Source organism: Amblyomma americanum, chromosome 2 (genome assembly GCF_052857255.1).
Source record: "Amblyomma americanum isolate KBUSLIRL-KWMA chromosome 2, ASM5285725v1, whole genome shotgun sequence".
NCBI classification, from domain to species: domain Eukaryota; kingdom Metazoa; phylum Arthropoda; class Arachnida; order Ixodida; family Ixodidae; genus Amblyomma; species Amblyomma americanum.
In genome coordinates this window covers 36,492,019-36,635,009 of record NC_135498.1, presented here as the reverse complement: position 1 = coordinate 36,635,009, position 142,991 = coordinate 36,492,019, and the positions used below count along the sequence as shown (strand labels likewise).

At 48.1% G+C, this 142,991-nt stretch overlaps 3 protein-coding genes and 3 non-coding genes across 7 annotated transcripts; 2 read left to right on the top strand and 4 right to left on the bottom strand.

Annotated features, from left to right (window-relative positions):
• Positions 1-64,691: 64,691 nt before the first annotated feature.
• Positions 64,692-88,048, top strand: LOC144121007 (uncharacterized). 2 transcript variants are annotated; one of them, XM_077653903.1, is made up of 4 exons: positions 64,692-64,975; positions 75,406-75,510; positions 85,225-85,315; positions 86,045-88,048. In XM_077653903.1, the coding sequence occupies exons 1-4, from the start codon at positions 64,898-64,900 to the stop codon at positions 86,665-86,667; spliced, it is 897 nt and encodes a 298-aa protein (XP_077510029.1). In that variant the 5' UTR covers positions 64,692-64,897; the 3' UTR covers positions 86,668-88,048. The 2 variants fall into 2 exon arrangements, with proteins under 2 accessions (XP_077510029.1, XP_077510028.1); XM_077653902.1 differs by having other exon boundaries at positions 64,695-64,975; positions 86,042-88,048.
• Positions 88,049-101,967: 13,919 nt separating this feature from the next.
• Positions 101,968-105,378, bottom strand: LOC144118476 (uncharacterized). The gene is made up of 3 exons (XM_077651411.1): positions 105,286-105,378; positions 102,407-103,892; positions 101,968-102,081 (listed from the first exon to the last, which is right to left on the bottom strand). Coding segments are annotated over exons 1-3 (1,497 nt in total). The 5' UTR covers positions 105,295-105,378; the 3' UTR covers positions 101,968-102,079.
• A 22,007-nt stretch (positions 105,379-127,385) lies between these two features.
• TRNAL-AAG (transfer RNA leucine (anticodon AAG)) lies at positions 127,386-127,467 on the bottom strand. Its single transcript has one exon. It is a non-coding gene; the product is annotated as a tRNA-Leu (tRNA).
• Positions 127,468-127,709: 242 nt separating this feature from the next.
• On the bottom strand, positions 127,710-127,791 carry TRNAL-AAG (transfer RNA leucine (anticodon AAG)). The gene has a single exon. It is a non-coding gene; the product is annotated as a tRNA-Leu (tRNA).
• A 245-nt stretch (positions 127,792-128,036) lies between these two features.
• Positions 128,037-128,118, bottom strand: TRNAL-AAG (transfer RNA leucine (anticodon AAG)). Its single transcript has one exon. It is a non-coding gene; the product is annotated as a tRNA-Leu (tRNA).
• A 5,311-nt stretch (positions 128,119-133,429) lies between these two features.
• On the top strand, positions 133,430-140,416 carry LOC144119625 (chitotriosidase-1-like). Its single transcript, XM_077652198.1, has 7 exons — positions 133,430-133,496; positions 134,979-135,235; positions 136,333-136,433; positions 137,845-137,950; positions 138,307-138,504; positions 139,507-139,629; positions 140,276-140,416. Exons 1-7 carry the CDS (start codon positions 133,430-133,432, stop codon positions 140,414-140,416), a joined length of 993 nt encoding a protein of 330 aa, XP_077508324.1.
• Positions 140,417-142,991: the final 2,575 nt, after the last annotated feature.

Here is a 142,991-nt window from a genome sequence, read left to right as displayed (position 1 = left end):
CAAAGAACTTGGAACGCTCTCTTCAATCCTATTTTAACGCGATCCTATTTTAGTCCTATTTTACCGGTTCAGAGGAGAAACCGCCGTAGTTGGCGTTGGCGTGTCGAGAAAATCGGGATTGGTCAAAAGGGTCGTGACGTCAGTACACTTGATTAGGTGCCGGTAATTCGAACACCCCACAACTATCACAGAGAACAACAGTGATGGCGTCCATATGCAATTCCTCACTGGTCTACGTGACGTCATTATACCTCCTTTACGCAGTACCTCTGAACCAAGAAAAGCAGTTTCGCTGAAAAGAAAAATGATGTCCAGAAGGGTAATCGAACCGCTGCCCTGTGAGTCATGAGCCGCGTGCGCTATCCCTTGAGCACTGAGGTATGTTCGACTTGGTTATAGGGAGGCTTTATGCGTAACACGAGCACGTAACACGAGCAGATGCTCGTGTTACGTGCTGCAGGTATTATATGTATATAACTTGAAATTGATCGCTTGAAATCCTAACCAAGTCTGTTACGAAGTAAGTAGTGAGCAAGCAAAACAGCTAGCTCTAGTGCACATTTTACTGTACTAATCGCTGCGCATTTTAGTACACCTTAAAAAAAAGAACACAAGCACTCCTCTCATTATGTCATACCCCTGTCACACGGGACTTCTTCACGGCCTTTGCCGTAAAGGTGTCTTATTGCACTTAAGGAGGAAAACCGAAAAGGAGCAGCGGCGCTGCTACACGGCGAATCCAAAAGAGCTAGAACGCGGCCTCCGTGAATGCCAAAAGTCACCGCTGTGTAAAGCGGCGCTAGTAACATTATGAAATTAAAGCAGACGGTAGCACTTCAGCTAAGAGGATAAGGGTGCTTTCGTGTATGTTTGAAAAATTAGCTGTCACGATAATAAACGAGCGTTCTGAAGGTGAGAAACGGATATTTTGAAACAAAAGTTTGTTTGTTTTTTTCATCGTTCCCGGTCCGACCACGGCAGGCGCACTTTTCCGTTCGGCTCCTCGTTCAATGTGAGAAGCTTGCTTTGTTGCTTATGTCCTTGTGCGTATTTCAAAGAAATTAGGTTGTGTCTGGTTAGCGTGCTGCCGTAATCATGAGCGAGGAACCGCAAGACGTTAGAACGAAGCGTGTAATTGCCATGAAGAGCAAACGAAGAAAAAACAGCAAAGCGAGAAGCGCAAGCACGTGTGTGTCGATGCGGCTGCTGAAAAGCGTTCAAGTCCTTTCTTGGCAGTGTAGATGTCTTAAGTCATAGCCTCCTCTACGGTTAAGTGCACTGTAACGCAAAATTAACCATTAAATAAGATAAATTAGATATTTTTTACGTTTTCAAAACTAAAAATTGCGTCAATTTTTTATTCTTTGAGCTCGCTAGCTGGCGCTGCCGTCTGGGTTGCTCCTTTAAGCAACTTTAAGGCCGCGGACGGCCGCCTTTGCGGTTACGGACCTTTTTCGCAAAGGTCTCGACGCTTTGCCGTGTAGATGCGCGTAACGCGCCTTTGGGGCAAAGGACCTTAACTCCTAAGGCCTTACAAGTGCCCGTGTGACAGGGCTATTAGACTACAGCAGTAGAGGAGTTCCAGTCAGACTCAAAATGGCCTAGTGTTTTAATCAGATTGTACGTGCCACAGAAGGGCTTTATACTACGAGACACGTACGCTGCCCTGGAATGAATGGAATTCTAACAAGACACCGCATACTTAAGCAAAACCGCAACTTTGGCCGAACGTGTCTCAGATGCCTAGCATACCGTGTTTTCCTGTGTACTTAGAAGTGAACGGAAAATAAGCCAGCCATGGAGCTGGAGTATGCCTCTGCAGCAGCAGGCCGAGTGTCCTTCTTCCGTCCCGGACTGAGCAGCGGCAACCGTTATTCCGCTGCCGGAAGCTGCAACGCCCTGCAGGAAGCGAACTCCTTCAAGCACGACGACGCACGTGGAGGAGATTCCGTTCGCCGTTTCTTTTCCCACGGTCTGCCGGGGGTCCGTTAGGTGCACACGCTAGGCGTTGGCGGGGCGCGCGCGCGTGCTTCATGCCCCGCGGAGCACCGGCGCCGCCTTGACTTCCGATCAACCGACCAGCTCCGCGTGATCAATTAGGCGACCGCACGTGCAGCACTAACCGATAAAGGCTGCCACGACGGGCCGCAACCGTCGGAATGGATCGAGACAGCGAGGTGGTCAATGCCTTCTCCTCTTTTACTGCACGCGCTTCAGCTTGTAGCTCTATAGTAGGATACAACTAAATAAAAAAATACAAGCAGTTGTTAACACTGGGCCACCATCCGCGGCTTATTGTATCGCTAGTTCTATAGTAGAATACAACTAAATAAAAAAAAACAGTTAACACTGGGCCACCATCCGCGGCTTACTGTATCACTCCGCTAGCCAGTCACAAAAGTAAACGAAATCATCATTTTAATGTTTGACTTTATTAAACAAGCCAGGTTTCAAAATTCTAGAGGTTATAACTTTTTTGTTGTCACAAAAATAAACGAGGTCAACTTCTCAATGCTTGAATTTATTAAACAAGCCAGGTATCAAAATTCTAGAGGTTATAACACTTTTCTCGTCATTAGCTTGTTCTTTAGGTGACAAGAGAAGTTTTAACAACGGACTACGTTTTCTGTCTAGCAGTAAATCTGTGCGCCGGTCCTAAATGTGGGCGGAGCTTTACTGCAGACTTAAGTTGTATCCGACTAAAGAGTGAAGGCTCTCCGGACGACCTGTTTCAAACGTTGTTGAAGATCGCATCTTGCGCTCAGAGCTGCTTACCTCACCTAACCCTGCCCAGAAGCCGATGTATTTGCGCAGGCAATAAAATGATGACAACGGACAGAAGAAGCGCAAGTCATTCACATAACACACGTATACGCCCAACAATCCTGGACAAAAGAATTTTGTTAACGGAAAAGATGGTGTATGGTTTATGGGGGTTTAACGTCCCAAAACAACTCAGGCTATGAGGGACGCCGTAGTGAAGGGCTCCGGAAATTTCGACCACCTGGGGTTCTTCGACGTGCACTGACATCGCACAGTACACGGGCCTCTAGAATTTTGCCTCCATTGAAATTCGACCGCCCCGGCCGGGATCGAACCCGCGTATTTCGGGTCAGCAGCTGAGCGCCACAACCACTCAGCCACCGCGGCGGCCTTTTAACGGAAAAGAGATCATGAACGCAGTTTTTTCATATACTGTAAGATTTCACTATAACAACCAATATATCCGCAGATCTCCCGTCGGCAGGCTGGATTTTTTGTGTTATTAACGTTTTTGCTATCGTCAAAAGCGTTCCCCGTTGATTTTCTGTGGCATTCTTAACTGCACGATCCGAGCGATGCCAACAGTATAAAAGAAAGATTTTGCTGCATATCGCAAGAATGGACCATTACCTTATATACCAGTACTTTTATAATATTAAAAATTTTTGTCCAAGGATGTTGGACAAGAATAATTGAAAAAAAAAAGTATTGGCGCGTGGCAGCGACGAACAGCAAGCAGGGAGCAAGGCAGGTGAGGACTCCGAAAGGAAACGTATTGAACGCCCGCACAAGGAAACAACACAAGAGACTGGACGACAGTTTGAGACACACAAGGCGCGTCTCAGACGGTTGTCCTGTCTCGGGGCCATTTCCTTGTTGTGACATTCAAGAGGCGCTTACCACCCAAGGCAAAAGTTTTATAAACATGTTACAGGAACACTCGGCGATGGGTAGCAACCTTGCATAGGAAGAAATCGTCCATCGGACTGCCGCGGCATGGAGCTCAGGTTAAACACGACAGTTAGGGTTCTTGTTAACCTACGTGGTCTTCTGAACATCTCTGGCCATCGTATACAAAAAAGAAGCCTACGGGACCGCGATCAATTGATGGCAAATTAATCGCGTCGTGCCGAGAAAGATCGCCCCTTCCTACCAAATGATTTAAAACACGAGAAAACGAACAGCACAATATAGGCTTTGTGGTAATGCTTTAAGGGAACAAAACCTTCTAAGTCCTTGCCTGTTATCATCTAGAGAAACTCCAAACTTACAATGAATGTCAAATCCCTCATACCTCGACGAACAGTGGTCAAGGCTCTCACAGCATCTGGTGTGTTGAACGATGTTTTTTTTTTGTTGTTGTTATTGTCTTTTTTCAAGTGACTCTGTTTCTGTCATGCCTGATGTACATTAAAATGCGTATTCTCTCCGATATGTCCGGTCATGATAGATTAGGTTGAGAGAAAGTGATTTCTAGCTTTCAAGCTTGCGTCCTGTTGCGATGTCGATCACATATACGCAATTTTTTGTGTACGCTGAACTGTGCTGAACATTTTTGTTCAACCTTTTTGCACAACAACTGCACGATGGGAAGCCTCTCTTTTCAAATTCGGCAACGATTATTCTCTTGTTAACTGCAAAACGATAGTTGCCTGTAAACGAGCATTCTTTGCAAACCGGTAGAATGCTCAAAATCTCGTATCTCTCCTAGACAGAACTGATTCTGAACTCCGTGTGAAACCCAGCTATAACTGCTTTCTAAAAGCAGGTCTTCATCCCTCAGCCGAGGGCTTACGATGCATAGGCATGCCTACACATTACTTAGATTGCATATTACATGACGATCTGCCCACGTTATTACTTGACACTTCGTCGTCACTGATGTCAGGTAGACGCGTGGAGTACGTCAACAGGTCTTCGCGGCTATTTGCACTCTGGATATCTGTATAATGTTAAGAGCTCGTTTTCAAGCAAGTGGAGGTAAATACAAGCTTAACGCGGCACGTGGAAATATGAGACGGGCAAGGAGCTGCCGTTGTTTTGCATGATTGCGGGCCTTAATGACGACTATTAATGTGCAGGCGCGCGCTAACCTGCGTCATTCTGGCGCAAATGCGGACGTAGCTCGCTTCAAGGACGAATATATGAAGAGGGCCGTCGAGTTTCTCTAATAATAATTTATGATAATTGGTTTTTGGGGAAAGGAAGTGGCGCAGTATCTGTCTCGTTATCGTTGGACTCCTGAACCACACCGTAAGGGAAGGGATAAAGGAGGGAGTGAAAGATGAAAGGAAGAAGGTGCCGTAGTGGAGGGCTCCGGAATAATTTCGACCACCTGGGGATCTTTAACGTGCACTGACATCGCACAGCACACGGGCGCCTTAGCGTTTTGCCTCCATCGAAACGCAACCGCCGCGGTCGGGTTCGAACCCGGGAACTCCGGATCAGTAGCCGAGCGCCCTATAACCGCTGAGCCACAGCGGCGGGACGAGTTTCTTTACATAAAGCGTGCTCAGTACGCTATGCACTTCGCCCATGCTTGCGGTTATGCTCATTTCGGATGCTGCGCTTAAGGCGTTTTATCGTTTTTGTGACATTGCGTTTTGGACTTGCGATAAGCAAGGAAGCTTGCGTTTAACAGGATTGCCGCCGCAAGAACAAATCACCGGTTCAAAAAGCATCGAACTTGTTCACAACACCACTTCGTTCATGAAGCAAACCACGCCTAGCTGTCCTCGTGGAATCATGAATTATCCGCAAACTTCTGAGGATTTTCAAGAAACAGACCTTTCCTTTCCACCCTGGAGACCAGTGTTGTTTCAGTGAACGGGTGTCGAGGCCTAAGGTTCCAGCTCGCCACGCTTCGAGTCGACTACGGCACTTATATTGCCACGTAGTAGTGACGGCAGTACGGCGCGCAGAGAAAGTTTGAAAAGGGTTTCCAGACGAAATTCTTTATTAGGCTGACTTGCGCCCACAAAGAGCTGAATCATTCGGCGGCGGCCTAGCAACAAGCGTGCTCGGCGGTCGTCCAACAGAATGCCCTACGCTCTCGGCCGTGCTCAATTTAAAGCTGATAGCGAACTTTCGAGATGAAGCGTGCAAAGTTGCCACAAGATTCTGGAACAACGCAGATTCGGCTCTGCCTGGATGCGGTCAATCGAGATAAATCTGGTCGTGTCTTGCATCGCAAAGAAAGCGATAAAGAGACGTGCCAGCATCTTTGAAGAATGAACAAACACTACAAAGATTCGCGGCAATATTAACGAAGTTCACTGCGCGTTTCCGTGGCGAAGGTGGTCTTTCGGTCTTTTTTTCTTTCTATCTTTTTTATGGAAACGAAGGGGATGAGAGGTTTACTACCATAACTACAGACCCGCGAAGGTTGAGCGGCGCAGACGACTTCGCGGGAGCGAAGGAGACGCCTTTATTCCATATCCTCTCCGCTACTTCAGCATGTCCTGTGTGCACTCTCCGCACGAGTGCTAATGAGCCGCTCGGGGCTGTGTCGGCCTCTTTCACCAAATTTCGCCCTGCCGCTAGGGGTTCCCTAGTCGCTCGTCTTTCACTGCCCGAACCCACTTTTTGTACGTGCGTTCCCACGCTGGCTGCTGAGGCGACCGGGGGCCGTTTACTGCGCTATTAGTTAGCTTGAGCTAGGCTGCCGGACTTTTGCTGAAGACGCTTGGAGCTGTTCCTTACGCGTGGAGGCGGGTAGATCAAACGGCGCCGATGAATGGCTTCTGCGTGAGACGGTTTTGGAATGGCGGGAAGGACAACGTCTTAAGTGTCGATAATGAGCTTGCCAAGGGGAATGGTCTGGCCACGGGTCTGCTTCAACACAATGTACAGCCTTTGTAAAAAGTTTAGAGGTCAGGAGGTGGGTTGCTTCTAAGCCGACTAGTGCAGCACTTGCACAGCATCCGCGGAAGTCCTAACCTTTTGGAGAGGTGAGGACCAGAGTGTCAGTTACCTTAAAGATTCGAAACGCTGGCTATGCATGACTATCTACACGACGTGGCCCAGAAGCAAACATCGCTGAGCTCTAAACTTTTGAGGGAGAGTGTACGCGTACGTGGTGACCGTAAGCATTTTGGCAGCGTGGGAAAATGAACGCTTTTTTTCTGGATGCCTATAACAACAAAACTCTTTATAAGAGTGAGAAGAAGTAGCCAGCCAGCAGACTGCGCACGGCAGCTGTCGCTATTACACACATCAGTAACAAATGAACAACTTTGAAGTCAAGTTCTGAAGAGTACGTTAATCAAATTTCACTAACTGAATTATTTACAAGCTATACGAAGTTGGTCACCGTGTTTATCTCTGTCTTTCCATATATGGTTTGTTCACATGTTGATCACACGAGCGAAGTCATTACCTTTCCCGGCGCGAAAGAGGCGTAAAATGGAGCAAACGCGGACCGAGCGGATGACCGCTTTGCGCACGCGTGCCCTTCGTAATCACTCGTTTCCCACCGGTCCGGAGCTCACGCCCCGTATTTCACTAAGCGCCGCAACGCGATTTCATCTCTATTCCATATATATAGGCGCGCGTGCCGCCTCTTGCGGGGAGATCGACAGTCCGCGGGTGGCGGGGGGAGGCGAGATTTCCCGCCCCGACAACGATCGCTTATCTCTCTCTGTCTCACGCGCTCTTTGTTCTTTGCTGTACTCGCCTTAACGTTTCTTTTCGTCCGCTGTTGCCAGAGGCGTGCGTTTCGCCCCGGGCTATACGCCGATAGCGATCTCGTTGCGTAATTTTCCTGCGCGCACTTCCATCCCCTATCGCCTCTCCAACAAAAAAAAAAATGAAGCAGAAAGCTCTCAGCCGAGTCAGTCCGACGCTGCCCAACAATGCCGAACCCGGCACATTTAAGTCTTTCTGCGCGCTGTTTACGTAACGCGGGCGCAGATGTAATCCGGTCGTGCCTGTTTTGACTGCTTGTTATTTCCGATCGCCCGGAACCAAGCTACGTGGCCGTTTTTAGTATACTCGGGGGCTGGCGGTTGCCGTTTTCGGACGGTCAGCATCTAGAGCGCAACGCCCGCGCTGTTGCGCGCAGACGCACTTCCGCAGATTCTGACCCCGATAAGATCGCTGAGGCGCGGCGGCTGCTTGCTTGGGGTCATGTGGTCCCGCAATGACGTCAGCAGCGGCCTATATGTGTTATCTGTGCGGCGGACGCCTCTCTTCAAGTGCCTGAGCTTAGTCACAACAAAGCGGCCTCTAACGAAGCGACCAATAGACGAATGAAATGCACTTATCATCCAAAGCACCCGTAGAAACCCATTTATTAGATGTTTGAAGACAGAAGTTCTCAAAGCAAAATTTAGAGGTCAATGGAAGACCCGTCGCGGTGGCTCAGTGGTTAGAGCGCTCGGCTACTGATCCGGAGCACCCGGGCTCGAACCCGACCGCGGCGGCCGCGTTTCGATGGAGGCGAAACGCAAAGGCGCGCGTGTGCAATGCGATTTCAGCGCACGTTAAAGACAAAAATGAAAATGAAAATTGGTCTTTGGGGGAAGGAAATTGCATAGTATCTGTTTCATATATCGGTGGACACCTGAACCGTGCGGTGAGGGAAAGGATAAAGGAGGGAGTGAAAGAAGAAAGGAAGAAAGAGGTACCGTAGTGGAGGGGTACGAAATAATTTTGACCACCTGGGGATCTTTAACGTGCATTGATATCGCACAGCACACGGGGGGCTATGCGTTTCGCCTCCATCGAAACGCTGCCGCCGCGGTCGGGTTCGAACCTGGGTACTCCGGATCAGTAGCCGAGTGCCTAAACCACTGAGCCACTGCGTGCGGTAAGTATAGATCCCCAGGTGGTCAAAATTATTCCGCACCCGTCCAATACGGCGCCTCTTTCTCCCCTTCTTCTCTCAGTCCCTCCTTGATCCCTTCCCTTATGGCGCGGTTCAGGTGTCCGGAGAAATGTGAGACAGATACTGCGCCATTTCCTTTCCACAAAAACAAATTTCATTTTCATTTCATTTCAGTGGAAGCGACGAACCATTTTTGACCCTTGAAAGAAAATAAAAAGGCAATAACCGTGTGACATTAAATCTTTAACGTGCTTAAGTGTAGAAAGAATGGACAAAGACGTACAGTCCAGGTCAAAAGTCCTGAAACCACAGCTTTCAGGTGCAGCGAAATGAATGTTCCTAAAGAATGCTCTGTGTAGTGGATCATTCGAAACGCATGTCAAGCAGGAAGACCCTCTACCGCAAGAAGAAACCTTCTGCTAGCATTTCAAGGTCATTCGGTCTTTGATAGTGCCGTAATGGCTCTGTTATGCGGCTGAAGAGAAAAGCCTCTGGCCTTAAGACTTTTGACCAAGACTGTACGTTATACGGGGGCGTAAATAGAGATACCTATCGGCGTATCATTAATATGAAACGCGCGCGTGTGGCATATTTTCCGTCTATTACGCGTACTTGTCGCTATATAGCTGCTTCCGCATATGAAACTCTTCTCAATAGGAGTCAGCGCAAATGACTGCGTAATGATGCAAATTGGCCGGGTGCTGGCAGGAAAATGTGCTTCAATTTGCAGCATAGAGTGCAGAACCGCATAAAGCCCGGGATACATGGAGCGTTTTTTGGGCGATTTTCGCCCGACGGCGCGCATTTGACGCCCGGTCTCGAAAAAAACGCCCGCCGCCGCCGATCTGGCCCCGCCAGATATTGACGCGCGGCGTCCGGAGAGACCGGAAGCGGCAGCCGGAGCAAGCCAATAGCAGCGCAGAAAGCCCGCTCTTCCGGTTTGGCCGCCTCCGCCGCCGCCAACATGGCCGCCATGGCCGACGCGCTCTGCTGTGTTTATTGCACGAAAATGTTGTTATCGTAAACATAAACGCTTCACGAGACATGAAATGTCACTTTTTTTGGAGAACAGGACCGAATCTTGGATCGAAATGCCCGCTTTTCCTCCCTGAAGGGAAGGTGCCGAAGAAAACCGAAGCCGATGGTAGCCACGGCTGAGCGGGCATCGAAAGGTACGCGACCGCATGCATTCGAGCGCGCAAAACCTTGTAGATATCTATGCACGCGTGCTGCAATCAGTACAGTGGTGTCTAAATGAACAATTTCGTTTTTCTGAATAAGGAGTCAGCGTCGCTGCTCTCAAAGAGCTCCCCGCTCAATGGTATTTGCCACTTGTTGATCACATTGCTTCCGCTCTGAGAGATACGCGGCGGCGGGCTGCCGCTGTTTCGCTCCATGTATCTCCGGCCGGGCGTCGCGCCGCCGCGCCGTTTTCTGCCGCGCGAACATCGTCGGAAAAAACGTCGCATGTATCCCGGGCTTTATATCGTTATCGCATTGCTTAACACTAAATTATGACTCTGCTGATCGCCTTGAAATACGCAAACGGGGTTCGTTAACTGTCGGACGCGGTCGCTACTCATTTCTGCCTTCACCTACTCTATATGCTGGACCCAGCTTACGTGCAAGTGCTCTTCGCAGAATGACGAAATTATACAGTGCGGTGGCGCTTACGCTGGCTCGAAAACCGGTTTCATCTCTGTTAAGTCTTCGGGTTGAGGAAATAGTGACGCATTTTATTGCCGCCGCCGACACCAATCTTTTCCTTCGGTTTTCGTTTTATTTTTAATATGGACTACTGCTACTATATACTACTACTACTACTACTACTACTACTACTACCACTATACTACACACTACTAGTGAGCGAGACATGATAACGCAAGTCTCTGTCCGCCCTTCGATCAAACGTCAGGTGGCGCATATGCCTTAATTTCCTTGCACATAACTATTTGCTGTCTCGCTAAAAAGGCAACGTAAGCCATGTTCCTCTCGCAGCGACGCCCCTATGCGTCCACCATGTTGCTGAGCGAGCAATGCAGCATTTCAACAAAAATAGCGCACCAAACGTCGGTAACGCCATCAATACGTAACACTTATCCCAAACGTCCCATAGATTCCGTCTAGAGATACGCACTGCTGCATCCCTGCACCTCGCGCTTCTGTATGCCGTCGCAGACACACTCCCTTCGCTTTCGCCAATTACATGCACCACCCTGTATAAACAACAGCCGGTGGGCACGCGAGCCCCTGCGCTGGAGGAAGCAGCATGCAGCCGGCCACGAGTGTATATAATGGGGCAGCGGCGGATGCAGTGCTTGGCGTGCGGCGGAGAGTGGCGCTGGCTTATCACACCTTTTCATCTGCTTTGCTATGATGAGGAGCCTAATGAGCCAAAGAAAGCGCCGTACAAAGATGCTGGGTGCACACGCGTGTGTGTGCGAGCGCGCGCTGCTCCATTACACACGCACCACGGTGACGGTGCGCCGTTGTTTAGTGTTTTTTCCTTCCGTCTCCCTCCTGGAAATGCGGGCGGTGTGGTCCGTGCTACAGTAAACACTGCGGGATGCACTGACTACTTGTGCTGTGCATACGCGTTTTCAGGAGGTGAACGTAAAAGGTAGAAAGCCGGAAAGAAAGAGGTAAATAAAGAAAGAAAGGAAGAAAAAAGGGAAGAAAGGAAGAAAGAGAGAGAGAGCGAGAGAAAGAAAGAAATGAAGAAAACAAGGAAGGAAGAAACAAAGAAAGGAAGGAAGAAATAATGAAAGGAAGAAAGAAAGAAAGAAAGAAAGGAAGGAAGGAAGGAAGAAATAAAGAAAGGAAGAAAGAAAGAAAGAAAGGAAGGAAGGACGGAAGGAAGGAAGAAATAAAGAAAGGAAAAAAGAAAGGAAAAGAGAAAGGAAGGAAGACAGACAGACAGAAAGAAAGATAGAAAGAAAGAAAGGAAAGAAGAGAGAAAGGAAGACGGAAAGAAAGGAAGGAAGGAAGGAAGAAAGAAAGAAAGAAAGAAAGGAAGGAAGGAAGGAAGGAAGGAAGGAAGGAAGGAAGAAATAAAGAAAGGAAGAAAGAAAGGAAGAGAGAAAGGAAGGAAGACAGACAGACAGAAAGAAAGATAGAAAGAAAGGAAAGAAGAGAGAAAGGAAGACGGAAAGAAAGAAAGAAACGAAGGAAGGAAGGAAGGAAGAAAGAAAGAAAGGAAGGAAGGAAGAAATAAAGAAAGGAAGAAAGAAAGGAAGAGAGAAAGGAAGGAAGACAGACAGACAGAAAGAAAGATAGAAAGAAAGAAAGAAAGGAGAGAGAAAGGAAGACGGAAAGAAAGAAAGAAAGAAAGGAAGGAAGGAAGGAAGGAAGAAAGGAAGGAAAAATAAAGAAAGGAAGAAAGAAAGGAAGAGAGAAAGGAAGGAAGACAGACAGACAGAAAGAAAGATAGAAAGAAAGGAAAGAAGAGAGAAAGGAAGACGGAAAGAAAGGAAGGAAGGAAGGAAGGAAGAAAGGAAGGAAGGAAGAAAGGAAGGAAGAAAGAAAGAAAGAAAGGAAGGAAGGAAGGAAGGAAGAAACAAAGAAAGAAAAAGAAAGAGAGAAAGAAAGAGAGGAAGAAAGAAAGGGAGAAGGGAAAAAAGAATGAAGGAAGGAGGAGAGAAAGAAGGAAAGAAAGAAAGGAAGGAAGAAAGTAAGTAAGAAAGGGATAAAGAAAGAAAGAAAGAAGGAAGGAAGGAAGGAAGGAAGAAAGAGAGAAAGAAAGGAAGGAAGAAAGTAAGAAAGGGATAAAGAAAGAAAGAAGGAAGGAAGGAAGGAAGAAAGAGAGAAAGAAAGGAAGGAAGAAAGTAAGCAAGAAAGGGATAAAGAAAGAAAGGAAGAAAGGAAGGAAGGAAGGAAGGAAGGAAGAAAGAGAGAAAGAAAGAAAGGAAGGAAGAAAGTAAGTAAGAAAGGGATAAAGAAAGAAGGAAGGAAGGAAGGAAGGAAGGAAGAAAGGAAGGAAGAAAGTAAGAAAGGGATAAAGAAAGGAAGAAAGGAAGGAAGGAAGAAAGAGAGAAAGAAAGAAAGGAAGAAAATAAGAAAGGGATAAAGAAAGAAAGAAAGGAAGGAAGGAAGGAAGGAAGGAAGAAAGAGAGAAAGAAAGAAAGGAAGGAAGAAAGTAAGAAAGGGATAAAGAAATAAAGGAAGGAAGGAAGGAAGAAAGAGAGAAAGAAAGGAAGGAAGTAAGTAAGAAAGGGATAAAGAAAGAAAGAAAGAAAGAAGGAAGGAAGGAAGGAAGGAAGGAAGAAAGAGAGAAATAAAGAAAGGCAGGAAGAAAGTAAGAAAGGGATAAAGAAAGCAAGAAAGAAAGAAAGGAATGAAGGAAGGAAGGGAGAGAAAGAAAGAAAGGAAGGAAGAAAGTAAGTAAGAAAGGGATAAAGAAAGGAAGGAAGGAAGGAAGAAAGAGAGAAAGAAAGAAAGGAAGGAAGAAAGTAAGAAAGGGATAAAGAAAGAAAGAAAGGAAGGAAGGAAGGAAGGAAGAAAGAGAGAAAGAAAGGAAGGAAGAAAGTAAGAAAGGGATAAAGAAAGAAAGAAAGGAAGGAAAGAAGGAAAGAAAGAAAGAAAGGAAGGAAGGAAGGAAGAAAGTAAGTAAGAAAGGGATAAAGAAAGAAAGAAAGAAAGAAGGAAGGAAGGAAGGAAGGAAGAAAGAGAGAAAGAAAGGAAGGAAGAAAGTAAGAAAGGGATAAAGAAAGAAAGAAGGAAGGAAGGAAGGAAGAAAGAGAGAAAGAAAGGAAGGAAGAAAGTAAGCAAGAAAGGGATAAAGAAAGAAAGGAAGAAAGGAAGGAAGGAAGGAAGGAAGGAAGAAAGAGAGAAAGAAAGAAAGGAAGGAAGAAAGTAAGTAAGAAAGGGATAAAGAAAGAAGGAAGGAAGGAAGGAAGAAAGAAAGGAAGGAAGAAAGTAAGAAAGGGATAAAGAAAGGAAGAAAGGAAGGAAGGAAGAAAGAGAGAAAGAAAGAAAGGAAGAAAATAAGAAAGGGATAAAGAAAGAAAGAAAGGAAGGAAGGAAGGAAGGAAGGAAGAAAGAAAGAGAGAAAGAAAGAAAGGAAGGAAGAAAGTAAGAAAGGGATAAAGAAATAAAGGAAGGAAGGAAGGAAGAAAGAGAGAAAGAAAGGAAGGAAGGAAGTAAGAAAGGGATAAAGAAAGAAAGAAAGAAAGAAGGAAGGAAGGAAGGAAGGAAGAAAGAGAGAAATAAAGAAAGGCAGGAAGAAAGTAAGAAAGGGATAAAGAAAGCAAGAAAGAAAGAAAGGAATGAAGGAAGGAAGGGAGAGAAAGAAAGAAAGGAAGGAAGAAAGTAAGTAAGAAAGGGATAAAGAAAGGAAGGAAGGAAGGAAGAAAGAGAGAAAGAAAGAAAGGAAGGCAGAAAGTAAGAAAGGGATAAAGAAAGAAAGAAAGGAAGGAAGGAAGGAAGGAAGAAAGAGAGAAAGAAAGGAAGGAAGAAAGTAAGAAAGGGATAAAGAAAGAAAGAAAGGAAGGAAAGAAGGAAAGAAAGAAAGAAAGGAAGGAAGGAAGGAAGGAAGAGAGAAAGAAAGAAAGGAAGGAAGAAAATAAGAAAGGGATAAAGAAAGAAAGGAAGGAAGGAAGGAAGAAAGAGAGAAAGGAAGAAAGGAAGAAAGTAAGAAAGTGATAAAGAAAGAAAGAAAGAAAGAAAGAAAGGAAGGAAGGAAGGAAGGAAGGAAGAAAGAGAGAAAGAAAGAAAGGAAGGAAGAAAGTAAGAAAGGGATAAAGAAAGAAAGAAAGAAAAAGGAAGGAAGGAAGAGAGAAAGAAAGAAAGGAAGGAAGAAAGTAAGCAAGAAAGGGATAAAGAAAGAAAGAAAGAAAGAAAGAAAGGAAGGAAGAAAGGAAGAAAGAAAGAAAGGAAGGAAGAAAGTAAGAAAGGGATAAAGAAAGGAAGAAAGGAAGGAAGGAAGAAAGAGATAAAGAAAGAAAGAAAGGAAGAAAATAAGAAAGGGATAAAGAAAGAAAGAAAGAGAGAAAGGAATGAAGGAAGGAAGGAAGAAAGAGAGAAAGAAAGGAAGGAAGAAAGTAAGCAAGAAAGGGATAAAGAAAGAAAGAAAGGAAGGAAGGAAGGAAGGAAGGAAGGAAGGAAGAAAGAAAGGAAGGAAGAAAGTAAGAAAGGGATAAAGAAGGAAAGGAAGGAAGGAAGAAAGAGAGAAAGAAAGAAAGGAAGGAAGAAAATAAGAAAGGGATAAAGAAAGAAAGAAAGAAAGAAAGAGAGAAAGGAATGAAGGAAGGAAGGAAGAAAGACAGAAAGAAAGAAAGGAAGGAAGAAAGTAAGAAAGGGATAAAGAAAGAAAGAAAGAAAGAAAGAAGGAAGGAAGGAAGGAAGAAAGAGAGAAAGAAAGAAAGGAAGGAAGAAAGTAAGTAAGAAAGGGATAAAGAAAGAAAGAAGGAAGGAAGGAAGGAAGGAAGGAAGAAAGAGAGAAAGAAAGAAAGGAAGGAAGAAAGTAAAAAAGGGATAAAGAAAGAAAGAAAGGAAGGAAGGAAGGAAGGAAGAGAGAAAGAAAGAAAGGAAGGAAGGAAGAAAGTAAGAAAGGGATAAAGAAAGAAAGAAAGGAAGGAAGGAAGGAAGGAAGGAAGGAATGAAGGAAAGGACGAAAGAGAGAGCGACAGAGGAAAAGGAAGAAAGAAAGAAAATGGGTCGAAAAATTAAACAAAGAAAAAGTAAGAGGGAAAGGAAAGAAAAGAAAGCAGAAGAAAGAAAGGAGGAAAATGCAAAGGGCGAATTAAAATGGGAAGGAAAGCCTAAAGATGGAGCACTGATGAAGAGCAAAGTACAGGGAATGCTCAAAAGAGAGAGTCGATTCCATTGCATTCATCGTTTCGTATCTCTCGAGCCGCTTTGTTTGTCCTTCGTAATGTTCGCTTTCTGTTCGTCTTCCTGGCAAAACCGGGGGACGGAGACTAGAAACTCCTCAGAACAAACGGCGCTTATTTTCGCATTCTTAATGCCGTTATGCATAGTAATAATAATAATTGGTTTTTGGGGAAAGGAAATGGCGCAGTATCTGTCTCATATATCGTTGGACGCCTGAACCGCGCCGTAAGGGAAGGGATAAAGGAGGGAGTGAAAGAAGAAAGGAAGAAGAGGTGCCGTAGTGGAGGGCTCCGGAATAATTTCGACCACCTGGGGATCTTTAACGTCCCCTGACATCGCACAGCACACGGGCGCCTTAGCGTTTTTCCTCCATAAAAACGCAGCCGCCGTGGTCGGGTTCGAACCCGGGAACTCCGGATCAATAGTCGAGCGCCCTAACCACTGAGCCACCGCGTCGGGGTTTATTTATGCATAGTGACGATGACAACGGGCAAATGAGGACGAAGCCGAGTGCATACTCTTTACTCTTCAATGGAAAATAAAGGAGTCGCACGGAATAGATACGGTGTATTATCATAGTTTAAAACGTGTACTTGCGCAGTATCTGTGTATATATGCAAATCTCGCGTTGAGGTGCCGTAAGAACTCCCACTGTGCCCCTACGGTTTTGATACATACGCGATGTTAAGAGGCCAAGGAATGCACAACGGCTTCTTATAATAATAATAATAATAATAATAATAATAATAATAATTGGTTTTTTGGGGAAAGGAAATGGCGCAGTATCTGTCTTATATATCGTTGGACACCTGAACCGCGCCGTAAGGGAAGGGATAAAGGAGGGAGTGAAAGAAGAAAGGAAGAAAGAGGTGCCGTAGTGGAGGGCTCCGTAATAATCTCGACACTTTGAGGATATTTAACGTGCACAGACATCGCACAGCACACAGGCGCCTTAGCGTTTTGCCTCCATAAAAAGCAGCCGCCGCGGTCGGGTTCGAGCCCGGGAACTCCGGATCAGTAGCCGAGCGCCTTAACCACTGAGCCAACACGGCGGGTAGCTTCTTATGCCACGTATTGCGTTGCTCGCGCGCGTTGTAGCCGTCGACCTCACCCTCTGCATCGCAGCTTTACAAGAGAGCGTGGAGATGGAGGATGGAGAATATTGTTTACAACGCTGCCTTGGTATACTTCACCGAGCAACACCATATTCGCTGCACCCGCTCAGCAGAAGCTCCATAGTTTAACGGTGTTTTCTCTCTTGAAGAGTTCGTGACGGCGGCTTTTATTCTGCGACAGCTTGCTAGAACCCGTACACTCCGCTACGTGGCGCTGCAGTGTTTTTCGAACTCCCTGCTCCTTCACTGTGCTGTGTTCCTTTCTGCTCCTCTTTTCTGCTCTCTTCTTTGGCCTTGCTCCGTCACGCTGTTTCGTAGCCATTCGCCCATATTTATTTTCCGCCCCAATTATTTTCAACTGTGGTTTAGAAGCTGCTTGCCTCGAACAGTTTTCCTCGCAAAGCTGTGTACGGCGGTGCCTCGAGAAAGCTATCTATAAGGGCAATGGCAGATGGCGAAAGTGAGAAGCACCGTCCCATTTTTCGGGTGCTTCATATTCAGCCAAGGGGTATGCAAAAGGGACCTCAAGCCGAGACCTGAATGCTCGATGTAATGCGGCGCCCATTGGACGCTTCGAACTCCTGAGAAAAGCTCTCCGGACAAAAGCTCTAAAAGTTTTGAATTCACCCTAACAGAGGCTCAGTTTACCGAAGCCTTGTAGTCTTTTAACAGAACCATTAATTGTTATGCTTTTATTAAAAAAAAACTAGCCTAACTCTACACCGAATATAACCTACTCTTAAACATAACCGAACCCTAACCACAGCGACTGTAAACTCATAGACTTACGTAGTTATTTCTATACGTATTTAAAACGCCACTCTTTAGCCTTAAACCTAACCCTAACCATACTAACGGCAGACTGTCGTGAACTCTCGAAGTTAACTGCTAACTATCGATGTCTCTATTTATTACATACAGCCCGCCCTTACACTTAACCGAATGTAACCAAATCTATAATGCAGATTGTTATGAACTTACGCATTTGAAGGTTAATTGTTAACCGTGGATTGTTTAAGCCGCTGTCTAAATAAAACCTCACCTAACCGTAACTGCAGCCGTCGTGAGTGACTCTCGTCGCAGATATAAGCGTCGGTTAGGTGAGCTTTCGTCCGGTGTCGCGAAAGGAGGCGCTGAGCTTTTGTCCGGCTGAGCTTTTTTGTTGTCTGGTGGCCACCTATTTATTCGCACTGTCCAAGCAATAAAATTTCACTTGCAAAAATGTCGTACCATTTCGCCCAAGCATACGTTTTAACGTCTTTTGTCCGGGTAAGCTCGAAATGAGTCGCCTCTTTTTCCTGGGAGCTTTCCTCCGGTGTGGTTTGGTCCGGAACCCGGATTCCTTTACTCCCCATCCCGTACTCTGGGAGCTATAAAATACGACCCATAATACGCGCAGTATCCTCTTGCCGTTTAAACGGCGCCGTTCTAGACTATCTTACCACATCGCTTTTACCTGAGCATAAAATGCGATAGCCCCGACGGACACGCGAGCACTCCGTATACATTGTCTCTCCGGCGCATTCCGTGTGGCACATTCGCGCGTCACCGACACGAGCGCCAATAATCGAGGGACGGCACTTAAATGCCTGGTGCAGATAGCGCACTGACGCTGCTATATAGCCGCCATGCTATAGCTGAGTGTCAACTGCAATTATCTCGTGCAGGACTCACGCTTCTCTCGATAACACGGAAACGTGTGCGTGCCACTGCCATCCGAATGGCACGTTGTATACCTTCGCACTGGCAAGCTGCTCACGCCCGGCATTTTCTTTCTCTTTGTTTTCACGTCACGAGGACAGCACAGTGCAACGGCCTGTTGCCGCCCGCCAGATACGGTGCCTTCTGATCTTTTTTTTTGTAGTACTTGCTCTTTTGTTTCCCTCACCAGCCCCCATCTCTAATCTCCCGGCGCCATCCGCTCTAAGTGAATGCCTGCATAAGGAAGGTCGCCGTCTCACCAGCGGAGACGGCGGATTTTTATTTTTCATTTATTGTGCCGACGTAAATTGAAGGTGATAAAACCGATATCTCCAATATACAGGATTTTTCAATGAGCACTAGGAACAACTAAATAGCGCGGTTGAAATAGGAATAAAATCACTTCAGGAGCAGACTGTCAGCCACGGCGGACGTCAGTCACCTTAAAAACCACGTTAATTAGCTTATAAATTAGCTGTACGACTAATTAGAATTTTAATTGCTCAGTACTGTAGGTGGCGCCAATGGGAATTCGTAGCCACGGCCAAGACGATGCCTAACCAGTTTCCGAAAAGAAAAACGTCAAGGAGGAAATCCGGCGCTTTTTTTCCCGCACAAAATCTGAACTCCGTGCTTAGGGCGCGCAGGAAATTCAGTGCAAACGCGACGCCCGCGTAGGACTTGTTGCGATGCTTACGACGCCCAGTTCGAAATTCCTGGGTTATTATAACGCTGCATGCATTTTTGTTTGCATAAACACTCGGTTTGGTGCAAGGAAAACGGTACCCGTCTCCAACTACGTGGCTGCCATTTTTGTCAGCGACGAAGCAAATGAAAGTGCATGCAGCGGTACAATAACGAAGGCAGTTAGAAACAAACGGATGCCGTAGGCATTGCGACACGTTATCAGCGGTCGTCGCGTTTGCACTGAACATCCTGCGCACCTCACGCGCTGTTTCAGTTTCGCGCGGAAAAAAGCGCCTGATTTCCTCCATGATGTTTTTCTCCGTTTCAGAAACTGGTGAGGAATCGTCACTGTGGCTACGACCGCTACGGTCTCACCACTGGCACCGACCGTCGGACCCCAAGTGGTCGAAATTTCCGGAGCCCTCCACTAGGCGTCCCTCATAGCCTGAGTCGCTTTGGGACGTTAAACTCCCGTGAACAAACAAACAATAAACTTTTAATTTGTCCGTTTTTCTTGGCTAGCTAGTTTCCATTGGGAACCCGCCAACTAATGCTCAGAAACCGAACCTATTGTATAACCGACATCCGCTGTGACTGAAGTTTTTTCTTCAAAAGATTATCTTCCGACAACCATATTTAAATATATTTTAAGTGTTCGCTTAATGACTTCGTATGCGCGAATGTATGAAGTATGAAGGGGTTCTTATTTATGTAATGTTAGGCAATGTTAAAGGGACTCTAAAGGGGAACACTAAGCCTACTGAGTCTTAGAGTTTAGTCCCGAAATTGGAAAGAGCACGAGACATGATCAAGCCAAAAATATTACCGAAACGGGAAAGACATGAGGAGGTGCCGCTCGAGGATTTCTTCAACTGTGCCGGTCAAGTGATTTCTTCGCCTGCCAAGATTGGCTCACCGCTTTCACGGACAACGTTATTTCGACGAGAAGGACCGTCTAAATAAAAAAGGCAACGCAGCGAGCACTATTGAGATAGGAGCCATCCAATCGATCGGTCTGCGCGAAGCTGTCGTGGTCAACAACATCAGAAACGCAAAGCAAGAACAAGATCAAAGGGAGTCAGGTTCATTCGCGCTCATGTCCAGCTTTCTCGGGCAAAAATTTTGAATATTTAAAAATTGTAATATACTTTAAAAGAAATATTAAAGGTAATGGTCCATTATTCTGATCTGTAGCAAAATTGTTCTTTTTAATTGTTTCCATTGATCGCATCGCACACTTAAGGCTGGCATAGAAAACCAATGCGAACTGTTTTTGAGGATAGCAAAAACGTGAAGAGAGAAAAAATACAAGACTGCCGTCGGGTAATCTGCGGATATATTGATTGTTATAGTGAATTAATCTTACATTACATGAAAGAATTGCGTTCATAAATGGTTTCCCGCTCAAAAATGCTTCTGTCCAGAATGGTTGTGTATGTTCTAAACTGCGACCTTCACAGCATGAAAGGTGGTGGTCCATAGGGCGAGCTTTCACTGCGAAATTCTAGCTGAAAAAAAATGTGGTGCAGTGCGCTGCAGCGAATTCGTCGCACCATCTACCATGCGAGGAAGGAATGAATGTCGCCGTCGCATACCACCACCAGGCGCAGAATGTAAGTGACCAGCGGCCTTCGCCCGGAGAAAATATCGAAAAAAATTTGGCGGACACTTAAGCTCCGCCCTTAAGGGCATGACGCGACAGCGTTAATGGCTTCCTTCAGCGGTTTCCCTTCACACACAGTGGGTGTTCTTCATTAACATTCACACAGTTATCACAGCTGTCACAAAACCATTGCCACATTCTTGTCTTTGAACTCTTCCACACTGCAGTTTACCCCCATAATGTTACTCCTATTAGTAGCCCACTATTATCACGTTTCTAGTTCGCACTAACTGTCAAATTAAGCCTACACCACTCACACATACCCAACCGGGCCACACTCCTTGTACTTCAGCTGAGCCAACGTGTTTACGTGGACTAGTCTGTAGCGTGCCTGACTGGCGACCCAAGGGTCCCGGATTCGAATACCACGGAAAAGTTTCTGGAAAGTTTCCTTTATATACAATCAGTTCCTTTGTAACGTTAGATATTTGAGACATGCAGCCGGCTTTATTTCACATTAGAAATCCTGTTTTCAATTCTTGTCATTCCAGACAAGCACGCGTCCAGGTATAAACCGGCCCCTACCCACACCCATAATTCGGTAGGGACCGCTGCGTGCGTGCTGATACGGTGTTCCTTTTCGTACTTCTTGAACATGTACGGTGGCCTTCGCCACAAAACATAAAGCTCTGTAGGCCCTACTGGACTTTGCTCATCATGCTCCGCACCCTAACCTCGTCGCATAGGCATCAAGACTTTGGCTTTACAGAATAGGCCTCTGCCTCTAAAATAACGCTTTCGTTTCTTTTGCTACTGCCTCCGCTTTACCACTGGCGATGAGCAAAGCCATGCTGACCCATACTCCGCACAGGTCTCATTATTCAACCTCTCATGTAAACTATAGAAATAACTAAAGGCCTCCCAGGAGCACGAAACACGGACGCGCCAATCGACACATGGGCTTCAGCGACAGGGCTTCTGGCGCGATGAGCGCGCGCATGTGCTCAAAGGACACCGACGAAAGGAACCAGAACCTACAGGACAGTAACCGAAAGCCAGTGGGCCTCGGCGGCATGGCTTTGAGACGTCCAGGAGCAGCAGCGGGAGGGCGTCCATCGGTGCTCATTACCGGCCTTCTGGTTTGGTCTGGCAGTGCGCAAACCGGAGGCCCCAGAGAGTAGCAGGGCCGTGGTGCCGGGACCGTACGGGTTCTTGGAAAGGAATAAGAACGGGAAGCGAAGGGCACGGGAAAACGTGGGGGAAGGGTGCACACGGGAAGGAAATGGCATAGAGATAACGTTAGCATGCTTTGGAGGACTTAACACGAAGCGCTCACGACGGAGGAGGATATATAGCCTCGGACACAACCGAGCAGGAGAGGCCTCGTCTCTTTGTATTTCTTCTTAACCGGAGCAACAGCGTCGCTGCCCCCAATCTGAAGGGCACGCGCATGCTTCAGAAACAAGCAACAAAGTAAACTAAAGCATGTCACGCGAGAACGGCCAAAGCATGCCGCGCTCGACCCCGCCCGCGGTGTCTGCCTGCCGCACTAATGGCGGCGGGCGCCGGCATGATCCTTTGACCTTGCACGTTTCCGAGCCGTCATCACTGTTCACGCGCGTGGGACGAAGGGGGGGGGGGGGGGGGGGGATTGGGGCGGAGTAAAGGAGGAGGGCATGCTCGTGGCGTTCGCCCGCCGCCAGCCGTTCGCGTGTCTCGGGTGCAAACTAGCGAAAACGCGCTCGGGCGACTTACGGTCGGTAAGCGCAAAGGCAGCACCAGCAGCGCCGCCTGCAGGCGTGTCGGCTAATGTTGCACCAGAAAGAGCCGGAGCGGCTGGAGCGGCGCGCCGTAAATTTCGGTAGGGCGGAGAAGAAGGATGGAGAGGAGGGCGCGAAAAAATCACGGAGAGTGCGCGTAGACGTAGCGACGGCGTCCGCCAGGGGGCGTCTTCTTTCGTGGGGTCCGAGAGCAAAAAGAAGAAAAGGGAGAGGAGAATGCGTTGAAACGTTCCTAAACAAGTGGGTTCCTCAGCAGAGAATGAGCAACCATAAATGTAAGCTCAGTAGACGCCGGGCTACCAAAGAGTAAAAGTGAGTAACTCAACATCAACGACAGAGCAGGAGCCAAAAAAAAATAGGGGGCATCGTTTCCTTAGCGGGGAGCACCCCTGATTAGACCAGGGTGTTCTTCGGGCGGCAGCACAAGCAAGGTAGCCTCGTTTCTCTTCCTTCAACTTCTGAAGGAAATTACTTCGATCTCCTATTTTTATTTTTTGTTCACTACCCCCCCCCCCCCTCCCCCCCCTGTTTTGACGAAAAAAAAGAAAATAACAAGGGCTGGGCGCAGGAGTACAAGAGAGGAGCTAAAGAGAGGCTCGGCGGCTTCTGTTTCCGAGCGAAAACCCTCCGGCTGTTTCCCACGTTTCGTTCCGTTCTCTCCAGTTTATGGAACCATCATCGCCCCCGGCGTTGGGTTAGGAGGACAGTGCCGCTCTTTCATCCGCAAACGAGCAGCGGGGAGGGAGCCTCACAGAAGGAGGGTGCAGGACTGGAAGGTGTCGTCAAACGAAGATGTGCCACAAAGTTTCACCGCTGGCTGCCCTGCGGCTGTGCTGCTGCAGGGACGGAACAGAAGCGTCGACTGTGAGCGGCTCCTTGTGATCAGTTGGCGGGCCGTCTGTGTCCCCTCTCCAGGGGTTTCAACTTCAGTTTTCACTTCTTCATTCTCGCTTTCCTCTTTATTTTTTTTTTCGGGTGGTTCCTTTCCGCCCAGATTTAGAAAGGTCGCCGCGTTCTCAGCAGCCATTCGAATAGAAGCGTAAAGAAAGCAGGTTGTAACGAGCTCTCAGTCGCTTTTAATCTTCCAGGCAAAAAAAAAAAAAAAAAAGAGAGACAGAGATGGAGGTGACTGCCTATTGAACTGCGCTCTTCGCTTTCAAAAAGCAATCGTCCATTAGCGGGAGCGAATTGTAAAAGCGAAGTACCAAGCTGTCCCTAGAGCAGCAACACACATGCTTCCGGCTTAACTGTGCACTGTTGGAAAGACTGGAAGGAAAAAAAAAAGCTGTATTTGTGAGCTGGAGTCCGAAGGTTTCGCAAAAGGCTTTGATCTGCACTTTTTACATGAGCTCATTTACAGGCAGCGCAGGACAAAAAAAAAAAGTAATGCTGTATTGTTTCTTCTTCGATCCTCTTGAGCAGTGATTTCATCTCAGACTTTATGCGCACCGCTACTGCAGTTCAAGCGACTCGCCTGTGTGCAAATCCTGACATCCCGCGAGCACACGCGAGAACAGCGAAGTGTACGCGAAGTGTTAAGCGTCCAAAATGAGAACTTAGCGGGCAGACGTACGCCGTTCTCACTGGTTTCTATGCTGTACTGGATTTATGAGATTTGCGCAGTTCGTTCACAGTACGTCACAAAATAGTATGATGATGATGATGATGATGGTAATAATGCCATGAGTATGTATGTCTTGTGTGTGATATGTGTGTCTCACAGATTTCCACCATTACGAAGCCTTATTCTTTTTTTTTTGTCGTCCTCGTCTGGTGCGTTGCTTATGCAATGTCGTTGTTCTGCGTGAAGTAGATCTCTCGTGCGCCGCAGCGTTCTTCGTGCAATATATATATATATATATATATATATATATATATATATATATATATATATATGATCTCGGAGTGTAGATCGCGCCTCTTCGCAGCCGCAATTTTTTTTTGCTGGGTATTGTTTACACAACGAAAGAGGTAAAGTTGGCTTCGTGGGAAGATGCCGCACATCTCCTTGGCATATGCTGATAAAAATGATGATTGCATCACCCAAACAACTTAACATTCGATTAGGCCTGCACGTAATTTCAAGTGTCTGTTAAGATTTCAATATAATCAAGCTAAACAGTTAAATGGGATTACAGGATGGGCGGTTGGCAAAATAAGCAAGGAATTTCAGTAGTCGTGCAGAAACGGAAACATTTTCTCCCGCTGTGGGCACTGCCACCTATTACTGTGCAGTGCTGTTTTTGTTCGTGGTATTGGAATCGCCAAGCCAGAAGCCGCTTGCTTTTGTATACCCCTGCCCACAATTTCTGTCCACACTGCGGAAGGCAAAGATATGCCAGGAACCTATCTGCCAACGCATACCTGTGCGTTACGCTTTACGAACGGTTAGTACCGAAAAGATTAGCAAGGCTCGACCACTTCAAGCATTGTTTTTGCGATAGCACTCGGCTTTGAAGATAAAAGTGTACCGTTAATCATTCCTAGCCACTTGTGACACAACTGCTGTGTCTGAAGTTGCCGCGAGCTCTTTTTCTTGGGGTCTCTGTGTTTCCGCGTATAGCTCCTCGGTGCCCACACAGCTCGTTGCACATATCCCATGTAAGCCTAAGCATTACTAATCTCTGCGACTATACTTCACCAAGCTCTACTTGATAACATGAAAAACATATCCTACGCTCGCGGTCATGCGTACAGTGCGCGCTGTGAATGACTTGTTATTAGCATCATCAGCCTCACTACTCCCGCTGCATGGCAAAGGCCTCTCCCATATTTCTGCGATTAATCTTGTCCTGTGCCAGCTGCGGCCATCCTATTCTCCCCGCAAACTTCCTAATCTCGTTCGCCTACCTAACTTTCTGCCGCCCCCTGCTACGCTTGCCTTCTCTTGGAATCCACTCCGTTACCCTTAAGGACCAGCGGTTATCTTGCCTTCACATCACATGCCCTGCTCAAGCCCATTTCTTCCTCTTGATTTCGACTAGGATATCATTAACCCGCGTGTGTTACCTCACCCATTCTGCTCCGCTTCCGGTCTCTTAACGTTACAGCTATCCTTTTTATTTCCATGGCTCGCTGTGTTGTCCTTAGCTTCAGCTAAGCCCTTTTAGTTAACCTCCACGTTTCTGCCCCGTATATGAGCGTCGGTAAGACATAACTGTTATATAGTTTTCTTTTGAGGGGTATTAGACTGGTGAACTGCCATTCATGATCTGATACCCCTGTCACACTAGCAAATTTAATGTCATTCGTTTCGAATGGCATTCGCACCTAATGCGATTAATCTGCTGCTACACGGGAACATTTAATGTCATTAGGTTCTAATGACATTCGCTATCGAATGGGTTGACGAAACTCATTCGCATTCGATGTCGAACCGAATGTGTACTCTGGACACCATACGCGCAGCAGAAACAAGCGTCGCGAAAAAATTGTGTGCGCATTGTCAAAGTTAGAAATTGTATTTATTTAGTTCTGATAAAAAAATGTTAATTTTGGTGCGAACTTCTTCACACTTGTAGCTGTCGTGGATAGCTATTACTCTCGGTCCCAGCAGCAGCCAACGGCAGTAGTCGACCGTGAAGCAGGGCGTTTCCCGCGACCGCCGATCATTTTGGGTTGCGTGTTTCTTGCTGATTGGCGTTACATGTTCGTTTAGCTCGGAAGTACTTAAAGATGTCGCTGAGCACTTCACCTTTCAGAAGTCATTTCCACGCTCCACGCGTCGCCGCGCGCCATCGTGTCAGCCATTTTGTTTGTTTACATTTTTCGGATTTGTGGTTGACTTTGTACTTGGCTTGGCTTTTGATGGCTGAAGTGCCGCAGAATGGCCAGAAATAATATTTTAAGCTTATAATATTGCACAGAAACGTTCTCATCCGCTCTTAAAACACTACACAACAATTTGTAACATATTTTATGCGCGTTTATGTGTTTGAATTGTACTATGTTTTTCACTGATCGTCACTGCCATCATTTTCGAATGACATTATTTTTTACCGTGTAGCACCGAAAGACACCGAATGACATTCGAGGCATCGAATGACATTCGATTGGAATGACATTAAATTTGCTAGTGTGACAGGGGTATGAGAGAACCTGCCATATGCTCTCCACCCCATTCATTATTCTCTAGTATATTTCCCTCTCGTGGTCAGTATCTGCGGTCACTACTTGCCATAAGTATACGTATTCCCTTACTACATCGACTTGTTTTATATACAAGGTAAATGCATACATTTATATAGACAAGAGTTCGAATTGTTATCTAGGTAAGGTTGGATCTGAATTGTTAACCAGGTGGGCCTAAAAGAGGCACAAAATTTTTATTGCGAAGAAAATGGCGGGCAAGTCCAGAAAGCACTGCTGCATTAAAAAGAAAGCAAAATGCAGCTAACAAGAAGAAAAGAAACTAAACAGAAATGCAGCGAAGCCATATGCCCCCCCCTCCTCCCCTCCCAAAAAAGTAGACGATTTAGCTTGGCTACGTGAACTGTGAATTAGGCGCGGTAGCACTTCGGTTTTCATTTCGGGTTCGGTTCGACGCTGCTCGGTTTTCAAGGTCAAACAAGCTTCAGACAAAGATCGAAATCGGACTTAAGCATCGCCTTAAGGGTATGACATGATAGCGTTGATGGGTTAATGTCCATATATGCGGAATTGGTCGTTCTCTCCTTTACGTTGCGCTTACAATGCGCCACTGCCCTGCCATGGCAGGTGCCGCGGCTGCTGCCACCGGTGGGGCTTCGGCGACCAAGGTTGCTCTTCCCGAGCAACCTCAAGGTCACGAGAGAGGCTTGGACTGACAACCATCGGCGAAATCTTAGTCTGGGGGCTTTAGTGCTACGGGTTTAAAAGAACGTTGCGAAACGCGTATAAGATGACAAAGCAGTCAAGCAACCAGCGACTCTTCCAATTTTTATATTGATTTAGTCTTCTCACGCCTATTTTTCCCCGCGCAAATACCTCATTGGGATTATCTACTGAACCTTGGCCAATCCCCCTGCGTGGGTATGTGCCATGCTTACTAAGGAGAAGAAGAAGAACGTCATTTTGCAGGGGTTGAACGGGTGTAGGTACCAAATTTTTGCTTGCGTGTTTTCTTGTTTGCGATGATGCATTAGATATTAATACACATAGGTCGCCTCGTGGCATTCGCCTACGGACGCTAAATATTTTATAATTGAATTTATTTTCTCATGCTGTTTCGGTTTCAGTTTAAACGACCGAACGTTGCCTCTGGCGTCAAATTAAAGATAGCTTTAGGTCAAGTGAGGCATGAGAAAAAGTGCAGTAAAATCGCGGGTACATAGTTTCAGTTAAAAGAACGGTGAAGCCAGCCTGCTTCATGAGTCGGAATGCCAACAAGCGACGCATGTTATATAACCAATGAAGCTGCGCATGCGCAGAGCAGCTGTGTGAGGAGGAGGGGTACTCGCCGCGCGCCGTTCGTGCTCTTGAGGCGTTGAGCCGGTAGTACTACGTGAGAGACCAAAGCTGTGCCCACACAAGCAGCAGTGGCGGTTTTTAATTTCGAACGCAGTTATTTTCTTTTGCTGCGAAATATCTGCCACACAGCAGTGGTTACATTAATAAATTTTTAGACGAGGAGTGTAATTCATTACTTTACAAATTACCGCGACGGAATTAAATTAAATTACCGCCGTGTCTGGCCCCGGTAAAGTGTCATTTCTGAGCCTCGTGCTTTGTCATCTGCGTGGCCTTCCGAGCTCACTGCTGATCGTGGCATACCACAGTTGAAATGAGCGATATCGCGCAACGTTTTCGTAGCATCGCCGACACAAAAGCCATGCTGGCACGACACACCCACCCAGCCATTGTTTCGTGAACGCCTCGCAACAGCTTGCCAGTTTTCGCCGAACGTCAGGAGTGGTCTGACGGTGGAACGCACTGATGCAGCGGGGAAAATGTGCAACCCCGGCCAGCTTGCTTATCTTTGTCCTCTCGTGTCCCGGGTGTCGCGTAGGCTGCGTGACTCAGCATTTTGACCAAAACTCTGCGACTTAGCCTGCGCACGCTGCCCACAGTCGTTACTCTCACCCTCCTGTCTCTGTTTCTCCACTTGCCAACCGCGCGCGCCCCGCCGCGGTGGCTCAGTGGTTAGGGCGCTCGACTACTGATCAGGAGTTCCCGGGTTCGAACCCGACCGCGACGGCTGTGTTTTTATGGAGGAAAAACGCTAAGGCGCCCGTGTGCTGTGCGATGTCAGTGCACGTTAAAGATCCTTAGGTGGTCGAAATTATTCCGGAGCCCTCAACTACGGCACCTTTTCTTCCTTTCTTCTTTCATTCCCGCCTTTATCCCTTCCCTTACGGCGCGGTTCAGGTGTCCAACGATATATGAGACAGATCCTGCGCCATTTCCTTTCCCCCAAAACCAATTATTATTATTATTAACCGCGCGCTGTTTCCTCAAAGGAAAACTTGCATGTGCAAGTAGAATATATTTGTTTATTTAATATGCAGTTGTTACATTCGGGCTTCGCCCGTCTGTGTTGGCAGCGTCGTCAGCGAAGCTCCCCTGCTGGACGCCAGCACTAAGCTTCTTCGGTACGGTTCCGAGCCACGCGATAAGAATCGCTCCCACGTTCGAGACCCGAGTACCGAGAACGTCGCCCAGGTGGATTCCGGGAACCAAGCAAGGGGAGCGAGGGCCCGTAGAACGCCGCCGCAGCGAGCGTCGAGCACCTGACAGCACCGAGTGCTGCTACACTGGACAGACTCCCGGCGAAGCGGAGAGGCCGCAGCAGGGATCGAGCGGCAGCTAATCCCCTATGGCCGTGACTAAGCTGAGGGGACCAATGTGGCCTCACTCCCGGAATACGGCAGCGAGCTGGCGGTCGTCGTCCGCTAATCCTCGCAGGCATGGCAAATGACGAAGCGACACCTTTCGGCTACTAGGCCCGATCCTGAGTTCTTGTCCGAGCGTCGACTGACACCTAAAGAACAGGTGTCGGCGGTGCGTGGAATCTTTCGGCTGGCTACGAGATCGTCCTCCTCCGCTGTCGACGTGGACACAAGGGCATCCTCCTCTCTCCCTGGCTCGACACGTGACGAGTGCTTGTCCCTATTTACGTTGGTGCGTGTTTGTGCGTGCTAATACAAGTTTTAAGCCACTCCCACCCTGGCGGAATCTTCCTGAACCTTGGAAATCTGGGGGACAAGAACTGTATAAGACTGGACAGCGAGTGCAGTGAAAATCGTGCTCCTCTTCTGTGCTCCTCTTGTGTGCTCCCTTTAGGGATCACGCTCACTTTTAAGGCTCCTTAAGCCTCCTTTTAAGATCCCCTCTTCGGAGAGAAGTTCCTTTTCACCTCTACCTATGTAAATAATGCAAATAAACTACAAGTCTTCTTTCTCCCACCATCCAACTCCTTTAACTCGTCGGCAGTCCTGTCCTGGTGGTGGCGGCAGTCGGAGCCGGACCGGCGCCTACTGACCGGCGCCTAGCCCATCTTAGCAAGATTCCATGCAATTTGTCCAGAAAACTACGATAGGTTATACCCGAAATACGAATAGGTATGGAGCCCTTACCACGCAGTCTGGTCGTGAGCAAAGTAAACGGAGATACTGAAGAAAACAGGCTAGAGCAGTGGGAGGCCGTACCGGCCAGTTCGGACCCCTCTAGCCAGTTTCCGCTGTGAAGAGGGCCTGGCAGGCAGTAACCAACCTTGGACTCCCGGAATTGGAAGAACCACCCCCTTAAACTGAAAGGACCAATGAAATGCTTCTCTCTCTCTCGCAGTCAGTAGAGGTATACGATGTCTTATCATTCATTACATCGCTACCTCGTCTCCCAGTGTGTGTCGTTCACGCAATGCGTTTTACTTCCACCAGTTAGTTACTCAACCCGTCAAGAAGTTTTGCCAAATGAAATCGCACAAAGAATGCCGTCAGACTTTCTTTGGCTTGGCTGCGGCTCTGGTCGGAAACTAGCGCTGACGCAAGTCTCGCGCCACCGGTCACGCGAGTTAAACAGTGACTCACAGGCTGTGTCGTCTACGCGACTATATATGCAGAGACTGGACGTCGCCGAGAGAGAATTCAAAAGAGAGCGGAGGACTATCAGAGAGTCAGAGACATGCTGACACTGTGGGAGCGTGCGAAGACAAGATAAAGCCAGACAGCACGCGCCATATAGGGCAGGTCAGCCGCTGTTTTTACTGCCTTTCTTCGAAACCATGAAATCAGCGGTCGCGTGATTCACTGCCACAAAGATATGGAAGAGCCCCTCAAGAGGTCTGAAGAGCCACATATCGACAACGGACACGTCTCGAAAAAAAGAAAAAAGAGGAAACCATACAAACGCCAGCGTCAAACGCGGCTGCGTGATAGCTTTATTTCAGGGTCACATATCTAAGAGCGCGTTATAAACGGCCGAGCTCACGTATGAATGAGGTGGGCGCGTTCAAACCTGCATGTATAAAGGCGCCCTCGAGCGCTACGTCGAGATAAATCAACGGGTGTACGTCACGAGTACGTCGCGAGTATACGCCATGCGCCAGACTGCGAGCGAACCAGTCTGTCGCGGTTTCCTGGACAGCGAACTGTCGTTGCAGACTTTACGGTTTGGTTGGTTGGTTTTACAGCAGCGCCACGTTCCTTCATCGACCGCTGCATCGACCTGCTGATCCCCACGACAATGGCAGTACGGCGGTCAGGGTCGCCATGTGAAGAAGAACGGATTGAAAATTACAACTCCAGTAGATTCTTCCTTTCTTCTTTCACTCCCTCTCTTATCCCTTCCCTTACGGCGCGGTTCAGGTGTCCAACGATATATGAGGCAGATACTGCGGCATTTCCTTTCCCCAAAAAAACAATTATTATTATTATTAGATTACCGGTCCTAATTATACTGAAGTGACGTTCTTACCCTTGTTTCTCGATCGTGCATTCCATGCAGGCAGTGTAGTGTATACAACAGGTTTTAATTGGTTTTTTGGGGGAAAAGAAATGGCGCAGTATCTGTCTCATATATCGATGGACACCTGAACCGCGCCGTAAGGGAAGGGATAAAGGAGGGAGTGAAAGAAGAAAGGAAGAAGAGGTGCCGTAGTGGAGGGCTCCGGAATAATTTCGACCACCTGGGGATCTTTAACGTGCACTGACATCGCACAGCACACGGGCGCCTTAGCGTTTTTCCTCCATAAAAACGCAGCCTCCGCGGTCGGGTTCGAACCTGGGAACTCCGGATCAGTAGTCGAGCGCCCTAACCACTGAGCCACCGCGGCGGGGCGTATACAACAGGCCAGAGTTGGATTTCTGGTGTATCACTGGCATACTAAATAACTGCTGTGAGGAAGTTTGTTCAACGGCTGGCTCGCGTTTATGCATAATTTTGCATGTACAGTCGGCGACAAAAGCCTCAGCACCGCGTGATCCGCAAACGCAGCTCTACTATCAGCCTCCGGCTGGAGTACACACTTGTGGAGGCGAAAGAAGAGGATTTTGACTTTCATCTTGTCAAGTGTGATTTACAACCAGCGGTTAATAATAGAGCTATTGGCTGCGTTTGCGGATTATGCGGTACGGGGACTTTTGTCCCCGACTGTACCCTGTTTTCATCTTCCGCTCGCACAGAACAGAGACGGTGAGAAGGCAACATCGTTTTATCGGAGCTGTAGGCGTTTGCCGAGTGTGTTAGTGCAAGGGGATAGGATAAGAGACAAGTAAATACTTCAGACAACTGAGATCTGTGCGCATGTGGCTTCAAAGCAGGAACACACACAATATTTTTTTTTCCTTGTCACGCCCTCTCGCGAACCCTTGAAGAGTGAATAAGACGCCCACTAAGACCGTAGCTGTTACACCTTTCCTCTGAAGTCTTCCAGGCGAACGTCGGTGCTCTGTTCACAATCTTTTCCTGTATATACCTCAGGCCTGAGCCGCCATTTTGTCACGGCGGGATCATTACTATGGTCAGTGGCGTCACACATGAAAAAACGATTTAAAGAAGTACCTTCGAACAGGTAGGTAGATGAAGGTGAATACATTGCTTGAAATGTGTGCCAAGTTACTATTTAAAAGAAAACTATGGCATAGACTTTGGTGGACTCGTCCTCCTCTCAACTAGAAACATTCAACCAAACGCGTTACGCAAAGGTGCAGATATGCTGTCCGATGTTAGTGCACGCCAAAAATTTCCGGGCGGCCGAAATTATTCCGGAGCCCTCCACTACGGCACCTCCCTCTCTCTTTCTCCTTTAATTCCCACCTTCCTCCCTTCCCTCACGGCGCGGTTGATGTGTCCCTCGAGAAGTGAGACGGTTACTGCGCCTTTCATAACCTCAAAAACTAATACACGTCATTTGTTGCGTCACTCCGTCACAAATGTTGTGACGTTTTACTTGGCTAAATAATCACAAGGTTGTGGGTGTCGTGTTACACGAGTGTAGTTTCAACGGCTTTCCGAAAGGTCAATACGAGTCCTAATGAAAGTAACGGAGCCATACTCTCACAAGCTGCAGTCGTAGCTGAACTGGCTTACTGTAACCCAATCTTTTCTTCATATACGAAGAAGTTCTAGAAATTCTACTCAGGCAGTCGGAGTTACCTTCGCGTATACATTAATTAAGTACACTTTATCTATCTCCCCTTCTTTCACTCTGTGGGTCCCGGACAAGCACGTGCACGGGCTACTATATTACTTTAGAGCATAAATGATTAAGAGAGTGAATCAATTTCCGAATGCTGGTTTCGTTATTACACGTGTCCTTTGCCACTTTTTGACAGTTCTCGTGTACTGACTAATGTCATCACGCCAGACAGAATATATAGACAAGTAAGTGACAAATAAACGCTGTCAAGGCAAGGAGCCGTGCCCATGCTCGCAGCGATTGTGAATCCTGACGGTGAATTCACTCTTCTGCAAGAAATCCACTGCTCAGGCCTCCTTGCCACGTCAAAGATAGCAATGTGACACGCCCGCCTTCCGTCCGCATGCCTGTGCACGCGTGATTCACACGCAACCGTTGGCTCGCCAGCGAGACGGCAGCGAGATAAAACCGGAAGATAAAAGAATGGAGGGTGCCCCAACAAGCGGCTGCTGCAACAAGCGGCTGTCGTTCGGTCAGACTTGCGCCCCGCTCCTCGACTGCCAACCGCGTTCGCAAATAGATCTGCCGACATCTGATTAGCTTCGGTAGTTGCGTGCAGCGTTGACAAAGCTAAACGAGTGAGATCGCTGGTTGTGGTAGGGACCGTATACTCCGACAGTTCATTGCTATTTCGAACAATTGAGCCTTTACGATTCGCCCCGCCGCGGTGGCTCAGTGGTTAGGGCGCTCGACTACTGATCCGGAGTTCCCGGGTTCGTACCCGACCGCGGCGGCTGCGTTTTTATGGAGGAAAAACGCTAAGGCGCCCGTGTGCTGTGCGATGTCAGTGCACGTTAAAGATCCTCAGGCGGTCGAAATTATTCCGGAGCCCTCCACTACGGTACCTCTCTCTTCCTTTCTTCTTTCACTCCCTCCTTTACCCTTCCCTTCCGGCGCAGTTCAGGTGTCCAACGATATATGAGACAGATACTGCGCCATTTCCTTTCCCCCAGAACCAATTATTATTATTATTATTATTATTATTATTATTATTATTATTATTATTATTATTATTATTATTATTATTATTATTATTATTATTATTATTTACGATTCGTTGTATTCCATCTGTAGCAAGCTGTTTGACCATTTCTGCAGCCATAGCTGTGATTCCAATGTGGCAAGTGGCTCCGCTGTCGCCGTCGTAAAATGTTCGACGCCAAAACTGCGCTTATGGCTTCGAGCATCCTCCTTGTATGCACGAGGTACCGGGTTCGATCCCCATTTCCGCCAGGTACAAACGGGTTTTCCAATAGGTACACTGCAAACACATGTTACGCCTATATGGGAGTAAGCTGTGGGAGTATAGCGCACTATATGGGAGTATAGCGCACTCGTTTTTATGAAAAGGAGTGTGCTATAGGACAGCTTACTCCCTTCTCTTGTGAAGTGTATAAAACTTCACAAGCTTTCCCTCTTCCCGGCGCTCGCTTTCGCTTGGGTGAAGTGCTCAAGAAAATGGTCCTTGGCTAAACCAGAGGCTAAACGGTCGTTTCGACGTATCAGTAATGTTTTCTGTTGTGGCCATTTTTGTGCCTCTTGGCACCTAACAGGAAAACGGGGTTTGAATACACGGGCACCTCTCCCAAGTCATCCACAATATAGGAAAGCAGGGTATGCCGGCACTGGGAAACTTGCACCCCTTTTAGAAACCGGAGCGCCAGACCCAGAAGCCTTGAGAAACTGGGCTACGTTACCGGCAATGTTGCTTCCTCGGACGGCCTGTGTCCATGCTAGCTGCCTGTGAGCGGTCGCTCTCGCTATTGCCGCTAGCTTTGGTCGTGTGGTATAACCTAGGATCGGAAATGGGAGCTATTGAGGCGACTGCGAACAGCTACTGTTGTTAATCGTTCGCAGTGAAGGACGAACAACATTCGGATTCTTCCTTTTCTTTTTACAACTTTTTAAACATCGTTTGATGAGCGTTTGTCTTCCCTTCTGACTCCGGCGTCAAGCGGGCTGCGAATGGTGATTTGAAAAAAGCAATCACTGTTAACATAATTCAGACACGTTTGAGCTGATGATATCGTGACCGCCGGTGACGGTGTGGGTGATTTTATTATCAAACCACTCGGTGCCAACGAATTCAGACAGGAGAGCCAATAGTATGCCTTACCGCTTCCTTAGGGCTTCGCGCGACTAAAAGAGCGCCCGTCATTATGAACTATATGCTCCTCTAGTCTTAGCACAGCATAATGGCAAAGAGATTACGCTTTTATGGATTACCACTGTTAAGAACAGCGACAGCAAATCTAGTTATTAGCAACGGCGACAGCAAGTCGCGCCTGTTGGCAGCCAACACTTCTGTTTCTGCTGGCGTGCTCCGAGCCACTCGATGGTGATCGCTCCCAGGCCTGCCGTCAAAGGCCACACGGAGAGAACCCAGGTGTCAGCTGGTTCCAATTAGCGAGCTTTGTCCGGTCGGAGTACGGGACGAAAGAGCGGAGGCCAGAAGTGTGAGTTCGACCGGACCCCTTTTCGATGTCTCCGACGACGCTGCAACCAGGAAGCGGCCGTTATCTTCCCTAATCGTCGTTACTATGTCAGGGAACAAAAGGGCCTCGTTTCCGGTGGCTCTTCGGCGTTTAATACCCCTGTCACACGGGCACTTTCGATCCTCATTGAGTCAATGCTCATCGAACTCAATGCAGATCGACGGTTGTCACACGGCCACTTTCAAGCGCAATCGAGCTCGATCCTGCTTGACTCGATGCCGATTCCTCAAGAGTGCTTGAGGTTCCAAGCACAATCGAGAACACTCTTGCTCTCATGAAGCTATAAAAATAAACACAAGTTAACAAAACCAAACCACAATTGTTGTTGTGATTGATTAAAATGTAATACAGAACATTTTTCAGGTACTATTCCTGCTTATATGCAAACATTTGAAAATAATCTCTACACCACGCTCCTAGCTTCGCCGTCAGTGTAAACAAAGATGGCGTCCTCCAGCTCGTCGGCGCGGAAACTGTGGAGCGAGCGCGAGACAGCCGCTCTCATCGACTGCTTGCAGGACCGCCTAAATGATGTGCGGCGCCAGAAGAAAAACGCCGCAGTCTATGCAGAAACCGCGGAGGCGTTGCGGGCCCTTGGGTTGCATCGCACAGCAGCAGAGGTGCGCCACAAAAACCTGGCGCAGATACGCAATGTACCGATTTGGCTACGGATTTGGCTGCCGCTGCCCCCGACTGCACAGTGTTGCCGGACATCGCCATGTTACGGCTGTCGGCGGAACATTTGGCGCCACCTAACACACATGAGGGAAACTTCTCAATGAGCATTGAAAATGCCCGAGTAGCGCCGGATGTTTCGAGCGTGCTCGAAAATCTCGATGCAGATCGAGCTCAATGAGGATCGAAAGTGCCCGTGTGACAGGGGTATAACACTGCGGCGGGCTAGCGGTCATCGTCGGCAACCTTCGCAGAGTGTTAATTCAACCTTCGCAAGCATCTCTAAGGAAAAATGACCACTTTCGGCCTCTCTTCCCGACCTTGTGTTCCGGATTTGCGCGTCGGTTGTCATCTGATGAAGAACAGGTGTTGGGAGCGCGTGGGAACCTTAAGCCGGCCAGAGGACATCCCCTACCGCAGTCGACGCTGCCTAGACGGCCTCCTCCTCTCTCTCGGGCTCAGCATGTGGCGGGGGCCTGTCCATGTGTCCGGTGTTGTGAGTTTATGTGAACAAGTTTCAGGCCACTTCCGCCCCGACGAGGGTGTCCTCAGCCTCGACAGCGAGTGCAGTTTAGAGTCCCACTTTTGATCCTCATGCTTGTAAAAAAAATGTTACTAAACCCACTCGTAACCTTCCTCCCATCACCCAACTCCTTCGCTCGACGACAGTGCTGTCCTGGTGGTGGCGGTGGAAGCGGCCGTCGTCATGGCCGTTGTTTCCTCGAGTCGCGACCCAGAACCCCATCGCCAACACCACTCTCTGCCTGCCATGGAGGGACATGCTGCGTAGGGATACAGTTCAGAGACAAGGTCGCGCTGCTGACTGGCCTGGTGCTGCGGCAGGTTCCACTTCACTTCACCGCCTGAAATTATTTCCTGACGATACCTTGCATAGAAGGACACAGTATTGAGAACAACTCTTCTTTTCTGCGTCTTGTTTCTTATTCTTTGTGTTTGCACCACAAGCGTGGCTCATATCTTTTGCGATCCACCCCGAGCGGACTGCCTTATCAAGGTTAAACAGTGATAGCTGCAAACTATAAGCTGCTATAATGGAGGCGCCCGAGTGACGCAGCTGTAGGAGTATAGTATAATATAATGCTATACTGGAGGCGCCCGAGCGACGCAGCTGTAGCAGTATAGTATAGTATAGTATAGTATAGTATAGTATAGTATAGTATAGTATAGTTAGTATAGTATAGCATAGTGAGCGAATTCTATTTAAGCACCCTCGTCATCCATCATTAGTACTCTTTTATGCCCTGGGACAATAAACATCGCTTTAAAAAATATTAACTTGAATCAAGTTTTGTTCTCAGTGGGAATCGATTCTATGGTTGACAAAGTGCGCGGAAAGAAAGACACGGCCGAGTGTAGATGACAGAATAACGCTCAGTGCCGGTCGCCTTCACACGCCTGTGCCCTTATGCGCTCTTTATGTGTAACATATGGTTTAACCAACAAGCCCAGACCCGTTGCTTACTGTAATTCTAGGGCTCGTTCTGTGTGATGCTGATGCTTTTCCGGCAGCAGAGGACGCATTTTATTATGCTGAGAGAATTCCGTTTAAAAGTTTTTCCCCCATAGTCAATTCGACCTAGTGACGTCAGCGCCGAAAAGGACTCCGTGATCACAGTCTTCAAGTCAAGTGCCGTGTAGTCCCTCCGCGGTTTACGCACGCAAGAAACTGCGTCGGCCAACTAGAGTACACCTGAGAAACCTGCCGGTGATAGCGACAAGTGCAACTAAGTTTTTTTCGCCTTTCCTGCCTAATAAAAGCTCCGTTTTCAGTGAAAGCAGTGGCTTTGTGGTTAGAACTCTGTAATAAAACGATAGAGGCCCCTTTTATGGCACCGTCACTGCGGCCAAGCGATGCCTGATGGCCACACCGTACCGAGTTCGTTTGTCGCGGCAAAGGCGGCAGCTAAGGAAGGATGCAAGTACTCGGAAACTGAAGCTGAACACTTCCAAACTTTGTCCGAATTGTATCCGGCTGGGCGCATGCAAAAGAAATCGGTATGTATACGAACGGAAACGCACCGTGCGGTTCTTCGAAGGTTTTCGACCGACGGCGAAAATTCCTCCACGAACTGTCATGGCACCGCAGCACGTACACCTCCCGTCAAAAGTCTTTAGGCCAAAGTTTTCACCTGTAGTGGAATCCCCTGTAGCGCAGCCTTCAAAGAACACGTCAAGCAGCAAGTTTCTCTATCGCTGGAAGAAAGCTTCTCCTAACACTTCAAGGCCTGGCACTTAATGGGGCCGTCATGGCTCCTTATAAAGCAGGTCGAACAAAGAGCTTTTGGCCTGCAGACTTTTTACCAAGACTACATTCTAGACCTTGATTTGAATGTTTCCACGCTTGTTTCCGCTGAAACGTACGAGGAAATTTTTCCTGGCGTGACGGTCCCTTAGTCCACAACAAAGATGACGGTGCAAGATAGAGGAATCCTTCGGCTAGCTATAGTTCATGTATTTGTTGCAGCGTTCTCGCGAATATAAACCTTGCTAGAGAACTTTATTCTCAGCCGATTAAGCCATGAAGTTATCATCTTCAAATACCCTTGGACTGTATCATTGCGTGTAACGTCGGTTCCTCCTCCACATGGGTTGAAAGCCGCGGCGCCGGCAGCCGTGGAAGTGACTTGATATGGTCGGTGCCCGCACTTGATATGGTCGGTAAATACGTTCCCGGTTCAACACCACTGCCGCTCAGCGCGTAGAACCAGCGGAGTCACGGTGGAAGCCAACGCCTTCCAGAAAGAGCCGTCCTAGAACCTGCTGCATCTTTCCTGCAATGCATGTCATGCTTGCACCTTAAGGAGGCGAGAAATACCGACGTCTTTTGCGCTGAGGTGGCGCGTTCAGATGGAGGCGGAGTGCAAAACGAGCTCGCTTTCTGCGCGATGTCAGTGCACGTTAAAGATACCCATGTGGTTGCAATTACTGCGGAGCCCTCCACTACGACACCTCTTTCTATCGTTGTTCTTTCCCACCCTCCTTCAAGCCTTCCTTCAAGGCCCGATTCTTGTGTCCACCAATAGAAGTGAGGCAGTCACTGTGCCCTTTCTTTTACGCAAAAACCGTTTATTACAAATTTTCTCTGTAGCGTTTTAGCATAGCGTCACCATATACCGCTACAGTATACCCTGGACGTCAGCCACCGTAATCACATATCGCAGATGCCCTCGAGGGGCCAGTGTGTGCATTGGCTGTTGGCTGCTAGCAGTACAGCGTTGTACAGTAGCTGTACACGGTAACGCTATGCAAAGCCTCTCTTCCACTGTCTCCACATTGACGCCGCTGTACAGAACTATAACGGACGATCCGATCCTGGAGGAGTGGCGGTCGCGGCGGTTGCCTGTCCGCAGAGACAGAGAGACAGATAAGGAGATAGCCGTCGTAGCCGGGCTCGCTCACGCAGAGAAAAACAGCTGATAGCGCCGTTGCAACCGCAAGACCAGAGTCCAGCGGCGTCGGCCGGCGGCGCAGCGCTGGCCGCGATTAGCGCCCGTCTCCCCATTGGCCGAGCGTGGAGGCCTGACGACCCCGGGTGCGGAGACGGCACGTGCCGTGGCCGTGGTCGGCGATAGCGGCACGCGGCGCCTTCGGGGGGTGTGTTCGCGGCCTACGTGCCCCCGCCGACTGCTCCCCCCCCCCTCCCCTTATCATCTCGAAGGGGCGATGGTGGGAGAGAACTGCTGGACAAGCAGGGGCGCGTGTGGTCGCGCAAGCTAGGCGGCAAAAGCGGCGAAAAATAGACCGTCGGGTTCCTCCTCCGACCAGTGTGTGCGTGAGGAATGCGGCGGCTCGCTCGATCTCTGTATCTAATCTGAGGTGCGTGCGTTGGGAAACCTCTCCGATCGGGATGGTCGTTGACGAAGGAGATTTGGGAGCACACTTTCCACGCGGTTAGTGCATGCAAAGCAGGGTGGCATTTTCCGCGTGTATGTCAGTTTCCTTCACATTTACGCTGTAACCGCGATACGAGATAGATACGCGGCGATCAAATGACAATGTTGAAACTCGTCCCGACCGCTGAACAGTCAGTGACGATAAAGCTGCTCGTTTTGTTCAGGTGCTTTTTTTTCTCATTGATGCAACACCCTCATAATGACACGGCAAGGAAAGAAAGAAGACACGCGCCAGAAAAGAAATAAGATATGAAAAGTGAGCGCCGTTGTAGAGGGCTCCTTATATATTTCGGCGGAGCTCTTCGTCATGCGTCGAAGTTGTTGTGTATCCTCGTCAGAACCTGCGTTCGTAATTATCAGACATGTCGGTAATCAAACTATTTCAGTAGAATTTCAGTATTTAATTACAGCTACCATTGTGATCTATAATGGCAGCAATAAAGTTCCAATAAGGAGGGGTGTCAGGCAGGGAGACGCGATCTCGCCAATACCATTCATCGCCTGTTTACAGGAGGTGTTCCGAGGCCTGGATTGGTGAACAGTTGGGGATAGGAGTGAATAGAGAATACCTAATTAGTAATCTGCGATTAGTCGATGATATTGCTTTGTTAATTCACTCAGGAGATGTACTGAAATGATGATCAATTAGTTAGACAGGCAAAGCACTAGGGTGTGTCTAAAAATTAACATGCAGAAAACTAAAGTAATGTTCAGCAGTGTCGCAAAAGAACAGCAGTTTAGAATTGGTAGCGAGGTGCTGGAAGTGGTTAGGGTACACGTCTACATAGGGCTGGTAGTGACTGTAGTTCCGGATCATAAGAGGGAAATAACTAGAAGAATAACAATGGGATGGAGTGCCTATGGCAGGTTCTCTCAGATCATGAATGGCAGTTTACCAATATCCCTCAAGAGAAAAGTATACAACTGCTGTAGCTGACCGGTACTCACCAATGGGACGGAAAAGTGGACGCCAAAGAAAAGTTAACGCAGCGAGCTATGGAATGAAAAATGATAGTTGGGACGTTAAGAGACAGGAAGAGGGCAGAGTGGGTGAGGGAACAAACGCGAGTGAATGACATCTGGGCTGAAATCAAGAGGAAGAAATGGGCTTGGGCAGGGCAGGCAATGCGAAGGCAAGATAACCGCTGGTCCTTAAGGGTAGCGGAGTGGATTCCAAGAGAAGGCAAGTGTAGTAGGAGACGGCAGAAGGTTAGGTGGGTGGATGAGATTAAGAAGTTCGCGGGGGTAGGGTAGCAGGAGCTGGCAAAGTACAGGATTAATTGGGAAAATATGGGAGAGGCCTTTGTCCTGCAGTGGTCGCAGTGAGGCCGATGATGAGTGAGGCCTCGAAAGCAGGTGCGACGTGTGGAAAGCATTGGCCAGCAAAAAAGAAGCCTTGCACACTCTTACGAGTGGCGATGCGCACGCAGGCCTCACCCGCCACTTTGATGCTACAGGGAAGGAAAAATTGCGTGGCTCTAAGCGCTGTAAGCGCGCTGGCACGCAATTTTACAATTTTTGAGTTGCATTCAAGGCAAAAAAGCTTTCCATCATGGCCATTCGGCAAGGCCAAAGAACATCCTTTCTTCAAACCGGGGCAAAATTTTCTACACCGACACTGATGTTTAGCTGGTTTTGAGTTACAATAAAGTAACCGAAGTGACGACCAAAATACGTGCTCACCTAATTTCCATTTGGCCTAACCACGCTAAATCGTCCGTCATTAGTTTCTTTTTGTTTTGTTCACTAGTTGGCGCAAAACAGCGGCCTGTTTGAAAGGTCAAGGATGATCCATTAGCCTGAAACAAAGAAACGAGGGACAGCAATTGCACAATAAAAAAAATGCCAGTGGTTTAGCTCTGGTTAAACTTGGAGTGACGCGATAGCTACAGCTGGCCGAGTGGAACTCGCTCAGTTGAATTGCAGTCAGTCTTTCGCCGCTCCGTTTCGCTGGGCGTTCCTTCTTCATCTTCGTACCACTTGACACGGCGCATGCGCACAGCTGTGGCAGCTTGGTTTTGCCGTCGCGGCGCGCCGCGCCGTCGGCAGCAGCAGCTGCTCCACACCACGTGGCTAGTCACGTGACCAACCACGTGATCAGCCAAGGCGCCGCGCCGGCAGCTGCTCCGCACCACGTGACAGCGTGGTGGAGCAGCCACGCTGAAGGCTCGAAATGCTGCCGTAATGTAGCTCTCGCTACAAAATCTGTGAGCTCGCAGTCTACACTATTGTGCACGAATCACTTTAGAGGGCTCAGGGCGTTTTTCCCCCTAATATTGAAGGGTACGAGGGCGGTTATTTTACATCCGGTGCATATTGCCGCGAATCTTTGTAGTGTTTGTTCATTCTTCAAAGATGCCGGCAGCTTTGAAGAATGAACAAACACTGCAAATATTCGCGGCAATACTCTCATCCTCTCTCGCTCTAGTTTAGTTATGATAGGAAATGGGGTCTGCGGGCGGTAAGATTTACACTTCCATTGCAGTGTGCAAGTCAAAATGGCAATGTGCTCTCCTTCAAGACAGCGGCAGGAAAAGCTGTCCGATTGTCCCTATCACTGAAGTGCCTGCATATGAACCCATATACTAGAGGCTCTGTCTTGAGAGCTCTCAGTCGGCAGCCCCATGTCTTGGGTACTTTTGAAGGTCATTCGTATTTCGATGAAGCCCCAAATAACTTTGAATACAGTTGCTGCGCACCTACGCCATGTCCTGGAGCGGTTCGCCTTAGCAAAACATTAGCCCGAGCAGCATCTGCCGCGGTGACCCGGAACCCGAGTACAGAGGACAGCACTAATTGCGCCACTGTGCATAATGTTACAAGCACGTGGTTTTTAGACGCATGCGTGCGCTGATAATCCAAGAAACCGGACACGTCCGGTGTGCGCCTGCCAAGTTGGGTCCGGCTGTTCGGGCAGCCAGCTAGCCGCTTCTGGCGCCGATTGGAACGGCGCGAGGCGTGTTTGCGCCGCGGCTGTTGCAAAGTCTGTCTGTGTGCGCGTGATATCGGCGTCGCACGATCGAGGGAGAGACGCACTCGACTTTACTTGAAAGGAAACCGTGCACTCGTACACACATGGATATAATAATAATAATAATAATAATAATAATAATAATAATAATAATAATAATAATAATAATATTAATAATAATAATAATAATAATAAATAGGTTTCTGGGGAAATGAAATGACGCAGTATCTGTCTCGTATATCGTTGGACACCTGAACCGCGCCGTAAGGGACGGGATAAAGGAGGGAGTGAAAGAAGAAAGGAAGAGAGAGGTGCCGTAGTGGAGGGCTCCGGAATAATTTCGACCACCTGGGGATCTTTAACGTGCACTGACATCGCACAGCACACGGGCGCCTTAGCGTTTTGCCTCCACAAAAACGCAGCCGCCGCGGTCGGTTTCGAACCGGAGTACTCCGGATCAGTAGCCGCGCGCCCTAACCCCTGAGCCACCGCGGCAGGTGGACTCATAGATAATAATTGGTTTTTTGGGGAAAGGAAATGGCACAGTATCTGTCTCATATATCGTTGGACACCTGAACCGCGCCGTAAGGGACGGGAAAAGGGAGGGAGTGAAAGAGGTGTAGGACGTGATTCTGGTACATCACGCCGAGGAGATTAGTTTCCGCTCGCAGGTTTCAAGTTCAGGTACTTGTTATTGGCTTCTTGCGGGTGTTGGCCCGCTAACCCCGCGCCATCGGCAGGACGTAACCTTAGCTTCCTTAACGTTTTCACCCTGACCCTTTCAAACTGTAGCAGTGTGTCATCCCATTGTGAGCAAAGATTTCACTCGCTTACTCGCTCACTATTCTTTAGTGCGGTAGCGCTATGAGGCTCATTTTCCGATTTCGGGCATACGTGCGGGTTGAAGCCTGCTTTGTGGCAGGAAGCCCACCTGCCCACCAGGTTGTTGGAAACCCGCCATGCATGCACTATCAGCAATGAATGAAACGCGAAGAATAAAATTAAGGTGGCAACTCAACAACATACATATTAGATCCTGGAGTGGAAATAAAAGTGAGGTTGATTAACCGTTCCGAAGAAGCCTCTTCGAGCCTTCGAAGGTAAAATAATCTGATCTAGTATTGAGATTCTCCTGGCTAAGATATACTTATTTTGGTGCTCGAGGCTCAACTCTATTGTTCGCGTTTGATTTTTTGCTGATAGTACAGCCGACAGGCTTTCACCTGGGTGAAGGGTGCACCTGGGTGAAGCCTTCAGGGTAAATTAATTTAGGTGAAATTATTCTCCGTCAAATGCCTCAGGGCGAGGGTCTTCATGGTGGATGACTTCAAGGCGAAAGCTTTTAAATAAAAGGCCTTTAGGCCAAAGGGCCGAATGACCTTAAGTGCCCACCGTAACTAGTGCTACTGCACGTTATTTAGCGCTTAGCTAGCTAGAGTGCCTACTTTCTTTTTTTTAATTTTACAATTCACCTGGGTGAAGGGTACACCTGGGTGAAGCCTTCAGGGTAAATTAATTTAGGTGAAATTATTCTCCGTCAAAGGCCTTAGGGCGAGGGTCTTCATGGTGGATGACTTCAAGGCGAAAGCTTTTAAATAAAAGGCCTTTAGGCCAAAGGGCCCAATGATCTTAAGTGCCCACCGTAACTAGTGCTACTGCACGTTATTTAGCGCTTAGCTAGCTAGAGTGCCTACTTTCTTTTTTTTTAATTTTACAACGACAGCTACGCATGGAACTTTTTCTAGGGTCAACAGTGTTGGCGTCGCCACCGTCCTCCCTCTTGTAACAGGCAGCTCCAGCGTTCACTATGCCGGACAAAAGAACGTATAGTGGAGAAAGGGGCCTGGAAACCATAAGAGAGAGCTCTTGAGAACGTACACCATCGTCATTTCTGAGATTTTGCTGGACTGGCAAGTGGCCGCACTAAACGAGGAAAAATAGTGCGCGCATGACGCTATTGGTGCGAGAACGTCGTTACTCTCTTGGTACTGGTGTGAGGCCTTCACTCCTACACCCAGGAGAGATGCCCGGGAACTGTTCAAGCAATAACGGCACGAGTGGTTTTAGTCGTAAGATACGGCTTCATCTTCGTGTAGTCTGTATCAACCGAAAACTCCCCTTTTCGCCCGCCATCCAAAGGGAATAACATTGTCTATCTACAGACGGCATGCCGGGAAAGTTTGAGACGTGCTGTGTGAATTGAATTCAGCTCGGGAGATCAACCGGTCATGATTAAGCTCACACGGCAAGTGCACAATTGTGAAAGGTCATTGCCGGCCAAGCGCTTGCCAAGGCCTGTAGTGACCTTAGCAGTGCGTTGTCGTCCGACGGGGGAGCGGTTGGTCTTCTTCATCATCATCATCAGCCTGACTACGCCCACTGCAGGGAAAAGGCCTCTCCCATGTCTCTCCAATTAACCCTGTCATTTGTCAGCTGCGCCCACCCTATGCCTGAAAACTTCCTATTCTCATCCGCCCATCCTAACCTTCCAGCGCCCTCTGCTACGCTTGCCTTTGTCGCTCCTCTATATCCGCTGGAAATAAAGTTTCACAACCAACGCTTGCCTTCTCTTGGGATCCAATCCGTTACCCTTAAGGACCAGCGGTTATCTTGCATTACAAGCCCTATCCAAGCCCATTTCGTCCTCTTGATTTGGACTAGGATGCCATTAACCCGCGTTTGTTCCCTCACCTGTTCTATAAATTGTAATTTCCATCGAATGTCGCTAGTGCATGGTGTCTTTTTGTAGCCAGGGGGCCTCTTGTGCCGCCGTTAGGCCTGCCCACCAAGACAGCTATAGTCTGATTTGGGGAATAATCAAAATATTCAAGAGCGTGGCGCCAGCAGTAATGTTATCCAGGTATATGACGTATCGGGTTCACTTACCGAAGCAGAGGTTGTTGTGCTTCATTTATTTGGCCAGGAAGTGGACGAAGGTCGACCTTTTTTTTCATTCCAGCTGTCTTGAATTGACGAAGAGGGAAAGTGTGCGAAAGCGCCCACTCGATGCTAGGACTGTGTGCTGAAACTCTAATTGTGCGAGCTTTTAGGAAAGGAAGCTGCGGTCAAGAATCACAAAGTTGGCTAAAAAAAGAGACTTCAGTTTCGATGCCTTCCACAGTCCGCGTAGTGGGTTGTTTTGATGCGGAAGTTGCCAGTGGTTCTCGTATCGTGCCGAGCCAGGAGTTTGTCTCATGAAAAAGAGGGGGAGTCTGGCTCTTCTGTACAGTAGCCTTTTTAGCGGCCGAGCCAGGCGTTTGTCTCATGAAAAAGAGGGGAAGGGAGTCTGGCTCTATTGTACAGTTGCCTTTTCAGCGGTCGAGTCAGGAGTTTGTCTCATGAAAAAGAGGGGAAGGGAGTCTGGCTCTATTGTACAGTTGCCTTTTTAGCGGCCGAGTCAGGAGTTTGTCTCATGAAAAAGAGGGGAAGGGAGTCTGGCTCTATTGTACAGTTGCCTTTTTAGCGGCCGAGTCAGGAGTTTGTCTCATGAAAAAGAGGGGAAGGGAGTCTGGCTCTATTGTACAGTTGCATTTTTAGCGGCCGAGCCAGGAGTTTGTCTCATGAAAAAGAGGGGAAGGGAGTCTGGCTCTATTGTACAGTTGCCTTTTCAGCGGTCGAGTCAGGAGTTTGTCTCATGAAAAAGAGGGGAAGGGAGTCTGGCTCTATTGTACAGTTGCCTTTTCAGCGGTCGAGTCAGGAGTTTGTCTCATGAAAAAGAGGGGAAGGGAGTCTGGCTCTATTGTACAGTTGCCTTTTTAGCGGCCGAGTCAGGAGTTTGTCTCATGAAAAAGAGGGGAAGGGAGTCTGGCTCTATTGTACAGTTGCCTTTTCAGCGGTCGAGTCAGGAGTTTGTCTCATGAAAAAGAGGGGAAGGGAGTCTGGCTCTATTGTACAGTTGCCTTTTTAGCGGCCGAGTCAGGAGTTTGTCTCATGAAAAAGAGGGGAAGGGAGTCTGGCTCTATTGTACAGTTGCCTTTTCAGCGGTCGAGTCAGGAGTTTGTCTCATGAAAAAGAGGGGAAGGGAGTCTGGCTCTATTGTACAGTTGCCTTTTTAGCGGCCGAGTCAGGAGTTTGTCTCATGAAAAAGAGGGGAAGGGAGTCTGGCTCTATTGTACAGTTGCCTTTTTAGCGGCCGAGTCAGGAGTTTGTCTCATGAAAAAGAGGGGAAGGGAGTCTGGCTCTATTGTACAGTTGCATTTTTAGCGGCCGAGCCAGGAGTTTGTCTCATGAAAAAGAGGGGAAGGGAGTCTGGCTCTATTGTACAGTTGCCTTTTCAGCGGTCGAGTCAGGAGTTTGTCTCATGAAAAAGAGGGGAAGGGAGTCTGGCTCTATTGTACAGTTGCCTTTTCAGCGGTCGAGTCAGGAGTTTGTCTCATGAAAAAGAGGGGAAGGGAGTCTGGCTCTATTGTACAGTTGCCTTTTTAGCGGCCGAGTCAGGAGTTTGTCTCATGAAAAAGAGGGGAAGGGAGTCTGGCTCTATTGTACAGTTGCCTTTTTAGCGGCCGAGTCAGGAGTTTGTCTCATGAAAAAGAGGGGAAGGGAGTCTGGCTCTATTGTACAGTTGCATTTTTAGCGGCCGAGCCAGGAGTTTGTCTCATGAAAAAGAGGGGAAGGGAGTCTGGCTCTATTGTACAGTTGCATTTTTAGCGGCCGAGTCAGGAGTTTGTCTCATGAAAAAGAGGGGAAGGGAGTCTGGCTCTATTGTACAGTTGCCTTTTTAGCGGCCGAGTCAGGAGTTTGTCTCATGAAAAAGAGGGGAAGGGAGTCTGGCTCTATTGTACAGTTGTATTTTTAGCGGCCGAGCCAGGAGTTTGTCTCATGAAAAAGAGGGGAAGGGAGTCTGGCTCTATTGTACAGTTGCCTTTTTAGCGGCCGAGTCAGGAGTTTGTCTCATGAAAAAGAGGGGAAGGGAGTCTGGCTCTATTGTACAGTTGCCTTTTTAGCGGCCGAGTCAGGAGTTTGTCTCATGAAAAAGAGGGGAAGGGAGTCTGGCTCTATTGTACAGTTGCCTTTTTAGCGGCCGAGTCAGGAGTTTGTCTCATGAAAAAGAGGGGAAGGGAGTCTGGCTCTATTGTACAGTTGCATTTTTAGCGGCCGAGCCAGGAGTTTGTCTCATGAAAAAGAGGGGAAGGGAGTCTGGCTCTATTGTACAGTTGCCTTTTCAGCGGTCGAGTCAGGAGTTTGTCTCATGAAAAAGAGGGGAAGGGAGTCTGGCTCTATTGTACAGTTGCCTTTTCAGCGGTCGAGTCAGGAGTTTGTCTCATGAAAAAGAGGGGAAGGGAGTCTGGCTCTATTGTACAGTTGCCTTTTTAGCGGCCGAGTCAGGAGTTTGTCTCATGAAAAAGAGGGGAAGGGAGTCTGGCTCTATTGTACAGTTGCCTTTTTAGCGGCCGAGTCAGGAGTTTGTCTCATGAAAAAGAGGGGAAGGGAGTCTGGCTCTATTGTACAGTTGCATTTTTAGCGGCCGAGCCAGGAGTTTGTCTCATGAAAAAGAGGGGAAGGGAGTCTGGCTCTATTGTACAGTTGCATTTTTAGCGGCCGAGTCAGGAGTTTGTCTCATGAAAAAGAGGGGAAGGGAGTCTGGCTCTATTGTACAGTTGCCTTTTTAGCGGCCGAGTCAGGAGTTTGTCTCATGAAAAAGAGGGGAAGGGAGTCTGGCTCTATTGTACAGTTGTATTTTTAGCGGCCGAGCCAGGAGTTTGTCTCATGAAAAAGAGGGGAAGGGAGTCTGGCTCTATTGTACAGTTGCCTTTTTAGCGGCCGAGTCAGGAGTTTGTCTCATGAAAAAGAGGGGAAGGGAGTCTGGCTCTATTGTACAGTTGCCTTTTTAGCGGCCGAGTCAGGAGTTTGTCTCATGAAAAAGAGGGGAAGGGAGTCTGGCTCTATTGTACAGTTGTATTTTTAGCGGCCGAGCCAGGAGTTTGTCTCATGAAAAAGAGGGGAAGGGAGTCTGGCTCTATTGTACAGTTGCCTTTTTAGCGGCCGAGTCAGGAGTTTGTCTCATGAGAAAGAGGGGAAGGGAGTCTGGCTCTATTGTACAGTTGCCTTTTTAGCGGCCGAGCCAGGAGTTTGTCTCATGAAAAAGAGGGGAAGGGAGTCTGGCTCTATTGTACAGTTGCCTTTTTAGCGGCCGAGTCAGGAGTTTGTCTCATGAAAAAGAGGGGAAGGGAGTCTGGCTCTATTGTACAGTTGCCTTTTTAGCGGCCGAGTCAGGAGTTTGTCTCATGAAAAAGAGGGGAAGGGAGTCTGGCTCTATTGTACAGTTGCATTTTTAGCGGCCGAGCCAGGAGTTTGTCTCATGAAAAAGAGGGGAAGGGAGTCTGGCTCTATTGTACAGTTGCCTTTTTAGCGGCCGAGTCAGGAGTTTGTCTCATGAAAAAGAGGGGAAGGGAGTCTGGCTCTATTGTACAGTTGCCTTTTTAGCGGCCGAGTCAGGAGTTTGTCTCATGAAAAAGAGGGGAAGGGAGTCTGGCTCTATTGTACAGTTGTATTTTTAGCGGCCGAGCCAGGAGTTTGTCTCATGAAAAAGAGGGGAAGGGAGTCTGGCTCTATTGTACAGTTGCCTTTTTAGCGGCCGAGTCAGGAGTTTGTCTCATGAAAAAGAGGGGAAGGGAGTCTGGCTCTATTGTACAGTTGCCTTTTTAGCGGCCGAGCCAGGAGTTTGTCTCATGAAAAAGAGGGGAAGGGAGTCTGGCTCTATTGTACAGTTGCCTTTTTAGCGGCCGAGTCAGGAGTTTGTCTCATGAAAAAGAGGGGAAGGGAGTCTGGCTCTATTGTACAGTTGCCTTTTTAGCGGCCGAGTCAGGAGTTTGTCTCATGAAAAAGAGGGGAAGGGAGTCTGGCTCTATTGTACAGTTGCATTTTTAGCGGCCGAGCCAGGAGTTTGTCTCATGAAAAAGAGGGGAAGGGAGTCTGGCTCTATTGTACAGTTGCCTTTTTAGCGGCCGAGTCAGGAGTTTGTCTCATGAAAAAGAGGGGAAGGGAGTCTGGCTCTATTGTACAGTTGCCTTTTTAGCGGCCGAGTCAGGAGTTTGTCTCATGAAAAAGAGGGGAAGGGAGTCTGGCTCTATTGTACAGTTGTATTTTTAGCGGCCGAGCCAGGAGTTTGTCTCATGAAAAAGAGGGGAAGGGAGTCTGGCTCTATTGTACAGTTGCCTTTTTAGCGGCCGAGTCAGGAGTTTGTCTCATGAAAAAGAGGGGAAGGGAGTCTGGCTCTATTGTACAGTTGCCTTTTTAGCGGCCGAGTCAGGAGTTTGTCTCATGAAAAAGAGGGGAAGGGAGTCTGGCTCTATTGTACAGTTGCCTTTTTAGCGGCCGAGCCAGGAGTTTGTCTCATGAAAAAGAGGGGAAGGGAGTCTGGCTCTATTGTACAGTTGCCTTTTTAGCGGCCGAGTCAGGAGTTTGTCTCATGAAAAAGAGGGGAAGGGAGTCTGGCTCTATTGTACAGTTGCCTTTTTAGCGGCCGAGTCAGGAGTTTGTCTCATGAAAAAGAGGGGAAGGGAGTCTGGCTCTATTGTACAGTTGTATTTTTAGCTGCCGAGCCAGGAGTTTGTCTCATGAAAAAGAGGGGAAGGGAGTCTGGCTCTATTGTACAGTTGCCTTTTTAGCGGCCGAGTCAGGAGTTTGTCTCATGAAAAAGAGGGGAAGGGAGTCTGGCTCTATTGTACAGTTGCCTTTTTAGCGGCCGAGCCAGGAGTTTGTCTCATGAAAAAGAGGGGAAGGGAGTCTGGCTCTATTGTACAGTTGCCTTTTTAGCGGCCGAGTCAGGAGTTTGTCTCATGAAAAAGAGGGGAAGGGAGTCTGGCTCTATTGTACAGTTGCCTTTTTAGCGGCCGAGTCAGGAGTTTGTCTCATGAAAAAGAGGGGAAGGGAGTCTGGCTCTATTGTACAGTTGCATTTTTAGCGGCCGAGCCAGGAGTTTGTCTCATGAAAAAGAGGGGAAGGGAGTCTGGCTCTATTGTACAGTTGCATTTTTAGCGGCCGAGTCAGGAGTTTGTCTCATGAAAAAGAGGGGAAGGGAGTCTGGCTCTATTGTACAGTTGCCTTTTTAGCGGCCGAGTCAGGAGTTTGTCTCATGAAAAAGAGGGGAAGGGAGTCTGGCTCTATTGTACAGTTGTATTTTTAGCGGCCGAGCCAGGAGTTTGTCTCATGAAAAAGAGGGGAAGGGAGTCTGGCTCTATTGTACAGTTGCCTTTTTAGCGGCCGAGTCAGGAGTTTGTCTCATGAAAAAGAGGGGAAGGGAGTCTGGCTCTATTGTACAGTTGCCTTTTTAGCGGCCGAGTCAGGAGTTTGTCTCATGAAAAAGAGGGGAAGGGAGTCTGGCTCTATTGTACAGTTGCCTTTTTAGCGGCCGAGTCAGGAGTTTGTCTCATGAAAAAGAGGGGAAGGGAGTCTGGCTCTATTGTACAGTTGTATTTTTAGCGGCCGAGCCAGGAGTTTGTCTCATGAAAAAGAGGGGAAGGGAGTCTGGCTCTATTGTACAGTTGCCTTTTTAGCGGCCGAGTCAGGAGTTTGTCTCATGAAAAAGAGGGGAAGGGAGTCTGGCTCTATTGTACAGTTGCCTTTTTAGCGGCCGAGTCAGGAGTTTGTCTCATGAAAAAGAGGGGAAGGGAGTCTGGCTCTATTGTACAGTTGCCTTTTTAGCGGCCGAGCCAGGAGTTTGTCTCATGAAAAAGAGGGGAAGGGAGTCTGGCTCTATTGTACAGTTGCCTTTTTAGCGGCCGAGTCAGGAGTTTGTCTCATGAAAAAGAGGGGAAGGGAGTCTGGCTCTTCTGTACAGTAGCCTTTTTAGCGGCCGAGCCAGGAGTTTGTCTCATGAAAAAGAGGAGAAGGGAGCCTAGCTCTATTGTACAGTTGCCTTTGTAGCGGTTTTTACTGCTTCTTTGCGGAGGAGGATATCAATTGAATGGGTTCGACCTGGCTTCCGGGTGTTGGTAGAGGAGCTTCTATTATGATTGATTTCCCTTTGACTTCTTTATACGGCAATGCATTTCAGGTCTAACACAACGACCCTGATGTAAGGCCGCGCTTCATCAACGCGTACATTTTTTTTATTCCCTTAGCTTGCGGTCACTGTGGGCCTCCGGTCTACTTGGAGAGCTCTCCGTGAAGCTCCAAGCTCCCCTCTACCCGCGTGCCCCCCCCCTACCCCCCCCCCCCCCCCTCGCAAGCAGTTTCAAGGGCGCAGGAGGCACTGTCCGATTGACAGCACCGCTGTGACGGCCGAAGACACCTGGCTTTGTTAAGCGCACCAAGAAGGCACGCGAGCTTGCATTCCGTGATGAGCCCCCCTTTTTTTTTTCTCTTTTGCCATTCTCGATGGCACCTAAGCGTCGCGGGTCTCCGCCGTCTGACATTCTTGCGGAGAGCCAGTGGATCAGTGGTACCGCCCATTAGCGGAAAAAAAAAAACGTTTCATCCTTCGAGAGGCGACAGGCGACGCGTGGGTGCGGCAGGGAAGGGGAAAGCATCAAGCAAAAAGGGCGAGAACTCCCCCCGGGGAGAGGGTTTTCAGAATGTTTTCTGTATGTGTTTCTTTTTCTTTTTAGCCAAGCCCCGGGCTTAAAGTTGGGTCCAACCTTCAGTGGCTGTGGCTACCTCCATTGGTTATCGAAGCTTAGATTGGTTATCGAAGCTTAGGGCGGGCCTCGATATGAAACCGCCCTAACTTCTTTGTTTGCAAAAGCTTTAAAATTTCATGTAAAATCATTATCGGGCAGTCTTGTCTAGTCTTGTCTAGTTGAACTAGAGGCTCCGTGCAGTGGCACGTAATTGTACAGACCTAGGCTCTAACCTCGGGTCGATGAGTAAGGGCTTGTAGAGAGTGTTTCTCTGTGTGAGAATTGTCTTTGTCAGTTACAGCTTGACTGTCTGTGTGGCTCAACTTGTAACGCACTTTGCCTTTGTACATCCTGTAAATATATTCTCTCTTTGACCTTCATCTGCACATCTCCCTTCATCACCGCCGAACAACAACGTATGGAAGGGTCTGCGCCCTTTCGAAGAACCCAACGGACCATCAAAAAATTACTCCTGAGTAGGAGCAAATATACTCCGGCAAACCCGTTGTCACTTGTCACATCCAGCCGCTGAGCACGAGGTCAGTTTTATTTCAGTCTGAGCAAATGTGAGTGGCGTTTCTTTTGTGTGTGTGGCGAAAGAAATGATATATTAGCTGCGGCGCCTGCGATTCGAACCTCTCTTTTGTAAAGATCAAACAAATAAGGAAAGAAACGGGGAAAGAACGTGAAGCAAAAAAGACAGGGACTGAGAAAGACGGAAACACATAGCGCTGTGTGTGTGTGTGTGTGTGTGTGTGTGTGTGTGTGTGTGTGTGTGTGTGTGTGTGTGTGTGTGTGTGTGTGTGTGTGTGTGTGTGTGTGTGTGTGTGTGTGTGTGTGTGTGTGTGTGTGTGTGTGTGTGTGCGTGCGTGCGTGCGTGCGTGCGTGTGTGTGCGTGCGTGTGTGTATGTGTGTGTGTGTGTGCGTATGTGTGCGTGTGCGTGCGTGCGTGTGTGTATGTGTGTGTGTGTGTGCGTATGTGTGCGTGTGCGTGCGTGCGTGCGTGCGTGCGCGCGCGCGTCTTTCTCAGCCATCGTTTTTTTTACGCTACGTTTATTTCCTGAACCAACAAGCACATGCAAGCATCTACCTTTTCTGAAACAAATAAAAAAGACCTAGAGGGAACTGCATTAGTACAAAAATAATATCAGACGGAGCACAGACTGCAGCTTGCCGGTAGATGCCCATTTCCAATCACGCCCCGCCTCATGAACTGCTGCCGGATGATACAAAGGTCCCGTGTGAGTGCGATTGTTACGTTCTCTATCAGTTTAAACGGCACACACTCTGTATTGCTTCGAGGACAAACTACTCGATTATCTATTTCTATCACGCCGCCTGTAAAGTGCGAGAGAAAATGTGGCTTTTTTTTTTTTATTCCGATTATTAGACAACACCTTTAGAACCACAGTTCGATTTGCTTATCCGCAAGACATCATAGCTGAAAAGAGACTACGCGTAGCTATACTTTTTTCTTTCGGGATTTTCCCCTCATTTATTCATTATCACAATAATCAAACGCTGAGGGGAGGGAGGTTCATTGAAGTACACGGCGTATGCACTAGAGTTTTCGCAATTAAAAAATCTCGCTTTAGTCTAAATAGAACGTTGCCTAGATGTATTTGAGCTATTAAAGACGCCTGGGCATCATCATCATCACGAATGATGATGATAGTTAAGGAGGGAAAATCCAGACTGCACCAGCTGTAGTCACGTGGCCTAGGTGGTCGTGCAGAGTGGGTGCACACATGCGAACTTGGGAATGGAATGTGTTACGGCTAACCTTCGACTCACGAAAGGAAGAAGACTCTTTCATACGGTATCTTTCTATGGGATAAATGACGCAGCAGGTCTTGAACGAAAATAAAAGGCAGGACTGTGAATCAGACAAGACAGGAAACGTAAAAACGAGAACGACACCATGGGTGTCATTTTGGAACGACCTAGCCCACAAATGAACCAACTGGCCCGCAAGAACGTTCTACTACAGCATACTTGAAAGGCACCTTACGCACACCTTATACCGTATACCGGTTTACCGGAAGCCTCCTGCGTATGCGCAGTGGCATGGGTGGAGCTAGGCGGGGGCACTGGTATAAATCTACGCTGTCTCCGATATGTGCTAAAAGCCTCTATTCTCACAGAAGTTTGATTAAGTTTAGCCAAAAAACATTCGCGCGATCGTTGTGAAATGAAAAGTCAAAAATGAAAGAACTGCGCGCTCCCAGTGAGAAAGTTATCAGCTGTAGGACCATGTCGCTGTGGGGGTGCTGTTGTGCCTTATCACATGGCCACCACGTGCGCTCCACGAGTGGACCGGATGGCAAGCGTGTGTTGGCCACTTCGCGGAATCACGTCGAAGCCCTGGCGAACACCTGGTGTCGCCTCACGACGCATTGGAAGATCCTTAACTGCAACATCGGAAATTGGCTAGTATTAGAGACTAGGAGAGACCTGGAGCTATTCGAACAATTGAACTTCAACACAAAGGACTGCTATCGAAGCCTTCTTTCTCCCTTCGGCGGCTGGACAATAACGGGCTTGCAAAAGATGCGCGTCGTGAAACACCATGGCCAGTCGGTTTTCATGTGGCCAAATGAAACGTGCATTCACCCGTTCCCAAATGTGTGACCCTGTTCCAAACATTTACCCACACGGAAGGAAGGACATCGTTAGACCGAGTGTAGCATTTAAAAACGTGTGGTCAGCCCTGTCGAAGGAGCTTTCATTTTCACTTCTGCTATGTGAATAAATCGCTGCTAAATTTTTACACCTCCGGCCCTTCTTTTTCCCAGCGATGATTTCCCGACGTCTGAGTCCCAAGAGCCCGACGTATCGCCCCAGTCAATGCTACCCATGCGGCGAACTCTCGCGATAGGCCTGACGTGACAGTGGGTTTATACATTGACCTTTTCTCAAACGCTTCGAACTCCTCTACTTACTCATTGTACTCGGGAAGAACTTGCGAATGCGTGACCATAGAACTGGAAGTATTTGATTGCGAAACATTTTCACGCGTTCGCCTTACATCACCGAGAACCGCGGTCTGGAGAAGCGAACGGTTTTGAGAACCTGCCACCTGGAATCACATGGCACGCACAAGTGAGTTTGAGAATAGTCACTGTCAATCAAGGCACGTTAGAATTGTGACAGTTGCCATTTCTTCTTTTCGGAAACAGATGGTTGTTGTGTTCGGCGCAAGGGCAGCTTTGGCGAAGAGCGCCGTGGCACAACGTCAGATACGTTGTGCGTTGTGCCACGTATCTAACGTTTCCTAAGTATTTAACTCTTCATATCCTGAGCCCCAGACCAGGTAAAACCTTGTGCCCATGGCAACAGCGGTACCCGGCGGCACAGAGGATCGAACACGAAACCTTCCTTCCATATGCGAGGCGAGGGCTGAAACCACTATAGGCCAGCGCTCGGGTGCGTGCATGCGGAAGGAGGTGTTGCAGCAGATCATCATCATCATCATCAGCCCTACTACACCCACTGCAGGGCAAAGGCCTCTCCCATGTCTCTCCAATTAACCCTATCCTTTGCCAGCTGCATCCACCCTTTGCCTGCAAACTTCTTAATCTCATCCGCCCATCTAACCTTCTGCCGCCCCCTGCTACGCTTACTTTCTCTCGGAACCCACTCCGTTACCCTTAAAGACCAGCGGTTATCTTGCCTTCGCATTACATGCCCTGCCCAAGCCCATTTCTTTCTCTTGATTTCGACTAGGATGTCATTAACCCGTGTTTGTTCCCTCACCCACTCTGCCCGCTTCCGATCTCTTAACGTTACACCTATCATTTTTCTTTCCATGGCTCGCTGCGTTGTCCTTAACTTAAGCTGAACTCTTTTCGTTAGCCTCCACGTTTCTGCCCCGTAGGTGAGTACCGGTAAGATTATGCTGTTGTACACTTTCCTCTTGAGGGAAATTGGTAAACTGCCACTCATGATCTGCGAGAATTTGCCATATGCGCTCCACCCCATTCTTATCCTTCTAGTTATCTCCCTCTCATGATCCGGATCAGCTGTCACTACCTGCCCTAAGTAGACGTATTCCGGCACCATTTCTAGGCTCTCGCTGCCAATTGTGAACTGTTGTTCCCTTGCTAGGCTGTTGAACATTACCTTGGTTTTCTGCATGTTAATTTTTAGACCCATCGATCTGCTCTGCCTGTCTAACTCGTTGATCATGATTTGCAGTTCACCTCCTGAGTGACTCAGCAAGGCAATGTCATCAGCAAATCTCAGATTATTTAGGTATTCTCCATTTATTCTTATTCCCAACTCTTCCCAATTCAGGCCTCGAAATACCTCCTGCAAACATGCGGTAAACAGCATTGGCGAGATCGTGTCTCCTTGCCTGACGCCCTTCCTTATTGGAATTTTATTGCTGACTTTATGGAGGACTATAGTAGCTGTGCAGTTGCTATATATATCTTCCAGTATTTTGACATAAGGCTCTTCTACCCCCTGATTACGCAATGCCTGTATGACTGGTGAGGTTTCCACTGAGTCGAATGCTTTCTCGTAATCAATGAAAGCTATATATAGAGGTTGGTTATATTCTGCGCATTTCTCTATCACCTGATTGATAGTGTGAATATGATCTATTGTAGAATATCCTTTACGAAAGCCTGCCTGATCATTTGGTTGATTAAAGTCTAACGTTGCCCTGACTCTATTAGCGATCACCTTAGTAAATACTTTGTAGGCAACGGATAGTAAGCTGATCGGCCTGTAATTTTTCAAGTCCTTGGCGTCTCCCTTCTTATGAATTAAGATAATGTTTGCATTCTTCCAAGCTTCTGGTACAGTCGAGGTCATAAGGCAGATGCATGTTGCAGCAGATGCGCATAGCTAAATATTTTGATTGATTGATTGAGAAAGAGAGCCTTAAGCGATATCCTGTGTTGACGCTGCTGGTCCCACCTACGGTAACTTAGATAACGAGAGTTCCACAAGTATGTGCAATTTGTGAAGCGGCGTCACAGGACTGCAGCCTGAATGCGCAGCGCTCAGAGCGCTTCTCGAGTAGGCAGACCTATTCACTCGCCGGCATCTCGCAGCGCCCGAAGAAAAGGCGTCGAGTGTTTTCGTGTCACAGACGCCGTCGTCACCGCGTGTTCCGTGTCCCGCACGATATAGCACACGTACACCCTAACAGCGCTGAGTCGGCAGCTCTGTCTCCTTTCCACGCGCCACTTGTCTTCGAAGCGCGAAGCTTGCCTGCGGTGCTATCGCGAGCGAGACGCTCTCGAAATTCCTCGCCTCGGAAGGAGGAATCTCCGGTGAAACCTGCAGCGGGTGTACGGCATTGCATCACGCTATTCTCGGGCCACTTGTATGTGACAGGAAGTCGCGTCGTTGTTCCGTTTCGAGCCGCGGAAAGAGGCGTACGACCGCCATCTTTAGTTTATAGAGTGACTTTGGCGAAAAAATTGCGTGATATTTAATTGTGCGCTATATGTATATTTCAGTCTACGCACAAAGACGGCGATGGAATTAGGTTTAAGAAGTACTTTAGTTTCGGCTAGTTAATTCTGAAGATGGCGCAAAAGGGGCAGGGACAAGGAAGGTACAAGAAAACAACGGGAGAGCCGTTAGGCTTGCTTGGTAATATTGCGTTTCGTAAGCCTTTTACTGCGTAAGGGCTTACTGGAAAGAAAAGCTGGACGTTATGTTTATTCTATAAGCGTTGCCTATTAGAGATTGCGAGCAACATGCAGACGTTGGGAACCGGAAACACAGGTCAGCAGCATACATTCTTGCATTAGAGTAGCCTAGGCGTGGACGGGCTATACACCGCTGCATTTGTAGCGATAGCTACATTACGGTAACATTTCGAGCCTTCAGCGTGGCGGCGCCGCCACGCTGCCACGTGGTTGGTCACGTGGTGCGGAGCAGCTGCTGCTGCTGGTGGCTCGGCGGCGAAACCGAGCTGCAACAGCTGTGCGCATGCGCCGTGTCAAGTGGGTCGAATATGAAGAAGGAACGCCCAGCGAAACAGAGCGGCGAAAGACTGACTTTGCAATTCAACTGAGCAAGTTCCACCCGGCCAGCTGTAGCTATCGCGTCACTCCAGGTTTAACCAGAGTTAAACCACCGCCATTTTTTTTACTGCAGTCCTCGTTATCAATTTTCACTATATTTTCATGCTGCACAAAAAAAAAGGAGAACCCCGGTCGTTTTCGGCAGTGGGGACTGGTATCAAAGGTGACAGGCAATATTATTTTTTCGCATTGAGTGTCACTTCACCTCCATATCGTGTTAGAATAAGCTCTATATACCTCCATGGTCATTTAGCAGGTAGGCCGCACGTTTTCCGTCGTAAAGAACGTTTTTATTGTCTCAAGAGAGAACAGAAACTATAGCGGGGCTTAGTATTGTGCGCTGAAATTCTTCGGCTACTCTGGCAGAATTCTGTCGCGATACCAACGCGATAGCGTCAGGCTCCCATTCCGCAAAATCCGGCGTCGTCGGAGTGGGCGTTGTGAGCGAAATAGCAGACGGCCCACCTGCCACGTAGGTCACGTGACCTTGTGGCGTCATTAAAGTGGCAGGCGGAAGTGAAATTAACGACTTGCCGCGAAGGTTCCGTCGGGAATAGAAGCCTAACTGCTGCGCCACTGCGCCTGGAGTGACGTGAGTACTCCCCGTAATCTATGAAGATAAACTAGAGATTGACCAATTCAGCATATATGGGCATGTAGGCAGAATCTAGACGAAGTGATAAGCAAAGTTGAAGCCAGGCCAATAAGGAACACATTAACGCTAATGCGTCATGCCCTTAAGGCGGAACTTAAGTTTCCTCTTGAGATTTGTAATTTAAAGGTGTCTATATCTAGACGGCTGCGGCCGAAAAGTCTCAAGTCGTATTCGCTAAGCATTGATCGACGCCTAGTAAAAAGTCATTGTAGGTAGCACAACTAGCCGCAAAATGACAAGCACGCTCTTCAGAGCAGTTAAAACCAGGAAGCTTTCTTTACGTTGCATTGTTTTTATTGCGGGCTGCTGGTGTGAATGTCTCCGTTTACTTTATGGATATTCTTCTATTTTGCACTTCTCTCAACGAACTAAAGTACTGAAGTCGGACATGAGTCCGGCTAAACTGTGCCATCAAATCCCTCATTCGTCTCAGTCACAAGTGCTTGAATCGCATTTAGGCTTAATTTCGCTTCTTTTTTTTGTCAATAGAAATAAGTGCCATTCAAATATTTTTTTCCTATTTTAGGGAAACTTAAGTCCAGGATTTCTGGACAGTAATTGTGAGGTAACTGGGTAATATTGCAAGGTACTGCTTTTGAAATACTGAAGCTAATGAACAATTCTTCCAAGGCGCAGATAAATCTTTCTTTTAAACTTTGTTCATCGCTGGCATCAAGTAGTTAAGCGTGCCATAGAAATGCAATGGGGAACTTTTCTAACGGAAGCAAAGACGCTTACAACAAAATACGTTCACCTGCCGAGGGGAGATCTGAAGATATATTGATTGTTGTAGTTTAACCTTACGATATGCAAATTGCGTTCATTAACAATTTTTTTACAGTTGAAAAATGCGCTTGTGCAAAATTTCTGACTATGTGAGGAGTAAAATTCGGCGAAAACAGATACATCTTTGAGGAATTTTACCGAACCTTAACAGCCAAAATTTGCTCACTTTTTCTAAATTGTTTAAATTGTTGGATTTTTCAAGCTGCCTTAGAGAAAAGAGTCAAAGAGGAAGTTTTGGGTCTAAAGGAGGGAATTTTCGGTTACGGCTTGTAACATCACTGTTTCAGAGTACTTTAGTAATTAAAAGAACTATCAATTATACCCAGACATTCTGGACAAGCGGATCTTTTCAATGACAATATTTTACGGGGAAATTTTTTTCGCGTAGCGTCACCTTGCGCCATAAAAATCAATGTTATTGCACGCCCCTCCTTGAGACGCTTATAGTTTTCAGCTATTTATTGTCAAAAAAGCACCCATTTGTTTTCTATGGCAGTGTCAACTACTCGGTCTCAGCACAGGACGTACTTTAGAAAAAAGATTTTGCTACGCATCAGAATGTTAGACCATTCTCATCAGAATGTTCATAACGGTATTTTACAATGTCCCACAGTTGCCTCACAATTAGAAGTGATGTGCAAGAAAACTTGACTTGATACTCTTTCACTTTTTCAACTCAACTTGTGCTCTATACATAGGCTTCTGACAAAAAGCATAAAAAATGAGGAAAAAAATTGGCTGAAGTCCAACCCGGCTGAACCTAGTAGTCGACCGAAAGTAACGCCGGAGGTTATATTACAGCGAAAAATGGTTTGACGTAATTGCTGCATCACCGCATGATTAACCATCAGGCGATGCTAATCTCAACTCTAAAGGTCAAAGGTCAAGTGACCACTGGTCATCGGTCACGTGGTTGCTGGTCATTAGCTAGGACCATACGATACAGGCATGTCATGCCTATGCACAGCAAGACACATAGTCATAAATTGTTAGTCTTGGCGGGTGAGTGCTTGGTTTTTCTTTGGTCGAGCTTCAAGGCCAAATGCGCAAAGCCAGGCGAGACTGAGTTGTACCTTGAGTATTAGAGCCGCTCTAAATGTTAGCTGGAAGGTTCAGAATCCATAGCAGCGGGCAGTTAATTGTTCCTGCTTTTGAAAAAAGACAGTGACCTGCCCCCCCCCCCCCCCCCTCCCCCCTACCCGCCCGCAACACACGGATCCCCAGCCTTGAATAATTTATCTCCAAACATTAAGTACCTGACAAATACCGCTGTGGAGTAGCACAAGGGTTGACCTCGTAGAAAACTACCCTGTTACGAGAGTTCCTGGCATGAGTGATCGGCTCGTCGAAGAAGTCCGAGAGAGAGGTCAATACAAAAATATCGCAGGTATCATGACATTCATTGCGTGCCCGTCGCAAGCTGTCCTGATGTGTGTATGCTATATAATATGTTCGCGAGGCCGACGATATGAAGACTGTTTCCGGTCGTAGCGCGTCTTCTTATGAATCATTGTTCGTTTTTGTAGCGACGTGGTTAATGCGTGATTGAAAATGAACTCAGTATTACTGAGTTCGCATCAACAGAGCTATTCCTTTAGGCTAGCTGAGGTTATTCTGTTTGTAGGGGCCAGCTTGAACGTAGATTGGACCACACATTGTGTATCTTCTTACACCCCAATGTTCAAGCAGGTCCCTCAACCGAAATTTTGTTCCTCATAGTTTCCTTAGTTTTCCTTCTCTCATCATGCTCACTTATAGGAGGGAGATTGCGCTGAGTCACCGGCACTGTGGATCTCCCTTTCAGGCGTTTGCCAAGATTTGATCGTAGCGACATCGTGTATTCCCGCACGAACCAACTTGTGTGAGACATCGCGGAGGCAGCAGAGAAGTTTATCCGTCTGACCCCGCTTTCGTGAGTTCCAGCGGTCGCTTTGCATGATAAAGATATACAATTCTTGGCGACTGCAATGGTCTGAAAGAGGTCGTGTTTAGTGCTTCGTACCTGTGGGTTTTACTTGCTATCCGCATATTATTCATTCTGATTCTAAGCCTATATGCACAACAGTGACTCGAATAAAGCTCAGCTGAACTTAGTGATTGTTTGTGTGCATGTAATCGCCTTGACGTCCTGTAATGTGTGCCCGCAACGGAAACTGTATTTTTCCCCCTCTCTCGCGTTCACTTAATCCAAGTACAGCCTGCTCAGAGGCTCGACATTTCCCGCGTCGCGCCCCCAGGACGGAAGCTCGCTGTCATTGGCTCCTGCCGTCTGTAGCTGTGAAGAAAAACCGCCAACAGCTGCCACCTGCCGGCCGTAGTATAAGTGATGTGATTGTTGAGGGGAAGGACAGGGTTGTTAGAAAACGACCACGAGGTTTACAAAACAACCAGAATCAATGTCATGAATCAGTGTGGCTCATACCTGCCACGTTAAGAAGTGTTTCAAAGCCTCTTAAGCCCACGATTCTTACAAAACAACAAGAAACAATGTCGTGACTTGTAGCTTGGCTCATATTTATGTTAAAAAAAATGCTTCAAAGCCCCTTGAAAACACGCTACTCATCCGTCTGACAGCTAGCACAACTTGCTGCTGACGAGTTATACGCATTAGGAGCAGATATTTTGATATCTATATTCAAGATCCCTAATCGGAAGAGGAATGGATGGTATGTGCATCGGCTTTAATATCGCCTGGGCATTAGCAGCGCTGTCGCTACATGTCGAACGCGAACCAAGAAAAAACAGGCAAAAAGGAACAGGACACGCCAGGCGCGACGCGTGTCAGATAACTTCGTCGTGGGACTCCGCCTACACGCATCGCGATAAAACAGAAAAATAAATGACGACCTGATAGCGACGGGACTGACCCGACAAGCGTGCATGACACTGATCACGTCTGGCACGTGCGATATTTGCAGCCACTGAGGTGAAATCACAGGGCATGTATGGGCATGCATCAGGGGGAACAGGGTGTTGTTTCATACTCGTATGGAGGTTCAGAAACCCCCCGGCTTTTCGCTCTCCCTTGGTCCAAAAGAGGAACCGAAAGCCCTCGCTAGTGAGACGCCGAGTGGCCTTGATAGCGTGGAATAGCAGGTAGAGGTCAGGTGCAAGGCGATTGATCGCCACGGCATTACGATAGGGAGATGTCATTGGTTAGATGCGCTCCTATGAAAGACATTTGCCGATTCGTTAATTCTTGATCTCGCGAAAGACCTCATGACCCATGAGCGGATTTATGGCGCTGTGTCTCTGTCTTCTTCTTTATGTCCTGTTACCCTGCGCGCTGTTTGGCTAAGAATCGCGCACCAACTGGCTCGGCTACTTCCCTTGATCGATTTATGGATCGTTCTTGGAGGGGGAGGTCGGCGGGGTCCCATTTCAACCATGTATTTTTTGAAAATTTTCTTTAAAAAAATAAATTCATAAAATTGAACGTCCATAGAAGGTAGCGACATTTTGCATGATTTTGCACGCATTAGTGATTGCCAACATGGCCAAAATAAAAATATATGAGCAATGTCTTGAGCTTACCCCTCACTATTTCAAAGATTTCTGCTACGAAACTTTGCACACAGCTCCGTATGAGTTCCTCAGGATCCTGAAGGCAAAGGCAGTATCGTGTGGCGGAAATTTCAGCGGAAATGAACCGCTTCGATCAGCCATCACACTTTCACCATTGTTTGTACTTACTGCTCCTGAATCAACGATGCGACTTTATGCACATTCGTGATGCTATGTATCTGAAAAACGTTATTGGACACTCGGCAAGTGTTTTCAGAGATAGTGAGCCTACTTCTTGTACCAGTGTCCACAGGTGGTGTTTGTTCGGTCGCTGTCATTTGCACGCGCCACTAACTTTTTTTTTTTCTCCCGTCCTTACCTCTCCTTCCCCTGACACCACTCGGTGGAAGATAAAGCGAGACAAACACCGAGTCCGCCATGGCTAAGCGTCGTCAGCCAGCTCTGAAAGAGAAAGCAGTCTGAGAGAGAGGAGGAAAGTGGGAGAACGAAGCGAATAAGAGCGCTGGTCAGTCACGATACCAAGCCAGGACAAACAGCCGGGAAAAAAGAAAAAAAAAGTTAGTAGGAGAAGAAAATCACAGAGAGCGAGAGACAGTAAAGTGTACAGAGGAGCAAAGACCGTCTTCTGAAAACATCTTAGCCCTCGCTCCCAGCGTTGCATGCATGCAAACAACGTGATAAAAGCTAACTCGGCTACAAGACAGGTCACCAAGGAAGAACCCGCGGGTGCTGATGCCTCGTGAGCGGCGACGCCTTCGGGAGCCACCCGTCCGGCGCCTCCTCTCCCTTTCCCTCTCTCGGGCTCCTTACGGCCCGTTCTTTCATCTACTCAGGTGCTTTCTCCTCTGCGTCTATTTTACTTCCAAGTCAGCCGGTGGTCGGCACGTGCAAAGAGCTTCCACGCGGAACGGTGCGCCCCTCCCGGGCCGCTGAAAGACACACGAAAGAAGAAAGAGAAGAGATGATGGTGGAGGGAGGAGGTGAAGGGGAGAGAGAAAGAAATGCAGTAGCAACTACACGAGGGAACGGCGCGCGAGCCGGCTCCCGAAGGAAGCTGGACACGCGCGCACGCCTGGCGCACTTTCGTGAATTGAACCGTGCTCCGCAAAATGGCGCCTGGAGAGGAGGAGGCAGCGTGGAGAGGAGGAGTAGGCGCGCCCCATTGGCCGAGACGCGGGGAAGAGAAGCGGGGAGGAGGCGGAGGGTAGCGGTCGCATCCCGGCGCGCGCGTGGCGGCAGTCGGAACTCCGAAGCGCGTGCCGGGACTTGGCCGAGATCTCTCTGCTCTTCAGGACTCGTGTCGTGGCCCGCCCGCCGGTCGAGCGGGAAAGGATACGCGCCGAGCGATGACCATGCCTCCTTCCGAGCGGGGATTCGGATTCGTGCACCATCAGCTGCACCAGAGCAAGGCGGAGAGCCGAAGGGTGAGAGGGATTTGCACTTTTTGGCCACTCCTGTCATTGTTTTATTGACTACTGGTTGCGCCCAGCAACCTATTACTCCGCTAACACGGTCTAATGCCTGTGTCATGTCAATGAAATGACTACATCAGGAGACAGCTTGTGAACCTAGTTGTTACTTCTTAACGCTGTCGCAAATACAGGTGTTGTTAGCGCGACGTTTAAACAGCATTCCGACTGACACCACTTTCGCACAACCAGTTCCTTTCGTCTTTGAAGTTTTCTGCATCGTGTTCACAATGCAATCCCGGTAAGCTCCGTTGAACACATTTAACATGCAATAGTACTTAATGGGATCCCAACAGTGTAGGTGGCTAGTTCCGTTTCAACTAACGGTTAATCTCTGGCTCGTTTTTATATTATCCCGCCATTAAATGTGCAGCCTTTGCCATAAGTAACCAGGCTGCATTGTTTGCTTTTCATGCGAATAGTAGAGCCCTTGCGGCTTCCCTAAAGATAAAGAGGTCTCGTAATGTGAGGACAAGGGTTCTCTTTACCACACAGAGATTTAGAGCTGGAGGGCTGGCATAATAGCTTCAATATACGACTGAGAACCAAACCGTCCAGCCTGGTAACTTTTGCCAAAAACTGTACCTACGCTGTCCCTTGTGAAATCATATTCAAGTTGACAAGTTGAGATGGTCGCATGGTTTTTGCGACCAAACTTTCAATACTTATTTTCGCCTCATGTCAGCTGACGATCATTTCAGTGATTTTTTTCCCTTTAACGCAGCTCCCTTTGCAAACAGCACCGCGTGTTGACCGTTTCCTTTAGTCAGTGATTTTATTGTGGTGTTGTATTTGGCTGACATCTTTGTACCAAAACGCTTGGCAGATCGCCTGACAAGGTCCGAAACTCCTCAGAATTGTCTAAAATAACTTTGCAATAAATAAAACAAGAAATGAACCAGACAAAACAAAAGGCAACTTCCTGCAAATATACACTAGTTCAGTGCATGGGTTCTTGATGTACTATCATTATGCATATTAGCTGAGTGGTTTGTTATATACTTGTATGTCTGGGAACGTCATTATCCAAACGAGCTTGTGCCCTTGGGCTCTGATGCAACCGTTTAATTTCAAATGAGGCTCCAACTCCGTGTCGTCATAGAGACTGAAATGTTTCAGTTTGACAAATTCAGTTTGGCCATGTCCCATACCTATGCTTTTGGTTCTTCATATGTACCCTCAAGGGCCAGGTTTTTCGCCGAAGTTTGCTTTCTGACGATTCTGTGTAAGACACCAAACTCGTTATCACGGGGTTTCTGGTTTGCTGTCTGCTTAGCATAGTTTTCGACCCAGTTTTTGGCACCAGTATGTGCTTAGCTGGCCATACATGCGATATTCACCTGACATTTTCGGCCCCTGTACGGTAACACGTCGCAATCATGGTTAAACGGCTAACGGCGGTCCTTCTATTTCACTAATCGCGTAGACGATGCTTTGATGAAATGTCTGCACGCGGGCAATCTGTGGAAGGGCAGCTTCCTTGATGAATTTTCCTACTTCCATTTGTCCATCATTTAAAAGCGACTGAAGCTTGAAAGATCAAAGAGGCATTGACCGTTTTAAGCTCTTGCGCCTGAAGGGAGCTCGTGGCGTTCACACCTGCGGTGCTTCTGCCTGAACTGTTTTTAATGGCGCAGGGTTTGTACAGTCATGTGCGAATCGGTTCTTCAGACCTTGCGTTATACAGGATTAAGATTCTGAGCCACTTAATCACGAAGGCGCCGCACGTGACCTCTTGAACCAAAGCCGCAGTTTTCTGGCCAGTCGATGCTAGCACGTGTATGTACAGTCTTGGTCAAAAGTCTTAAGGCCAGAGGCTTTTTGCTTCAGCCGCATAACAGAGCCATTACGGCACTATTAATGACCGAATGACCTTGAAATGCTAGCAGAAGGTTTCTTCTTGCGGTAGAGGAGTTTTCTGCTTGACTTGTTTTTCGAGTGATTCTACAGGAACATTCTATAGGAACATTCATTTCGCTGCAGCTGAACGCTGTGGCCTTAAGACTTTTGACCAAGACTGCAGATGTTTCGATTTTTGGAATGAACTCATTCAAGACGTTGGGAAGACACTTCTACCCGAGCTGTTCTGCTCATGCTCCTTATGCAATTGTCTAAATCGATTGTCCTTTGTTGGCGAGAGTAAACACCCCTGTGGGATCTTAAGGTGACCCCCTCTACGTCTTTTTGGCATCATGGATGCGCATAGACACGATATAATACCGGCGCTAATTCGCTCCGCTCATGAAAGAAGCCCAGTACTGAATGGCACGTCTCTCTGGGAACTGCGTCGAGAGGTAAATCTGTAGGGAAGGGCGCCGGTGCCCTTCTGTGCACCCTCCGTACAGACTCGACAGACAGCCGTACGTGATTGCGGCAGGAGCAAACAGAGGAGAGAGCGAGAGAGTATAAAGCTGAGCACGCTGGCCGAGAAATAGGAACAAGAAACATGGAGAGAGCGAGGCGACGACATGCGTCAGCACGCGCCAGTCGGTCGTGGCCGGGGGGGCTCGACGCGCGTGCCTCCTCGGGGTTCCTGCCCCTGATTGGTCAGGCGAGCACGTGCCCAGCGCGCGACCGCTCGTCCTCCAATCGGCCGGCGGAACTGAGGGCTGCTTGGCGGCGCGCACCGCGCCACTACCCCCTCCTTGCCTGGCCTGGAGAGCCGCGAGCGACTAGATACCGCCGTTGACTTCTGCTATTTTGTGTCCCGGCACCGTGATTCTTTTTATCAACGGACCGGCGTGCCATCGTTATCGCGGGGCGAGCTAACAATACCCGCTTCGCTGCCGTTGCCGCTACGCCCGCACTTGCCATACTGGGGATCGCCTCGGCCCACCTCGCGGCCTGCAAAGGCGCGCCGCGATGACGTAGCTGCCACGGCTCCGATAAGGAGAGGACTCCTGACTGAGAGAAAGCTAGCCTCAGGGGGAGGGGGACGAGGGTCGTAGGCTCGGCAGGCAACGACGCCGAGACGAGCCGCTGCTTGGCCGATAACTGAGCTGCGAGGCGCTGAGGGTTGCCCTCCCTGATAAACTGATTCCCTCTTCCCCAGCCTGCTACGGAGTATAGCTCAACTCGGTGATGGCGAAACGAGAGTCCTCTAGTGAGAGTGGCGCACGACTTCTTCTCTCGGACGTCTTCTGCGCGAGAAAGCGGAGTGTATAAAACGCGGTGACTTTCTTGCAGGACGCCGGATAGGGACGGTTTCCATTATCGCGAGGCCCTGCGTCACGTGCGCGCTTGTGACGTTATAGCGTGGGCTTATCTCGGACTATATAACGGCGGGAAGCTGGTGTGAACGTGACGTGGGTGTTCGGGACATTAGGATCTCCCTGGTAAAAGAAAAAAAAAGGAGATGGATGGATTTACTGTTTTGGGTTAAAGATCCCCAGGTGGTCGAAATTATTCCGGAGCCTTCCACTATGGCACCTCTTCTTCCTTTCTTCTTTCACTCCCTCCTTTATCCCTTCCCTTACGGCGCGGTTCAGGTGTCCAACGATATATGGGACAGATATTGCGCCATTTCCTTTCCCCCCAAAAACCAATTATTATTATTATTAACAGAGTTCAGGTTACCAAATGGCGCTGCCATGCGGAGTTCTCCGCTAAGCACAGCTCGAGGCATCTAATGCTTGCATTCTGTTCCCGGTTTCTTCTCAAGAACACAGTCATTGAGATTTGGCATATCATAACATTTCTGTTGATCATCTGTTTCTGTTATTCACCGCACCGAGTGTCGGATCCAGGTGATGGCGGACGTCGGGTAGACCTTGAGTCAATAAAGACAACAACGAAGCCGGATTATACACTTGGAACTAATTTGCGATGATGTCCAAGTCGATCTAACGGTTTTATCATTCTTGGGTTTTAAAGCTTCTGAAACGCGCAGGTAATTAATATCTTAGCAGTTTCGTTGCTCAGATCTTGAGCCCTGGGCAGATAACAGGCCATGAGCTAAACGTTACTGCTTCAAATGCTATCCTCCCATTGTGTTTGAGGTGACGCTGGTAGCAAGTGTAAAATAAGGGCTTTTTGAAAACATTGTGGGGCGTATCACTCACAGGGCGCTATAATGACGATTCAACTTCGATGGGGCAAGGACAGCTGCGCGAAGCAGATCGATGGTTAATGTGTGTTCGCCCGCATGACGTTGGGTCTCAGATCAAATTTACTAAGCATTCCACTCCAGGAAGCCTCAACGAAAATCCGCTGATAGGCTTGGGGTATACCTATTCGCATCTGTTCTCCAGCTTCCCGCAGAACAGTTATCTACAGCGTGATATTGCCATTACAACCTTCAGATATCGGTCTCACTACATCATACTCACTTGCACAGTGTAGTCCAAAGTAGCAGAGCCGAGCGAACTCTGAACGATGCGCTCAGTTGATATGAAATCAATGCCAAAGGAGCTGCCATTCTGTTGATCTATAGCGAGGTATCGTTATGCCCCTAGCCGAGTCTGCTGTGTGGGGAGATAGCGGCACTGTTTTATCCAAGCCGGAACTTGGACGTTCTTCGATGCGTCATTGTCTGACCACTAATCTCCGCTACGGAGAATCACCCCCTTCTCAACTGATGTGTGCAGCGGTCTTTCCATGGTATGGAGTAATAGCGGGTGGACGCAGATCCCCTTTGAAGATGTCGGAAGCGACAAGTAGCCGATAAAGCAACTTTTTTTTCTTGGTAGCCAGGTGAAGTGCGAGACCTCCCCCATGCCGCGACTCCTCCCGCTCTGTCTGCTGGCCATTCTCGATAAGGAACCGCTTGACGCTCGCTGTCGAGACAACGCACTTGCTTGCCGTTAAATAGAGAGAGAGAGGGGGAAAGAGGAAGGTAAGGGTGCCTCGTGTATGTACTCTACATAGAAACACCCAGTCATCGGGATCTTTGAAATATGTTGGGTGTCGCGCACGCGTTATAAGCGCGGGCTGATTGTCATCAACCCGACTCAGTTGTGATGTCAAAAAGTGCACCGTACACGGCCTCTTCTATAGAATACAAGCACGGAGCCTGGTGGCCATTACTGAGGCTAAACTTTGTAAGCGTTCTCACCTTACGGCCTGTGTTACGGAGGCGTTAGCATCGAGCAGCTGCGTGATGATAGCCTTTACTTCTTATTATTTGCTTTTTTTTCACAACCGCGAACTATCCACAAACATGCAGAGATGAAGGCCTAAGGTTTGAAGAAGTCGGCATAATTTGTGTAGGCCGCTTCTCAGCGCAGCGGAAACGGGCTGGTGAACAACAAAAACAATGGAGACAGACATGGAATGATGGTCATCATGTACGAACTATCATTACCAGGGATTCGGGACAGCCCCCAGTCGGTGTCGTTAAGCCTATAGCGCTCTTTGACGTTATGTGGTGCAGCCACTCTGTCATTCGTTTTTCTTACGACACGGATGACGTCACCGCGCTGTTTTTCGACGTTCAAAGCCATGCGTTACGTAGTGGCAGAATTCTTGGTAATCGTGCACTTCCAAACAGCCGTAAGCGTCCAGCCTCTACAGAGGTCATGATATGAACGACCGCGACTCTGCCTCAGACATTGATTTTACGGTCGTGTCAAGTGAAATGTCTACCAGTAAAGACAACAGAGGCAAGAAGGATAGTTGCATCATGACTGTGATAACGTAGGGCTGGCACTACGCCATTAGGAAGAGTAGTAATCAGACCATATATAAGACGTTCGTTATCTGAACGGCTAGGTTCCTCGTTCAGGGTCTAAGATTAAGCTCACTGCCCGAGACTGTGATTCGCGGCCTTCACGGGACACTATCCACTGCTCCACACCGTCATCCCTGCGTACAAGCCAAGCACCAGACGTCATAATTTTTTTTTTTTTTGCAAAAATGAATGAGAACGTTCAGCTTTACTTCAATTATGTAATGAACACAAAAAATCATATAGCATGGGAGAGGTGCAAGCAGGATGGGTCTTGATTGCCTATAATCTGAGCAAAAGTATTTTAAAAGGCACAGACTCTGCCTGTAACAACCTGCACACTTGTTGTGTGCACTCTAATATCAGGATCACGGGCTAGCGTCGCTTTTATCAATGGCCTCTAGATCTGTTTTTATTTTGTTCACTGTATCTCGATAAAATGCCTTTTTGCGGCAGCTTGATACGGTACTGCGTTAGATCTAACTCAAAGCTGGCACAAATAACGATGTCTTCCCGGTACCAGGGATCACTCATTGTTGCACACGTGTCTCTGACCTCTTGGCAAAGAGTGGCGAAGTTCAGTGTACGTCCTTTTGTTGTTCCTTCCAGCTTACCCCTGCACGCTTGAATTGATTTAAAATCTTATAGCATTGTGCGTGACGTTACAGCTTATCGATAACAGCTATAGATTCTTGGGAAATGCTACGAGCGCACTTAGGCTCTGTGACTAAAATATCTCATCGCTAATGTGTTCCACACAGAATGGAGCTGTCTGTGGTGCAATTTTTTTATGATCTGTTGAATGGGGTCACTGCATTGTTGTCACGGCCTTCGAGCTATGCGGGGCAGTCATAGCGAGCTTAGTAAGGATAACAGTTCGTCGACCTTTGTTTTTGTTTTGTTTTTCATGGCATTCATTTGACGTCATGTGTACATTGCTCCTTTATCTTTTTTTGGTCGCTTAAAAAAAAAAAACGAATGAGGCTTCCTCCCGACTATCATTCAGCGTGTTTTTATACTCTTCCATTTATCAGAAAATGCGCTATTAAAGCTCAGCACATTTGATCTCTTGTGAGGATGTGCAAATTTGCAGAAATTTTAAAAGCGCGAGTACCTGCATTCCGCTGAAGAAGTGCAATCGTTCGAGTTGGCAGTTGAATATTTTGCGGCTAGTGTGTATGTGTCTGAGTTCTGGATCAACCCTCACAACATAAAGAGTGAACCCGCCGCGGCGGCTCAGTGGTTAGTGCGTTCGGCTATTGATCAGGAGTACCCGGGTTCGAACCCGACCGCGGTGGCTGCGTTTTTATGGAGGCAAAACGCTAAGGCGCCCGTGTGCTGTGCGATGTCAGTGCACGTTAAAGATAATAATAATAATAATAATAATTGGTTTTTGGGGAAAGGAAATGGCGCAGTATCTGTCTGATATATCGTTGGACACTTGAACCGCGCCGTAAGGGAAGGGATAAAGGAGGGAGTGAAAGAAGAAAGGAAGTAACAGGTGCCCTAGTGGAGGGCTCCGGAATAATTTCGACCACCTGGGGATCTTTAGCGTGCACTGACATCGCACAGCACACGGGCGCCTTAGCATTTTTCCTCCATAAAAACGCAGACGCCGCGGTCGGGTTCGAACCCGAGAACTCCGGCTCAGTAGTCGAGCGTTAAAGATCCCCAGGTGGTCGAAATTATCCCGGAGCCCTCCACTACGACACCTCGTTCTTCCTTTCTTCTTTCAATCCGTCCTCTATCCCTTCCCTTACGGCGCGGTTCAGGTGTCCAACGATATATGAGACAGGTACGGCGACATTTCCTTTCTCCCAAAACCAATTATAATATAAAGAGTGCCGCAACCTATATATAGGAGGGCAAAAGAAGGTGACGGCATGGGAAACACACATCTCAGCGCTCTTGGCGCACCTCGAAAACAGTTCCATCGCACGTTACGCGGGAACATTGTTTTCGTGTACGCGACGATAGCCGGTTGAGTGTCTTGTTTTTGCTGCGGGCATGCTCAAGACGGTCGCCCAGGCGCGGGCCAACTGACGGAGAACTCAAAGTCGGCCTCAGGAAAAAGAAAAGGAAAAAAAAAATCAGCCTGGAAGATGAGAAGTACTTGCAGCTCGGCTTGTTGGTGCGCTCTTATGTCGTTCTGAAAACAGCCGGGAAGATATCTCGCGCACACACGCACAAACCGACATTCATCTTCAACTCGTGCACGTCCAGGCCCTAGAGAGTTTTATAAAAATTGGCGGAGGTATCGCATAGTTAAACATGGTATTCAGGGAAAACTTCACAGCACTGGGTACGTGACGTCATTCATGCGACTAATCACATTACCCCCTTTCTCTAACACAAAAATGAAGGGTCATCCAAAGGTCAAAAGTCATTGTATGGTCAAGGTCAAACGTCATCAGCATGTGGTGCGACACCAAGATGGTCCACAAGGTTAGACTGAAGGGCTTGTTGTGACGCGACTTGTAGCCATGCATGACCTCTGACTCGGTTGAGGTCAAATTTAGTGCCACGCGAGGCGCGGCTCTACCTAACTAAAGTAGTGAAGCTTTCGCCTCAAAAGCCACACACTGCGCGATGTCCTTCGGAGTGGGTTGGCTTGGTTTATGGGTGTTTAACGTCCCAAAGCGACTCAGACTGTGAGAGACGCCGTAGTGAAGGGCTCCGGAAATTTCGACCACCTGGGATTCTTTAACGTGCACTGACATCGCACAGTACACGGCCCTCTAGAACAGAGTGGGTGCACCTGACTGCGCAGTTACGGAGGCAGAGGCAATGATTGAGGATTGATGAATTTGCGCGAGTTTCACCTCGGGGCAGGCTCCTGCTTCTCACTTGAACTTCACCACTTTTCTTCTCGCGTGGAGGACGGGTGCTGCTATTTCCTATTAAACTCGCTTTTTTCTTCTTTTTTTTTTGCCAAGCTACCTTACCTCCGGAGGAGAAAAAAACGTTGGAGGAAGCGACACGCGCCTTGTCCTCCATATTCATTAGGGAAAATTGTTCACGTGCTAGGACAGGCGCCATGATCATCTCATTAGGCGCTGCAAAGCCGCGCATATAGAAACTGGCCGAACGTTTTGCACGGTCGGCACGCGTCACACCCCACGCTTTCTGACGTCACAGCCTGCCCTGAAAGCCTATTAGCATCTATTAGCGGTTTCAAGAGGAAGAAAATGCTGCCCGCGGCAAATTTGCGGAGCATTAAGAGATATTCTTATGCAAATTGACACATATTGCATTTCCGTTCATGCCCAAGGAGGGTATGGTTTACGGTTCTTCAGTGCCTCCGTGGTACGTAGCTCAGTGGTTATGGCGCTCGGTTGCTAACCCGAAAGACGCGGGTTCGATCCGGGCAGCGGCGGTCGAATTTCGATGGAGGCGAAATTCTAAAGGGCCGTGTTTTGTGCGATGTCAGTGCATGTGAAAGAACCCCAGGTGGTCGAAATTTCCGGAGCCCTCCACTACGCCGTCCCTCTTAACCTGAGTCGCTTTGGGACGTTAAAGCCCCATAAACCCATACGGCTGTTCAAGGTCCCCGCCGTGGTGGCTCAGTGGTTAGGGCGCTCGACTACTGATCCGGAGTACCCGGGTTCGAACCCAACCGCGGCGGCTGCGTTTTTATGGAGGAAAAACGCTAAGGCGCCCGTGTGCTGTGCGATGTCAGTGCACGTTAAAGATCCCCAGGTGGTCGAAATTATTCCGGAGCCCTCCACTACGGCACCCCTTTCTTCTTTCACTCCCTCCTTTATCCCTTCCCTTACGGCGCGGTTCAGGTGTCCAACGATATATGAGACAGATACTGCGCCGTTTACTTTCCACAAAAACCAATTATTATTGTTCAAGGTCCCTTGCTCTGTTCTGGACGTTGTCAGTCCTGAGTGTTGTACGTGTGCTCATTATGGGTTAAGGAAAGCGTTAGATACTTTATTTTTAGCTTTCTGTTTCCTTCAGTATCGGGGTGATAGCGCACGCACATCGCCAGCGTGCAAGTGCTATTGAATAGAATGGATTTGACACCAAGCCTTCCGAAGCAGCTGCTTTGCATTGACAGACTGGATGTGAAGCTTACAAAATGGCCTGCCTTCCGCGTGTGCATTGTATGCCTATGCAAGCGCTACAACCAGCGCATATAATCGCAACTTCCAGCGGAGAGTTACCGTTACTTGCTGGCGGCTGTGTGTTTATGCAAAATGCTAACGCATTGTCACTGGAATGTTTGGAGAAACGCGACAACGCTAAGAATCGAACGGCTAAAAATGGAAATGAATAATAATTTGCACATTTCAAGACTGCTCATTTGTTAATCGATGTAAAAAGTATATTCCGCGTCGTCGCGCGCAGCCAGACTTGATGAGTCTCCCAGTAAATAAAGCTTTGCTACCAGTTCCATCAGTGCACACTTAGCGATGCTGAAGCTTTGTGATGACGGGATGCTTTTTTCCTGCACAAAGTCGCCTTGACGAAGTCTAAATACTTTCTAGCGCTACCGCATCAGTGGTATCCACATGATCGCTGCGAGTTGTGGTTAGCAACACACGTGGGTGTTGCTAACCAAACGACTGAAATGCGACTTAATTGCTAAACATCTACACTATCTTCAAATGCGGAGGCCAGCGGGCCAGATCATTTGTATTATTTACTGGCGATGTTTTCGCGAGGGAGAAAAAAATTGATTCGTTTTTGTCTTTTTCTTTGGCCCTCGCAGGCGTCCAAGCCCTTGATGGAAAAGCGTCGCCGGGCGCGCATCAACCACAGCTTATCGCAGCTCAAGAGCCTCCTGCTAGACGGACACAGCAAGAAAGAATCTCAGGTAGGCACCGCCTCGTCTGCTCTTTGGGTTTATGTGCACATTTGTGGGTATACTTTCGTCCGAAGCATGGCGGTAGCAACCTTTTATTGTTGAGCGCATTCTTGGTCGTCTGATACCGGCGGACTACGCGGATTAAACCATAACGAATGTTATCGTTGCCCTTGTGGTTCGCGAGCGTGACGACCAACGTGGCGTCAGTCCAGCAATGCATTTGCATACATGCATCTCCATACATGTTTTTAAGGATAACAGCGCGATAGATGGGTACGCGAAAGAGGCGCTGTTACCCTCAAGAATATCAAGAATTAGAGATTGTACATGTATTATGCAAGTGCTGTGTTGAAAGAGGAACGAATGCAAAACCTGGGTTTTTCGGGCCTTGATACGAAGAAAACTTGGCATCTGTGCATATGCGGCTGTAAATTAAGGGACCACTCGTTTCAATGCTTTTAAGGCTATCACTTGCATATCATTTTCCGGGGAAAAAAAAACGTTTTTATCCGTCCCGCATCTTTTCCGCATCTTACGAAAGTGTGATTTTCTGATTCAGTAGGCAGAAGGAGGTTGTTGTGACTTGGTAGATTGCGGCATTGCTTCGCGGTGACTTGAAGCGCGTGTGAAATACCTTGCTTGCACGAACGCGCGCTTCGCAACACGTAACAACAACAAGAATAAAAAAAGAACGAGGAAAAACGGCGAACTTGCAGCGTCCAGCTTCAGAGTAATGATTTACTGCGAGAACGCTGGGCTTTACAACATCATAGCGATGAACCTGTCTGTAGGCCTTGAGATATTACCTCCTCCCAAACTCCGTTAGAACCCCTCTGGCCTAATTTCGTGACAACCAGTGGAGAGAGGAGAGCGAATGAGCAGCAGGCGCAGTAAGAATTAACGCCTACAGCAGGCTTCATGCCTTCACTTCGCGCCGTCCTTACCCTTGAAGCAGATCCTTCGTCAGCTCCCCCTGGATCTCTCTTACGCGCCGTTGATGTCCGCGGCCTTAGTTGCACGCGCATAGATAGCACCCCTCCCTTCCTTCACTACGCAACCGGGCTGCCAGCTAAACGGGCTCCCTTGTTTTGAACCCCCCCTCCATTCTGTCCGGCCCCTAACGCGTCCATTCGCTCTTCACCCCTGCGGGCTCCTCTGACCACTTGGCTGCTTTCACCCGCTCAAGCCGACAGGCCTCAGCTGCCACCGAGCGCGGTTGGCCAACGGGTCAAGTGTCAAGGCTACTGCTACTACCGCTACCGTCGTAAAGGCGCGGGGCGCTCCCCCCCCCCCCCCCCCGCACCCCTCTCCACCTCTGTCGTCCTGCTCCCTCGCGGCACGGCCACCGTGCGTCTGGCTCTCGAGAGAGGCCGTTGTTGTTTCCGGTAGCGTGAAGAAAGCACGGCGCACGGGTTCGCGCCGCCCGTTGCATTAACGCTTGCACCGGCGCCGTGATCCCGCCGCACAGTGGCATACCTCGCCCTTGAGAGAGGTGGGGAGGGGCGGAAGCCTTGCCTCGTCGCCACCACCCGCGCCCCTGCCTGCAGCCGTGCGCGCCGAGTGCGGAAGCAGGTGTTGGCGTGCTCTCACTCTCTCGGAGCGAAGCGAGTCGGCGGCCGTCGTGACCGGTGGGCGGGTGCGTGCTGCGGGATGGGCGCCGGAGCGGGGGTCCTCCGTTTTGGCACATTCCATTCGGCCGGGTGGTGTGCTGGTGGCTTGGGAAAAAAAAAAAGGACGGGAAGGGTAGGGAAGGCACATCGCGTTATTCGTGGAAATGCAACGTGCGTCGAATAGCGGAAGTTAAAAAAAAAAAAGTAGTAGGCTTTAACGTACTCGAACCGAGCCGACGTGCGAAAGCGTGTTTAGCCTGGTTGACTAATGCTCTTGCTTTTATTGGTCGTCGGCACGTCTGGCGACGATATTATTTGGATGGTAACTTTTGCTGATAAAGACGACGTGCAATGCACAGCCCGAGAGTGTGTTGCAGTTTAACACGAAGCGCGATAAGCTGCGGGGATAGCCTAGTGCTCTGGTGCAGTCGCCAGCGAATCTGATCTGTTCGCTCCTCCGCTGGTTCGTATCGCAGGCGTTGCAATATTTATTTATGGTTTGGTCAAGGTCACCCTCAAGGTTAAGCTTCACACAAATTTGGTGAGCCGGTTAGACCTCGTAAAGTTGTGCTTTCCCTCTACAAACGCATATTAGTTAAGCTGTTGCAATGATCTCTCTGGCTCCGTAAATATGTCAGCGCTTTCGTAGCGCTAATCCGCATATTTACGAGTCATGATCCAGAGCTAGGGCTCTACTCCGTTTTTATTTATGTTGTTTTTCAAGGAAATTACCCTTTTTTTTCAGACCTATGTGAAGGATGGTATAGCCAACGCGCTTTCTTTCGTTTTACTTATTCATTACAAGGGTTTGCTCCTCGCTAGTGACAGTTGCTCGAATGTGAAATCTCGGGTGTGCAAGGCGCATTTCAGAAGTCTTCAAACGCCCTTGCGGTGGCGGCAATTAATAATTGGTTTTTGGTGGAATGTAAAATGGCGCAGTATCTGTCTCATATATCGTTGGACACCTGAACCGCGCCGTAAGGGAAGGTATAAAGGATGGAGTGAAAGAAGATAGGAACGAATAGGTCCGTAGTGGAGGGCTCCGGAATAATTTCGACCACCTGGGGATCTTTAACGTGCACTGACATCGCACAGCACACGGGCGCCTTATAGCGGTCAAGTGGGAATTGCGGTGGCAGCAAGAACAGCAGTGGTAAGACAGAAGCAGTGACGCGTGAACTTTGCCGCAGTGGAAACAAGCCCGCCTACTTTTCTACTTTACCCAAAAGCCGAGCCCACAAGATTTGATTACACCGGCGGTTCCAACCTCAACTGCCCCCCCCCCCCCCCCAGCTTATTTTGCCGGCCCTCTCGCCTTTCTTCCGTAATTACAGCGCGATGACCCGCACAGCCAACATAAATAGAAGAGTCGCGCGTTCGAGTCACGGGCCGTCACGTCCGAAACCACCGAGCCGTGGCAAGATAGAAGAAGCCCCCCAAAACTCTGGACGACGCCAGTCCCTGGCGCGCGTGCGTGTGCGCGCTCGGGCGAAAGCGAATAGTAATCCCAGCTTCCTGCGGCTCTACTCTCGTCCCTAAACTGGTCGTGACTAAAACCGTCACGCCGCGGCGCTCCTCTCCCTCGAGTCACACTTCACCGTACTACACCCTCTCTCTGTGCCCAGCTCCTGAGTCCCTAACACCACCGCCACGGTCGTGTCTCGCCTGCAGCCGTCAGATCTACAGGTGTCGGAGACGCCGCGACTCACGAGAATGACGGCATGAAAATCGTGTATAAAAAGATGCGGCGGAGGCCAGAAAGCGTACATCATCAGCGGCGCGTGCACTGCCCTCGCCACCGCTGCGCAGGCAGAGAAAAAAGAAAGCAGCGCACACTCCTCTCTTTTCTCGAAAGGCTTCGCGATTCCTTTCACGCAGCGACGTGCCCTTCCCCTCGGCTCGCTTGTCTGATCTCCAAGGACGCCGCTGAGTGCCTCGGCTTCTTCTGGGTGGCACGTGCCGTTTTCAGCCCTTCCTGCCGGCACGCTAGACGGAGGGCACGCATGAAATGTCAGAACAAAAACAACAAAAAAAGCGTACGTAGTTCTTTTAGCTTTTTTTTCTTAGGCGAGACAGGAGCCCGGCGTGCCGTGACGATCGTGCCGCACGCTCGGCGTCGTCGGTTTTCCTTTACGCTTGTCACTTTCCATCTTTATCTTTACTGTTGCGTTCCGGCCGGACGACATCGTGCGCTGGACAGTCTCCGTTTTCGTGGCTTTTTTCTTTTTCGTCTCGAATCGGGTGTAGATGGCCGCTGACTGCGCGTTCCGCTGGTCGCTGTTGATGTGTGTCTGGCTCTAGGTTGGTACACGCCGGCAGCTCACCGCGCTGTTTCGTTTGAGATCCATCGCCCTCGAGCGGGCCGCCGCTTCGAGCCCAGCCCTTGCGGCACGCCTCTCATGGCGGTCAATCTTCATGCGTGTCCTTTAGTGTGCGCCCCGTGTGAGCACGGCTTCTAAGGTGGACGGCCTAGAAACACGTGTCGATTCAGTTCTGATATGGGCGCGACTGGACTAGGCGGAAAGTTGGAAGGTTTGTCCCGTGGAATGGCACTCTCGGGGAAACATTTGTTTCACTTTTTTTTTTTTTTACAATCAGAGCCACGTGTCCGTGAATCACCGGCAGAATACCCCGAAGTAACAACGAGTTGATTTGTGTTGAAACGTCAAGGAAGCCACGGTCTGTCAGAAGAACTTTTCCTTTAAAATACGAATTTCTTAGTCATACGCTTTCTGCGCATATATCATACAAGGCTTCACGGGCTTCTGTAAATGCGACTAGTAAAGGAAAGGAATGGTGCCTGCTCTTTGCGCGGTGCTATTTCGTGCGCCCTGCTTCAGTCAGCCTAACTTCCCGCGCACGTGGACTTTTGAACGAACGTCAACGGGGAATAGAATCGACGCACCTGCACGGTTCCCTCTCAAGGCTAAGATCCTTCAGTACTCTGTTATGGCCACTATTCATCGGCCCTCGTTACGGCGTTTTTAGCGCGCTGTACATGTCCTCCGGGCTGGTATACGGTATCTTGTTCAGAACTGAATCCTCTTTCCCTCAAAGCTTCGAAAAAAGCTCGTAAGAGCGTGATAGAAGCAGGCCGGAATCACCTTCTATAATGAGCACTGCGCTGAATAACGAATGGCGAGCCGACAGCGAAAACTTTTTCGACCAACGACGGTCGTCGTTTGCGTCCTCGGTTCGTTTACTTCTTTTTGCGTCGAAAGGACGAAGGAAAGGAACAGAGGGCAAGACGAAAAGCGCGTGGACGGTGATTATCGGTCCTCTCTTAAAAGTGGGTACGTCGACGAGGCGCGACTGTGCTTCTGGAAGATGAATTGCTCCGCTAGGACTCGCCCTTTCTTCGTCTGGCCACAGTCATCATCGACACTGTTCCCGCGGCTCCCTCCTTTCTCGTTCCCACAGTGGCGAACAGCCCTTAGCCGATACCTGGAAGCCTTCGTTGTCACAATGGCCGTTTTCCCGTCTCTTTTGCTTCAGCGCCCGCGAGCTCATCAAAAGATGGCGTCGGCGGCGAACAGGCAACAACAAAGAAGGATGAGCGGCCTCAGGCCACGGAGCCTCGTACGGCACTTAGGATGGTACGATCACGGCTGGCACCACCTTGGGGAGTTTGGGGGTAGCCCGCCCGGACCAGGCGCCAGAGGTCCGCCCTCTCCAGTAGCTTGAAGCACTGGAGGGCAGGAGCCGGCGGCGCCTTCTGGAGTCCCGCGTCCTCCTGGTTTAGGTTTGTCAGCTCGCTCGCATTGTATTGCCCCTGTATCGAGGGGGGAAGTGGGGTAAGAAGAGCGTTCGGTCCACCAAATGGGTGGCTTCTCCAACGAGACCTGGCGGCCGGAGCAGCGACGGCGAAGTTATCGCTTTCTTCCGGATTTTCGTGCAGTACAGAGAGATGGGAGGGGGGAGCCCCGAGGCTGGCCGAGCAACGCGTTCCCCTCTACATCAGTGTGCCGAGCAGGGAGCTACGGCGGTACTAATGGCAGCACTAATTTGAAGGAGCCGCCGGTAGCTGAGGCGAGCTAGCAAAACGGGGGTTGGAGCAACGGGAAAGGGGATTCCCGGCGGGTTGCCGTGGCCCGTTCCTTCTCCTGCTGAGTCTCCCGCGGGGAGTTTTTACTCGCGGTCGCGCGGGGTTTGGAAAGTGAGGAACGGCCACTCCCTGAAACTTGGTCCGCCGAGAGGTTGGGGGGTAGGCGGGAGAGATGCGCTACCAAGAAAGCCACAGCGCGCGCGTGTGTGCGCCCCGCTTGGAGACGAACGGCGCCAGCAACCCCGATAACCGCTGTCTTCCCCTTGACGCGCGCACGCTTTGAAGGCGTTCGCGAGCGCCGCAGAGAACAGAGGGGCGTAGCAGGCCCGGCTGATTCTGACCGGGGCGCACCTTTCTTGAACCTCGCCTCTCTTGGCCGCCACCGGGGCGCGCGCATGGCCTTGGCGGGAAGCCCTTCCTCGCCACAGATCCACAGCCACCTCTTGCACGCGCTGTTGCTGGCACTACGTGCAACGGGAAGGAAAGAGCTCGCGTTCTCTTCGGTGCGGCGTGGAAAGTATTCAAAAGGCGTCACTGGTCTCGCTGCCGTTTCTTGCTGCTGCTCGGCTTTTGTGACGCAGCGGTGGGCAACCAGCCGCGCCGCGTTCTCAGGCTTGCACGTTCTTGTGTACTTTTTTTTTTCTGTTCATATTGCTGGCTGGTCTCACCAAACGGGATAAAATGAAAAAGTGGTAGAGGAGTGTCGGATGTTTCACAGCTCGAGTCGTTATTTTTCTCTCTCTCTCGGGACGCGAGGGCGATTCTTCTCCTTATGTGGGTCAGTCACGCGCCCAGAGGAGTCTGAAAGGGCGCCTCTTCGTCCGCCTTTCTCCGGCTTCCGCCCCCCCCCCCCCCCCCCCCCCCCTCGAATGGAACTGTACGCGTGCACACACGTGCGCGTGGGGGCGGGCGCGTGCGTGTTTTTGGCGCGCTTTTCTGGGTTCGGAGTCGGTCGGCCTTGCTGCTATTCTCTGAAATCTTTCTTTGCCACTAGCGCGCGTCCTCGTATTGTCTGCGTGCGCTCATGAGGGGATCTTGCGTGGAAACGTTATAGCTCGCCCAAGAAGAGTAGTTCACTGCAAATTCTTTTCGTGCTCAATGAAGTGTGCACATAAATTGTTGCCGTACTAGACCTTTCGCCGGCGTGACAGCTGTTTATACCCGATTCACTGTCACGTCATGCAATGTCGAAGAAGCGGTGGTGTGTTGAAGCCCGGAAGTATTGCATCGGGCTTACGCACAACATCTCTGAAAAGAAGGTCGCCAATTTTTACAAATATCGGGAGAACCTTCATGACAGTGCAGTCCGCCGCGGCACGCTGGTAATGTTTCGTATTGGCGCTAAGGTTTGGCGGTTACTATACCTGGCCTCAGTCGGCTTGTACGACAACACATTCACACAGTTCATGATTTAAAGAGGGGCTTAGCGCGACCGAAGCAAGGACATGAGAGGGACATAGGCTCATCCAAATCATGACTTGCCAACTAGCTCAAAATTTCCACATTTGCTCACGCGGCGTTCTTCGCGCGCACCGCTTCCACGTCCAGTCCAGGCTTGGTCAGGCTCGACTGTCTTGGCATGCAAGTTCCGTGTCAGAAATGACTCGAACTTTCACTCAACATGGAACAATATCGTAGCTCAAAGTGCATCATGAGCGCGTGCTGCAATGATGACGCAAAGAATCATCTCTGGGGTGGCTTGTCACGGCTGCTTACTAACTGACGCTGCATCTTTCACTCGCACCTTGCGTCCTTCTAGAACTGCCTCCAACCTTCTCCGTTGTCCATCTGCGAACTGATACTTCACTAGAACTGTCCCCAACCTTCTCCGTTGTCCATCTGCGAACTGATACTTCACTAGAACTGTCTCCAACCTCATCCGTTGTCCATCTGCGAACTGATACTTCACTAGAACTGTATCCAACCTCATCCGTTGTCCATCTGCGAACTGATACTTCACTAGAACTGTCCCCAACCTTCTCCGTTGTTCATCTGCGAACTGATACTTCACTAGAACTGTCTCCAACCTCATCCGTTGTCCATCTGCGAACTGATACTTCACTAGAACTGTATCCAACCTCATCCGTTGTCCATCTGCGAACTGATACTTCACTAGAACTGTATCCAACCTCATCCGTTGTCCATCTGCGAACTGATACTTCACTAGAACTGTCCCCAACCTTCTCCGTTGTCCATCTGCGAACTGATACTTCACTAGAACTGTCTCCAACCTCATCCGTTGTCCATCTGCGAACTGATACTTCACTAGAACTGTATCCAACCTCATCCGTTGTCCATCTGCGAACTGATACTTCACTAGAACTGTCTCCAACCTTCTCCGTTGTCCATCTGCGAACTGATACTTCACTAGAACTGTCTCCAACCTCCTCCGTTGTCCATCTGCGAACTGATACTTCACTCCAACGCAAACGAAATATGGACAGAAGGGTATAGGGTACCAGTAATTCCGTTCCTGCGTTGACCACGACTGCGTGCGTTGTCGGTGGTTTAACTGGGAGCCGAGCTCTGACAGCAGGATGACGACACAGGGCGGGACTCTCCTTCAGCTCCGCTTGCGAAGTCGACAGCTGCTCGCTGCGGCCTCACGAACGCTGGAATCCGAACAAAGGAGCCAGCGCCTTACGCAATCTTCGCACGCGTCGACTGCGCAACGCTCCTCCAAACCGAGCACACACACACACACACCAGGCGGCGGTGATACGCCGCTAAGAGGGGACCGATGCTGATTTACGACTCGGCCTCGCGCAGAGCCATTAGTTTGCCCACACGTAACGCGAATGGCACGCGTGCATTTTGCGTTGATACTAGAAGAAGATGAAAGGGTAGAAAGGGTGCGCGTATTTACGGCTGCGGAGGTGCGACCCAAGTAGTTCGCCGGCAGGGCGTCTGTAGTAGTACGGGTGGTCGCGTATGACGGTCAAAGCAGATCTGATCATCGACCTCTCCTTGCCTCCCAGTCCCATTCAGAAAGCTGCCACCGCTCCTACTCTGCTGCCCGACCCCGGTAGTCGAAGCCAAGGTTACTCGCCTTGCCGAGGAATTGCGTGTCTACTTGAAAGAGGGGCGTTTGGGAGGGAGCTCGGGTGCGGCGGTCTCTCAGAAGCCTTTTTTTTGGGGGGGGGGGGGGGTGGGGGGGGGGGTACTTTTTTGGTTAGTGCGTGGCGTACTGACGTGCGCCGTCCCCCCATTTAACCTTCCCCCGCGAAGCAGTCATCCCGTAGCGTTCCGCAAAGAAAAGAAGGGGAGGCCACCGCACGGTTAGTCACCCACCTCGCGCCTCGGTCACAGGTTACGCGAGCTCGGCATACTGATCGTGATTCGAACGCCAGCGCCGCGCGTCGCAACACGGGAGGGTTCACGACCTTGCGTCGCTCTTCCCGTATCACCCTTTGACCTCTGACGCACGCAGCGCGCGCGTTTGTCGTCCCCGGTAGGTTCGACGTACGCTGGAGCATGATATATATTCGAGGGGCTTTTGCCGCTTCTTGGAGCCCGCCGTGCAGCCCTACCCTGCACGGCGACATATTGCGTAATGCGTTGACCCCGTTCGCTGTTCAAGGCACGCTGTCCTTTCTTCGACTTGCATGCCTCCGGTACTATAGTACTACGGGTGCGGCGTCAGATCTTTTCGCACGGGTCTGTGCATAAATATGGGCGGAGCTGGCGTTAAGGCTCGGTGCGGAAAAAAAGAGTTGGGTGTGCTCCTATTGACGGCCGACGAAATTGTTTGACCAGGGTTCAGTGAGCCTGACGCCCTGTGTGTACTCCCGAATATGTTTTTTTCTTGCCGCTGAATTCTTTTTTTTTGGAATGCTTTCCCTCGTGCGAGACATTACTACTCCGTCATCCTGACTACCCGTGAAGATGTGTGTTCTTAGCGCTTGGGCTTGTGCCCGTAAAGCGACCCCCATGCAAAGATTCGTGCGTCGTCGACGACCGGCCACGTTTTGTAGCGTGACAAAAAAAAAAGTTTCATGATCGCTTATTTTTTATTGTGCCCATCCCCTCTGTCACGCGAATAACCGTGGCTCTTCTTCGTTCATGCAGAACCCTCGTAATGCGAAGCTGGAGAAGGCCGACATCCTGGAGATGACTGTGAGGCATTTGCAGAGCATCCACCACGGTCACCATCTGCCTCGTAAGTCTCCGCTTCGTGCTCATTATTAATGGGGGCTTTCATCTTGAAACGAAGACATGACTGCTCAGAAAACGTAAACTGGTGAAGTTTCAAAATTTCGAAGTTGCACCCCTTACTTTCACGCAGCTGTGGCTGGTGTGATGCAATCACCGTACGTTTTACTAGCGACTAATGATTACTGTTGGAACCAGAAATTGCCTGACGAAGCGGTCCGTTCGTACCCATCAACCATTACCTCAAGCGGAGTACGCCAATTCTATTGTAGTCATGCAGCGCTAAAGGCGACGAAATAATTAATAGCAGGTCAGCCGCTTATTAATAGAACATCATTGGTGGCTTTTTAACTAGCTGAATGAGTGTCGTGACAAACCGTTTTCACCCGCCGCGGTGGCTCAGTGGTTAGGCGCTCGACTACTGATCCGGAGTTCCCGGGTTCGAACCCGACCGCGGCGGCTGCGTTTTTATGGAGGAAAAACGCTAAGGCGCCCGTGTGCTGTGCGATGTTAGTGCACGTTAAAGATCCCCAGGTGGTCGAAATTATTCCGGAGCCCTCCACTACGGCACCTCATCTTCCTTTCTTCTTTCACTCCCTCCTTTATCCCTTCCCTTACGGCGCGGTTCAGGTGTCCAACGATATATGAGACAGATACTGCGCCATTTCCTTTCCACCAAATACCAATTATTATTATTATTATTATTAAACCGTTTTCTTGTCTCCTTTCTCACCAGCAACCCACGCCATGGAAGCTCGGTACCAGGCGGGCTACGCCGCATGCGCCCGCGAAGTGACAGACTTCGTGACGAACGCCGACGTGGACGCCTCCCTGAGGGTCAGGCTTCTGGCCCACCTGTCCACCAGCTTCGCCAACCTACAACCGTCTCTGTCCACGGACGCCATGGACGCCGAAGACGGTGGTACCAGGACGGCCGTTCATTGTCCGTCCTCTGCAGCGGCGATCGCCTCTGCCACGACCTCCGCTGGAACTGTGTCCAGTCATGGCATGGCTGGTCGTGTGGTCGTCAAGCAAGAAGCTTCGGACACAGAGTCCAATGTGGTCCCTTCTTCATCTCCCTACGGTGTAATCGGTCATCCGTGCTTCGCGCCCGGAGAGCTGTCCAGGATGCCGATGGCCAGCCCTCTCAACCTGGCCACTGGGAGCCGGTCCTCCGCATGCTCATCCTCCTCTTCGGGCGTGAGTGCGCCGGCTAGCCCGTTCAGTGACTCTGAGTCGACCACGTCGGCGGACGACTATGGACCCGAACTCGTGCGCATAGAATCGCGCCCGTTCGGAGTGATCCGCCGGGCTCCGCCAGTCATCATGTACGGTGATCATGTTTGGAGGCCCTGGTAGCTCAGTTCTTGAGGCCGCTCGCCCCTTGACGCTTTGTGCCAAATTCATTATTCCGATATCATATGGTTTCTCTGCATTCGATGCATCCCTGTGTGTGCAGTCGCTAAGCGCGCCTGGCTCAAAAGCTCTCTGGCGCACAGTCTAGTATACGTCCGACGATGCTTTTGCTCAATATGAACTGCATCGTAGCCTCGGGACCACTGCATCGAATTCAGCTCATACAAAACTTTGTCTCTGTCTTGCTGAAAACAGCTGATGGTTCACCGTGTTGATGCCCAAAGATTGTATGGCAGATATTTTGTGTGCACTGTGTATTGAACGCACGCAGTGGCAGCAGTACTCGCTACAAACAGTGGTTGTGAGCTGGACGGCAAGGGGGTTACGAAATGCGGGCGGAGCCTTTTGCTAAAGCACAAAACAGTGCTTTGTTGACGCATGTGCAGGGTTTTAAATTTACGCCACGGTGCCGAATTCCTCTGAACACACTGGGCTAACACGGTTCCCATTTGGAGTTGTTGAGCAGTTAGTCCAAGTCCTGCCATCTCCTAGCAGTCTTGATTGGTAGTTGGTAGAGTAACTGTCCCTGACAGCTGGCCCCAGGTTCCCTACTCAGACTAGGACGAATTTTTTGCACCTGCAAAGCCTCTGTGAAAACAGCTTCCCGTCGTATTCGTGTAGTAGCATTAAGTGGATACTATATCGAGCAATGAACCCCTTATTTTAAATTTACTTCACCTCCGCTTACTCCCTCAGGCGCACTGCGCCCTTCATGCTTGTACTGAAGTAAAAAAAAAAGTAAACGAGAGACGAAAGCAAAATAGTAGCATCCTTTTCACCATACTTATGAACACAAACATATTTGTTTCTGGGTTAAAAAAGGGGAATGTGCTCGTTTAATCGCGGCTGATCTGATGACGTGCGTGTAAGAGTAACCTTCTGTTTATGAATCATTCGTCGTATGCCTCTGGCCGCTGAGTAACCCAATACTCGTTGCAGTATGTACAATTATCAGTTCTGTGAGCGCACAATGCGGGAATTGTTCCCTCTGGGGCAAGACTGAAGCGTGTCCGCGAGCTGTTTCGTACGCCTTTTGTACCATATGTACAGAACTTGTCTTTCAGAATTTCCCACCAAAAAAACATAATTTTATATAAGCATTGTATATATGTGTTACATTTTGTGTGTACAGTTCCTAAGAACGACATGTGTGTTTACCGAGTCGTCGTTAAGTTATCGAGTCAAAGTCATGCTCATCTTCCATTATTCACATTTATGCTGAAGTGCCTTTTTACTGGATGCCATCCTACATGTGTCACAAAAAAACGCGCACAGAAAAGTATGCAAGTGTTGAATAAACGCCAAACGTTTGTTTGTATGCAAAGCAACGTCTTTTGTGTGTTGTTTCTTGAGCAACCTCTAGCACTCCATGCAATTTGATTGCGAAATGAAATTGGCACGGAAAAGAAATTATCTGGGGTATATCGCTTTATTTGGCTAGAAAATCATCTCTAGCCGGACCTTACACCAAAAACGATGCACTGAACACATCATTGGAAGGGCCAGTAAGGGATGGCTTTTCTCTGTTCCCTGCAAATGCCTGACAGCCGCCGTCTCTTAAAACTCCCGCCGCCTTGAGAGCTAATAAACAGTTTTGCGCACAGGAACATGCTAACTGTGGCCGGTCATCTCGCAGCTGGCGAAAAACTCCCTACGCTCACAGTTCAATGGCGGTATACGGACTCCCCTCTTCAGCTCACGGATCGCTCTTGCTCGCGTAGTGTTTAAAGGGGCTCTGAAACGCCTTCCGAGGAGAGCACATTAACTCACTTAATCACTGCACTGCGTTGCCATGAAAACCAGAGCCAAATAATACTCTTCTACACGCAGCAGACGACCCACAATCACGCGTCAAAGTTGGCGAGCCCTTCCCGGCGACTTTTTCATGCTCGCACCCTCCTCCGTCCCCCGCATCTGCGTAGACAAGGTGAGAGGTGGCCATTTGTTTAGAATGTTTCAGACGTCAGGCAGCTACCGTGGCCGTGGCCAATAATCCGCTTAGCTCCGGCGGGTCGGGAAGCTCCCCTCCCAGAGGGGGGTCGGCGAAGGAGCGCCTACCTTCCAGCGTGCAAAAAGTGACGAGAGGAGAGGGAAAGGCGCGAAGACGCTGAAATTCAAATTTTAACTACAGATAACAGCTTCTACAAGGCGCATTTAAAAAATCCTTGCTGGACACTATTCGTGAAGCGGCGTGCTTCAATATCCCGAGCATGCCGCAACTTTATTAGAGCCCCCTTCGCAGCCCCTTTAAGGCTTGCCTTCTCTCTTACGCATGAAACACTCTGTGCAGTCAATAAAGGCTTTGCTGTGGTGGTACACACCCCTTGGTCTTTTCTGGAGGGTTAAACGTTGCACCTCTAGAAGCAACCACAGCTCCTCGAGGCCGATAACGGGAGCATGACATCCACCCCCTGCGCACAGGCCTGGTGTACACTGTGTAGCCTGACCGGGGTCGGCTATGACAGCGGGTTCGTGACGCGCTGGGCCTCGGGCAGTGTGGTTCCTCGTTCTGCGCGTTTCTATTTATTTCTGATGAATGAGCTGATCCCCGTTCACGCGTGCCGGAAGCACCACGCGCGCTCTATTCTGGGCGCAAAGCTGCAGAGAAAGTGGGAGATGAATTTACTCAATAAAGATCTCGTGGACTTCCTTCGGCTTCTAACTCCATTTTTTTGAAGCTTGGAAAAAATCCACGTTCGCGCAAATAAATTCACACAGACATAACAAAAAAAAAAACAAGGAGACAACGGACAGGCGCTTTTTGTGTGAATTTATTTGCGCCAACGTAGATTTTTTTTCCAAGCTTCAAAAAAATGCTTAAGCAACTAGCCCAGCAACATGCCTTACTGTTCCAACTCCAATTTGATGCAAACAGCAAGCTAACAAGAATGAAGAGAAAATTATGGCATGATCAGACATGATGTGACAGTTCTGCGAGAGCAGTCGGATTTACCTTCGAATGTAGTTTGAAGCTTTTACTCTAAGCCGAGGTTATACCAATCGTGGGAAATTCACCTGATCGTGTCATAATTAAGAATACCAAGGAAAAAATAATGAACGTTAAATATTAGCCCATGCAAAATGTGGGGAAAGTTTTCATTCGTGGTTAAACTGCTGGTTTGGATATTGCTACCAGCCAAATGGCGGCCGCGAAAGGTATGATCTCTGAGAAGGTACAAGCAGTCGCTGTAGCTGACTCCACAGCATAAGCTGCGGTACACTGCCTGTAATAGCTGGGGAATGGAAGCATATATCGCTAATGTTTTCCCACCCAAGAGAGCGCTCTTGATTAGCTACGTGCGTCGATGAGATAAGGTTTCAAATCTCACAAAGCAAGAACTTGAAAGAAATGGTCATGCTGTCTGGCATGACCAAGGTGAAAAATTGCTTTAGAACTATCGAACTCAAATGCTGAATTCGAATGAATTTTCGATGTCATTACTGACGCGAAAATTAACAGGAGAAACTAGACTGGAACCAGTGTCATTAACGCAGTGGCTGCTGGGCGCTAAGAAATCGTGAAATTAGCTGATGGTGCAAACATTAAAAGACAAAAAAGCACACGCAATTTTCCATAGGTGATACAAAACTATTTTGAAAAATCAGGCTTCTATTTGCGCAGCGTGTGTCGAAATAAAAAGGGCATGGAATAAATATATTTTAACCATGTTTCTTTTCTACCGCTTGGTTTGCTCTTTCTGAGGATTTCGTTTGAAAATTTTGCCCAGTGTTTCTCTCTGGTCAAGAACAAATTTTTTAATCGCAATAGATTGACAAAAGCAGGGTGTTGTGACAGTTTAGTTCTTTTTGTGTTAAGAATTAAAATAGGAACTAATTCTGAACAGTATACAAATTCCAAACATCAGTAAAGTGTAGTTTTGACTGAAAGTAAGGAGTATGCTGGCTTCAGAGGAGTGCCTAATTGTTTGTGGGCTTCGTATTTATTTATTTTCAGTGCTTTACTCGTACTCACTTTAGAATAGTTATTTGCGTAAAAAATACTTCGTCAAATAAAAAGGGAAATATTCTGCCGAGATGAGGGAAAAGCCAAGTGAGGAATGCGACAACTCCACACAGGCGTTTCTATGGTGTCTGCGCATACTGCACTGAGCAACAGTTGCGCCTCATTCCGGTGCAACTCATAACCAGCACATTATCATATCGCAGTCTCGCAAGATCACTGGTGATCACCACTTTTCCAGCTGATTGGCTGCACATGTTGTTGCTGGGACCAGGGCAGCTTGTGTTCCTTGAGTTCATCGACTGTCGCTTAGTCGTTGGACCACAAAGATGAGTTTATGACTGAGCCTCGATGACGATGAACGTAGAATGTCCGCTACCTTCGCCTCGCAAAGAGCCAAAACTTGCTTGAACGTGAGTAGGCGAGCTTGTTTTATTTCTTTAAACATCGGACTAGGCACCTAACCGAGCCCGGATGATTACACTGATTTCCAGCGATAATTTACACGTGTGTGTGTGTGTGTGTGTGTGTGTGTGTGGGGGGGGGTGATGGGGGGGGGGGGAGGGGGCTAGAGACGGGTGTGCGTGCGCGTGCTTCTCGGCAGTGTTGGGGTGGTGGATAACAATGATTGCACCCCACTAACAGCGATCCTATGTTCCGTAATAGCTCATTCAGCGTAACCACCTCGATGAGCTGTTATCATGCCTAAACCGCGCGCAGGAAATAACCTGGTGTCGCGTCTTGAATCCGAGCGCTGTGTACTGCTCAACTGCTACATGTATTCTCCTTTCTTCTTTTTTTTTTTAAAGATTCAAAGCCGCAGACTCACAGCGAGCACCTTCCTCTCATGCAAAGTACCAGCGCCCATTTCATTCGCAGCGCTCTTGTTGAGAGTGTCCGACTCTATCACGTGGACGAGAGAAAGTACGTCGGACGCTGATCAAAGAAGCTCGACCAAAATCAGTACGCACCGAGAATCGCCCGGGGAAAGCGCGAGCGGGAACTGCACGAGGTCCGCTACCAATGGGTCAGTTTGGGCACAACGCCTAGGCGCACGGCCTCCTGCATTCCCCCGAGGTTTTAGCATGACAACGCGGCCTCTATTCGTGGCTCGCAGAGTCGGACTGATTGGGTGTCGCTCGGGGTTCGACCGACTGTTCACCCGTGCATGCAGGCCCGCTCGCAAGAAAGGGAGAATAGGTGGGCGGTGGGCACACAGCGGATGGTATACCCCCCCCCCCCCCCCACTCCCCCCAGACTTGCACTTTCGGCTTCGCGCCCTGTCGGCCTTCAAGCGGGGTGTGTGTGCACACAGAGGCGCGGTTGGCCTCACCGTCTCGGACGGCAGCACGCGTACATACGGAGGCAAAAGGAGCGCTCGAGAGGCAGTAATTTGTTCTTCCATCTCCTCCCTCTCCCGAGCGATGCATTACAGTTGCTTTCTTTCGCCCGATTTCAATGGGTTTTTTTTCGCATTTGAGTATTTTTTCTCTCTCTTTACCGCTGGCCCCTTTGAATTGACGGAACGAGGCGAGAGCAGCGAGCCACGTGCAGGTGCCGGAGAGTGCTTTGCTGCTCCCCCCCCCCTCTCCCCCCCCCCCCTCGCCTGTTCTTCAACTTAACTCTCCCTTGCCATCATGCCTTCTTACTTTAAACTCATCGCCGTACCCGCGCAAGTTTTTACTTCTTACTAGAAATTCTTAGTTTTGTGGACACCCAAATCGAAGGTTGTCTTTTTCTCTTATGCTGTTTTCTTCGTGTTTCGTGTGTGTCGGCCACTTCCGAGCAACTCCGAGAGAAAGTGCTGCCGTCCGTCACCCAGAGTCCATCGTAATGGAGCAAGCAGTGTTTGAATGCATGGCAGTGCGTCGAGACAGATGAAACTGCGGCGTACTGTGTCATGGAGTGGAAGGCTCTTCGTGCAGTATACTTCGAGAACGAGGCTGCTGTTATCAGGTTTTAAAGAAGCCAACAATCGATTATATAGTAGCGTTCATCACTGTGCGCAACTATTTGCTCACAGGTTCTCTTTAGAACGTCGTATCGGTTCTTTGAATACTGCCACTTGTGTAGAACTCGGTAGTCAGCAAAACAGCGGGAAATTCTCGCAAAACAAAAATGGTAGAATGAAGCTAACATGAGGCTTACTTTGCCTCTTCATATTTTTTTGCCCCTTTTCTCTTGCGTGTCAGCGTTTTTTTTGTTTGCGCAACTGAGATCCAAACATCCTGCTGTTTTGATATACGACTGGCGATAGAAATGCCACTGCACATTGAGTACGTGCCATTTTTTCTTTTCTTTTCGTCTATCTAGAGCAATTTGGCTTTCGTTGAAAGAACGCGCTGCCGTAAACTAGTTTTTCTGATGTGCGCGCCAACATACTGCCACTCCGTTGACAAAAGCTCTCCTGAGCCTGTCCACAGAGCTTTCAGCCAGTATCCCAGCAGCGTCCACTGTATCATCCGCGGATTATCCTCCCCGTCAAAGGGGCGCCGCGGTCGGCGCGTCACATCATTGTGCCGGCGAAGAGCGGCGTGAAAGGGAATCCGGCGCCCTCCGCACCCTGTTTGCATGCGCGCAGAGCCGTCGACAACGCCCAGTTTGTTGGACAACAGTGGTCCCATGCGCTGCTGCTTCTGATGCGGATTTGCCACCACTGCCCCGCACTGTCGGCGAGAGCGACAGTGGAAACCCCAGCGGCCGATCCTTTCTGCTTTCTTCCGTGTGCCAGGAATGATGACCCCGATTCCCTCGCGGAAATTGAAAGCTGTTTGTGCTCGGTGCGGTCCGACGTTTTCCGCTCTCGAACAAGACCGGCCCATCTCCGCACCTCCAGCGCACCCGATTCCCATCGCTTCTCTGCCAGTCGCGGTGATGCCGGACTCAATCAACGCGTGGTGAAAGAAGTGAAACGAGGGTATCTATCTATCAGTGATCGCTTTCTCCTCCGCGGATGAGAGAGAGAGAGACTCAGAAGTGAAAGACAAAAAAAGAAAAGAAAAAGAAACCGAGTTGGCGCGGAGGGGAAGTACTCTGATGTGTATAAGGAACACGTGAAAGAGACTGGGCTTGCGGGTGAATGTATACACCCTAAACAACTTGGCTTCAGCTCATACGACGACCACATTACTTGCTGAGCCCTCTTTGCAGGCGCCGACTTCTCCTCGTGCATTACGTTTACTTTTATTTTTTCGAAGCAATGGCTGACCTCAGCCCTTATAGTCTTCTTCAGAGTCGTGGAAGATAAGATGTGTTGGTGGCTACCATACGAGGAAAGCCAAGGACGGAAATTGTCAAAATTGCCCCGGTTCCCCAATTCCGGGTGACGAGACGCGAAGGAAGGGAGCGCACGTTTTGAAAGCGCGCCCGCAGCCATCGATGGGAGCCCGAACAAAAGTTGAAGGAAGCGCTTTCTTCCGTGTGTTGCGTCTCTTGTACGCAGTGCAAGTTTTTACACACGGAGTACACAACATGCGTATGCGGTATTTCTGAAATGAAAGCCACGACCGAAAGGCAATACCAAACCAGCAAATAAAAAAGGATCGGACTACTGCATCGAGCACATGTTTGTAGCCGTGACACATTAGCTAAATGGCTCATATGGTAGGCGATTAACCCTGATTTTGGGGTACGTGTCCTCTGTCCTTCGCCACATGGACAATCCTGCTACAGCATATTCGGAGTACAGGCGAGGCTGCAGCATAAACTGAAATTGACTGCTGACACGGAACTCCTTAAAATTCATTTTTGGCGGCTGCGTTTTTATGGAGGAAAAACGCCAAGGCGCCCGTGTGCTGTGCGATGTCAGTGCACGTTAAAGATCCCCAGGTGGTCGAAATTATTCCGGAGCCCTCCACTACGGACCTATTTGTTCCTCTCTTCTTTCACTCCCTCCTTTATCCCTTCCCTTACGGCGCGGTTCGGGTGTCCAACGATATATGAGACAGATACCGCGCCATTTCCTTTCCCCAAAACCAATTATTATTATTATTAATATTATTATTACACTACCTTTCTCTTCCGGTTTTGCCCGTCGCGATGGCTCTGCGGCTTTTTGACGTTTGGCTGGTGATCCCAAGGTTGGGTGCTCAATGCCGGCCTCCACGGCCGGGTTTAGATGGAGGCTAAAGAAATATCGGCATTGTGCTCTGATGTACGATGTCAAAGAGGGCTATTAAAGACACCGGAAGGTCTGAATTAATCCGGAGCCCTCTACTCGGCGTCCCTGAATGCCCCTGTGTCGCTTCAAGACGGTAAAGCCTGTTTCGTTTTACCAGAGCGGTGCTTTTGTGGTAGAAGCCGAGCGTGCAGGCATCAGAAGCGAGTGGGTGTGGACTGTCACTACGTATTCTTTCCGGCATTTTGTTGGTGCCTTTAGGTGTTCAGCGACGGGCAGCGTCTGCAAAATCACCTTGTACTTTCTGCAATAAAAAAAAGTTTTCTTAGGATTAGCTCCCATGTCATGTGCATTTCTTTTCTTCTTGGTAATTACGTCTACTAGTTAGGTTGCACGTAGCGCTGCGTTTGGTTGCTGACACTGTTTCTTGCAGCTACGAGCGGCACCAGAACTGAGATGGCCAGCACGCGGCAGCAGCTTGTCGGCGCGTCCGCCGCTAGCAGCCGGATGAAGGAGTCGTAAAGCAGAGGAGGACGTCAGCGCCATCTGTGAGGCGACCTCGTCAACGCAGCGCCTGTGGCATCATGACGGACGTGTAATAGTGTTTGTGGTGCTGTACTCCGCGGTCTTTTTCTCAGACAGGAACTAATTCCGCGCAGTGCCGTTAAAGCTGAACGTGGCGTAGACCCAGTTGCAGTGTCAGTCACTCGCTTGACTCCATCCATTCGCAAAGATAATTATCGCCTTTCTTGTTTCGCACAGGCTTGATTCAGCATTCATTAAAGTTCTTACTCATAGGCGTGTGAGTTCTTACATAAAATAAGTTACTTTTTTCATTGCGCTTTAAATAGGAACTACGGCACAGCTCATCAAGAAAGGGTGGCGTCAGAGATATATGCCAGGTGCATTGAAGTTATATTACAAAAGAAGCTACTTTTTGATAACACCTTATATAGGGACTAGTGTGCGGCTCGCTGCAGCAGGAAAGCATTGTATCAGACATTTGAGGGAAGCGCACCACTAATTTTTAAAAACTTTCGCGGCAAAGTAATGCCAAAAATGATGTACGTCAGAAACCAGGCGAATCATGTTAACTAGTAAAGTGATTATCTAAATTATAAAAGTTAACGTTTTAGCTATTGCGTATAGACACCTGATTGCAATTAGAGACTTGTAGCCGGCCGTTAGTAATACCCATATCAGTTATTATAATTCCGAAAACGCGGTTACTTTTGCGGCTGTGGTTCAAAAAATGCCACGTGACATTATCCGCCCCGCCTGCTCTGCGGTGCTCACCGCTGCTCGCCACTTCACTGCTACAGCGAGGGCGGGGCGAAGAATGTCACGTGCGTCACGTTGTGACACGAGTTGATGGACGTCGCTCTGCGCTTTCCGCAGGCGCACGGTATCAGAATTACGGTAGAATTAGCCCACATTTTTGAGCCACAGCCACCAGTGTAACCTCGTTTTCGAAATTCTAATAGCTGATATGGGTATTACCAACGTCCGGCTACTAGTCTGTAATTGCAATCAGGCGCCTATAAGCAATAGCTGAAATGTTAACTTTTTGAATCTAGATAATCACTTTACTACCTAACATGATTCGCCTGTTTGCTGACGTCCGGCATCTTTGGTATTACTGCCCGAAAGAGCTCTCTTCGGTTGGATAAAAAAAAAAACATTAAAAATTAGTGGCGGGCTTCTCTGTAACATCCGGTACATATGCCAAGTGTCCCCAAAGGTTTCCAAGATACCAAGCCCGTCATCGTAGAAATCGCTGCGCCACACGATTCTAACTTAGTTATCCATGCTAGGAAGACCTCAGCATTCGCTTCTGAGATTCGCGTCACCAAGCTAAGGAAGCCATTTTGTAAAGAAAAGAAGCGCCACGCTCGCTTTGGAGGGCGTGTTGGCCCTGGCGACGGATGGCACGTACCACGTACAGGCTAAACGTTGCTGTATGGAATTACTCCGTCCGTGGGAGAGAACCCTCCTGTTGACATTGAGATATGGGTTCGCTATCCCGAAGCGCTGTGCAGACGTCCCTGGTCTTCTTGTTTAGCAACGACAAGTGAACGATGGTACCTTAAGCGCCATCTGCCAGTCAAGAGGTGAGGTAATGTTCCCGGTGTCCGGTTGTAGGCCAAGGTCTCGGAGGCCGGGAGCCATTTGGGAGAGGCTAATGAAATGCCATCGGTTTGTATTCTCCGGTGCTCCGTGTTGATGTGCGGCCACTAGATCAAAAATATACGTATAAAGCCCAGTCAGCACGGACTATCATGGCTCAGTTGTCTGATAGTAATGAGTCGTAATTATTTTAACTAGCCATGATTTCAATTTTCGTCTGTCGCTGTTCTACAGCTGAGTCCCAGGATGCGCTATTCTGCGCCGTGAGCGGTTTTGAAGGTCTGTGCAAGAATGTTCGGAGTCGGTTCTTCTTTTTGGACCCCAACTTTTTTATCCAACATGCTGCATGCTTTTATTCCAGCGGTTTCAAAAACACTTTACGCGAGATTATATTTATTTGGAGACTAATTTACAGGATGTAAAATTTATATAGCTCGAATTAGCGTTGCCATTTTCAAATGGCACCGCAAAAACAACGGGAACAAGGATAGGAATGCGTCAGACGCTGACATGGGGCATCTAGTACGTGCTTCATATTCCTACTCATTGTCTCACTGTTTTTCTGCAGCCATTTGGGAAGTTCCAACTGTTCCACGTGGGACTATGCAGCACATTGGAAACGGTGTCTGTGTGCGTAGACATAACTCATCTAATTAAAATCTGGTTGTGCATAGGAAGACAGAGCTTGCGTCTGCAAATCATCAGTCGAAGTGTACAAGCTGCTTGTATAAAAGCATGGTTCGGAGCCGGCTCGCTTCCTCCCCCTCAGTAATCATGCCAAGTAGTCACATTTTTTTTTTTGTTAGGACTCGGACTCGAGGCATGAACGCGTATAGGAGCAAGAAGTGTCACTGCTCTTTCAGAGAGTGTGATACCACTGATCGAACGGCCCGCGTATTGTCATTCATCAATAGTAACGACACACAGTGATGAAACACAAGCGAGCAACTTAAACCGAGAAAGCCTTAAGTCCAGGAGAGTCTACGGACCAAGCAGATGCGAATGCTGCTTTCTGGCTTTCTGCGGGGACATTGTCCATGCACGCAGGCGCCAAAGAAAAGCCCTCCAAGATGGACCCATGCAGTTCTTTTCCACCATCAGTTGAACGCGCCATCTCGCTGTCAGCACATATCCAGCAGGTCACAAATGTTGCTGACGAACACTAGAGGTAGAACGGCTATGTCCACAGAAGAATGCCGCGCAGGTGACGCATTGGGCATGGCCGTGAATCTAACGCCACTCCCTCTGGTGACAAGGCTAATGACAGATTAAGGACTCGGGATGACCCCGACATACATTCTAGAGCCTTTCAACAGGCAGGAGTGGACGAAACACACAAGAGCGACCAGAGGGACCAGAGCCATCGCGCAAGCTGGCCCGCCGACGCGAGATTCGCAACAATAGAAGGTCTAACACAGATTGGAAAGAAAAAGCGTCTTCTAAAGGCGCACGCAAGCCAGCCACCCAGCTTGAGAGTGCGCGCGAGACGCGTAATTTATGATCTCCTTGAACTTGGGAGCCGGCGCGCAGAGACCCGCTATGCACACAAGCCCGCGCATAACGCGAGGCCGCCCAGGACTTGTGCAACAATGGCGCCATCTCGTCGGCGGGGGAGCAAGCTGGAAAGCGGGCGCGCGTTCCGACGTGCGGTAACGTAGTAAAGATGACCCCGTAAGAATGCGCCAGGCCCAGCTTGAAGTGTCGTTTTGCGAACAATGCTTGGCCTCCGCGCGGAGTCCCTTTTCAAAAGCCGCATAAGAAGGGGGCGCTCTTGAACTTGAGCAGCGCGGTGTCAGGGGCAACCGAGGCCATAACCGTTCGTCAGAGAGGAACGAGGATGCTTCTTCCGCGCCCACCTAGCGACCATTCCGAAAGCAGCAGTGCGCCGCTCTTCAAGATGGCGCCGAACGGTGGCGGTAGCAGACGACAGGCGCGGGGGAAGCAGACGACGCCAGCTACACGTATCCACGCACGTGCTTGCATCCGTGCTTTAGGAAGGTAAATAAGAAACTTGCAGCCTTTCTTTTCTTTTCTGCAACGCACACGAAGTCATGTGCTTCAGCTTCCTTTTCCTTGTATTCAATTACGAAAAGAAGGGGGCCTTGAATTCGAGTGTCCTATTCCGTCTGCGCTCAAAACTATTCACTATAAGGAAGAAAGGAAGTTAAGGAGAGCAGGGGTGGACGGGAGAGGAGGTTTCAAGCCCTGAGAGGACATATTTTTTGTGTACTTTACCGACTATAGCAGTCAAAGTTTGTTGAACCCCGGCGTGCGCCCGATAGATTATCCTGTCTGGGCAACCATTTTCTGTGAAGGAAAATAAAAATAAAATATTGGACCACCTGTGAAGACCAGGACCGGAGTACATGCCCCGAGCAGCACAAAACCCGCACAAAGCCCCAGGAACAACCAAAGGGTACGCTGTACTTTTCTTGAAGATACACAAACGGAAATGTGCAAGAATTGTTCTAAACTCAGAAAAAAATATGTTTACTGTTCCAAGTTATTCTTTCTTCTTTTCGAGGTCCGTTGCTTTCAAGCTGTAAACTAGCACAACAAAATTAAAAGTATAACAAACTCATCTCCTCTTTAGACTACCCGCGAAGGAGTTCAAAGCATCTGCGTATGCAACCGGAGGGATGAAAGCGAATATTCCAGGAAAGGAATAAGAGGGCAAGAGAATACGCAGAAGCTACTCCTCGCTAATAGACTAACGTGGAGAGGAACAGAAAGATTGAAATTCCTTAGCGCCGTGAACAAGAGTGGTGACAGCGGAAAGACGAATGCGAACTGGGAGGCCAGGAAAAATAACAAAGAAAGATCAGCGAAGCATATCTACCCCCCTTGGAGCCTCACTGAACGCAAGCAACGAGAGCGGTGCGGGCATGCAGCCGCATGGTCCAGCTAGAATACAAAAACAACACACACAAAAAAGGAACATACCTTAGGGGGAAACTGACGAATTTGCATTCCAAAATAAAGTGGCGCACTACAACGGCGACTATAAAGGAACAAGACACGAAGCCAGGAAGAACTGATCGCACCTGACGAGACAGGGAATGAAAAATAAAAAGGGAGCAGGACCAGGCGAGTGGGGAGCGCTGGTAACTCGCCGGGCTTTCTGCGTCCACAGCTCGAGGCTCCCCCTGGAGACCACCGCCTCGGAGTCAGCTGTGCGGAGGATAGACTAGGCAGTTTTGTTGGGGTGCGACGGTGCATGAAGCGGTCCGCATACATAGTGCGGGGTGAAATATGCGTACGCGCCTCCTCCTCCTCCTCCTCCTCCTCCTCCTCCTCGGCTGTTGGAGGCTGACAACGTACCCTCTGTTGGGACGCCGCGGACGCAGCGAAAGAAAACGTGCTAAAGAAATGGAGCACACTAAAGTGAGCCTAGCTGTCTGACGTCCCAGTAGCCGGAGGACAGGTGGCTATCGGAAGCGCCGGCGGTACTTCGGAGACGGGGAGCTTATGGAGGGGGAGTGAGATAAAGTTCCGACAGCCATCTGCATGTAATGGAACGCGGTGACCTCCACATGGTTGCGACGAACGCGTTTATCGCTGAGTCGTTGTGTTGCGCGGGATGCACTAATTTTGTCAGCGATACTAATTGGAAACTATATACCCATGCTCATGAACGCTCAGCGCAGTAAATTGGGTGGCACGCAAGTGTAGACCCCCCTTTTTTAGAACCGAGATAAATTAAAATAAAAGCGGGATAGCTGTAATGAATATGCCCTGTTAAAGGGGTATTCATGCATTAACAGGGCGATTAACATGGTGCTAGTTAGCTCGTTAATAACTTTAAATTGTGAACTAACCTTTTAGAGACCGGTGTAGAGAGTTCGGAATCAGATCGTCGTGAAGTGCTAACGCATTAGACAGAATTTTAAAACAGTCGACCGTTCCTGAAGTTTTTGTCTCCAATTTTCATCTTTTTTTTTTTTTTGCCCCGATTCTGAGACTGAGCGCACAGATAGAGTTGGAACGCTTGCCCATGCGTTGGGCACATGGCATATACGGGACTGCGCGTTTTCGTTCTTTTGAACAGACGGCATACATCCTGGCCTGCATTCTGCAATCTCGCCATTCGGCTGGTCCTTTGTATTCAGCTGAAATCACTTAGAATTTTTCTACGTAATAAAACACAAAAGCTGCACGAGTAAACAACAAACAGCTGCTAATTAGCAGCTTGACAAAGACAGCTGCCCCAGTGTTTGTTCTCGCTGCTGACGTCTAACAGTGAAATCTTAACCAAAGGCGTCGCGGAAAGCAAAGCATTTATTAATTCAGCACGAAACAGATATTTCTCGCCGGACGCCAGAGAAGTTACAGAGGAGCAGTGAGGTCCACTCAGTACAGTTGAGTTGAGTTGAAGTTGCTTAATGCTGCTGGTGGGATTATGCCTACACTATTTTCAATGAAACTTCAATGGCTTGAATAGTTGTAACTTTTCTAGAGTTGCGCTTTTCGTGTGCACTTGTTAGCGCTGCGTGAATCTAGTAATCGTACAGTATGTATACCGTAATTCGAGGGAACACGAGAGATGGTTAAACCGGCTCCTAACGATGAGAAAATTGTTTCACCGCAAAGCACGTGTGCAGCTCCAGCCTCATCCTGTCGAGCTCTCTCCGCCTTCTTTTTTTTTTTTTCGCTTTGCTTTTCGCTGCGTTAAGAGCCGGTTTAACCATTTCTCGTGCTCTCTCCAAGTGCGACGAATACTCCACATGGTGGTTACTTCCCGGTGTTCTTTGAAACTGAAGGTGTGAAGCATTGAAACACGAAAATTGTACTGGATTCATTTTTTTTGTGTATGGTGATTCGTTATGAGAGACTATATCAGCTCTATCATGGCGGCGAATGCGAAGGTTGGTTTCGCAATTCAGGTGACGCTGTTCAAACAGGAATAGCCTGGCTAAATAGCGCCATGGAGAAGGAAGTGCTTAACCAGTGAAACTTTGAGATGTACCAGACAAGGCGCAAGTGCCTTACCGGGGCCGAAAAAAAAAAACATTACTCAAACGTAACGTTTGCATAGAAATATTTTATTTCCTATACAATTTGAACACCTAGCAGTCCTGATGTTACAGACTGCATAAATATGGGAAAAGGATGTCACCGGCGACTTCTGTTCTTTCGTCGCTTACGGTCGTCTCTGAAATAAAAAAGAGCAGAGTAACCAATTAGTTAACAGGAATGTAAATGTTGGAATGAAAACAGCACATCGAATTAAGCCTTTCTTTTCCTTTCCATAGAACCCGAACCATGAAGGTAGCAAATGTTTAGCTTTATACTCAGCACTTTATACTTATAGCCAAAGTTTGACCCTTATAGGCAACACAGCTGGTCACAGGCGTCGCAGCATCTGTCTATAATAACGACAGCTTTACCATCTAAGATTAGCACAAACTTTCAAATGGTTTTAGCTAACCTGTGGGCCTTTTGCGAATATCTTAACGCTCCCTCCACTGCGTACTCACATTTCTTCTTGTGGATCCTGGCGGTGTAGCCGAAAGCGTCGAGACCGTATCCGTAGTTGTGGCCGTAGACGGGAAGGCCGTGAGTGTATCCGAGGGCTCCGACTCCGTAGCCGTAGGCTGGGACGTGAGCGACGGTCGACACGGGACCGTGGGCAACAGCGGTGGTCACAGGCACTCCGTGAACGGTGTGCTGCTCAGTCACGTGGAAGGGGTCGGCCTTGGTCACCCTGGAGACGGCGGTTCCGGTGTGCACGGTGTGCACGGTGTGCACGGTGGACACGGCTGGGGCAGCGGCCAAAACGGGTGCGCCCTGGTAGACGCGGGTGAAGGCTGGTGCGGACTGGTAAGTGGCCACCTTAGTCACGGCTGGCACGGCGTGGACAGCAGTGGCGACGGTTGCAGGGGCAGCGGCGGAGAAGACGGGAGCGCTCTGGAAGTACCTGGTGATGGCTGGGGCGGTGCGGTAGGTGGCGAGCTTAGCGTATCCGCTGACGGCTGGGGCAGCAGCGACCACTGGAGCACTCTGGTAGACCCTGGTCACGGCTGGAGCAGTGCGGTAGGTGGCGACGGCTGGAGCAGCCACGGTGGCGACCCTTGTGACACCGGTGGTGTAGGATGGGACGGCGTGGACAGCGGTAGCGACGGCAGGGGCAGAGGCGTAAACTGGAGCGCTCTGGTACACCCTGGTCACGGCTGGAGCAGCGCGGTAGGTGGCGACGGCTGGAGCAGCCACGGTGGCGACCCTTGTGACACCGGTGGTGTAGGATGGGACGGCGTGGACAGCGGTAGCGACGGCAGGGGCAGAGGCGTAAACAGGAGCGCTCTGGTACACCCTGGTCACGGCTGGAGCAGCGCGGTAGGTGGCGACGGCTGGAGCAGCCACGGTGGCGACCCTAGTGACACCGGTGGTGTAGGATGGGACGGCGTGGACAGCGGTAGCGACGGCAGGGCCAGACGCGTAAACTGGGGCGCTCTGGTAGACCTTAGTCACGGCTGGAGCGGCGTGGTAGGTGGTGTAGGCGGGTGCAGCCTGGTAGGCGGCCACCTTGGCAACGGCGGGCAGGCCGGAGACAGCAGACGTGACGAAGGGAGCGGTGTGGTACTGGCGGGTGATGACTGGCGCCGACCGGTAGGTGGCGAAAGCTGGGCTGGCCGCCACGGTGGCCAAAGCTGGAGCGGCGTGGTAGGTGTTGGTCACCCTGGACACCGTGGAGTAGGCTGGAGCGGCGTGGTAGACGCGGCTCACCGCTGGTGCAGCGTGGTACGCAGCGATGGTAGCGGGAGCCGAAGCGACGACAGCAGCGGTCTTAAAAGCTGGTGCGCCGTGGTACGACGCGACGTGAGCGACTGGGGCGGAGACAACGGCAGAAGTAGAGGGAAGCCCGTACGAGGCGCCGTACGGAAGGCCGTAGTCATATCCCAGGCGGTACGACGGCGAGTACGCGGCAAAGGCGCTGGTGGCCAGAGCCAAGATTATAGCTGAGATCTGGAAACGGGGTAAAAAAAAACAAACAACACATTTGAGTGGTGTAGATAACAGGTTGGAGGCGAAAACTTAAAGGCCTGTAAGAACAGCTGTTTTAAATATAATAATTGGTTTTTTAGGGAAACGAAATGGCGCAGTATCTGTCTGATATATCGTTGGACACCTGAACCGCGCCGTAAGGGAAGGGATAAAGGAGGGAGTGAAAGAAGAAAGGAAGAATAGGTGCCGTAGTGGAGGGCTCCGGAATAATTTCGACCACCTGGGGATCTTTAACGCGCACTGACATCGCACAGCACACTGGCGCCTTGGCGTTTTTCCTCCATAAAAACGCAGGCTGTTTTATGCGTCGAAATAGCTTTAGCGATTGTGACTGAGATGAGAACCGCAGACATTCAGATGGCTCAGTTATATTTTACGGCACTAGCCTTTGGCAGCGAGTGGGCGCCTGAATTTCGCAGTTTAGGATATCGACAAGAGACCTGACCATGCATTGGGCTCTGCTATAGCTTGCAGTAATTGTGAATGTTGGTATGTTGGTTATACAGAGACATGGGCAGCTATTACCCGTACCGGTCGTCATTAAAAGCTGACTCAAAAGTAGGCAGTTTCACAAGAGTAGCTATCTGGAATCTTAAAGTGGAAATTCTCATTATGGCGCTGATCACAGGACCACTGGAACGCTTATCTTTGCCTATTTGCTTCAAAAGTCCAGTGTTTAGCTGTAACACGGGACACCTGAAACAATTTGAAACGTTTTCTCTAAATGCTTTAAGTGAAACCTGCTCTTTTGCCGTGCAGCTGTGTGGTTTCCTATATCGCATGGTGTTTTTTATCAGAAAAATGTCATATAAAAGCAAACACAATCTGCATGGCGCACGAGAGCACCATTAGAAATACTGTACCGCGGTTTTAAAGGTGGGGCCCTGCGGCCGGCTCATTACTATATAGATCTGTGCGTACTTGTGAGGACCGGACTATTCATTCTAATTTTGCTTTCCAAGCAAACAAAAGCCCTTGTTCGCTACCCCGTTTTGTAAAGTCTGCGTGTCTTCAGCATGCACACATCATTCTTAACGTGTATGCACGTTATGCCCGTAGCAGTCTGAATGTCGATATCAGATGTGGAAAAGCGGGCAAAGCACAATACTTTTCTCGAATTATTTCTCCCCCGTTTAGTTCTTGCACAGACATGATTTTTGCACGGTTTACTGGTTATACGGAGCAATATAAAGCAACCAACAAAGATTAGTAAGTAACAAATTGTGGGCTAATTCAACTGCAATTATAAAGGACAACCTGTCGGAAAGAAAATGCTTTGGTCCACCTAACGTGGTCTCTGGAAAAAGGACGCTTGCGTCTGGAAAAGCGATCGCAGGCATGGTTGGCTACTCACTCCGGTCATGGCTGGCTGTGCTCTGGAGATGCTGTGATCGCCGATGCTCCTCGGTGTGCGGCTGCTCCCTTATATATACCCGATCGAGAAGCCAGTTGAGAGGGAAAGTTGTTTTCGGCGGAGAAAAATTTTGCGCACGCAAATGCCGGTAAACAGAAGATCAAAAAATCGGATCAGCCCTGTTCAAGAGCGCACTGACAGGTGTTTATCTTTCATCGGCCGACGACACCGTAAAAGACGTATTCATGCCAACCGACATCGGTGTGTTGCATGCGAGAGCATGTATCTGAGAGAAAGGCAGCAGTGTTTTTTCCAGGCCTTCCTTGGGACAAGCGAGTGGTACAAAGAAAGAAAGAAAGAAAGAAATAAAGAAAGAAAGAGTGGGAAGACTCGTGTGCATCTCAAGGAAAAAAAGAACTAAAGACTAAAGGTATGCTCTTGGAGTTACACCACGATCGCTTTGCTCGACTTAACCGCCTGACTGAAAATCACGTTCTTCGAAGGCTATCCGAGAAAATTCCTACCGGGGCAGTCGACGACGCCCAAAGCAGCTGAAAAGAAGGAAAAAAAAGAAAATGAAAGCTTTAAGAAGAATTACGGCGGAGTAGCAGAAGCTCATAAAAATTCAGTTCATTCCGAAGTTCGACCGTCGAGCAGGACGCCACGGGCTGGTTCATTGTGTTGTGCAATCCCAAGTGAGCGATCGCTGGTCTTGCAAAGTGAAAAGCCGCCAACTTCGCGGTTTGCGCACATCGCCTTTCTTCAGTGCGGCAACGCTGAACTTTTTCTCGCCGTGTTTCTCGTGATATATGGGCTATATTAGTTGCTTAACGTGGAATAAATTACTTGTCTGTTTTCTGCTCGACAACGGATTGCATGTAAAAATGATATATTACTGATTGGAGCTCGATAATTCTTTCTTTAGGACAGGGTGCGTTGTTGTTCTCTACACAAATGATGAACTATGCCGATAGATACCTGAAAACATCGCATGCAATTATCCGGATGTTGGTCTCAGCCTAAAATGGCGGGTTGTTGCGCAGCTGGAGACCATACGCTCTTGCTTGGTACCACTTTGTGTAACACTCTGTATCTGGGGTGTTATCAAGGACAACCAAAGGAGCAGTGCTCAAAGCTGAGTGCCGATTGGCACGAGTGCGCAGACTGTGCCGGTACAAAACGACAATAGGCGAAGACAATCCAGCTTTTGTTTGCGTGTCGATGAAGCGATTTGCGAGTTATTGTCGTGAGTTGTAAGGCCCCTGTTTAGTTCGACCAGAAAGGACCAGTATCGCTTTTGGAGCATTGTGGACCTGTTGCGCCGATAGGGACTCATATAATTAGAAGAATTTATATTAACTGACGAGCATGTATGTTGAAAATTCTGCTGCAGAGCGTACCCAATTGCTTTGTTTGATTTTAACTTTGATTATTTCTTCAAAAAGTTCTCAAACTTGCCATGGAAAGTTTTTCTGCTACCTTTGGAGGCCCATCTTTACCTAAAGCCATAAAAAGTTTTAGGGCTGATTAAAAAAAAAAATCATACTTTATATTTTATATTCTGTCACGATATCTTACAGCATTTCAATGTTCAGAAACACTGAAAACGTATTGCGTATTACTGGTGTAATAGAACACCTTTAATAGCACTTTTAATAGAGCACCTGTAATAGAGCACCACAATATTGTTCTCGCCAATTGTGGTTAGGAATAACATAAAAAATCTTGTAACTAAATGCCCGAAAATTTCTAGAGGACATTTCTAATTGCCCTAAAGAGCGCCCAGCTAATTCCTGTCTGTTTCTGTTTGATTCACTTTTCCAAAAATTTGCAAACTTGGAGCTCATGAAGTTTGTGCTAAACTTGGTGGTAAGAAAATAAGTTATTGCTAGCTAGTTTACGCTGCATTGCATACGCGATTATTTAAAGAATAATGTAAAATTCAATGATTTAAACCGTGCGGATAATAAAACTTTAACGCGCAAGCTTCAAGAAAGCGCAGAACAAATTGGTGTTATCGGTTGGAAAATATCCTTCTAATATTATTTTTGAATATATATATATATATATATATATATATATATATATATATATATATATATATATATATATATATATATATATATATATATATATATATATATATATATATATATATATATATATATATATATATATATACACAAGAGGCAGACCCCTTGGGCTGTATAGTTTTGACAAAGACTGCATACAACGGCGGGAGTTATTTTTTGCTCCGATGGGGAGTTAAAATTAACAACATACTATGTGGAATTTCTATAATTTGCCCAATAACTAAGTAAGCCGTGAAATACGGTCAACATTTCTGTTCGCAAGATAAATGTTTGTGCCGCTCCAAACGCGATATAACCAATACTAGAACACAAGGTAAAAGGTTTTAGCACTTTGTATGAGCAACACGACGCTTCCACTTTGTACTGGTAGGCTTGCGGCGATCGTCTGCCCTTCGTGCCTTAAATGTTCGATGCGATCTCTGGAAACACTATAATAGAAAGATTTTGCTGCATATCAGAATAATGGGCCATTACATGCAATATTTCAGTAACAGTGGCTTAAAATTTTCCAATTTTCAAAATTCTTGCCCGAGAAAGCTGGCCTTTCAAAATTTTCAACGCATTACATTGTTAAACTTTTCAATTTACCCATAACCCAAGTGGGTAAAAAGCGCAATATTTAAAAAAAGAGCCTCTTTAGACGTGCTATACTTAGTACGCCAACAATTTACATGTTGCAATTCTTATGAACATTTATATAGTGACAAATACTGAACACATTGTAAAAACTTTATTTTTTTAAAATCTGTACTCAAAGTTTCTGCGGTTCTGTGATTTCTTGAGGTTTCTTTTTAATAGTTCCATATTCATAAAAGCTACGCAAGTGAATAATGAATTATTTAGTAAAAGTAATAAATTATTTCGGTAAGAGTGGTCTGTGATTAGAACGCCATATCCAGTAAATACAGTCCAAATTGAATTTGTCATCCGTGCCCCGTTAAGGAAAATAGTCGAGAACAAAGGTGTCTAAATTTCTGGAAAATACACGAACTCGCTATTTCAGTCCTGAAAGATGTCCTTAACCTTCCTTCTGGAGCTGTATCACTTTACTGTATAAACGCGTTCCTCGTATTACATCGTCATGTGTAAACGCTTTTTCCCCGGTAACTGGGCAGCGATGTGCACGCCTTTGAATGAGCTACGCTTTCCGAGAAAAGAAACCAGGCCTCCTGGGAAAACGTTCCTGTCATCGTGCTCACCGCACTACAAACCGCTACTGAATGTGCTTGGAAAAAAACACCACGACCGAAATTCCTCGCTGCACAATTTTCCCCGTAGGCGTATGGAACGAAACGCACTGGCCGCAGGGCATCGCTCGCGATCAAACACCGAGGAGTGTATGGCGGCGTGTATGGCCGCAGGCTTGTACTTCCACGCGCTTTACTGCAGGAAGGAATCAATTTAGCAGATAAGTAAAAACGACTGCAAAAGGTGTGTCGTACGCAGAAATTCTGGTCAAGTAAAACTCTAGTTTGGGCGAGTTGGTTCATGTTGAAAGAAAAACTGGTAATGGCGCAAGAAACGGGGACACAGCAGGCACACAAAAGACAGGACTGACGCCAACTTACAACTGGGGTTTATTGCACCTAGCCTGCCTTTTATACCACAACCAAGCCATATCAACAAATGCGTAAACGTTGTACATATCAAACGGCAATTCATCGAACACTGGCAACAAAGTAACGCTGATCACTACAGAATCTAATCTACACAGAGCTTGGGAAGCCAACCTTTTTTCTGGCCAGCAGAAATAATAACAACATCATCCAAGGGGCATGACAAGTCCACACTATCAATTTATGAAACGCGTGAAAAAGGCGAAAAAGAGCACGAATTGAACGACAATGAGATAAAACACCGTGAAAAAAAAAGATGACAAGATGACAAGCGGCGCTGTATCTTCAGACTTCATCCCTCATTATTGTCATCTTTTTTTTTCACGTGGTTTTATCTCATTGTCGTTCAATTCGTGCTCTTTTTCGCCTTTTTCGCGCGTTTCATAAATTGATAGTGTGGACTTGTCATGCCCCTTGGATGATGATGTTATTATTTCTGCTGGCCAGAAAAGAAGTTGGCTTCCCAAGCTATGTGTAGATTAGATTCTGTAGTGATCAGCGTTACTTTGTTGCCAGTGTTCGATGAATTGCCGTTTGATATGTACAACGTTTACGCATTTGTTGATATGGCTTGGTTGTGGTATAAAAGGCAGGCTAGGTGCAATAAACCCCAGTTGTAAGTTGGCGTCAGTCTTGTCTTTTGTGTGCCTTCTGTGTCCCCGTTTCTTGCGCCATTACCAGTTTTTCTTTCAGCAGAAATTCTTTTCGGTGTCAGCCAAAAATAAATTAAGTTATCCCGTATTTGCTTTCTTTTTAGTCCAGAACTGCTTTTAGCTAGCAGGTATGTAAGCTTGACATTGCACAGTATAAATTGTTCTGACTTGTTTGATACATGCTCTTTCGAAATAAAAAAAAACTTTTTATAAATGCCGCTGTGAACATTCTTTTTATTTTTATTTAATAATTTTATTTTTACCTCATGCAAGCTAATGAGGCAGTATATTAACCGCAAATAGAAGATATGCTCATTGCCTGCGCAAGGAGGTCTCAGTGAAACAACGATAGTAAACCGGAGCTCCGAATGGAAGAACTTGTAATTAAGTATTATTACTTTAGAAGCGACATTTTACATAAAATAATGCTAAAACTGCTAAGCTGCTGGAGACATACTATTCTATTGGGAGAATTCATTTTAGTTCCTTAATTGAATATTTCATTCGCTTTAGACGTTTTTTCATTGACTCAACCGCTGCCGCGGTGGCTCAGTGGTTATGGCGCTCGTCTGCTGACCCGAAAGACGCGGGTTCGATCCCGGCCGCGGCGGTCGAATTTCGATGGAGGCGAAATTCTAGAGGCCCGTGCACTGTGCAACGTCGGTGCACATTAATGAACCCCAGGAGGTAGAAATTTCCGGAACCCTCCACTACGGCGTCCCTCACAGCCTGAGCAGCTTTGGGACGGTAAGCCCCCATAAACCTAAACCATAAACCTAAACCTTACCGACTCGAAACTGTGCACAGAAAATGTTTTAAACCGCTAAAAAAACTGTGATGCGCTGATTTTTACCGGAAAGGCTGTCATGCTGACTCCTTTTACCTTCGCGAATCCAGTTTGTGTCCTCCATATTTGTATAATTAACGAAGTTAAATCATGATTTTGTAATTAATCAGAAAGGATTGGCCTTTATAGGCTTGAATACAGCGCGGTACAATGCACGCTGGCCTTGCTAGACAGCACGCCTTCTTGCATTCGTGTCTGCAGTTCCCGCCGGTAACAATTCACATTAGGCCTCTTATGCGAATGGCACGTCGCCAACCTTTTGTCGCCTCATATCTAGGCAATTGTCGTAACCGGAAATCATAGCGCAATATATGCTTCGCACTCCTTTTTTGGACGATCAGGCTGCCGTTTCAAGGCAGTACGAAATTTCCGAATGCGATCACGTCGTAGGCAAGCAGTGAGGCTGCGGGTCGAAATCACTCAGCAGCGTCATATTGGTCTGCGTTTGTCGCCTCTTAGTAGCATGCGTGCACACTTAGTGACTAATTTGTTGATTTGAAAAACTTACTTTGACTCGCATCTTTGATGGCAAATAAAAAAAAAATAAAACCAGCTGACTTTAGCTGAGCGCAAAAGGGTCAACGTGCTCGTTACGAATATTCCAGAGATGTTTTGCACATTTACTGCGTTTATCTCAGCTCCAGATCACGTACATGGCATCAGTAAATGTTATTTACTTTCCTAGCGTTGCTGGAGCAGCTGTACAGACTGGCTGATTTTCTCTTGCGGAATGATTTGCTGTGGCAACTTACGTTCTAGGACATCTACATACCTATTCGATCGCCAGTGGCTACTGGCAACCGGTGCGTTCAACCCACTTTTTTATAGCTAGACGTTTGTGTAGTTGATATTTTGATTTTATTTTCATTTGCAGCGTGATTAATAACGTTCGCGCTTTAATCGTTTCACTTTGCCGGCTTGCCACTGTAATTCTTCTTTCTCCTTCAGTGCGTCATCGCTAGCGTGATTCGGCGTGACGTTAAATATATGGCCGACAGTGGAAGCAGTTTGATCACGATGCATTTAATTTTGTGATCTATTATTTAATCATTACGCTTAATCAGCAAAGATGAAATACTTATTTACTGTATTTTCGTAGCGCACACAGCTTTACTGATCATTATGGCTTGGTGTAAGCTTCGTCGTAAAGTTCATCGCTTCCAGACTGATAGAAATAAGAGTTTTCCTCTGCGTTAGCCTTACAGTGAGGCAGCTGGTATATTTTTACTAAGGCCTCCATGGTGGATGTTTTTCCAACGCTGCATTAGCCTGTAATGACCCGCTGTTTACTGTTTGCAGAAACAAGGCCTATTTATTGGTCTGTAGCAAGCTAATTTTTTGTTAAGTTCTCTGGTGGGGACACCACGACCGTTCACATTGAAAGATTCGAGCGACGTTTTCAAGTAATCGTAGATTCTGTTCGCACAACAGCGCTTCCTAGGAGAGCAAAAGGCTTGAGTGGACACTACACAAGTCGTCATAAAAACACGGGAAATGGAACATAGGCTACGAAAATACTGAATACAACGTGCGGCGCTAGGGCACAAATTTACCCCCACAGTTTAGGTGTGGTCCCCGCAGTGCTGCGTAGCAGCACACCAAAAGAAATTTCTTATCTTGTACTTGCGTTCAAAAGCACGAGTTTACAATGTTTCTAGACAACGCTCGCTAGTTATGCATATTTAGACTTTTCTGTTTTCATATAAGGAATTCGCGTTCAATGTGGTTGCTTCGTTTCCCGCGTCTAAAGGATGTCATAGCTAATCCAGAGCTATGACAGAGAGTTGGGTTTTAACTTATAAGTCAGCCGGCGCACTCAAGTCAACTTAAGATAATTGATATGCGAAGCATTATTAATTTTATTAAGACTTCAAAAGGGCCACGCAGTTGAACCGTGCAGAAAGGTGGGCCAGTAAATTATTGCGCAGGTGTATCAGCTACAATCGGAACGTACGGTTGCAGTCAGAATTCTCTACAGTGTCCCTGTAAATTAGGCCGTGTATAGTTGCCTTCTGGCAACATATTCGAATATATCATTCGACGCTCGATCCTGACAGCTTTCGTGGCATCCTTCAAAGAAGTTTCTGTTATGAAATACATCTGCTTTCGGAAAGTAAGCTGCAAATAGGTTTTTAAAATATTGGCACACTTGTATTTCAGAAAGTAAATGAACTTGCCTCAGAGACCAGAATTTTATACTACTACCGTCAGAACTTTGCTCATCATGTGCGTGTTGAATTTCGGCTTTAATAGTAAACATTCACTGATTCAAATTCAGAACAATGCGCACCGTAGAATGGCAAAAAAATGTGGTCGAGTTGGTGAGGGATCATGACAGGAGAAAATTGATGCGCAAGTAGCACAAGACACAGAGCGGTAGTGTTCGTTCTCTGTAATTTTGAGATGTGTGTTCGAGCCGTGATATGTCATCATAATTTTTGGGGGATAAAATTAACGCGGGCTCAGTTCTTGTACATTCTGTGCGTATTTAGACAAGCTAGAACAGAAGCAGTTACTGTCTTGCTGGTTTTCCGCTTATAGCATTGATTGAACGGTTAAAAAAAGAATGATAGTCTCCTGAACCTTGAGTAAGGTATGCGCAATGGTGCTTTAACTTTAGATCAATAACGTGGCCTTCATTTGCTTCTTGTTTTTAGCAAGCATTTGAAACGTGCCTCACAGTGGCTCTTTCAACTATATCCTCAGTAGTGTTTACTGCTCAATCTGCGAGTAACTTGCGCTCGCAACGTGCGTACATTGTACATCGCCGGAATATTAAAGAGTCGTTCCAAGGAACTTTGGAAACATTGAGCTGTGAAACAGGGATATTGTAAAGAATGACCGTGTTATTGTGAATACCTTTGAATCTTGCATAACATTCTAGTTGTTAAACCGTACCGTGAACAAAAACGTCCTCTTAATGCTGTTTTGTCGCCTATTTTAATCAGCTATTGACTCTATGCTGCTCATAGGAGGGTTTAATTGCTTCGCTTACGTAAGAGGCATTACCGTCGGCTGCTCCTTGAAGAAATAAATTGGGAGGAGGGGGGTGCTCTCTATTTTGCGCTGTTGCTTTTTTTTTGAAAAATATGATGCACAATTAAAGAAACGAGGGTCATGTATTTTCGAAGTATTATTTTAAATAAAATCTCGAAAAACCAGGCCTTTTTGATGCCAACAGATGCCGAATCCGCATTGCGTTCATAGACGTACAAACTTTCCGCCATTGCCACGCAAGTGCAACCAGGAAACACACGAACAAGGGCGCCGAACCATTCAGTGTTTATTGCCGCGCTCAGCTCTATCTTGCCATTTATGCCTGCTGGGAAAGACCAGGATGCGTTGCGTAGCGTTAACTGTAGTTGCGTGTTCCCTGCCCGGCGTTATTTTTTTTTTTTTGCCGTTCAGTCCCATGTCGTAAAGAGCCGCAAGCGCAGTACTACTTCGTACTGCGCAGGCGTAACGTGCCCTTGCGTAAGATGCACTGCTGACTGCAGATTTCTTTACGAATATATACCATACGCTTACTATACTGCCTCTGTGCCGCACATTGCGCTGTAAGCGCTTCAACAGGGCTTCGTGTGTCGGGCTTCGTCATCGTTATCAGGGAAAAATAATAAGTTCGAGCATCCTTCCGTGAAAGAGGAAATTGATGCTTCTATAGACTGTCTGCTATAGTTTCAATAGTTTAACGACTAGTTTGCAATGACGACCGCTTAATAACGACTCGCATTTAAACCTGCTGTACATTTGTGGTTCTGAGCAATTTAGTAGCGAACAAAGTTTCAGGGTTTATTGATTGGTTACTATACATAATTATGTATGAGAAGCGTAGTTATTTCTGTTTTTTTTAAAGTAGTATTCCTCTCGGCGTATAATACCAAAAAGTCATTCTCAAGCTTAGTGGACAACTAAGCAAAAAATATGCAATTTTCTGCAAAAGTTTCTTCTCTGATATTTCTCACGACTGTACCTCCATTACTTAGCTTGGATCGACCGAAACGCTCCGAGTTTTCCTCTGTGGTGGTGTTGACCTTATAAAAATTTCTTTAGACGGTCAATAGACTGTCCATATAGTTCTATAAGGTCTATAGACTCTCTATAGATAAACCCTAGAGAACAGTCTATAGACAATAAAAATCCTATAGACAGTCTATAGACCATATACAGCTTTATGGCCACACACTTTTAGTACACTTTTATCTATAAACAGTCTACAGACTATAAATGAACAAAAATAAATATCAGTAGGAAGGCAATACAGTCTATAAGATGTCTATAGACTGTCTATAGATCATTTTTGTAAGGGGAGGGGAAGAAAATTCATGATAGTACGCAATGACGTCTCTGCTGGTTCATATAGCCTAAGTCACGTTACTAAAAAGCAATTTTTATGGAATGTTTAACTGCAAATTTACACAGACAACACGACTAGCAAGCACAAAAATACACGTAACTGATGCACACAGAAACCTGATGAAATTCGCCCCTGATAGCCGCCAAAATTCATTTCTTTCAGTCGCAATTTCGTTGCCTTCGGTGACAGGCCATTAAACCTATACTAGCCCGCTTACGGCGCATACGCACTATTGCTGCGGTGGTCGTTAGCTCTGTAGTTCTCAACGGTAGAAAACTCTTCCCTCTTTAGGTCACGCTACTATGTGTCCTAGGAGGAGGCTCCTCAAGAGCAGTGTACATTCTTTAATTCGAAAGCAGCGCTGCAAATACTGCATTTTGCTCCGAGGCCCCGGCATGGCACTCCATGGACATCGCCAAGCTGCACTCATAATCACGAGAAAAAGGCCACCGTCTCGTCTTCCAACGGACCCGGGGGCACTGCAGGCTGCGTGGAAAAGAACATTTTATTTATTTATACGAAATACCCCTAAAGGCCCTCAATTTGAGGGTATTACATACGGGGGGGGGGGGGGGGGGGGGGGTGTACAGGCAAGAATCAAAAGAAATAAATAAGCCAAAAAATTCAAGAAACTACAAACAAAAACAGATAAAAGCATATGGATCGTTGGAATAAAAATACAAAAACCGACGTAATTAAACATCGAAGCATAAAGGGCAAGAAACAGAAACATTAACAGAGTAAAGTTAATACAAGTTACACAATGGCTATCCACAACGGCATGAACGTAAAACAACGAGAATCATCAATACCAGAATAAAAGACAAAAATCGAATGCGCTGGTAAGTTAACAATGTACTAAAAGATGTGATGCAGAAGTAGTGGCAGATATTAGTTTATAAAATTTCTCCGGATCAGTGGTGGTAGCAGCATCTGATGGGGGAGCGTTCCAGTTGGTTAGAGGTGACGAAGAAGCAAAGGCTGCTCTTAACGATGGCGCATGATCACTTCAATGTGGCAACAATGATCTCTCCACCCATTTCCCAGGGCGCATGCCACCTGCCCTTTTTTATCCGGATCGCTACAGCGAGACAATAGAATCAAGTAAAGGCGAAAGACTGGTGCACAGAATAAGGAAAAAAAAGTCATTTCGCTCTTTCTCTCGTTCTCTATGGGATCAAGCCGGCATTCGACACGACCGCTTGCAAAAACCGAATCCCAAAATCAGATTTAAAATTTCGCATTCCTTTTAATAACCCCAGCGAGCATTCCAACAATCGAGGGTAGCTGAGATATTCTGAATTAGATTTTTTTTTATTTTACAGGCTACCTGCCAGGGCAAGTATTAGCCCTTGTGTACTTACTTTAATCATTATTTGCGCAATGATTGATTACTTTTTTTTTGCTCAGTAGAAATTTGTGATGTCCCCGTGTTACATGCATGTTTTTTCTTTTGTTCGCTGGTGGTAGCGAGTCCACTGCGCAGCGATAAAGGTGAAGAAGAATTAGTAGAAGAGGAAAGAAGTCGCGTGAGCTCGTTCTTTCGTATCAGAGCGCGGACAGCAGCCAAAGATTCCAGCTTTATTGCATCGAGGAGGACAGTTCTAACTACTGACACCATGGCGGTAAGCGGGTCATTACTAATTTTTCTTCCGGTCAGGAAAACGATGCAAAATGTGCCATAGCCAGGCTCATGATGCTGCGTCTGATCCTAACATGGTGCATATGTGCCAGTGACAGGACGTAGTCATGGAACCCCGCCTCATTAAGGAACGTACGGGCGCGAAGCGGTTACCTAAGCCGATCCTGAGAACTTAACATTACGACTAAGTGTAGCTACATGCTCTTAGCCGAAGGCGCAATAATGAACATGGAGTAGAGCACTACACGGCCTCGCGTCGGCCTGAAAGCCCGAAATCTCGGGTCCGACTCGGCTCGTAAAATTTGGTGTTTTAGTGGGTCTGGGCCGGTGCCCGGGCTTGGAAGTTGTGGGTCCAGGCCGCACTCGGGCCCTGTGCAAAGGGTGCTGTGTATGGCTTTTGATTAATTATTGTAGGGTGGCGTTCTAGCAGCCACACGGATGAAACATGGTCATGGCACTGGCGGAAAAAAAAATTACTCAGCTCTTACATATACTTATTTTTGATGGTTGGTATAGTTTCGATTTACTCACGGGAAAAAATGACAAGCAATACAGTTTTTTTTACTGTTGCCCGAAACATCTATGAAATTATAAAGGAATTCCTGTGCTAATTGGTTTCGGGCGCTTTATCAATAAACTACTGCTATTAATTTTTTTGTTGACGAGGAATGAGAGACAGCTCATTTGTAGGCCCAGTTTAATCATCGTCTCTCACAGTCCAAGTACCTTTGGACGCGCAAGCCTGGCCGCATTGAACATCACAAGAGAACTTAAACAGAAAAGTGCGAAATCCACCAGCGGGCTGCCCTACATCGGCGTTAATTATTAGTGGTGCGTTGTAACTCCTGACACAAACCTGATTTACGCGAGTGCGTTTCCTATACTAAAGTACACAGCACCACTGGCTTAAGCTATTTCAGCTATTTGTGAGTACACACGGTCAAATCCCACCAGAAGGCGCTTCACATCTACTCGCTATTGTGTTACCGCTCACGACAGGACATTTGAAGTCTCATTAGAACTGATGGAGAATGACCTTCATTCTACTGCACGGCTGGCAGCCGTCTGTTCCAAGAAAGTCTGTTTTTATGCCTACGCCTACCAAAAACACATTCCTACGCTACGAGAAACGCCATTGTAGAATAGCATATTGATTTCTAACGCTTTGGGTCTTCATACACTTACTAGGCAATAAATAGCCACTTTTACTTATCGTGTTCATAGAAACTCGACCAGTGCGGCCATGAATTAAACGAGCAAAGTCGTGCTGATTAAACAAGATTAATAGTACTGCTTCTAGGGCGACTTAATATTTATAACCGGCGGGCTGTAAAAAAAAGGTCTAATTAAATATCTAGAGGTGATCAACATAATTTCTCGAGTATGCAACCCTTTTCATTTGGCTCTCGGAACCGGCGCTGTTCACAGACAAGACCACTGTGTAGAAAGCCGGGTGGCCGAACCCGTCTTAACTTCTCTTCGCTTTGTCTTTACCAAACCATTTTTTTTTCAAGTTTTATTGCGACTCAGGTGCCTTGGCCAGCTATTTTTTCCTTGTGTAGCTGGAGACAACGCGCACTCAGTGAGCAATTTTCCCCTTGAGCTATACTACTGTAGAAACGGGCCCAGGCCCGCGCCCTGCCGGGCTTCAAGCCGCGTGCCTGGGCCGGGCTGCAGCTTTGTCTCGGGCTCGGGCCGATCACGGGCCACAGAATGCGGCCTGTGCAGTGCTCTAGCTTGGAGTGGACTATTTAAAAACTGGAACCTCATTTATTCTTATTATTTTACTGCCGGCCGTTCTTTGAGTATGAAGAGTGCAAAACTTAGTAGACATTCTCAGATCTACCGCATCATGTTTGCGGATTGCTCAAGCATGGCTTCCACCATCGTTTGCTACCTGCGCATGCGTACTCTTTACCTCAGACCATGAGGGAATAAACACTTCAATGAGAGGAAAGGCGGAGATGCCGACCCGTGAAGAAGTGACCCTAGCTGCGTTTACATCGATACTACAGTGGCGCATCGTACTTCCCAGCGTATCTCGCGGAGGCAACACACCACTGTTTACATGTACGGCATCAAGTCTCGGGGAACGGTGACCACTCGCCTATCGCGCGCTGCGGAGGGGGCCAGCCGTTCCCGTATCGGTCGTGGTATCCAGCTGAGTTGGTATACCGTATAGCAACGGCATGAAGAAAGAAGGGCATCTCCAAACGTGCTTCAATGCACCGGGGAATTCGATTTGCTTTTCTCGATACGCTCCCGTCGGACGCATCGATACGACATGCTCCCTAGCGCATTATTGCCATTTACATGAATGCGATGCACGAGAAAGCTGATAACGATGCGGTGCTGTCGAATTCATGTAAGCACGGCTACTGTACCGCTACTCCACGCACGGCGAAGAGGGAAGGGAAGGAACCGGAGGTACAGTGCCAATGGAAAGTGGTGATGACTGCCAGCGAGATCCGTACCATACAGATTTCAACGGACAGACTAACTTGCGCTTAACGTCGGCGCAAGAACCTCACTATAAGGGTGGCAGTGGTGGAGCAGTGCCGATTCCTTGAACAAACCTATTGCACATGCAGAAGCAGCCGCCCATCGAGCCGCCCACATTGCCCGTCGTGCCTCCGGAGCACATGTCGCCGGAGCAGAGCCAACTCTGGGCCAAGGAGATGGAGGTAAAAACCGGCGACACGCCGTCTTCTATCCCTTGTATCACTTGTGCTGGATTTAAGCAACGTTGCAGTCCTCGCGGGACGGCATGCATACCATCCCCTGCTTCTTGCCAATCGGCGCACATTTTAGAGACAAATATCTCGCACCTCCGCACCGCTCACCCGTCTCTCCCTCACCGCCTTAGAGAAAGTCCACACGTCTTTGCCCCGTTTGAGTGCTCAGGCCCGTATGCACAAGCTTTAGCCCAGATTTTCACATTGCTGCGTATTCTTGTCACCCCATTGGCTGGCTGCTTAACAATTTGTACACTATACCAATCGCCCGTTTAACAACTTTTGTTTGCCAATTCTGTGCACGTCCCGATCAAGAGTTTGGCTGAGGAACAGGCGCCATCTACCCATACTTCCAGCTTTGTCTTAACCCGTGAGATAACTTTGGCTTCACAAAAAGCAGTCTCGTTGTCTGCCTACACCCTGAACTCTAACTCTAGAACAGCGCTTGCACCTGAACTTCCCTTTCGATTGTAGGTTTAAAAATTACCCAGGCTTCACAATCGGTAGCCTAGCCCGCCGCGGTGGCTCAGTTTTTAGGGCACTCGACTACTGATCCGGAGTTCCCGGGTTCGAACCCGACCGCGGCGGCTGCGTTTTATGGAGGAAAAACGCTAAGGCGCCCGTGTGCTGTGCGATGTCAGTGCACGTTAAAGATCCCCAGGTGGTCGAAATTATTCCGGAGCCCTCCACTACGGCGCCTATTACTTCCTTTCTTCTTTCACTCCCTCCTTTATCCCTTTTCTTACGGCGCGGTTCGAGTGTCCAACGATATATGAGACAGATACTGCGCCGTTTCCTTTCCACCCAAAACAACAATTATTATTATTATAGCCTCGTTCTCTGGCGATCCCGACTCAAGCCTTGCGCACTGACTGCAGTGTCACTGCCTTCCTTTCGCGGACAGCGCAAGCAGGCCGTGATGATCAAGACACCCCCTCAAGAGGAACGTCACGTCCCAGTACCAGCCGCTGGTGGTCGCCGAGCGTCTTCGGCGCGGCGTGCCTCCATGTCCGGAAGGCGACGTAGCTCTGTGGGTGGAGCTCGGCGGGCCTCAATGGCTGGAAGGCGGCGGTCCTCGGTTTCCGGTGCTAGGCGGCGCTCCTCGGTGTCCGGCGCTAGGCGGCGCTCCTCGGTGTCCGGCGCTAGGCGGCGGTCATCGGTTGGAGGATTCCGGCGCCCGTCTACGGTCGTCGTCGAGGAAGAGCAGGAGTGAGTGACACCCATGGCGTACAAGCCCTGCACTGACGTCCTAATGGTCGTCATGTGTGAGACTAGAAGCTCGGGAAAAACCTGCGAGCGTCTCTATTCCGTTCTTCATCACCTGTCGCTTCGGCCGGTATACGGTGAAAGCTGTGCTCTGCGCTCTGTCTTGACTCCCATGACGACACTGGCTATATAATACAGGTATTTTTATCTTACTAGTTGCAAAAATTTCGTACTGTTCATGCTTTGAAATACGGAGGTCTGATTGGGCCAAATTACGCAGCTTGGGAGTGTTACGACTACCGTGCTAAATAACGCAAACTTTGTTACGAACAGTTTCAAACTCCGGGATTGTTAATAAATGCACAACCCCCTGGCAACGAAACCACTGAAACAGATGCAGTAACAAAAATGTATACCTGTGACAGTTCAGCAGACAAACAAAGAGCTTAAACAAGTAATCAAAATTAAGCTGTTCGGCAAACAGTGGCCAAATACGGCGACAGCTTTTATTGCCCACTTTGAGATGACGCCACAATCTTTAAACGTCCGCAAAATGGCCACTGGGATTGTTGTCATATTTTGGAGCGTCGTTTCCCCAGGCCACGAGGGACTGGAGGGAAATGAGAGGGCACATGCTCTAGCTCGAGACATCATCAACCGAGCGGGGCCACAAACCATGTCTGCTTTTACCCCTATACCTTCTAGGTATAACGAACGCCTCGAGTTTCAGCGTCTTAAAAGGAGACACTTTCCTCCACCTCATAAGAAATTAGACACCCCAGATGCCGTCTCTTGGCTGCAGATAGAGACGAACAGATTTCCAAACTTCCATAGACTACATCTCGTACACCGAACATTATACTCGATACCTGTCCCTGGTACCAGGCCCGCCCTACACTCTTCCACATTTCGTGGGGATGTTAGGGCCAAACCAAACACTCTACAGATGGACAACACGTCTTTTGAACGGTGGGAGGCGCTGCTGACCGGCGATAACCTGGAGGACCAACTGGCCCTCATACAACAGGTCTGCAGGGCAGCTCAAGGCAGTGGAGCCCTGGAATGAGGGCCCCACCCATAAGCTCGCCCAACTCCTCTTCACTTTAAGAATTTTTTCCTCCTTTCTCCTCCTCCCAACTGGTATGATCTGAAGTACCTGACACTGCCACATTCGCAGTGTTTGTGTCGCATGTACACAGCAGACCGGCGAAAAAACAGGCGACGCCTAAGTCAGATGTATAGGTTTAGAAGACAGCCTGCCGTAAGGCAGCGTCGTTGGGACAACGGCCGCTAATAAATGGTGGTGAGTTTCAGCAGGTTTCCAATGATCGTCTCTCCCGTTCATAACGAAGCTCTCATTGGTCCCTTGCAAAAGAGGCTCCCATTCCGCTTTGAGTCTCTCCGCTGCTCTTCTCAGGCACCCCATGGTCTCATTTCGCGTTCCCGGGAGTGTTCAGAGACATCCTAAAGGCACATAATCAGTGTTGTAGATTAAAAAAAAAGGCAACTGAGCGAAAGGCTTGGGCGATAGTAGGTATACAAAGGAGAAGTCCACGTCTTTTCGTGCTTTTGCCTTTTCCTTTTATCGATAGCACTGTTTACATGCGTTTAGTACGTCTCTTTAGCTCGAACACGAAGAAATATAAATGGGCAGGTGCGTTCGATGTTGGTTTCATTTATAATAGCGCTGAAACATTTTATTTCGCTTTGGTTTCACATCTCAATTCCCAGGTTTCTACACAGATGCCGATGTTCTCTTTTCACATCCATAATCAACGTAATTTCGTTTGCGTCACTGCAAGAGTTGGAAGTATCTGTATAGGTTTAAATTTTTTTAAATGCCGTTTCTGAAACCTGTGCTAATAGATTTTTTAACCCTTGGCTCAATTTACGTCGGACACCCTGTATATCGTGCAGAAACCCGGAGTGAAAATAGTGCCATCAAATGTTTTCAAACGCTTGGGTTAGGATAATTTCGGTTCTAAAACATGATTGACACACGTTATTCCGGCTTTCAAACGTTTGGCTGCGTTCTGGGAAAAGTCTAATGTAGAGAAAATTATGAAATTTCTGGGACACAGCGGAAAATCATAGTCCGCTCTACGCACAAGTATGTTCTAGGTTGCTCAAAGTAGAAGGGAACACGGGAGCGAGCGGCCGCCACACTTCGCGAAGCCGTTCCGGCGAAAGCCGGCGAGAATCTGCGACAAAGGTGCAAAGGCCAATGCGCAATAAGCACGCCCCTCTGCTCTTTCCGCGCACGCGACTGGCGCCCTCGGCGGCAGCGCTTCGCTATGAGTGGAGGCCGCGCGATCCCGTGTTCCCGTTAACATTGAGCATCCCTGTACTAATGAGTTTTTTTCTCTCTCACGGTTGCTTAATAAGAGCTTAAAAGCGCTTTGCCGCCCATTTAAGTGCACGCGGATCCGCTTGGTGTCTTGATCGTCACCTGAAAAGTGCTCGCACCACACTTCCACCTTTTCGAGAGTTTCTAAACCGCAGGATATGGCTATGACCATGCTCACTAGATGGCAGCACAGGTTCTAAAAGTTTCTTAGAAACAGCTTTTTACAGCACTGAACTTCCGTGGCTTCCCTGGTTGCAGGTTGGAGGAGGACCCGTACTCGTCCTTCTATGTCATCCTGAGTGTCGTGCTGGCAATCGGCAACATGGTTCTGGCGGCGGCGCTGATCTACTTCCTTATGTTCGCACAAAGTGAGTGCGCATGCGCGAGCGATACCTCCTCTCCTCTTCAGTCAGGCGCACTGCTTCGCATTTAGCATAATAATAATAATAATAATGATAATAATAATAATAATAATAATAATAATAATAATAATAATAATAATAATAATAATAATAATAATAATAATAATAATAGGTTTTGGGGGGAAAGGAAATGGCGCAGTATCTGTCTCATATATCGTTGGACACCTGAACCGCGCCGTAAGAGAAGGGATAAAGGAGGGAGTGAAAGAAGAAAGGAAGAGAGAGGTGCCGCAGTGGAGGGCTCCGGAATAATTTCGACCACCTGGGGATCTTTAACGTGCGCTGACATTGCACAGCACACGGGCGCCTTAGCGTTTTTCCTCCATAAAAACGCAGCCGCCGCGGTCGGGTTCGAACCCGGGAACTCCGGATCAGTAGTCGAGCGCCCTAACCACTGAGCCACCGCGGCGGGGCGCATTTAGCAGGAGAATGGGAACCTTCGAGCAGAAGGCATATGCATTAGGCGTAACTACTCGGTGGGCGGAATCGAACAGCGCTGGTTTATAGAGATTCGCAAGAGGTATGATGTGGAATGAGGCGTTTATACGTGCGAAAGTTATACGGTAGCTGCTATGAGGGTAGCGTGGGGAGGGGTCGGGTCTGGTATGAGGGGTTTATCCGTCGTGGAGGTTATACGCCTTTGCAAAAATGGTCTATAGACAGTATATAAACTTCTTACAGACTCTATATGCCTTCCTATAGAAATTTCTTTTTGTCTATTCATAGTCTATAGACCAAAGTCTAATAAAAGTGCACTGCCATAACTCTGTAGATTGTTTATAGATTGTCTATAGGATTTGTATTGCCTATACACTGTTTTCTAGGGTTTGTCTACCGAAATTCTGTAGACTTTATACACACAAGTCTATGGGCAGTCTGCAGACTGTCCAACGGAATTTTTGTAAGGGTGGGAGATGCTATGACGGTACCGTGGGGAGGGGTCCGGACGAATTTCCACCACCGCCGACGTCGCACACCACACAAATCCTTTAGTATTGAAGTTGCACCGGAAGTTGAACAAGAAGCACGTGTTTTCAATCTTCTACAATCAATGTCGTATTAAGGCTCACAACCAAAGGCGGTCTGACGTCAAAAATTAGGCTATCCATGATCTTACACTGCATGTGAACGTTGTTCTACGAGTGCGATGCAATAAACTGCACTGTGTGTGATTGTCTCACGAGCCTTAAAGAATAGCCCACTTGTCCGTCAAAGCCATGTACCCCTTGCGTCCATTCATTAAATCATTCTTGCAGTTAACTGCACTTGAGCCTGAGTTTTCGTACGAATGTGTTATCTCAGACAAAAGTAACTGCTTCCACCCCCATCCCCCTTTTTTTGCACAGTGCGCCGATCTCGACACCAGGTGGCTCCTGCAGTGTGGCACGGTTGGATAGATTCAATTCAAAATTGGATACATTCAATAGAAAAGAAGCATAGTGTAGAACTATATCGATACTGGAAAAGGTAGATCAGGAAGGAAGCGTTTTATAATAACTCAAGAGGCAGTGCCTTACTCTTTGAAGTTAGGTCAGGCTGTCTTTGAACGCGCAGCTATAAAAAGAAATTTAGCGAAGAAGATGACACATGTGATGTGTGTGGTAAATCTGTAGAAACAATAGAACACCTCATACTAAAATGTGGTGGTATCCATCCCGGTGTCGATGCAGGCACAGTCTCTCTTCCTGAGGCCCTAGGGTTTAGAGATAACAATGGTCATGTAAATAAATCTGCGGTGGAAATATCAAAAATGGATTGGAAGATTGTTGGCTTAAAAGCAGAGAGGAGACGTAAGGTTAAAAGTGTACGAAGACGTATCTAAAGAAAATGGCGAATTTTAATAACTTACAACACAGTTAAACAAAAAAAGAAGAAAAAAAGCGGAACATGGTGTCAACTGCCATCACCCGGTTTCAGAGGGGACGCTCCTGCCTCCCATCCATCCCATCCATCCGTTCGGAACGAAAGGGGAGGATGGGTCAGTTCCCTTTGCCCCCGATAGTACATATGTTGAGGCAAGGTACCGACATGAGAGCTGCGACTTTTTTACATCAATGCGTGAGGTTCATGGGGCACGTCTGTCTCATTCGGGAATGTCAAGGCACCCGGTATGCGCAGGGGGCGCGCTACCATCTGGGGAACGCAACCAAAATCAATCAATCAATCAATCAATCAATCAATCAATCAATCAATCAATCAATCAATCAATCAATCAATCAATCAATCAATCAATCAATCAATCAATCTTTATTTCAGTTTGTACATGCAAACTGGGGATGGTTTAAAGCCTACGAAATCAGTGCATTTAGTATGAGTCTCATAACGCAAGAATACTGAGCTGATCAGCTAACTCGAGCTACGCTTTACGTGTCCGCGTGGAGTTTTGTATCCTTTGTGAGCTTTGCTTTATTTCCACGGCACTGAAGCTCTATACAAGAAGTTTTACTCGAAAGCTGCATGAAATATTTTCATTCATAGTGCTGAGCATTGCTAAGCTTTTACGTGAGATGAATTAGAACCGATTTTGTTAGTACCAAGTGCACCACAAACACCTGGGCATAGCAGGGCGACTTAATATCGGCTTCCAGCTAAATCGAATGTTCACAACATGTGCCCTCACTCCAAAATGGTTCAGTAATTTACTTCAGGATGATGTGGCGCGAGAGTTTTTAAAGAGACATCTTACTTAAGCTGGAGGTGGAATTTCTTGATTTCTACAATCTTCCTGGAGAACGCAAGCATCTACAGCGGCCGCTGGGGGGGGGGGGGGGGGGGGGGGGGGGGGGGGGGGGGGGGGGGGGGGGGGGGGGGGGGGGGGCGCTTAACATCCCGAATCTTCTCAATATTAGCTGTAAAGTTCCACACAATGCACTTCCTGCGAAGGACGTAGTATATAGTGGCTGCGGTGAACAAGCGGTTCGCGTTTCCAAAACGCTGTTGCACTTTTATCAACATAAACAAGCTTATAAGGAATGACATACTTTTATTCTCGATATGTTTTTATTCTCCATATGCTTTGGTATCGCGTCTTTGCTCTCCGTAGGCAAAAACGTGATTCCTTGAGGGTTCGGCGGTAATTCTTTTCTTTAACGATCTTTTGGAGGACATTACAGAAGTAACCCCCCTCCCCCCCTCCCCCCAACAATGCAGAAAAACGTGATCTATAGTTTCCGGTTCTTTCCATATAAGGCAATGCAATCTCCATAGTAAAAAGAGCCCTTTATATCTGGAAATGATTGCACAGCCCCTATGTGCTGCTTGAAAAAAAATACAGGCTTTTATCCCTCACGTCACATGCATTTCTTTAACAAGTTTGTGAACATCACTTCCTGGGCATCCACAGTACAAGGCTGTGAACTATAAGCAACGAATGAAACACGAACAAGAACACTAAGCTAGCTACACAAAAACACCGGCTAATTAGCTCCTGAACAGGAAACACAAGTGAGGCTGATGAACACTTGTGAAAAAGAGTCTTTGCGCCTTCGAAGTTAAAAGAACCTGAGCTAGTATTGAGCTTCCCCCAGCTAAGGTTTATATATTTAGCGTTTGGTGGCTCAGTTGTCTTTTTCGCGTCTCATTTCTCGCTGATAGTACAATGGTTCCGTAATGCAGTGTCACATAAATTCTTATACAATGCTATCCTCTGTACATTTCTTATATATACTTTTGAACAAAAAAAAAACGGGCAGTGAGAAATCTAACACGGAAAGCAATCTCTGTAAAAGCTCTGGACTTCGCACAGCAACCAGCAACGTGTTGGGTTCCCCACAACCAAATTCGGCAACGCGCGCCAGAGTATTACTTGACATATGGTGCGAAGAAAGTGATCTTTGATACGTCGGAAAAGCAACTCTACTTACAAGTTAGCGCAAAACCAAATAACCGGAATAAATTGGCTCAGCGGTGCACTGCCAATAAATAAAAACGGCGAAAACGTGGGGCACCTCCTGTGGGTCACGCTGCGGCAGTACTGCACTAGGCTGACTACTGCTCTCTTACTGTTCGCCAATCCGACAATACAACTATGCTCGGTCGCCAGGCAAAATGATTGCTCCATCGAAACAAAACTATCGACCAGGAGACGGTAACGACCTCTGTAAATACTGCATAAATGCTTCCCAAGAGTGAGTATTTGGCAGGCATCATGCCCTCTCACCTAGCTGAAAAAATAAAAAATTCTGGCAGCGGTGGGATTCGAACCCACGCCCCCGAAGAGACTGGTGCCTTAAACCAGCGCCTTAGACCGCTCGGCCACGCTACCGACATACTGCACGCTACTGGCTACCTCTCTCGTACTGATCGCCAACCCCCGCAATACAATTCACTATGCTCGGTCGCTAGGGAACTGACTGCTCCACGTGAAAAGATTCGAACAAAATGTAAAATATCGGCCAGGAGATGGTAAATTCCTCTCAAGCTGCTGCAGCAATGTTTCGTAACAATTTCCCAGGCATCATGCACACTAACTGCATCCAGTGGCATAGCTGAAAGGCAAAAAAATTCTGGCAGCGGTGGGATTCGAACCCACGCCCCCGAAGAGACTGGTGCCTTAAACCAGCGCCTTAGACCGCTCGGCCACGCTACCGACATACTGCACGCTACTGGCTACCTCTCTCGTACTGATCGCCAACCCCCGCAATACAATTCACTATGCTCGGTCGCTAGGGAACTGACTGCTCCACGTGAAAAGATTCGAACAAAATGTAAAATATCGGCCAGGAGATGGGTAAATTCCTCTCAAGCTGCTGCAGCAATGTTTCGTAACAATTTCCCAGGCATCATGCACACTAACTGCATCCAGTGGCAATAGCTGAAAGGCCAAAAAAATTCTGGCAGCGGTGGGATTCGAACCCACGCCCCCGAAGAGACTGGTGCCTTAAACCAGCGCCTTAGACCGCTCGGCCACGCTACCGACGGCCGGATGGTTGGCTGCGTGCGTGACACTCGCCGCGCAACGCTGCTTTGGCGACGTGTCAAACGCCACGCGACCTACTTCACAGCCGCGATGGCCCCGCCCTCTGTCGGAGTTTCGACAAAGGCCGCTGTGGCGATACGCCAGCCGGTCGGCGAGCCGCAGCTGGGCAGGGACACGCGTTCCGAGCTCGTTTATCGCCGGAGCTTGGTAGCAAAGGAGAGCAAAAGGGGCTGTCAGCATTTCTCTTTTTTTTTTATCTGCGGTTGCACCGATATCTTAGGCACGGAATAATGAGCGTGAACAGCAATTCTGGCCTCGGTTCACCCTCAAGGAGCCCCATGCAGGAGATCTAGACACGACAGCGGTTAAGAAAGAACTGGATAGATGCCCGGGCTAACAGGAGTGATATGGGAGATGACTTTGCCCTGTAGTTAACTGGTTATGATGATGAGGATGATTATGGTGGTGAGAATAGTAAGGCGCAGGAGAAGAGACGGGGAAGATGTCTTTTTATTTCTTAAATTCGTCAATCTCGTTCCCTTCGTTATTTAGACCTATGCGAAGAAACGAGCCACGAAAAATGTGTGGTTATACGCTCTAGTCATTTTCAGCTTTTCGTCATTTGCAGTCTAACTGATGTTGTTAGTGTGGTATTAGGGCAAAGGATCGATGTGGTATGAGTAATAAATCACAATGCGTCAGTATTTTATTAAGCGGCATCTCTCGAAACGTTCACATCGTTCGTTTTTATAACGGAGCTTCTTTTTTTCAGGTTTTGCCTTTTCCATAACCATGCAGGGCACGCTATAAGCTCTTCACAAATGTAATTAGTTTTATCAGGTCTTGAATAATAACTATACTCCAGATCGTTTTACCGGTGCTCAAGGAATGTAGTCGTCTGTTTAATGCCGTTTGCAGTGGCAATCCTGTGGAAGAAAATTTTATAACACCACAATTCCGGTATCACGGAGTCCCATTTTTACCAATACGCCCGTGGGGGTCCACTAGCGAATTAGAAAGCTCGAACTATGGCCAGTTGATTGAGGTTGGTGGCCAGTTGGAATCAGACGTTAGTGTTTTTTTTTTTTTTTTTCAGTCACAGCCTTAGTCGTAAGCCGGAAAGTGGGTGGAACGGTGCAACTACCGTTTTCCCTCGCCCTCTCGGAATGCTAGAAGTCGTGCAATTTAATGTGACGGGAACACTGAAAAAGAAAAAGTGGATGCAGGCGATCCATTCATATTGTGTGCTCTGACTGGACGCTTCTTGTTGTTTAGTTTAGTGCCAGCTATCTCCTCTTTTGCCATACACATAGGCTGACACGTGCGCACCGGCGTTATGCGAGCTGTTAAAAAGCAATCTGAAAACTGCTTTTAAAGCATGCGACACACGAAAACGCTGCCTGCTTACCTGCTACATAAAAGTGCTGTCGCAATGTTAACTCCGGTGTACACCAGCTGCAAGAATCGCCCCATATATGCCAATCCGAACTCCGTCCTACATTCCCAACAAACAGTATTCGCTTTTAACGTACTGAAAAGTGAATGCCGGTTATTTCTGCAGCTCATAGAGCAAACTCCAAAAGACAGTGTAAGACTGGTCTTTCGTGGTGTGGAGTTTTGATCTGTTTATAAAATACGGCAGAATTGAAGAGCATCGAAGCTTGCTCGGAATTATTCGATAAATCGTTGTAATGAACCCTATCTGTTTTTGTGAACCTCTATTGAGCATACGTTATAAGTCATAACAATTGTTTGCGCGAGCCTTTACCAGTGAGATAACGCGTCGTAGCAACAAGCGCAGAAACAACACGAGGCTATTACCGATTTCTCTCCAATTAATCCACAGCCAAATTTTCTTTAGATTGTGTATGTTGGCTTAGCGGCTTAGCTAGCATCCTGGTTTTGTAGATGAACCAAGAGGACAAAATAATGCCTAAGAGATGGTTTCTGTGATGATGTATGACAACCGATGCACTCCTGTTACGGATTTTACCAGGATATCAGGAATGATGTCACCCGCCGTGTTCAGAGCGCTAGAAATACAAATGACATCATTGAACGCGTTCGTATGGTGAAAAAAATGCGCGTGAACACTGATAGAACACAGTAAGCGTACAATAAGAGACTACGTACTCGAATTTCTGGAATCAGGTAGACCATTTATGAACTCTTCTTCAGTGGTTCTTCAAGGCGCTTGTGTAAACCGCCATGGCTGCATTCATCCGAATTTCGTGTTGTAAATTGTTACCCCACCAGTATTAACCTTTACTGATCCCGTCAGTTTAACTGAAAAGTTTGCGCTGGTGTCTGGGTTGAACTAATGAAAATAGGTCAGTTTTTTTTTCTCAAAAATATTAGAAACTACAGGACGCAATTTTGATCTTTCGAAAAACGCTGGTCTCTTATCTAAAAGACTGCTACATATTATCGCAGTAGTTTGGGTGGGCTAGCTTGAACATTGCAACTCGCACATAGAGAGACAACCAGGACAGTGATGCGTCGTGTTTGTCTGTCTATACGTCCATGTAACAGTGTTCAAGCTGGCCCATACAAACGCAATCGCACCAACTGGACCGGAAACATGCCATGTCGCACAGCTTCGCGCTTGTGTTTATTTCGGTTGTTAAGGCAGAGCACCATTGCTTTATATTCCTTTTTTTGCTTCGTGGTCAATGTGAGCATATCTGCCTCTTTTGTTACAGCTGGACCAAAGATACGTAAGTACACTTCGTGCAAAACAGCAACGGCTCCATAGATTAATTTAATATTTAATACCCGATATCGCAAAAACGAAACAGTCTCACGTGTGTAAATACCCATGAAAATTCGATATTTCTTTCCAATGCCTTTTCTTGAGTGCGATTCAAAAGGCAGTGCTTCAACATCGCATTGAGAGGAGACATTAAATAAATCACTTTGAATGCTGGTTTTCTGGGGAATTACGTTTATTCCGTTACCTTCATTGCTTCGTTTTGGCATTGTAAACTTTCTTTTCATGATAGGGTTTATTCCCACACAATGAGGTGACCGAAACGTCCTGATGGGCCCCATATACATGTTCGAATCTAGACTTTTCGATGATAAAAAATAACCGCTAAGCAGTGCGCGAAAGCTATTTGCACACATAGGTTGTGCGATCACGTGGACGCAAAATGAGAGAGTAGTGGTCGCCATGTTCTTTTCAATTTATAAAAAAAAATGAATTATTGAACCTCTAAGCCACTGCATCTAGCATGCATGTTTATATTGAAAAATTAGTCGCATTCCAATAAGAACGCGAATGCCTCCAAGTTTACAGACATGAACACTCGATGAATTTAGCAATAAGTTTATCAACTAATATCAGATAATTAAGAGACTGGTCACGACGACTATCCTGTCACTTCGTCCCGGCTGGTCGCACAACGTTTGTGAAAACAGCTTTCGTGTACCGCTGATTGTTTATTTAGAAAACGCACATGCGATCATGCGACGGGATGCGAGAAATCTGCGCTAGCAGTATTAGAATGGTCGGGTACAACAAAAGAAAGAGCCGGCGAATTCTCCTCAAAGGAACCACCTCCGACCGAAGGCGTCGGCCTACTGCCATGAGCGCATTGCAACTACGAGTATCAACTTGGAGAGCACCCTCTCCAAGTGCGTCCACTCTCTCAAATAGTTCCTAAAATCGCGGTTATTTACAACAAGCATACGTATCCAGAAATTCTGGACAAAAAGATTTTTCAACGGGAGAAAGTTTATGAACGCGATTTTTTTCATATCTTGTATTATTTCGCTATAACGATCAATCTATCCGCAGATCTTCCATCGACAGACTTGGATTTTTTTTTGCTACAGTCAAAAGCACCCCCCCCCCCCCCCCCCCCCCATTGGTTTTCTATGGCCGCCTTAACGCCTTGACGCGAACGATAGAAAAACTTTAAAAGAAAAATTTGCTACGAGTCGAAAGAATAGACAATTTCCATCAATATTTCTGCATTACCTTACGATATTCCAGTATTCAATGTTTGTCCAAGAATGCCTGACGTGAAATGTTTTATGACCACATTAGGTCCCCGCTAGAGTTCAACACGAAAAAGACCGAATTACTTGCGAGCAGGATTAGCATATTAACACAGAAAAAAGTATTGGAAGTGTGAATGAATGTCAGATGATGCAGCAGTTCATCGTAAGGCGTACATTCGGAGGCTATGACACAGTGAAAAAAAAATGGATTGCCGGCAAAGCTGTTAACTGTCGCGCATTTATTGCTTAGAGTCATTGACACCTGACGGTGCATGGGCAGAAAAACCGATGAGGGCTTATTGGCAGCATACATGCCCAGCACAAATGTCTACGATAGCGCAGTGATAATTGCGAGTGCGCATCGCATGCGGTCCGTGCATATTCTAAGCCTATGTATCTGCACCCCGTCAAGCCTCCAGGGCGGGGGTGCTGTTAAGCCGTAAAGTGGAGCATTCAAGGCACCCACAAAACTGTAAACTTCTGGAAGGCGAGAAGATCCCTTGTCCCCGCCATTGTAGGCGCTCTTGGTCTCTAAGATTGCAGTGAGCGCGCAACATGCGGCTTAAAAGCAGATCCTGCAGCCGAGGACTTTTGACCACGACTGTATACATAAGTGTGGTCTTTGAATTGTATTTAACTGTCGCCTTTTTGTTCCAGTGATCCGTCGGTTTTCGTGGGTGGAGGTGTCTAGAAGGTGGAGGTCAGTAGATGAGGGGGGGGGGGTATACGTGTGGATGATTCTGGAGGATCAGGTGGATCGTAGGGAAAAGTTGCTTCGGTAGTGAGCGGAGTATGGTGGCATCTCACAACACCAGACGGAGAAATTTGGCGAAAGTGAGTATAGTAATGAGCTTTGAGGAGGCTGCAAGTTTTTCTGGGCCGCGTATTCAACATCACGTACGGCAGCGCGCTCCCACGCTTTGGTGAACGGGGCTTGTCCACGCAGTTAGCTGGAAGCTTCACCGCACAAGACTGCCGAGCCAATCGAACGGCCCGGCGGGGATGGAACAGCGGGTCACTGCCTCGTGGTGTGCATCTACGACCCGGCATCGAGCGAATGGGACCCCGGCCTGTCGCTGAAAACTGGATCGTGCCCCGTTCACCGACGCCTGCACCCACGTTGTCTATTCGGACGTGATATTTAAAAACGACGCGGGACCGATCCTGGACTTCGCCAGGCCGGAGCTGTCCAACAGTGAGTGGTTTGCATTGCTACGAAGAGTGAAATAGGGCAGACAGAAAAGAGGTAGCAAGGAGCAGGGCCGGGCCGAACAGGCGCAAGAATGCACAGGTATGCACAGGCATGCACAGGCATGCACAGGCATGCACAGGCAGGCAGAGGCATGCACAGCAGGCACAAGTAGGCACAAGTAGGCACAAGCAGACGCAGGAAGCCATAGTCAGCAACATGCAGATGCAAACAGGCACAGGCAGCTTAAGGCATATTCAGGCAAGTGCAGGCTGACAGAGGCTGGCACAGGTTGCTGCAGGCATGCACATGCGAGCACAGGTAGGTACAAGCAGGCGCAGAAAGCCTATGCACTACGTCTGTGAAAGCTACGCAAACGAAAACACCGAGCTCTTTGGGCTAACGTCCGCAAGTAAAACTAACTTTTTCCATTCCTAATTTGCCAGTGAGCAATATCTCTTGATGAATATTGCGCGGGGATAAACCCTCACCAAATTTTCAAAGCCGTAAAGATTCGGTGGGGGTTGTTTTTAATTCGGTTTGAAATTTTGATCTTTGTTGTGATCGTCCTACGATCAACGCGGGACCTGTAAGCTGACAACAAAGCCATCATTCTCGCGACGATGAGGGGGTGACTTCAGACATCAGCCTTCTTTCACCACGACTTGCTGCGGACAGAAGGCGACGAGCACCACAGAAGCACGTGACCTCCCTAGCAATGATGTTCCAAGCTGACCCTTCCCTTCGCCAGGTTCCAGCAGGGCTGCTTGACCTTGCGGAAAATATCAGTCTCCGCCAGAAGTGCTGCGTAACAGTGGCACCCTCGCCAACGCTGTCTGTAGAGCTACTCGTGGCCCCGGTATACAGCTACAAGAAGGTCCCCGTTACGCCTTCTGCTGTTGGAGGCCACCGAAGACAGCACTAGCATCCAGCCGATTGGACCTTTCTTCATGATCAAAATTCCGCAACTAAAGAGCCGGGGACGGCAGACCCTAAAAAGCGAGTCGTACGGCGTGTAGTGGCTTGTTTTTTAGAACTCGTGTAAATATTTTAAAGTGTGCAGTCTTCTTCAGCATTCTCTGGCTCTCTTATACAAGTCCGTCTCCGACCTCCTCATTGAGGATCCGACACCGCCCAAGCAACTTTGGACGCCACACTGAACCTGGGCCGCAACAGCTCCCAAATGCGTACAGCTATTTCTGTCGGCCGTGGTAACCACAGATAGTTGAATGTGAGATGCCAGGCGTGCCCGTCACCCGTCAATCAGGATAATCAACCAAACATATCCTCTCGTCCTTTCACGTTGCGCAGACCCGCCCGTATGGTCACCGACGTGGACGACATGACTGGCTATGTAGGCAAACACCTTGCGACGCCGCACTTTGCGGCAACAGTTTTACTTTCGCACTGCAGTTGGCTGGTACAACAATGCTATGGTTCGCAGCTCACTTTAATAGCTGCAAAGTTCACTATTTATAAGCGCGCACCGAAAAACTGATCTACTGTCCTGGTGAGGTAGTGGAAGGTGAAAGAATGAAGTGGGCGATGGTAGTCTCGACACAATGCATTGGTTTTTTAGGGCAAGCGGCGGTCGAGCATATCTTTTGTCAGTGGGCGTTACGCGCGGAACTTCCAACGGTCCCGATCCACCGACGCCGCGCAGATTTGCTGGGCCCGTTCTTGGGGGCGGCCGCCCGCTCCAAGACCACACCTCTGGCCGAGCTGCGGTCTCGCCGGCAGGCCGACACCACGGCACTGGAGGGCGCCCTTTTCCCCGGGCCGCAGGGAGCGCTCGACGCGTTCACCGACGCCGCGAAGGGTTTCCTGAGCGCCAACAGCTTCGTGGGACTCAGCGTGAACCTGTACAATCCGGACAGCGGGCCCTCGGGTGCCGCGCAGAACTACTTACCACTGCTCAAGGTAAGCGGCGCGTACGAATTGCTAAGGGACGTCATTCTTCATTCTGTTTTTCCTTACAAGGCAATCCTGGTCCGATCCTCGAACAGAAGATTAGCGCTCTTATTAAACCTCATGGGAAAAACCACAACAGAAACATTTAAATGCTTCTGGTTAAAGGGAAGGGGACATGAAATTTTCGCTGCTCATGTTAATTCTTTGGAATGAGCAAAGGCAGAAGGGTAAATGGCGCGGTAAGATATCTACGTAGTGAAACCATGTTAAAGCACTGGAAAACATAACCACATCCGGGAACGTGAGTGCTATTTGTTCAAATGAATTATTCCTGACAAGCTGGAGTGACAAGTGACGGCTCAGTGCTTGGTTCAGTTGCTTTAAAATGGTGGCGTGACTAGACCGCCGGATAAAGAAATAACACTTAAAAACTAAACTTGAGCACTACAAGCACAGCCGTTGTCTTCTGAACGCGCCACACGCTATGACTGCTTTAGCTTGCCTGCAGCTTGTTTTCGCATGTTAACAGTATCAGCTGTTTACAAACCACTGCGATAAAGTTTTTCGAGGCACTCAGCAATATGACCGAGCACTCATTTATGTTTATGGTGTGTTAACTATTACATTTTAGTAGTTGCAATATTACCGAGTCGTTCTACGTCAGAATTCAGTTGTTACTGAGAGCGATGGACCGAAAAGCACGGTTCTTAACAATTTGTAAAGAAACATTACCAGGTTTTCATATGTTTTCTGGAGCTCTATATTTACACATGTGCTCATTTTTTTTCTTTTTTTGTTATTTTAGAGGCGGCTCTCCGCCTCCTTCACTCTTAATTCAATAGCATTAGGAGCCTGATCAGGAAAATGTCGTCGGTCATAAAGATCGCTGACTGGCTGGATGGAAGTGGCGTCACCATACCAGACAATTTCCATTGGGTCGAGGGAAGTGACAGGTCACAAGATCGGAAGAGGCGTAACTAAAGGCATCAGCAGCTTCTAATGCTACGTCGCATTGTCAACACGTGAGGAAATTGGGTGTCCCTGTAAATTTTTTTTCTCCATATGCTTGCCCCTCTTCATCGTCTCTTTGCTCACTTTGGTCGCAGGCATTGAAAACGGCCCTAGAAGCATTCAAGTACCAGCTCGTAGCAACCGTGTATTTCGTCCATGGGCTCAGCTATGGACTCGACTTCGCAGAGATAGCAAAGTGAGTTCGCATGTGGACACATTTGCAATCTGACGGCTTGAAGCATGTTCAAATTGTGAAGTCGTGCCAGCGTACGGGCCGCGCACTTATTCGACGGTACCTAAACAGGCATTTTCGTTTGCAACTGAGGACAATGATATACATTCGTCGTTGAACATTTCTTGCCGTTCTGTTGTGGAATAATTTTACAATGATTAAACCGCAAAAATCTCTCTTGCAAGTTGCTTCCTGCATTCGCATCGACTTGTTCCGAAGGCCATACAAAACCAACCAGCTGCTCTGAATACTCAAAGTGATCGCGGTAATATTGAAAGTCATGCGACGCGCAGAGGCAACTATGCAAACTGAACACGTTTGTGCAGAATTTCGGGGCCTTGGTACCGTGTAGAAAATGGGACCTATCCTGAACGATAGTTGCAGAAAGCTCTCAATCAATATTATTCAATTATGAGCAACTCTGAAACCTTATCCTAACCTTAGTCGGAACGAAGAGTCCTAACCAGGCCAGCTGGCCCGCAAGAGAGCCACTGCAATCAATGAGTCTGCCTTCTATTTCGGCCTTATTGGTATCGATGTGCAAAGTGCGAGCTCATTTATTACGCAATACTGCTGTATACAGCTGTCGAGCGTTTCTAATGACAGCGTCGATGTTGAAAGGAATTTTTCGTGGCTAGGCATAGTATGCAAGCAAACGTTCGACGGGCCGCTTGTCAACCTTAACAATGCTGGTGGTAAAATAGGTCATGAATTAACTGCAGTGAATAAGAAAAGTAAAGATGCGGCTCTGTAAACATTCCTTGCGTCTGACCAACCAGATTTGGTTCGTATGTCATAAAGAAGGGTGTTTTTGTTTGGCAACAAAACGAGTGCTGTGGTATTGCGTTTTTCACTGAAAAAAAAAAACAACTCAAATAACCTCCCTCTCCCTCTTACGCTGCATGGAAAAAGAAAGCGTCACCTGAAAACGAAGGACCCCGTGTATAATGCATGAACAGTTACTGAAACCTTTGATGCTACATGTCGAACATTCTTGGACAGAAATTTTGAATGTTGGAAAACTGCAAGGTACTGGTACAGAAATATTGAAAGTAATGGTCCATTCTTCCGAAATTAGCAAAATCTTTCTTTTAGAGTGTTTCCATCGCTCGCATCTAGCAGTTGAGACTGCCGTAGAAAACCAATGGGAAATGCTTTTGACGGCAGCAAAATCGTTAGCAGCAAAAAAAAAATGCAAGCCTGCCGGCGGGAGATCTGCTGATAAATCGACTGTTATAGTGAAATCTTAAAATATGTGATAAAATTGTGCTCATAAACCTTTTCCCGTTCAAAAATGTTTTTGTTCAGAATTGTCGGGTACGATGTTAAAGGCATACAATGCATACCGACACATCTAAACTGCGCTGTTCTCCAGGACCGTCGACATATTAGTGCTGGGGACCCACTACCTGGTCCCAGATGAGAAGAAGACCACCTTACCGAGTCCCTTGTACGGAAGGAACCCCAGCGACCTATCTTGGGTGCGCCTCTCTCAAGCCTGCCACATACGCGTTTTCTAAGCCGCGCCGTCGTCAGCCTCACCTGCCATGGCATCCGCTACGGGCTAAAAAAAAAAAAAAAACTGCGAATGCTGAATAGGACAAAAACGGTGCTGTAATTAAGCACTCGTGGTTGGCGCCTGAACTAGGCCTTGAGGGAACAAACGAAGAATTTAGATGGAAAGAGAGTCGTGTATATTGATAAACACTAGATGCAATTTCGAACACTTGTGCTACTTTAAAGTTTACCAGCATTGCGCAACAGTCAGACGCCTTTTGAATTTCGCCTTGCTCCCGACTCCTCTGGTAACCAGTCAAGGCTTTGCCGCCGCACACAGGAGAGCGTCATCGACACAGTGTTGGACGCCACCAAAAGCCCGGACCGCGTGGTGGTCAGCATGTCATTCTCTGGCTCGGAGTTTGTGGTGCGGAAAGAGGCCTCGGAAGGCAACCTGCACAAGCAAGGTCTGCCTGCCGCGGGCCACAGCCAAGGCGGACCACACACCCGCATGAAAGGCATACTCTCCTACTTCGAGGTAGGGGACACTGTAAAGCTCATACAATTGCATGATTAGGATGTGGACACCCATTGTTCGATCAGGAGACGCCATTTTCGGGCCCGCAATCTGTCTAGAGCTATGAAGTGGTCATTAAGCGCCTCAATCCTTGCCTGAATCTAAACTTCAACTACCGGCAGCAGTATAGTGCAGGTAGCGTCAATATGAAAGGTAACATTTGTTGGGTGACTATAGGACGAATTCTTTCGTTGTTTCGGCGCTAATGTTGAAAATTATTTTTTGGTTATTCTCCTCTCAGAGGAAAATTTACTCACAAGACATGAAAAAAATATTCTTGCCACTCCTATTTACATAGTAATCATTATAGATAACTGCTCTTGCCTTTCGTATTGGAGTGATCTCTGCAGCATTTGGCTGGCGCCTGAAAATGCTGCGAACCGCAGTAACCTCTGCGGTGGGAAACTACATTTGGGTACACAAATTTTGTTGTCCTAACCCCGAACGAAAGCGGCGGCGTTGGGTAGCAAGGCAGCTTAGCGTATAGTATTTAGCGCGTAAACTATAATAAAGAACCGGCAAAGAGTTAACTATCAAATGTCACCCAACCTACAGGAAAGCTCAATTACATATTAGTGAGGTATGGAATTTTTTCCGTTATATTTGATTGTAATTGCCTTTCTGAAGCTGAACAAAGTGTAGTTGCAATGCTTTATAAATGCGAAATGCTGCAGTATATCAGGTAGCCTCTCTCATTGTGACAGTTAAGCTGTGCGCGGTATTTTTTATATTTTGATCATCTGCCCATTGACCACTCTGTTGTTCTTTTTTGATCGATTAATTTTTGCAGTCACTAATTCAATCAACGCAACCTGATAGCAAAGAAATCTAGGAAGCAGCCTGGTTCATTAAGTCTAGATCAATTGACAGGTTGAAGATTTCAGCGTCGATTTATGCACTGTACGGGAAATCGTCATTCTGCTTCTCAAGTTCAGCATAAATATAGCCGCACACTGATTGCAGATCTGCCTGATGTTCCGCACTGAGCCATGGAAGCACGCCGTGAACACAGACGGGGTGTGCCCAATAGTGGGCAAAGACACGTATTGGGTCGGGTACGACAACTCCTGGAGCATCAGGCAAAAGGTGAGGCAGGGACATTTCTAAGTTGTTTTTTTTTTCACTGGAAACTTTATGGGGAACCTTCTTTTTCAGCCGGTTATGCTTTAACCAACAAGGTTTCTGTTTACCGGTCATATCCTTAATGCCTCAAAGCGACTCAGGCTATGCGGGACGCCATAGTGAAGAGATTTTGACCACCTGGGGTTCTCCAACGTGCACTGACATCGCACAGTACACCCACCTCTACAATTACTTGGGAGGTAAAATTCTAGAGGCCCGTGTACTGTGCGATGTCGATGTACGTTAAAGAACCCCACAGGTGGTCGAAATTTCCGGAGCCCTTAACTACGGCGTCCCTCATAGCATGAGTCGCTTTCGGACGTTAAACACCCATAAACGATATGTTAATGTCGAAAATACTCTATGGCCACACACACAGACCATGGGGTCCAGGAGCTCCCATGGAACTGAATGCACTCATGAGGGCGGGGGCTGGACGGCGGGACATTTTTGGCTGTCACTACTTCCCCCCTGGGAAAGAGCCAAAATTCTGGAAGTTAGTTTCTTACTTTCGTCGTTCGGTTCGTGTTATTTTGTTAGAAAGATGAGGAACGGCGCTGGCCGATTGATGGCACTGACTAGTCTTTGCATACTTTGCTTCCCGATGCAGATTGCGTACGTGATGCGGCGGCGCCTCGCCGGCATCGCCATCCAGCGCATGGAAATGGACGACTGGAACGGCGTGTGTGGCGAAAAGATGCCCCTCTATCGCACCGTGGCCCGAGAGATGCAGTACTGCAGGGTCAAGTGACTCCGCAGCCTGCGGCGTCCCCGGGACGCTCTATCCACCTGCAGGAGGCGACACAAGCTCGCATTTCTTACGCACGAAATGCGTGAAATAGAAAATAATTACAGCGAGAGGGCTGATTTTTCGCAAGTTATTTAGTATTTGCTCTTCCGAGGAGCAACTGAAAGCAGCGACAATTATTTATAATCTCTAATTCGGAGCAAGTTTATTGTTTACTCCCAATAAGGTTCAGTTTCTTCCCTGTGTGCGTAATCCATGTTAGTCTTTCGAGGCTGCCTTTACTGTACTTTTCGTGTATTGCATAACTAATAAATATTGATGCCTTTAGTTTCTCTCGCTTCCCCACTTGGTTTATGCCGCTGCACACGGCTAACGGATGGGCTCAGTTTTAGGTGGCGCTTGCACGCTGCTTTTGACAGCGCGAAGTCCGGTCCACTATAGCTTGTGCTGACAACTGCTGTAACTGCTCAGTCATAGCAATAAAAATGAATATTGCAGTTGCAGACTGTCGTGTACTACGTACGCTTGACGGACCCGCCAAACAAATAAGCCTCCTGATGAAAACGATCAGTACAAAGTTCGAGATCATGAGCGTGTAATTGAAAAACGTCCTGAAGTGATGTGTTAATGCATGTTAAACCTTAGTGGTCAGAATATGAAATCTAGTTGACAGTTTTTAACGTGCGATGTGCGCAAGCGTGGTACAGCTTGTTTGCTGAGTGTTGCGCAGATACAAAAAAAGCAGTCTGTCGTAACTGTAATGATGACGCACTGTGGTAAATAAAGGTTTCAAAAATTTGGCTGTGGTTTAGCTCTGGCTAACCCTAGTTGAATTGCGAAAGCTTCGTTTCCTCGGCACTTCGTCTACGCAGCGTCTCTTTCCGAGGCTCTCGAGAACTCAAACCGGTCTCTTCCGCAGTAGAGGAGTCACTCCGGGACGTGGCACGACTTCTTCTAGCCGCATCTTCGTTACGACGCTTCACGAGTCGTGCGTGGCGCTCTTCTGGCGTCTCTTGAGCGCGTTGTCTCTTCCTCGCTCTGTTCTCTCGTTGTTGCGTCTCTTTCGCGCTCTCAATAACGACTACGATACACTGAGGGGAAGAGGAAATGAAATGAGGAAATGAGGGACTCGTTTTTGACAAACTTATGAAGAGAGCCAACAGTCACCGAAACCAAGGTGCATAGGGGAATGTTTGAATGTTTTAGTCTTTTTTTAATGTGTAGTGGTAATCAGTGGGCTAATAATATTTAGATTAATCTATCACTCAAAGAGAATTACTTATAAAGCAGCAGAAAAAACAACCATACCGCCGGTTTGATCCGAACCCACGACCTCCGAATATCGCGTCCGGTGCTCTTACCAACTGAGCTACGGCGACAGCTGTCCAATCTGCTGCTCTCGTGGGTATTTATGTTTATTGGGTGTAAGCGAACCTTGAGAGTGTTCACCAGCGCCACCCTCCTCAATAGCGGCGGACGTAGCACGTCCTGTGTTACCGCGAGTGTGACGTGGAACGTCATCTAACGACGAGGGCGGAAACTGTGCGAGAGCCCTCTTATGCTACCTATGGCATCAAGACTGCCATAACCGAGACCCTCGTTAATCAATTAGCAGACAAGGTAAAGGAAATGAGGGACTCGTTTTTGACAAACTTATGAAGGGAGTCAACAGTCACCGAGACTAAGGTGCATAGGGGAATAATTTAGTTTTTTTTATTGTGTAGTGCTAATCAGAGGGTAATAATCTTTAGATTAATCTATCGCTTAAAGAAAATTACTTATAAAGCACCAGATTGGACAGCCGTCGCCGTAGCTCAGTTGGTAAGAGCACCGGACGCGATATTCGGAGGTCGTGGGTTCGGATCCCACCGGCGGCATGGTTGTTTTTTCTGCTGCTTTATAAGTAATTTTCTTTAAGCGATAGATTAATCTGAAATTATTAACCGACTGATTAGCACTACACATAAAAAAACTAAAACATTCCCCTTTGCACCTTGGTTTCGGTGACTGTTGGCTCCCTACACACACACACACACACACACACACACACACACACACACACACACACACACACACACACACACACACACACACACACACACACACACACACACACACACACACACACACACACACACACACACACACACACACACACACACACACACACACACACACACACACACACACACACACACACACACACACACACACACACACACACACACACACACACACACATATATATATATATATATATAAAATCACCAAAAATTGAAGAAACATAACTGGGTTTAATTCACGACGTTTGGGACAGAGCCTGCCCTTTCTCAAGAATATATATATATATATATATATATATATATATATATATATATATATATATATAACCCCCCGCGAGGCGACACCTCCTCCCTTTACCCCAGCAGCACATCTTGTGGAGCGAGCCGCGACGGCAGCGGTGTCGCTCGGCAACGGCGACTCAAGGTCGTTCGTCGGCCACGGCATACGGCTGAAGTGCGCGACGAGCCGAAATGGCTCGCTGGCTGGCGTAGTAAAGCTCTCGCTTTAAAGCCAT

Excerpts from the sequence above, each read along its gene's own strand:
- LOC144121007 (XM_077653902.1), top strand. The coding sequence starts at position 64,898 with ATGACCATGCCTCCTTCCGAGCGGGGATTCGGATTCGTGCACCATCAG. Across the intron at positions 64,976-75,405 it reads GCAAGGCGGAGAGCCGAAGG|GCGTCCAAGCCCTTGATGGA; the intron begins GTGAGAGGGATT and ends TGGCCCTCGCAG. Across the intron at positions 85,316-86,041 it reads CCACGGTCACCATCTGCCTC|CAGCAACCCACGCCATGGAA; the intron begins GTAAGTCTCCGC and ends CTCCTTTCTCAC.
- LOC144119625 (XM_077652198.1), top strand. The coding sequence starts at position 133,430 with ATGCACAGGCATGCACAGGCATGCACAGGCAGGCAGAGGCATGCACAG. Across the intron at positions 136,434-137,844 it reads GACTTCGCAGAGATAGCAAA|GACCGTCGACATATTAGTGC; the intron begins GTGAGTTCGCAT and ends GCTGTTCTCCAG. Across the intron at positions 137,951-138,306 it reads ACCCCAGCGACCTATCTTGG|GAGAGCGTCATCGACACAGT; the intron begins GTGCGCCTCTCT and ends CGCCGCACACAG.